Consider the following 144,179-nt stretch of genomic DNA (forward strand, 5'->3'; position numbering starts at 1 on the left):
GAAATGACCGACATAGTGCTTGCATACGGCAAAGCGGATTGCAATGGTAGAGCTGCTGCACGATTGTATGCGGGACGTTTTCCAAACAGACGATACCCACATCATACCACGTTCGCGGCCATCAGGAAACGACTAAGAGAAGCCGGACAGTTCCACGTAGGTAGTATGAAGAGTATGGTGTATGACAGTCCTGTAACGTCAGTAGAGGACCTTATTGCTCGAATCCACGGAGCGATTGAAATTTTTCAGAGGCAAATGCACGTATTGGGTCATGTCCGTGAGGCTCAGCACCACCGATGTAGCCTCTGCAATGACGTAGGAAGTACACAGCTCGAACCCCGTTTGTAATGAGCCCGACGTGCTACTCATGTTGGGTTTATTGACGACATGCTGAATGCACATCCATCTCACACTTCGATGCGCTACAGCGTCCAAGCCGTGCGTTTCTAGATATGGGTTCCTTCTTGAAAACGGATCTGTTTGCCTTACCACACAATATACTGAAAGTTATCGGTGTTTTTGGGACACCCTGTATATAACTTTACTTAGGCTCTAGTTCACTGAATCAAAATAAGTATAAATTAATGCATACAAAGGAGTTCATACTGTATCACATTCTGCCTGGTAATTGTGTTCATGTTATAAAACGTAAATTGACTAACCTTGTTCAAATCTCAGTGATAATTATTGAGAAACGTGTCGAACTCGGGCAAATTTTCAGATTATACAAAACAAAAATGGCTTCTTCAAATTCTGTACAATAAAGGTCATACTACTCACCTAAAGTAAATAATTAAACACCTTAGTCCTTTTCTCACCGTTTCGTACTGCCAGTGTATTTACTAATTCGGCGTCATAGAATTGTTCCTGATCAGTGGCGGCGATAAGGACCCCACAGGGGCGGGGGGAGGGGGTGCCATGGCTTGTGAGGGGTCCATGGCTGTTTCTTAATTCAGTAGCTGAAGAATGATTTTACATATTGATAAAGGTACAGCACACAACACAGTGCCATTTGTAGGCTGCATATTACAGAGAGTTATTCCAAACTTAGGCCGTCGTAATACAGTGCTCCTTTCGTCAATAGGAGTACGGTAGGTATTTCTGAAAGAATGTGGGTTTCCCAACCTGTTCCAATAATAACCATCCCTTGCTGCCACTCACAACAGTCAACAAGGCTTCGGAAGTAATTAGCCAGTCCTGAGAACCCAATAGTCAGGGAAGATGCAATAAGAAAGGCATCCTCCTTATCTAAATTCTAAATACTGAAGTTTCGAGCCTGTTTATAAATCTCGGCAGTCAGTGTAGCTAAGTAGGCTTACGGTGGAATTGTTTGGTCCTCGGAACGAGATTATTTCTTAATATGGTGATAGTCAGCGTGTTTTGGTCACCATACTTGGAATAGTAAATAGAGAGGTGGATGATCCGCCTAGTCAATACCATGCGTTATTTTTTTTAATATTTACTTAACTAGCTGAAGAAGATAATGTGCATATTCTCGAAACATGTACTAGATATAATGTAAATTTGAAAGTTAATATTATTTTAAAAATTTACACATAGTATTGACTAGGCGGATCATCCATCTCTCTACTTACTGTGATTAAGTCAATACGGACCCAATACTGGCCATTATGGTCAAGATTATTAATACTTGGAATATGCATTTCTTTTGTTTGTGTGTGTGTGTGTGTGTGTGTGTGTGTGTGTGTGTGTGTGTGTGTGTGTGTGTGTGTGTGTGTGTGTGTGTGTGTGTGTTAGTACCATATACGTGTATTACTTTAATTCCTTTGAAATTGAATAACATTATTATTATTATTATTATTATTATTATTATTATTATTATTATTATTATTATCATTATTTAATTGTAATAATATACAACCTTGTACTACGAAATAAATTTGTAACTTTCCTTATCGGGAAACAAGGGGCCCATTTTCAATAATTGCTGGTGCTCCGAGCGTCTTGGCGCCGCTACTGCTCCTGATAGTAACGTAGAACAACATTCAACATTTCTTCTACATTCATATTGATTTTCTCTCCCTTTTACGCGAAAAAGATCATTTGGGGGAGAAACTGAGCGATTGGTCTTGACTTATGACTCAGCTAATTTTCCCCCTTGTTCTTCGATACCTATAAAATCAGTTTTTTCTGCTCCCCTTCAGAAAAGAAATATTGTAAGAACACAGATGGTCTAAGAGAAAGAAATCAAACTGTAGTTTGACCTTTCGGGGTTATAATAAACGGACGGAAAATACAATTAAGATTGTTCGACACAAGAACAGGGAAGGTGGAGAGGGGGGGAGGGGAGGAATGCATCAACAGTTGGGGAAACTCTAACACATTAGCAAGGGCTAGGTTTCATCAACACTTGTTAAATATATACTAACAAGTAATTAGTTAGTACTGAGTTCAAAATTGAATAATGTGTTAGGTTTCTTGCGGTTCTTCAAACTTTTCGTGTGAAATGTTAACTAATTGGCTGTTAACTCTCCCAACATTGCGAACTGGTGCGAATCACGGGGGCAGTGGCATAAACATGCTGTTTTACAGTGCGCTCCGATGCGCTTTTGTTTGAATACAGCTGTTAAAGATGGCGCGTAAAGTGAAAAGGAATCGAGTTTCTCATTTGTCCTCCTTCGGAAAACGAAGTTCATAGCACAATAATTGTTAATGCTGTCTGCCATTTGATTCGTAATCCCAAGCTAAGAACAGGAAATATTTTCCAGGCCCCTACCATTCTATCCACGCAATTCCGTGTCCTCATATGATCTACACTGTAACGGTTTTGAGGTTAGTGGGTATCCACTAACACCTACCAAAATCCCTTCGTTACTTTTCCTCACTTCAAACTGTGCTCTGATATGAGAGTTATTAAAATTGTACTGTCGTGTACAGAACCAGGCCACCTCGTAACTATATCCTTGATTTGGAGGTTAGGATCACTAATCACTTCAACATTAACAGAAAAGTATCCCTTCCGATTACGATATATTTCGGCCCTATTGTCTCCAGATGATTGGAGTCTTACGTGTTCACCTAAAACACCAGGAAAACGGCTTATTTCATACAAGTCTCGGATAATTTACTAATGTTCTTCTACTGAAGAGAATGTTACATACCTTCTTCTCATGGATGCTATTGTTGCGGAATCACGACTAACAAATCTACTAACTGTGGTTTTAGAAATTCCAGCATTTTCTCCGACCATTACGTGAAAAGAACCAGTAGCATAAAATCATAACCTTATCAATACCTGCAACATTGGAGAAAGAGGTAAGTTTCTCTTCGTAGGATATTTTAACCTCGATCGAATTTCGTCAACAACCTTAGTATCTTTGAAGAAATTCTGCATCCGTCAGATTTTCAAAGTCATTACGTCGCAAACCACTTTTTTCGATCAGGATTGTTGTTTAAAAGATCTAAATAGAGTAATCCCGCAAACAAAAGGGCTATTCATTACAGCCATTTTGGAACAGGTCCTAAATGATAGCCATTTAACCTGGGAAACGGGGGTGTTGACTTTAACACGAAGTTTCACATATGTTAACGTTAACAGTTTTTGATGAAACGCAAAATTTGTTAAATCGGATTAAAATGATTTAAGAGCTCGTTAAGTACTAGCAAGTGCTGATGAAACCGGGCCTAGGTACAGTACATTGCAGAGTTTATGAACGCGGAACAGAAGAATTACAAATACGACAATTAAGTTCAGTGTACTGACGTGCATAGCTGTGGGATATCTCTGACGAATGTATTAGTCTATAGTAAGTAATACATCTTCTTCGCGTTTTTCGCATATTGGCGCAGGGTCCGCTAAGTGGATTGTAATAACTAAAGACACGAAAGTCCGCCTCTGTTGTGTAGTAATTAGTGTGATTAGCTGCCACCCCCCGGAGGCACGGGGTCGATTCCCGGCTCTGCGACGAAATATAAAAAGTGGTACAAGGTCTGGAACAGGGTCCACTCAGCCTCCGGAGGTCAACTGAGTAGAGAGGGGTTCGGTTCCTACCTCAGCAATCCTCGAAGTGGTTTTTCCGTGGTTTCCCAGTTATCCCCCAGACAAATGCCGGGGTGGTACCTAACTTAAGGCCACGGCCGCTTCCTTCCCTCTTCCTTGTATATCCTTTCCAATCTTCCCATCCCCCAACAAGGCCCCTGTTCAGCATAGCAGTGAGGCCGTCTGGGCGAGGTATTGGTCCTCCACCCAATTGTTTCCCCCGACCCAAAGTCTCACGCTCCAGAAAACTGCCCTTGAGGCTGTAGAAGTGGGATCCCTCCACAAAAACATTCTTTCTGAGAATTATGTAGTGAAGCTACTTGTGTGCTCTAAATAATAATCAGCATCCTCCTCCAATTACCATTGATGATACTGTAGTGCCATTCTCCAAGATAGTTACCATCTTTGGGGTCACCTTAAATGATACTCTGACCTGGAATGAAGATATAACTAATATGTGCAGAAATGTACATGCATCCGTTTATCCTTTAAAGTGTCATAAAAATGTTCTCCCACTGGACCTTAAATTAAAACTCATACAAACACTTATATTTCCATTTTTTTTACTTCTGTGACAGTATACTGATTGACTAACCTGTGAACAAGCAGCAAAACTACAACGTGTACAGAACTCTTGCATTCGATATGCCTTCCATGATCATATAACACCATACTAGAAAAAGTTGGAATGGTTATAGTTGGGGACAAATCATGACGACCTCGCCTTACACCACTACTTTTCAGCGGCAGCTCGGTGTTATTAGCGACTTAATAGGATTTACTACCTCTACTGCAGTCCGAGTTGCCAAATAGGCTACTGCACTCTACACGAAGAAAGGGTAAATACTACAGAGAGTGAGGAAGAAAGTGGTTTGGCAGCCTCTCCAAAACAAAAAAGGATCACTTAGAACTCGTTAACTCAGCAGGGTGCAGGGTGTGATTGACTACTGGCTCCCAGCTCGCTTCTAGGAACTGAGGCCGTCATGTTTCGTCCCCAACTATACGTTTAAACGACCGTATAAAAACCCACCAAATGACCCTCCTCTATCAGTTGCTTTCCACAAACAGCCTCACCTATCTATCGTCCAAGTTTAGGCTTCTTTCTTCATTCCACGAAATTAACACTTGTTCCGGATCACTACTTGAAATAGCATCGCATCAAACAAATACCTGCAGACATTCATTAAAGGTCTCTTCTTCGAGGTTATGGAAAACGATCCCGTAAAATATTAAAAAGTCTTGCTCGTCTAGGAGCCTACCGTAAATTCCTCCAGAGTACATACAGTTGAGTTGAATGTAAGAATGAATGACGTTCGAATGAAACCAAAAATTATGTACTGGATTTAAGTATCTTAGTTATCCCATTTACGTTTTTACTCTTCTCATTTAAGACTATGAACTGTTCCTAGAAATAGAAGACATAGTAACATCGTTTTTAGAGAACTCAGATTCAGTTAATTTCATTTTCCCTCATATTAAAGTAAGTTTTCCTTTAAGCTAGTTAGTAGATATACTCCTTAGGTATTAATTTGCTATCTTCCTCTTATTATCCACTCTATATTTATCCCATAATATTTTCATCAATAGAGATTTAATTAATTGTACTATTGTTACTCCTTATGTGACTTACTCGTCTTATCTCATAAACTCTTATTGATTACCATGATATTTTCAATTAATGCCGTAAAAGTCTAAACATAGTATAATAAATAAATAAATAAATAAATAAATAAATAAATAAATAAATAGGTCACGGTGCCTTAAAGTAAGTTTACAATATTCCCCGTCATCTTTGTTATTAATTCGTTAAAATCAGTCGACACCATCGTGGTTGATTCAGTAGCCAACAGTGATCGACTGTTCAGTCACACATTTTTGACAGTGGACACAGACAACACTTGTCAAGAAATGCATGAACAGTGTAGAGCTTGGGCAAGACTATTCCCCACCAGACTTGGCGGCCCTTTATTGCTCCTGTTAACTTTATATCCCGTTATTCTTTTTTTCCTTTTCCACCTTGTACATATCATTATCTTGTTTTGTTCCACCAATCCACTAGCCGACTAGACCTTACATGTCGTCAGTGACTCAGTATATTCTCGCTATGGTATTGTGTATCATTACTGCGCACCCAGACATCCTAAACACAACGCAATCACATACATTCCATGTTAATATTTCAGTGAGAATCAAATCTTTCGGGGTGTAATTTAAACGAGCGCTGTGTATCTTGGCAATGAAATGAAATGAAATGAAATGAAATGAAATGAAATGAAATGGCGTATGGCTTTTAGTGCCGGGAGTGTCTGAGGACATGTTCGACTGGCCAGGTGCAGGTCTTTTGATGTGACACCCGTAGGCGACCTGCGCGTAGTGATGAGGACGAAAAATAAAGATGAAGACGACACATACACCCAGCCCCCGCGTCAGCGAAATTAACCAATGATGGTTAAAATTTCCGACCCTTCCGGGAATCGAATCTGGGATCCCTGTGACCAAAGGCCAGCACGCTAACCATATAGCAATGGAGCCGGACATCTTGGTAATAATCTTCGACTATCAAGTTATTACAAACAGCTATTTACTCAGTACTCTTACTTAGAGCTCTTCGCATCCAATTTACTCAAAATTCAACAAATATCTTTCGAAACGTAATTCACTGCAATACATTTTGAAGAAATAATACGGTTCGCCTCTGTGGTGTAGTGGTTATTATGACTAGCTGCCACACCCGGAGGGCCGGGTTCGATTTCCGGCTCTGCCACGAAATTTGGAAAGTGCTACGAGGGCTGGAACGGGGTCCACTCAGCCTCGCGAGATCAAATGAGAAAAAGAGGGTTTCGATTCCGATCCCAGCGATCCTCGAAGTGGTTTTCTGTGGTTTCCCGCTTCTTTTCCAGGCAAATGCCTGGATGGTACCTAACTTAAGGCCACGGCCACTTCCTTCCTTCTTGTCTATCCCTTCTGATCTTCCCAACCCCCACAACTACCACTACTAATACTACTAAAATATTTTCATCCCTCCCCTGAAGGGGGAAGCGGGCCTCTTAGACGGTGACGCCGTCTCCCAGGCCGGGAGATTTGTTACGGTGAAGGAGATGCTCGGAGAAGGTGAGGGAGTTGGCGGCCATGGCCTGTACTAGGAACCGTCCCGGCATTCGCCTTAGTGCAGGAGAATGGAAAACCACGGAAAATCATTCTCAGGGTAGCCAACGGTTGGGGCTAGCCGTGAGGTCCAGTCGTGTCCCGTCTCCCGAATGCAGAGGCGTAGAGCCACGGTAGAGCCGTGGCCACCTCCCTCTGCTCGGATGGCCGGTCAGAGTACAGAGCTGTCGGACCACGGAACAGCCTTCGCCACTCTGCATCTACAGACCGCCCACCACACACAAGGCCCCTGTTCAATAAAGCAGGTGAGGCTGCCTGGGCAAAGTACTGCTCCTCTTTCCCAGTTGTATTTTTTGACCGAAAGTCTCACGCTCTAGGACACTGCCCTTGAAGCGGTAGTCCGAGGGAATAACCAACCCTGGAGGGTAAACGGAATAAGAAAGAAAAGAAATAATACGGGGTGATGCTCAATTATGTTGTTAGTATTTCGCTAAGACAGTCGAGGCTCAAATCTCGATGAATGCGTAAGAGGTCCTTCGAAACTGCAAGGTATTCCTGTGTTCCCCGTTCCACGTTAAACTTACTTAATGTATTATGATCACATTTGTTGATAGTCATCATATTGTCTGCAGTTAAGAACTAATCGAAGCTTAGTTGATCGCTTGCTTGTTATCTTAAGAGAAGAATACATGGTGCAGACCCGTTGTAGGACATACGAATCCACTGAGTACAAAAGCGTAAAATTAGTGCATCATTAAACAAAGATGTGGAAGTTGATGCTATTGTAATTGAATTTACTAAAGCCACTGATGCAGTACTAAATGATATTCTGACCCGGAAACAGGCTGACCAAAGATTAATAAAAAGTTGATTTTCTAGACCCACAGGTGTCCCTCAGGAGTCTGTTCTGGAGCCCGCATTGTTCGTTTTGCATATTAATGACATATCGTCCAGACTTCAGTATTGTAACTACCACTTTTATGCTGATGATCTGCAGATATACAAGCACATCACTATAAACCATTTGCATGAAACAGTCCAGCATAATAATTCAGATGAATAAAGGCTTACCACCTATTCTAAAAATAACCACTTAATCCTAAATTGTCGTGAAACACAAAGTATTATCATCGGCGACTCTAAATTATTACACGTAATAATCAATATCAATCCTCCTCCCATCTTCATCAATGCTGGTACGTCGGCGGATCCTTAATATCGTCTTCAAATTCCATATTTATTCATCACAAGATCGAGCTTTCCTGAAACCTACTAGGTACTCGCCGATCAGGTGATATGTCTGTTTTTCTAGACGATTTAAGAGAGCTTTAGAAAGAATTTTGCATGTGATCGGTAGTAGGGATATATCTCTGTAGCTGTTTGGATCCGCCTTTTCGTCTGTTTTTGTGCAACGGGTGTATTAATGCGCATTCACAATCCTGCGGGATAGCTTCAGTTTCCCAGATTTCTAATAAGTTTGCATGAATTCTGCTAGTTTCCGTGGTGATGCCATCTTCTGTAGGGGCTTTATTATTTTATCGTATGATCTCTGCTGTTTCCTGTATTGTTGGGGGTTGTGAATCAGGGTTCGGCATGGACTTTTCGAAGTTCAGTCTTTCTTTTGAGTTGAGGAGGTCTCGGAGGTAGTCAGCTAGAATTGTGCAGTTCTCTGTGGTGTTAGTTTCTAATGTTCCATTTGCTCGATGTAAACATAAAGATGGTGGTTGATAGCCGGATAAATTCTCGTGGAAGGTCTTGTAGATATTCCTAGTTTTGTTTTTGAGGAATTCTATGAGTGCTATGAGTCATACGCTCGTTTCTCCCAGCGGATTATATTTTTAGGTAATTTTCTGTACCTTTCTGCACTGCAATTCAGTTATTATTATAATTATTATTATTTGTCGTTTAGACCTACTGAGGACCGGGCGAGTTGGCCGTGCGCGTAAGGGACGTTGGGAAAACTCCGTGTCGGATGGCTTGACGGAACAGTAGTCGGTCATGAGTTTGTCCCAGTGGGATATCTGGTTGTTCCATATCTGACTTAACTGACGTGATCCATTTGTTCTTAGAAGCCTTGCCTCTTCGTGTTACTATGAATATCCTGTTGGTCTTTTGGAATTCAGACGGGCCAAGTGTCCATAAAAGGTCAGGCGCCTTTTCCTTATAGACGTGATGATGTCCTCCTGGTGTTCATACAGTTCATCATTATGGCGGATTCTGTAAGTGCCTCCTTCCTCTCTGATTGGTCCTAATATCCTCCTCAGGATCTTCCTCTCTTTTAACTCCAGCTTTCTGAGTGGGCCCTTCCTAGCCATTACAAAGCACTCAGAAGCATACAGAACAGATGGTTTGACTACCGAGTTGTAGTGTCCGAGTTTGAGGTTCTTGGAGGGGCACTTAGATGAATAGATACTACGACACGAGTGATAAGCCCTTTCAAACTTGGTACATCTGGCATCTATGGCTGGGTTCTCGCTCTGATTCGCAGAGATCCATTCTCCCAAGTACTTAACTGCAGGTACTTTTCGTATGGTAGCGTCTGTGAGAGGAATTGCAGAAGGGGCCTCCTTGATATTGGTCATAAATTCAGTCTTCTGGATGCTGATTTTCAGACCAGTCTTAACCGCTACACAATAAAGACTCTGTAAGTTGTATTATTATTATTATTATTATTATTATTATTATTATTAATTTCCTCCTTTTATTGTTAGTATTATCATCACTGTTATTACCTTACTAATTTGTAACCTGATCTTAGCGTATCTGTCCCTAGTATTTAGTTTTTGTAGAATTTCTATGTCTTATTTTTAATGTTCATAGCCGCGGTGAGTGGCTCAGACGGTTGAGGCGCTGGCCTTCTGACTCCAACTTGGAAGGTTCAATCCCGGCTCAGTCCGGTGGTATTTGAAGGTGCTCAAGTATGTCAGCCTCGTGTCGGTAGATTTACAGGCACGTAAAAACTCCCGCGGGACTAAATTCCGACACTTCGATGTCTCCGAAAACAGTAAACGTAGTTAGTGGGACGTAAAGCAAATGACACTATTATTACTTTTTTACATTTTAAATGCTATTATTGAAAGTGGTTAAGTGTAAGAGATTCCCCGATAAGTCCAACCCCTCTCCACGTCGTGGGGAACGGGCAACGGTATGAAGTAGGGGATAGCCTGTAAGGATGAAGTACAGCGGGGCCTTGCGTGCTCAAGACCGCTACGGTATCTGTGAAGGCCTTATAGAAACCCTGAAAAGTAAGGGCTAACGGGGTTCTAGTGAAGTCCTTAACGGAAACTGAGGCGGAGAAGGAGACCTTTGGTACGGCAAAGTTGGCGGAGGAGGCAACCCTTCCTCTTGGGGTAAATTAAAGAGGAAAACCACTACCTTGTGGTGAAGAGGGATCTTCAAAGGCTAAGGGAGACTATCTCAACAGAAAACAGCAGGCTTGGAGGCGTAGGTGGCAGCCCCACCACCAAGCTCGGGTGCTGTGGGCACAACCTCAAATTACCTTATTACAGAAACATCAACAATGAGAAAGCGGACAGATCCAAAGGCAATAGGATCAGATGGAGATGCTTTATTGATGTCCTATGTTCCACAAGAAACAATAGGAATTAAGTCAATTAAGTCAAGTGTAAGAGAGGTCCATATATATATATATTGCATGCAAAACGTAGAACTGGGAAGTAAATACTCCCAACTTTTACTACTACTACTACTACTACTACTACTACTACTACTACTACTACTACTACTACTACCGGGCGGGCAAAATGAAATATTTACAACAGGACCGACTCGGGATTGACCCTTGTTAATGAGCATCATAGAAGATTCTGGAAATTACCTCATCTGAAGAAATGCAAAAATGATGATCCAAAAGTCCTGGCTCCACTTCACTCAGGAACCACCGGCAGAAATCAACACGCGAAGATTCGTCTGGACGCTTTGTCGCATGCACAACAGTGAATTTGCAACGATATAGATGCAGGTCGTTTTTTATAATGTTTCGTCACAATGATCTCTTACTTCACACTTGCAAAGATAAACGGCGTTGAGACTTCTTTCCAGGCCTTTCTTCTCTCGAACAATGTTTTCTGGTGTTCGAACTCTTTTCGGATCGTTACGGGTTTTATTCGCTACAGAGCCCGTTTCATGCCGTTTTCAATCAGTCACTACTGATCTGCATTTAGGGCAGTCGCCCAGGTGGCAGATTCCCTATCTGTTATTTTGATAGCCTTTTCTTAAATGATCGCAAAGAAATTGGAAAATTATTGAACATTTCCCTTGGTAAGTTATTCCAATCCCTAACTCCCCTTCCTATAAACGAATATTTGCCCCAATGTGTCCTCTTGAATTCCAACTTTATCTTCATATTGTGATCTTTCCTACTTTTAAAGACACCACTCAAACTTATTCGTCTACTGATGTCCTCCCACGCCATCTCTCCTCTGACAGCTCGGAACATACCATTTAATCGAGCAGCTCGTCTCCTTTTTCCCAAATCTTCCCAGCCCAAACTTTGCAGCATTTTTGTAACGCTACTCTTTTGTCGGAAATCACCCAGAACAAAGTTTTGTATTGCAGACTTTGCTGGAGGTTTGGCTAAAACTTAAACTCTTGCGCAAAAGGTTCCGCACAACTTTTTCACGAATCGTGCTTCGCATAACACTCGACAATGAACGCGCGCTGTTTTATCGTGAGCACCATTCAACTGGTCACTACACTCGTCTGCTCCTCTCATTCACTCGCACGTAATGATACAGCGACGTACTCGGGAGGTGCGCACGCCCAGACATGTCACAGCAACCGATCGGTCCATCGAAATTACGGTTTCCAGCATTTCCTGCGATATGCAGTTCTACTCTTCATTCTTCTCTTCTTAAGGCGCCTTCTCCTAGTGGAGGTTGGCGGTCCACATAGCCAGCTCCGAACGTGATGTAGCAGCATGGAAAGCACCTTCTGAAGTGTAGTTGTTTACGTATGTCCTTCAATTCGAACTTTGTTGTCGTAATCTTTTCCAAAACTGCCGGGCTTTCTAGTCATATCAGTTTTCAAAGCATCCCCCCCCCCCAGTGTTCCGAATGGGGGAATAGAAACTTTGGATAATAACTGCACGTTAAACAGAGCCATGCTATATGAACTTAAAGGGATATCCTTCAGGATCTTTAATGCAGTGGTTTCCCGTTGCCTTCTGCATCCTAATGCCGTTGACCAGTTGTAGGTTCTTCCGCCTTTTGGGACCATTTCCTGTCCCAAGGACAATAGAGTGCCCTAACCTCTACCCGCTCATCCACCCTCAAGAAGACTTGGCACTTGGTAGAGGTGATCTTCTTATACCGGAAGATACTCGGTCCCTTCATTCGTTAGCCTCCTGCAAATAACAAAATTGTCATAAACAGTCGTTGCCCCCTCTCTACCACGGGGAGGTGAATGTCAGGATTTCACCGTCATTGGAACTGAGACCATAATGGCTTTTCTCAGTTTTTCTGGATCTTCAGAGAGGTCCTCTTCATTAACAAGGGTCAATTCCACGTCAGTCTTATAAATAATTTCCGGGCGAGTTTGGTTTTCCTCTCCATAAGTACTGGAGAGCCTAGGAAATGCTTAATGGTCCTAGACTCGTAGAAGGGATAATCCTGACATTCACCTCCCCGTGGTAGATAGGGGGCAACGTTTTCTGGAGCAGCAAGCGGCCAACGGATGGAGGATCCGAGAATCTCCCTGGATAAGGAGGTCGCCTTTTACCACGAATCAACAACCTCTTCAGAGGTTGGATGAGCGCGTTGAAGGAAGGAGACTCTCTTGCCCGTGGGATGAGAAATTATCCCAAAAGTTGGATGAGCTACAGGTTGGCCAATGGCATTAGGATTCAGAAAGGAACGATGAACTAGTGCATTAAAGATCTTCGGATATCGTCCGGCTCCATGGCTAAATGGTTAGCGTGCTGGCCTTTGGCCACAGGAGTCCCGGGTTCGATTCCCGGCGGGGTCGGGAATTTTAACCGTAATTGGTTAATTTCGCTGACACGGGGGCTGGGTGTATGTGTCGTCTTTATCATCATTTCAATCTCATCACGACGCGCAGGTCACCTACGGGAATCAAATCAAAAGACCTGCATCTGGCGAGCCAAAATTGTCCTCGGACACTCCCGGCACTAAAAGCCATACGCCATTTCATTTTTTCTTCCGATATCCTGTAGTAACACATCATTGCTGTGTTCAAAACAAATGTTTCCGGAGATAGCCCCCATTCGGATCTCCGGAGGGGACAGTTTTGAACAAAGGTATGGTTGAGAAGATTGTTTTCAGTAATAGTATTAAGATATGTAGGCCCACATGGAATGTACGGACACTGGCACAAGCAGGAAAAGTTAACAATGCAATCCATAAAATGAAAAGAATGGGGATTAATATCATGGGTGTGAGTGAAATGCGATGGCCGGGATCAGGTTACTGTAACATTGATGAAAACCGATTATATTATTCCGGAACATCTTATAGACAGGTCCACTTTGGTGTGGGGCTTATAGTATCTAAATCAGTTGCAGTGTGTTTACTAACTTTGTTCCAATGTTAGTTCAAATAAGTGCCATACCTGCACAAGTAAATATCATCCAGGTGTATGCTCCAACTACAGATTAGAGTGACGATAAAGTAGCAAAACCATACTCCCAGAATGGAGGTGTCTTTAAAAAAAATTATCAAAACGTGATCTCACAATCATAATGTGAATTTCACCGCCAAAATTGGGAGAGGTTCTGAAGGTGACTTCATAGGCCCCTATGATCTTGGTGAAAGAAATAAAAGAGGGGAACAGCTTAGTACATTTGTTGGAAAACATGGATTTGTGATAACAAATACATTATTTACCCTTCCACCCACACGTCTGTATACCTGGAAGTCTCCGAGAGACTCACCTGAACATATTGTTAGAAACCAGATTGACTATATACTGGTAAACCATAGATACGGGGACAGTTTTACTTCAGTGAAAACATACCCTGGCGCTGATATTTACCCAGACCACAATCCTTTAGTTGGTGTTTTTAAAATTACGTTGAAGGAAACTTTAAAGAAAGTGATTACGAAATATGATTTACGAAAACTTATACAACCATCTACAAGAGATCAAGTTTAAGTACAACTAAATAACGTACTAAGCATTGTACCTAATACTTCATGCACTGAAATGAAAATTGAAAAATTAAAATGTACAACGGAATTAAACAAAGATAAACGTCTGCGAACAAATTTTGTCAAGAAGAGGACCTGGATGACTGATGAGATCCTTAAATTAATGGAGAGGAGGAGGATAGCAAATCGTAACAACGAAGAATATAAAAACATTAATAAAAAGAGCATGAATAAAATAAGAGAAGCTAAAGAAAACGAAATACAGGAAAAATATGCTGAAATAGAAACGTTACAACTAAAACATGACGGTTTCAACATTCATCGCAAAGTTAGGGAGCTGACAGAAAAATTCACAAGGACAGCAAACAAGCTGGTAGACAGTGAAGGAAAAGTCATAGTCGACTTAGAAGCAATGAAACATACAGTACATGAAAGGGATATATAGAACCACTGTTTCTGGACAACCGAGCAGAACCTCCACAGCTAAACTGTGAAACAGGACCAAGTATTCTAGAGTAGAACGCAGCCCGGAAGGCGGTTTCGTTGCGCAGAGGGAGACAGAAGTATGAGGTGCCATGATGCCAATTTGGCTACTCATAACAGCATGAATGTGTAAACATATTTTCATCCAGTTATAACTTGAATTCCAAAGCGATGACCTATATTTTTCGTGGGCTTAAATGTTTCCTGAAAGTCTAAATTAATTCTTAACATCAAATCCCGAGAAATTGTTGAGGAAAAGTTTCGAGATATTAAAGAAGGTAAATGGAAGTTGAGAGAAATGAAAGGCGAAGTGCAGAGCGCATAACAGCATGAATATGTAAACATTTTTTCATCCAGTTATATCTTGAATTCCAAAGCGATGACCTATACTTTTCGTGGGCTTAAATGTTTCCTGAAAGTCTAAATTAATTTTTAACATCAAACCCCGACAAAATGTTGAGGAAAATTTTCAAAATATTACGGAAGGTAAATGGACGGGCCAGTTTCAATGCCATAGGATATTCGCCGTTTTTATACATATCAAATTTTGTAGTACGCAGAACATTTTTATTGAAATCACCGAGGTCCGTCACTGGCTTAGGGTTCTTCCCTGGCGACCTGAACACTACATTATTTTTATTTCCGTAGCTTGTTTTGTCCTCTGTACTGTTCTCAGGCAGATGCCACACGCGAGTGCTGTCTTCCTTTGAAGCGTGGCAACATGGCGTTCCTCGCCTTCCCCGCCTATGAACGCCTGCTGCTGCATGCTTACAAAATACAAATACACTCTAAATACAATTTCCCTCGCCTGGCGATGGAATACTTGTCATTATGCTCTTCCTGGATCTATCGTACACACGCAAATAGTTCCCTAAATTTGTTGATTATGATATTTACAAATACAACTGGAAACATTCACTCGTGACCCGCACAAACATGCACCTCTTACTGAAATTATTCTATTGGCTCAACGAAAAACACGTCATACTACAAAGCGGGCGAATGTTACTGCGCAACCCTCTTGAAACCGCCTTCCCGGCTGCGTTCTACTCTAGTAGAGGAAGTACACAACAATAAAGGAAACTAAATATGGCAAAGCCTCAGACCCAGAAAACATCAATGCAGAATTTTTTTAACTTTCTAATAAGGGCAATGTGAAGTGGCTGACTGTAATATTCAATGACATCTACGATTCTGGCAACATTCCTTATGAGTGGCTAAAATCAGAATTTACTGCATTACCTAAAAAAAACCGGAGCTAAGTTATGTGGCGATTTCAGAATGATGAGCCTTATGAGCCATTTGTTGAAACTTTTTCTGATGGTCATTCACAGACGAATATACAAACTCCGCGAAGATCAAATTTCACCTGCACAGTTTGGTTTCCGAAATGCAGTTGGCACACGGGAAGCTCTATTTAGCATTCAGGTACTAATCCAGCGATGTAGACACATAAATTGTTATATTTATGCCTGTTTTATTGACTATCAGAAGGCCTTTGATAGAGTGCAATATCACAGGATGATTGAAATATTAACCCTAGAACACAAACCCTATTTCACCACACATTATTACTAACCCTTCGTAAATTTGACTACTCCAATTTATAATTGTAATATTTTCTATGTAACAGCTTATATTTGGCAAGATTTTGGTTATTTAGGGTTCCTATAGAGTCGTAAACTTAACATGAATCAAAATACGTAGATATTAAATAATTTTATGTGATTATTTATTAAATATAGAAAACTTGACAGGCAAAAAAATTGTAAATGAACATGTTTTATAAGAAATAAATTTTATAATACAACATATTCAAATAAACCCGTAAAATTATGAATGTGGGTTATTTACATCGCAAAGAAACCAAAACTAACAGGAAAATAAGTATAAATGTAAAAAAGGGCATGAAGACACATTATACTTTTAAGTTTACACTATCACTAACCGTTCGTCAATATGACTACACCCACCTAAATATTACAAGAATGAGCAAATATATCAACAATCGCACATTCCACAGTCAATAACTGCTCGAATAAATCAGCTACACAAAATGACGGCAGGCACGCATGCGCGGAAGGCAATAAACTATACCGTTCTGCTAGCTACCGTCGTAAAATTTACGAAGGGTTAGTATTCTAGGGTTAAGAAGTATTGGTCTCTGAGAATAATTGTCAACTTATACTGGAATCAGACTGATGTTCGACAATGCCTCCATTGCTATTTAACATCTATTCAGAATATATCTTCAGGGAAGCACTGGATGATATACAAATGAGAGTGCTTTTAAATTGACAATGGATAAACAACGTTCGATATGCGGATGACGCTGTAATTTTTGCAGATAGTTTAGAAAGTTTACAATGTCTCATTGAAAGACTAGCATTCACTAGCCATGAATATGTTCTTGACATGAATATAAAGAAAACCTAAGTTATGGTCAACATAAGTAAAAACTTTATCCTTGCATGCCATCTAGTAATTGACCATAAACCTGTTGAACGAGTCCGGAAATACACTTATCTCGGCACCATCGTTAATGATCAATGGGATAATTCGGTTGAAGTGAAGTCCCGCATTGGAAAAGCTAGGATTGTGTTCAACATAATGGGCAAACTAAGTCGTAAGTTAACGCCAGTTACAAAAATGAGACTCCTTCGCTGCTATGTATTTTCTGTTCTCTATTACGGTGTTGAAACATCGACTTTAACGAAGTCGCTCAGTAAAATATTAGAGGTCTTTGAGATGTGGCTATACCGAAGGATGCTGAGTGTGTCATGGACAGATCATGTCACAAATGCAGAGAACCTTCGAAGAATGAGAAAAGATACGGAAGGGCTGACCACTGTAAAAACGAGAAAGCTACAATACCTCGGTCACATCATGACAAACAGAAGCAGGTACTGCAAGAAATCCTGCAAGTCTTCAGGATCGTAGCACAAATTCCATTGTGCTCCCTGGATTGTCAATCAAAACGAACAGCTGTCTCTGTAACGGAGCTTCGATAGATGTAAGTCGAATGTTTTCGATCGATTGCTGAAAACCGGTTGAAACAAAGGAAACGATTTAAAATTATCTATGAATGTGTTAATATGCATGAGAACCAGGTGTTCACGTGCTCATGTGCTCTTGAAAGCCCACCGCCACTGTATTCCAATGAAATAAACAATGATCGACAGTTGATATATCGGTGACCTTGAGTTGGAGCGGGTGAAGTCATCTTGCGAAAAATGGGAGATGCGAATTTGAGCAACGAATTGGTGGGCTGCGCGGCAGCCGGGGCTTTGTAACTCGCAGTGGTGTCAAACGATTCGTAACGAGACAGGCTACAATCTCTAATCAGCAATCGATAAGTGACACTCGAAAACTAGGTACGGTACGCGAAAGAATTTGAGATAAAAATTCAGAATGTCAAGGCGTATATAGGGGATGTCCGGCCCCGTGGTGTAGGGGGCAATGCGTCTGCCTGTCACCCGGCGGCCCCGGGTTCGATTCCCGGCCGGGTCAGGGGTTTTTAATTGGTAAATGATTGATATTCCTAGCCTGGGGACTGTGTATTTGTGTCGTCCTTAACGTTCCTTTCATCACATTCAACACTCTGCACTTCCGCAATTACAATTACACGCAGGTTCATATCATATGGTGCAAGTAGTGGCAAAAGATCTACAGAGGTCGACGACACGAACAAATATCATTTTAAAAATGCAGGGAATACAAATGAGGGATAGAAAACTATGAAACGCATCGAGACGAACATGTCGAATGTACAGATGTACTCGTATAATACACGGAAAGCGAAAAACTCGAGGCGGCGTATCGACTCGACTACGACCCGAGTACTTGGTGCCGGAGCCAATAATAGCGTGTGGCCTCCGAAGAGGCCTGGTACAGGTCTTTCGAGCTGACGCCGTATAGGCGACCTGCCCGTCAATGAAGACGGGACCGTACCTGTGATGAATTATAATGATGAAGACGGCACACATACCCAGTCCCCGAGCCATCAGAACTAACCATTGAAGGTTAAAATCCTCGACCCGGATGGGAATCGAACCCGGGACCCTCTGGACGAAAGACCAGCACGCTAGCCATTCAGCCATGGAGCCGGACACCGGAGCCAAGGAACGTGAACAAGTATGTCGATGTATTCCAAGCTAGTGAACACAACACAATAAACTGAGAAATGCATTTACGCATAAAACTCGTAGCTGTCTCTCCGATACAGCCTACCTTTTTTTCTTAAAAAAAAAGAGAGATAACGACATGGTGAAGGAGAAGAATACTCGTATGTGAAAACTAGATTGGAGCTATGCAGTATGTTTTCCGAACCGAAACTTTGTCTTTGCAAGCATCATCAGTGAGCTCGTTTGAGGAAAAATTATATTTAATACGCAATAACTAGTTTCCGTTTTAGTAGTAAACTAATACTGTATGCCTTTACAGTTGTTACAGTATCCTCCTGAATAAGAAGAACATACCGATCGTGATGTCACGAAATCTTGCTAAACCACACAAGGTGATTAAAAAATCTCTTAGACGCTAAGATCTTACAGTCAGAACACCTTCGCAATAATCTATTTTTTAAACCTTCACAGGAGCACTCGCTTGGTTATGCACGAAAGCGAGTTACAAAAAAGACCGCAGATCGCAAGTAGTATTATATTACATATGAGCATTATATAGAAAATCTGTCAAAAAATATTTCAACACAATCAAGAAGTTGTAGTAGTAGAAGCACACTGATAACAAGCGACCGTATGAACTGCATGAAGAATTTTCTTGTATTAATGGATTTATAAAACCACTTTCGGGAAGAATTCAGTAGTGATTTACAGGCTGATTTCTCTTATCTTCACTAAAGAATGTAATTGTAAAATAAGAGTAGGTATTGTCTGTACATTGCTAAAAATTTAAAAAGAATTATATTTTTGTATCGGCCGTGTCCACAGCAACAAGGAAATGCACTTTTTAAGTTTCCCTAATTTCTGTCTGTCTGTATGTATGTATGTACGTATGTACGCGCATCGCGAGAAAAGGGCTGAAGAGAATTTAATCAAAATCGGTATGTAAAGTCGGGGAATAAGTCGCTACAATCTAGCCCATAAATAATTTTATTCACGCTGAGTCAAATAGTAGTTTAGGGAAAGGCCTAAAATTTAATTCTCAAATATATGTTATTGGTGGTCCTATCGATAAATACTACATAACTAAAGTTATATAGTATAGTATAACTAAAGTTATATAGTATTAAATTCCCGATCATTTATGTCTTATACATTTTTACCGTACCGGCTATGATAAGAGATATTCATGAATTTGTATTTTTGTTGCTAAGTCCACATCAGCGCCGAGTCACGAGAAAATGGGTAAACAGATTTTAATGAAAATCGGTATGTAAAGTTGGGGAAAAAGGAACTACAGTCTACGCTATAAATAATTGTATAAGATGCCCTAATATCACAGAGTTGGAAGAAAACGTGAAGGCCTACAATATAGAAAGCTCATAAAATTGATCAACAATAACATTACATTGACCATTGTTTGTTGTGGTGTGCTTTGTGTCTTCTGCTGCCACTCATCTCCGATAGATGGGATTACTGCTGCGTACCGAGTATACCAGACTGCCTGAATAACGACGGGAAGTAGCTGGGGAGTTAGGTCTCTTTCTTCTTTAGAATGCCATTCCTTTCCTCTGGTTCATAAATGTTCTGATACCACTGGTCCATCAAGCATTCCTGTTATTCAATCCCTACTTTGAGGTACTGATTATAATGAGCAGTGAGCACATTTAACGGAATAATGGCAGAGAACTGTTCGTGGCTGTTTGCTGCCTGGTCATACCACTACTGGAACGTTGGACTGTTAGGTCGGCAGCGTAGTACTGTTCGTTAAAAGTAAAAAATAAAAAAATAAAAAGTGCGGTTTTTCGTTTGATCGAGTATTTTATATGACAACATTGCTTTTAATCACTACATTCCTAATGACGTCATTGTAATGATCTATGTTGACTTTGGTTGGGAAAACACAAATACAGCCTTTCTGAGAATTCCGTAGCGAAGCACGGGTACATCAGCTAGTGCATTATAAGAAAGTCGCCTAATAACGATTTCTTAATTGTCAACAATTCTTCCCAAAACATCTCCGTCAACTAAAGCGAGCAAGATAGTTTCCTGTATTTTCACTAAATGTTAAGATGCGACATACACTTGAATATTCTCCCACTGAGTTTTCCTTTACCGAGACGGGCTACGTAACTACTTCTATACTCCTCCGCCAACGTCTTGCGTCCAGCGTGTGGCCTACGGATCATGCGTTGAAAACCTTGTGCGTTGTCTCCTGCGTGAAATTTAACTTAAGAAGAAAATGTCAAAATTGTTTGAATTAACATAGGTCAAGTTATAAGTGTTGATATTGCCTACGCATAATGTAAACAGTAAAATGCGCAATATGAAAGTGCGCGATTTCACGAAAACAATGAATGGATGGCGCATGTTTTGAAGGATATAAGTCATCATGAATCATCACTACATTAAATAGCGATACTGGTATTAACATGACATGACGTCTACACTCACTATGACTTTGTTTTACATTAGGAATAGGCCTATTCACAATGAGGATGACAGTTGAACTTACCGCAGCGTACTTGGAGAATGACAGGAAATTCTTGAGTTCCGATTCTGACAATGTTTCACTTTAAGTCACATTCACTAATCACTGCCACAAAGTAACTAACACAGAAGCACACACACAAAACACTAAAACACGGACACAATGACACACGACACTACCGTACTCACTATTTAAATAGAGCGCTACCAATACTACATGTACAACACATGCATACACTTGCCATTACACGAACAATGAATGAAACCACAGTTGTAAACCGAGCATGCAGTTTCAATGATTACCAGAGAAAGAAAAAATACACGGAACACTGACATCGAATTTAAAAGTACGCTGCCTGCCGCCTCTTACCTCAAGATGTTTCGGAAGAGTCGGCATATTCTGCCGCCTCTTACAACGCGAATAATACGGTGGGGACATCAATTTTTATCGACTCTAAAGAACTGTTCCCTATTCGTACACAATTTACTACAGAGGGATGAAGAACAACCAATCCAACCAAACAGGACCGCGTCCAAGTTAGTTCTACAGGTGCCTACTTGACGTATGCTACGCTAGTTCGTTCAGTGATCCTCTTGTCTTTTAGGTATGTGCACCATCTCTTGGCACAATGATGCACTATTTCGAGGCTGCAGGTTCTAACCCATGCTTTAGTTACTCAGCTGTTTCAAAATGTCTTCCATATGCAGTATGGCAGTGGATGTGCGAGTATCGTAGCTAGGAATTTGTACGAGTTAGTGGGATTGTTGCAATGGCTTATGATATTAACTGGATAATTCCGAAACTTAAGCATCCCTCTCGTCTTTGGAATTTAGCGAGCTCTATAACGTTTATGGCCGTTGGGATATTCAGCAAAATAATTATAGGTACGTAAAATGAAAGTGAAAGTAAACAAGGGAATAAAAGAAAACTATAATAGTTAACCAATTTCAAAAATCAAAGTGGCAGTCTGCATGTTCCCATTAATATTATAATTTTCTTCGTGTAGTGAAATAGTGGCATTCAATCTTTGGGGTTATGGTAATGTTATTTTCTTACCTGGTGGTAATGGAGGAGATTATTTATGCATAACCATAGTTTATGTGTGTATTTATAATTAATTCTGTTATATGAATTTCAGAATGGTTGAATACTACACATGTTTACAACAAAGACATTTTAACCACCGCACTTGAACATAGACCTCGTGATGTTCCACTGATAACTGTTTCCAATCATCATTCTTGTTTCGATGATCCAGGAATATGGGGTAATTGTATATTCATGATTTTTTAAATTAAAATTCCCTGAGAATTTCACCTGATTTTTAACTGACTACTGTGTTTCTGTTTACATGCAACAGCTGGCTCAACGGGTTTGTTGCTCCATTCTTCTAAGCCTAGAATAGCAACATGAAATTAGTTTTTTCTTTTATTTTTTACAGTGCATAAGCTTTCATTTTCATGCTAATAATAATTTTGAGCAGCCTGACTTGTTCCCATGTTGCACTGAATGGAAGTAACACAGTTTAAACATTTCATCAATTCTAATGATGAAATGATTTAATTTGCTGCTGTTCTGAACCTTTGACTGATTTGGGGCTTGAACACTTATGACAGTGTAAACTTTTTGTTGTAGGATACATTAGTTTCTAAAAGCTTGACGTGTACAAGATGCAGTGCTTGACATGCACCAGTCTAATAAGTATGGCGTGTAGGATTGCTAAACTGAATTGAAACCATTCTGAAACCTTGCATGCTTCTCACTAAGAGCTGTATGCACAATATGACTTGGTTATAATTATTAAGTATAGTGCTGGCATGAAGTAAACTTTTCCTATAAATTACATATCTGCACACATATTAGCACTTTGCCTTAATTTACACCTCTTTCAAACTTTACCACATGTGTAGTAGTGAGTGATATAAGATTAAAAACTTATATCATCAGCCTTTTTTTTTTAATACTAGGCCTAGCTGAAGATCACAAGTTCTTTCCCTTTGAAAAGTAAGGAAAAAATCTTAGAGGAAAAAAAACATTAGAGATACTGTAGGTCTTGATAACCTAATATCAATAGCAGTGAAAGACAACAAAGAACTGATGAATGGAAATTGAAACAGAAAGGTGAAAGAGACTAGTTCAGCATGTACTGTCAACTCAAAAACAGAATAAGCACATGATTGATTGTATTGGAACAACACACTGAGGACTAAACACATGAACACTTGACTAAACTGAATCTTAAGATGATAAAGCTCTCAGCAGACTGCAAAACTTGTGATGCTGAGAAACCATTACAGCAAAGTGCTTGATGGGAGACAGGCTTGCAGTGCAGGTGACTGGGCAAGTGACAATCCCCTGCATAGATAAAAGAATGTCACTGTGTAAGAAGAAGAAGAAGAAGCGGTGTTAGATTTGTGGGGGAAATCATTAACACACGCTCTCATAAGTTGGAACACTAGAGTGATAAATAATATCATAAAGCAAAACCACTATTGATAATATCTAGAAATAATGTGACTTATCGGGCTTCAGATGTTTATGACCGATAACAGCAAGAAATATGCATGCGAATATGACTGTAAAACTAGCTAGGCATAAATATGACCTCAAAATGACAAATATGACCAAAAATATAAATATTCATTTCTGTAATAACTGCTTAGTTATACATAATTAATACGTAAATTGCACTCATTTATTATTTCTTGTAGTATAATTTCCATTTAGATGATATAGTTTGCTTCTATGCAGTCTCTCAACCAGCAATTTAGTTATATTTGCTCATATAACTTAGTAATTTTCTTGTTGCTGTAAAAGAATAACTGCATTACGTTCAGATCTTTAACAACTTGCTACCAGCAGATTTATTACATTTGCTTGAAGACTAGTGTACATAATACCTGGTGTTAATCCTTGATTGATGCCAGAATTTCATTACATCACTAAGTGTATTTTCAACTTCTTGACGAAAGTTCTCTTGTTGTCAGTCAGCATTGTCTTGTATCGTACCGGGCGAGTTGGTCGTGCGGTTAGGGCGCGCAGCTGTGAGCTTGCATCTGGGATATAGTGGGTTCGAACCCCACTGTCGGTAGTCCTGAAGATGGTTTTCCGTGGTTTCACACCAGGCCACAGCCACTTCCTTCCCAGTTCTAGGCCTTTCCTATCCCATCGTCGCCATAAGACCTGTCCTTGTTGGTGCGACATAAAGCCAATTCTAAAATTCTGTCTTGTATCAAAAGAAACTGTGTTTATTATTACAAAACATCACAGTAGCGTACTTAAACAGAGTGAAGTTTCTGCAACTTAACTGATGATTGTTTTCACTCAGTGCAGTTTTATCACTGTGTAAACTGTCGCTAATTTTGCAGATTGTTTGATATCCATCATTCACTTTTAACACTGTGTCAAGTTTGTTCTTCATCAAACCTGCTATATTGCACTCTGCTCACCATGTCTCAGCTTCCACACTTTTCACTATTCCCAAAATGTTCATGCAGTTCTGAACCAGTTGTTTCAAAGTGCAAAATTGGTTTTATGATACTTCAATATTTTGATTATATGCAGGCAAAATTATCCAACATATTATTCAAAAACTATTCTTGGACAATTTGTATGGAAGACGCTTCACTGCTCTCAAAATTAGATACATCTTTCTGTACCGGTAAGTCTTCATAGTGTTTGCAGTAATAGTCAACTGCTTGAGTCATGTATGCCAATGAGTAAGTATTGAAGTGGGGTGGGAGAATGACAGGAAGGTGCTTCATATTTACATTTTGCCTCCCTCAGAGAAACTTAGACGAATATTTTTTTCATGTTTGATATCAGCCTGTCAGAATCCAAAAAAAGTATTTCCTTGCTAATTCTATGCAAGCCATTGAAAAATATGAAATCTTAAGAGCATTTCCAGCCATTACCGTGTACGGCACGGCATCAGTTACTGAAGAGTTTCATAGCATTCTTAAAAATGGTATAGTAGCATGATTTACTGCTTCAAGAACCTGAAAATCAGGAGAAATATGTCACTAGGCCGCAATTGTTACACCGTCATATCTCTATGGTCTGACACTGTGGTTAGCCAGTTTGAATCCCATTGAATTTCACTGTTAGAATGTTGCCCGGCAGGGTAGGAGAGGTAGTGGTATATAATTTCCAATAACTCGATTGCGTGCCAAAGGCACCTCTGTGCAGTGTTCATATGAAGTGAAGCCATATGATGCTGTTGATGGTGATTTATTCTTTGGATGGGGACATTAAACTTTGAGCAGACACTTTGGTGTTATTCAACAGGAGTAGGCTATGTGCTGATATCAGGTTTGACCCTTTCCCTACCTCATCATCTCACAGCCAGACCAGCGATGGACCTGCACCAGGTGATCCAAACATGTCCTCAGACTCTCCTGGTACTGTTTTTTAATGTTGTTAGCTTTACGTCCCACTAACTACTTTTACGGTTTTTGGAGACGCCTACGCACCAGAGTTTAGTCCCGCAGGAATTTTCTTACGAGCCAATAAATCTACTGACACGAGGCTGACGTATTTAAGCACCTTCAAATACCACCGGACTAAGCCAGGATCGAACCTACCGGGTCAGTTGGCCATGTGGTTAGAGGCGCGCGGCTTTGAGCTTGCATCCAGGAGATAGTGGGTTCGAACCCCACTGTCGGCAGCCCTGAAGATGGTTTTCTATGGTTTCCCATTTTCACACCAGGCAAATGCTGGGGCTGTTACCTTAATTAAGGCCACGGCCGCTTCCTTCCAACTCCTAGGTCTTTAATATCCCATCGTTGCCATAAGACCTATCTGTGTTGGTGCGACGTAAAGCCATTAGCCAAAAAAAAAAGATCAAACCTGCCAAGTTGGGGTCAGAAGGCCAGCGCCTCAACCGTCTGAGCCACTCAGCCTGGCACTTTCCTGGTACTGAAAGCCATATAGGTAATAAAATAAAAACTAGGTTGCGTTAGCAAAGAATGTGCCAACAGTTTTTTTTTTTGCTTTATGTCGCACCGATATAGATAGTTCTTATGACGACGATGGGATAGGAAAGGCCTAGGAATGGGAAGGAAGCGGTCGTTGCCTTAACTAAGGATTCGAACCCACTATCTCCCAGATGCAAGCTCACAGCTGCGCGCTCCTAACTGCACGGCCAACTCGCCCGGTAACAGTATTTAGGACATAGCTCCTGATGATGATGCTTGTTTAAAGAACCCTAAAATCTAGGTCATCAGCCTGGAAATATCTCCTACAAGTATCTGTACTTTCATCCATAGACTCCCAAATCTTGTTGTTATCTACCCTGGTTCTTATCATTTGCATTACCTTGTCATAAGAAGATGGTAAATAGCTTTTCCTCGTTGTTGACTCAGTTGGAATGGGCTACATCAGGTATTTCACCATGAAGACTCCAAAATATTTATTATTCACTTTATTAAGAGGAATAGGGCTTCTGGCAGTTCCAACATCCCACAGAGATCTTTAGAAAAACCTGACGCCTTTGAAGGTGGTAAAGCTGAAGAAACATCAAACAAAAGTCATCTATTAAAAACATTTAAGCTCTTTAGGCTTTTTCAATCATGAAATTACCAGCGTTTCACCCCAGTGTAGCAGTGGGCTCAACAGTTGGATTGCTACACCATTCCAAGACGCTGGCTGCTAGTGCGCCGTTGAGACACCACTGCAAGCCTCTTATGTAGGACAATGCAAGGACGGTTCACTAGGGGAAGCATCTGCCTCCACTTGTATAAATGCTTGCCTTTGGCCTTTATATAAAATACAGGTTCCTAGAAGGAAACCACCGAGCTCGATAGCTCCAGTTGCTTAAGTGTGGCCAGTATTCGGGAGATAGTAGGTTCGAACCCCACTGTCGGCAGCCCTGAAGATGGTTTTCCGTGGTTTCCTATTTTCACACCAGGCAAATGCTGGGGCTGTACGTTAATTAAGACCACGGCCGCTTCCTTCCCAGTCCTAGCCCTTTCCTGTCCCATCATCGCCATAAGACATATCTGTGTCGGTGCGACGTAAATCCAATAGCAAAAAAATAAAAAGAAGGAAACCATGATTTAATTTCATCGATTGCAAGTGTTTTGGATTGCTACACTTTCTAAGACGTCCAAGACGCTGGCGGCTAGCACTGGGGCAAAATACTGGTACCAGTAATTTCACGATTGAAAAAGCCTAAAGAGCTTAAATGTTTTTAACATTTGCAATCAATGAAATTAAATTATGGTTTCCTTCTAGGAACAGTGTTGCTGCACCTTAAATCAATTCAGTGATGTCACATACCTTAGAGAATTTTTTTCAGTTGGACTAAAATATTCTTCTGTGAACACTGCCATGTAGGATCTAACTTCATAACTTCACACTTTCACAAAAATTGTTCTTTTGGTATGGTGATCTCACTGAGCTACTGCAAATTTAGCACTTTTAAAATTGGAGTAAAAGTGTTGACAACTATTTCTTTTCAAAAGGAACAAAGAAAGAAAAGAGAGTGTATCTCTCTTCTTCTCAGAAGTAGATGCGACTGGTAAACAGGGTGGGCCAAGGTCAGAAGGGAGGCTACGTCCATTAATATTTTGTTAGGCCTAGCTTTCACGTTTCTATTACATTTGAACCAAAATATCAGTAAATGTTTCTCAGAATTACTGAATTTCATTTCAATGTCCATATATTTAAACTCGCCCTCTTTCTGTATATTTTACATGTAAAAATTAATATGATTTTCTATCAAAATATGACCACCATATGATGTTGAAATACAAATACCATTTGAATATGTCCAAATCTAGAATAATAGGCTAAATATATGTTTATTTTCCCTATAAAATATATATCAATACAAGCAGAAATGTTTGATCAGCATATAACTTGTGTTGTGGCTCAAATAGAACTTACAGGAAAAAAACCTGAACCCTACCTAATAGTGGCCATTTATTTCAAAATGTGTGAGTATAACACTTGTCAGCTTCTTCTTCTTCTTATTATTATTATTATTTATCTGTTTACCCTCCTGCCTCAAGGGCAGTGTCCTGGAGCTTCAGACTCTGGGTCGGGGGATACAACTGGGGAGGATGACCAGTACCTCGTCCAGGCAGCCATACCTGCTATGCTGAACAGGGGCCTTGCAGGGGGATGGTAAGATTGGAAGGGATAGACAAGGAAGAGGGAAGGAAGCGGCCATGGCCTTAAGTTAGGTACCATCCCGGCATTTGCCTGGAGGAGAACTGGGAAACCACTTCGTGGTTGGGTGAGGTGGGAATCGAACCCACCTCTACTCATTTGACCTCCTGATGCTGAGTGGACCCCGTTCCAGCCCTCATACCTCATACCACTTTTCAAATTTCGTGGCAGAGCTGGGAATCGAACCCGGGCCTCTGGGGGTGGCAGCTAATCACACTAACCACTACACCACTGAGGAAAAAACCAGAACCCTATCTAATAGTGGCCATTTATTTCAAAATGTGTAACATTTGTCAGCTCTATACTTAATAATTAGGAACAACTTCTTTCAAAGCATTGTTCTGTAGGTAGCATGTGATTATATTTAAAATGTTACTGTAAACATTTTCTAGCCTGTTAAAAGGCACATGACCCCTTTTCATCCTTCCCTTCCTCAATTGTAGTAGAATTCAGACTTCAAGTTTATGGTGCACATGCTGTTATGACTAATAATTGAGGTTTATTTTGTCGCTGAAAATATAGGTTATTTTTTAATGTAGTTGTGATGTATTTTTTTTACATTTACATACAAGTATAAGGTAAGTTCAGAAATAAAATTACTTTCAATTACACTCGTCAAAAATAGTTAAGAATATTTACAGTTTATCCACCAATGTGTAATATTTACACTATCTTTCATTTGGTTAAATAGTATGTTGTTCAAATCATGGCAACCCAGCCTGCTCCACATTATTCGACTTACGACTCGTAAACAAATCCACTATACTAGAACTGAGGTGACGTCCAAACAAGCTTGTCAGTGTGGCTCAGTTCTATGCACTATAATGCCTCGTCCTGCGCTCTCAGATTGCATCAAAATGATGACAAAACATGAGACAAGTTGACGATACCAGCATTGTTCACATGAATCAAAGTGTTGTCTCCAGTTTGTGGAAAAAATTCCAATGCCTCAAGGGGCAACAAGAAAGTTACAACAAAAAGACCCCCTGCACAAAAACTTTTACAACGACCATCACCTCATATTTTAATTTCATCATGATTTTTAATGAAAAACTTTTTAACAAGCACTGTTTACAATGACGTGTCTAAGGTTTTTTTAGATTATTATAATGTATTTTACTGAGGATGACACTATGTTGGGTTGAAACATGTCTAATTGAAAGCTTATCTTAATTAGTTGTAGGCCTATATTATGTATTGACTAGGAGGATAGACAATTTGTAAAAAGTTGAACCTTCAATGCGGATCAAATATGAGATTTATAGTCTGTATAATATACACATATTTGCATGTAGACATCTTGCATGCACAGCTACTACTCTTCACCACAAACTTCAAATCACCACATGAGTTACTGTAAGTACCAAAACTGTGTGCAGTAGACTCCATGATGGGGGACTGTATTCAAGAAGACCCATCAGGACTTCTCCACTTTGACGACGTTACAGGGTAGCTCGCGTTCGATGGGCTAGAACACATCAGACATGGACACGAGATCAGTTGTCCAGAATATTGTTCACTGATGAAGTGTGAATTGGTGTACACCAGGGGTAGAAGAAAATAGAAATAATTCAGTAGCCAGCCCCTTTTTATCAGGAGCCAGCACATTTTTCGCAAATATGCATTATGAACACCACAGGTTAGACTAGGATCAAGCTACGTATTATTTTTGAAATGTGGCCTTAATGCCCGGTTTCGGGAACGTGAGATATCGAACCTATAGCGGTATCGAATGGTTAACTTGTGTTTTGGCGTTGCACGAACGTAAGATACAGCTATCGGTTCGACAAATCGCTTGCTAACTTAGAGAGGGCCCTGAGCAGGAGATATCTATTTGTTAACTTGGTGGGCGCGTGCGCAGTACTTCAGTATCGGCAGTTAAGCTTGTGTTTGATAAAATTTTCTACGGCTTTCTCATCTTCTTCCGACGAAAAAATTGTAGAAATGGTCAACATTCTAGAACGACCACGATTATATCATCGACGGCCTAATATTCTAATGAAGTATACAGTAGTGAAAACGAATTCAAAGACAGATTGAGGCTAAACAAATATACTGCCATAGGTTTGGTAGAGGTTACAGGCGACAATTTGCGTCCTGTGACTAATAATTTTCCATTGTCCCCTGTTGATCAATTATTAATTAGGATACCCTTTAAGATTCAGTACTACTGAGTCTTATCATATTTGTATCGGTGACTGCATTCGTGCCCATAAAAGCACTGGTACCAGTAACTGAGTATAACAGATAATTACACAATTATCGTAGTAGGCCTACTGCAGGCCTACTTGCATTGGCAATGAGCATATACTTTTATCGTGGGGTTGTTTTTAATTAACGATATTACATTACATGGAACTAACAAGTTATATAATTATGTTAATTTTTTTGCTAGTGGCTTTACGTCGCACCGACACAGATAGGTCTTATGGCGACGATGGGATAGGAAAGGCCTACGAGTTGGAAGGAAGCGGCCGTGACCTTAATTAAGGTACAGCCCCAGCATTTGCCTGGAGTGAAAATAGGAAACCACGGAAAACTATCTTCAGGGCTGCCGACAGTGAGATTCGAACCTACTATCTCCCGGATGCAAGCTCACAGCCGCGTGCCGCTACGCGCACAATTATGTTAATTACCCGATATATATCGTTATACTGTGATCGTCCGGCTCCATGGCTAAATGGTTAGCGTGCTGGCCTTTGGCCACAGGGGTCCCGGGTTCGATTCCCGGCAGGGTCGGGAATTTTAACCTTGATTGGTTAATTTCTCTGGCACGGGGGCTGGGTGTATGTGTCGTCTTCATCATCATTTCATCCTCATCATGACACGCAGGTCTCCTACGGGAGTCAAATCAAAAGACCTGCATCTGGCGAGCCGAACATGTCCTTGGACACTCCCGGCACTAAAAGCCATACGCCATTTCATTTCATTTTTTCATACTGTGATCAAACAATGTTCATATTTTGTAATAGCAGGGAAGAAATACGGTATACGTATAAGGCTCAGTGCAAACTGGAGTGTGTGTGACATGTGCCACTCGTGTGCATATTTCATTAGAAATCCTCAAACAATGTCAAATTCTCCTGAGAGCCCTTAAACACCACGAAACTGACACCCACGTCTGCAAGAGCTAGTATAATACTCATTTCTTGCTGCGTGGCAGAGGGGATAATAGGAGCTGCACAGAAAGCTCAAATGCGATGCATTACTTGTGCACATGCGCCTGGCAATCTAGGGAACACACCTAATGCAAAAAAACAAAGCAGTACGAGGGGTGGCATCTAGTGTGTATTTATGAAACTTGATCAACGAGCCAATAGTTGACAGTTCGATAAGTTAGCTGCTGTTTCGCTGTGCAACGCAGCGAAGATTTATCGAGTCGACAGCTGTAACAAAGCAATAGCTATCGGAAAGATATCTCACCAGTCTCAGTTCATAAAAGAATGGAAATTTATATTTTAAAGAGATACTAACCCAAATAATCACCAGTCACCTTCAAGGTCAGCGTCTTTTAAAATTACACTACATGTGCCTGTTTGATTTCCCACCAGTAACATTCAACTTGCTTAACAATGCAAACCAACCTTCAAAATCAGTGTAGGGTCTGTTTTTTTTTTTTTTTTTTTTTTTTTTTTTTTTTTTTTTTTTTTGGCAGTAGGCCTATGATAAGATGCCATGAACAATGCATTCATATGCTGTAACATATTAGCATTCATTTCCTTGACGCACCTCACTAAAAGTGCACATTCGGGATTTTTCATGAAACTTTCAGCCTCCTGCCGGCCCCGTGGTGTAGTGGTAGCGTGCCTGCCTCTTACTCGGAGGTCCCGTGTTCGATTCCCGGCCAGGTTACGGATTTTGACCTGGATCTGAAGGCTGGTTCAAGGTCCACTCTCTCTACGTACAATTGAGGAGCTATCTGACGGTGAGATGGCGGCCCCGGTCAAGAAAGCCAAGGATAACGGCCGAGAGGATTCGTCGTGCTGACCGCACGACACCTCATAATCTGCAGGCCTCCGGGCTGAGCAGCGGTCGCTTGGTAGGCCAAGGCCCTTTGGGACTGTTACGCCATTTTTTCAGCCTCCTGACACTTCGAGTGAGGATAGGATTTTATAGGATAGTATGTTTTAAACATTTCCAGTTCAAATGGTCCTGAAAATCCGGATACACCTTTAGAATGTTTGTCAGCAATACTACGAAAGTTACTGCATAATTTACACTTCGCAATTCCTTCTTCATAGCACAGCCACGGTAGTCATTCAAGCTACGATTCTCAGCATTGTGTATCATTCTCATACTTCTCTGAATCGGTAACATTCAGCTTGCTTAACAATGTAACCAAACCTTCAAAATCAGTGTAGGGTCTGTTATTTTTTGCAATATGATAAGATGCCATGAACAATGAATTCATATGCTGTGACATATTAGCATTCATTTTCTGTACGCACTTCGCTGAAAGTGCTAAAATTTCCGTTTGCCTGAAAATTGAAATTTCGACGTATTTTTGATGTTTGGCCTATCATTGTCTTGAACACCATAAATTTCACGCTGGTCATTGTCTTCCTGAAATCTACAGTCCGCACTTCCATTAAGTGTTTTCTCACATTCACTCCCTTCTGTTCTGTATCACTTTGTGTTACGTTTACGGGCCCTACTTACGAAGAAATCTGCAAGAGTACCTGTACACTGTTTGTTACTCGCATCAGTCAATTTGTGCGGTTTTGTTCGTTTCAGTTTGCCAATTTTCTCCAGTAGCCTATAGCACAGAAACGAGAAATACACCAGCGTTAAATGGCTTCCGAGTTCGCGGGCTTCGATGTCTGATGCTACGTTGCCAATTTTCCACACACGCACAGGAATAAAAACAATCGTATTTATAAAGTGCAAACTGTTCAATACCAAAATTCTGTAATTAAATTAAAAGAATAAATATTGTTCGGTGAAAATACAAGAATTGATAAACACGTCATTCCGTATGTTCTAAATGCAAAGAATGAATTCCACGGGAATTTACAGTATCAGCACTGCTTTGGCGGCAATAGTTGAGGAACGGCTAGTCACGGGAAGGATGGAGGTAAATTAGTGTTTGTGGACATGGGCGCCCGCAGGATCTTTTCCAAGGGGGGGGCACACTAACAATTTTCTTGAATATAAATACCAATATAACGTCAGCAACATTAAATTGTTTACAGAAATTTGCGAATATAACATATGCTAAATGACTGTCAGTAAGTTCAGTTTATGAAATAATCTGGTATGATATTAAACAATTGAACATCAACTTTTTAAAATTCCAGGGGGGGGGGGGGCAAGCGCCCCCTCCCCCTTGCCCTCCCTTGCGGGCTCCCATGTTTGTGGAATTATTTAACGTAGTAGTTCTCTGAATTTCTCCACAACTCTGGTCTGATCTTTGTACTCGGCTACCGATAGCTGATCATCTGTAATAGAACTCGATGTGTTACGATATGTTCACATGAAAGGATACTTGTTTGATGGGTTACAACGATATCTCCCATGACCGCTAGGCAGCTCCCGCGCAGAACTGAAACGTCCAGTTCCAAGGTACGAAGAGCAATTACAGAATTCAAGACTCTGCCAAAAGCACAGAAAATGTTTATTGCACATATTAGATTATATGAGCTACAGAAAAAACCGTGAAACACCACACGACTTGTTACTTTGTAAAGTAATGGGAAAGTACATGTAAGGGAACTCCGGATTTCAAAAAAAAAAAATTTCCAAACCGAATTTGAAAATTCAGGCGCCATGGCGACTGGGCGCCCGGTATTTTTCGATCCCTGGTGTACACCTTGTTAACAACTCTCTGTGCGTGTGGAGGACAAGAGGGGAACATTACAATAAATCATTCTCAGTAGAACATCATTGGCATTTTGGAGGTTCAGCACTATTCTGGGCAGGTATAATGTTCGATTTAGCTGCCATACACCTCTGGTTCACATTCAAGGGAACATGCCGGCCACATGTACAAACACAATATTCTCTGACGCTTAGTAATTGGTTTTGCAGAGGATGTAGAAAATGAGTGTACTCTGCAGGATGATAACACCTGTGAATGTATACCTGGAGGGACAAGGAAGCCACAGAATGGACTGGCCAGCTTCTTCCTGGACATGAACAACATAGAGCATGCGTGGACCTTTTATAAAAGAGCAATTTCTAACTGTCAATGTCCACCATTAACAATTCAGGCCCAAAAAGATGCTGCCATAGAGGAGTGGGACCGTTTGCCTTAAGAAATGCTCAATGATTTGGTACTTACCATGCCCCACTACCCTCAAGAATGCCCTAGGGTTCATAGAGGACCAACAAGTTATAGACTCATTTGACTGCATTGAAAACTGTCTTTAATTTGAGATGTTCTAACTGACGAGGTTTCTTAATTTGTTTGGTTTAGTCGTGTACTGGGTCCAAATTTACAGAGATGTGTATGTTTTCATTGAGTTTACTATTCTGAGTTGCACGTTAAATAATATTTGGTCTACCTCAATACAACAGAGTCTGGTATATGCTTAACTTTTCTGGTGAGTGTAGTTTTCCAGGAACACAAGTTTACTTCATTATAGACTGTTATGCCATTCAGTCTTGCAAAACTCTGTGAATGAACCAAGTGCTTCCTCAACCCTTTAAAGTAAACTTCTGATTATTTGTATGCAGGTTTATCTTGCATCTTATAAAATTGATAGTTAAACTTTAGAAACATTTACATTAGAGAGGTTAGGAATACAACATAGCGCAACTCAGATGTCGTCACAGTGCAATTCACAAGGCTACCACCAGGCAAGTTGGCCGTGTGGTTAGGGGCGCGCAGCTGTGAGCTTGCATCCGGGAGATAGTTGGTTCGAACCCCACTGTCGGCAGCCCTGAAAATGGTTTTCCTTGGTTTCCCATTCCCACACCAGGAAAATGCTGGGGCTGTACCTTAATTAAGGCCACGGCCGCTTCCTTCTAACTCCTAGACCTTTCCTATCCCATCGTCGCCATAAGACCTATCTGTGTCAGTGCGACGTAAAGCAACTAGCAAAATAAGGCTACCAACTTAGGACCTTAGATCCGGTTAGTGACAAGACCATCGGTTGGGTTTGGTATGGTCTGGTTAGTGGGGGCAAGCAAAGGGGATCTGAGGGCGTTAGCTCTCAAGTTAAATCTGTGAAGTGGCCAACAGGCCTCTTGTATCCCCTCTGAGAGTGTTGGCTAGTAACAAGAACATGAAATCAGTGTATTGTATGTTCGGTAGTGGACGAGATTTCAATTAATGAAAATTTTGACTTACCATAATGAGGGATACAAAGTATCTGTTAGTAGTAATTCGTGGATTCATTCTTGGCATGGGTCGCAGTATTTGAACAAATGTTCTGCCAAGTAGCTGATGAATAGACACTACTATCGTAGACCTACAGTAGGCCCTTGTAAAATAGTTCGGTACTGTTCCAATGAAATTTTGAAATGGGTAGTTCTACAGTAACAGCTGTAAACCTGCTATTGTGCATTGTTGTTGTCTGAGTCATCAGTCCATAGACTGGCTTGCTGTAGTTCTCCATCCCACCCCATCCTGTGCTAACCTTGCACTTGCATTCAATACAGCAAGTTTGTTCCACGCAGCGTAAGGTTCATTGGGGTCCCGATTGAACTGAGACTACTTCTGTTTAACACAGCAAGCTTTTCATTCCACCATAGAACATGTTCAACTTTGTCAAATTTTAATGCTGGTCTCATCGAACAATTCTTCCCTCTACGCAAAAGTGGAACTTACATCTACAACTTTCTAGAAGCATATACTTAGTTATATATGTCAATTGTGCAACACAGGAGTAACTGCCAACCAAAGACTATCTCATCAAGAGTTTTTACGTGACTTCACAAGATTTTACTTGTCAATGTGAACACTTCTGTTACTTTTATCATTATTCGCAAATACGGTTTTTCACTTTTGTCTGTCATTCCACCACCATCCCATCCTTCTAGATCCTCTCTCATTTTTCCACACTATTTTTATCACTATGTCTTTTACTGTTGTAATTTGGCTAGGCTGATGATGGTCCACAGTGGACCGAAACTAGTACCTTTTAATATCATTGTAATGTTTTTTTAAAAACATCAAATGATTTTTAGTATTGAGAAGGTGGAATATTAAAATTTTGCATTTACTTTAAGCATAGTCTCAACTCAATACGGAACCTAACAATGAAGTTTATTACTTTTAATTGGTCTACCCCTACCATTCTTACTGCATACACTTTTCTCAAAAACCAACCGAACAAGTCCTGGGTGTCTTAAGATGTGTCCTATCTCTTCTTCTGTCCGACTCGTTGGCTGAACGGTGAGCGTACTGGCCTTCGGTTCAGAGGATCCCTGGCTCAATTCGCGGGCGGGTCAGGAATTTTAACCTTAATTGGTTAATTCCAGTGGCACGGGGTGTATGTGTTGTCTTCATCATCATTTCATCCTCATCACGACGCGCAGGTTGCGTATGGACGTCATATAGAAAGACCTGCACCTGGCGAGCCGAACCCGTTCTGGGATATCCCGGCGCTAAAAGCCATACGACATTTCATCTCTTCTTTTCGTCAAATTTAGCCACAACGATCTCCTCTCGTCAGTTCGATTCAGTACCTCGTAATTCGTAATTCAATCTACCCATCTCACCTTCAGCATTCTTCTGTAACACCACATTCCAGTGCTACAGCGCATGCGTGGTGGGTGGATATATAAATGTGAGCAAGCTGCAGCTTGCTCATTCTGAGTGGAGCTGTGGCACGGTACAGACGTAGGTGCTACCCGATGTATCGGGCCCCTTCGGCTGTTATTAAGAAGAGTATAGTGCATATTGATAATGCTGTTAGTGGAGATGGTACAAACCTGAGGAGTCCGGCGTACTGCTCAGATGGAATTTGAATTTGGCAATTTATAATTTGCAAGATTAAGGTGAAGCTTGTATTAATTGCTATATGGCTTTCTTTCTGAGTTAGTTACTGTTCACATTTTACTTCCATAAAATGCTATGCTCCAGATGGAAGTCTTCAGAAACATCTTTCTAATTCCTGTATCAATGTTCGAAGTGAGCATATTTATTTTCTTGAGAAAGGCCTTTCTTGCTTGTGCTAGTCTGCAATTTTATGTCCTCCTTACTTCTTCGGTCATTAGTTATTTTACTACCCGAGTAACCATATTCACCTACTTCCTTACTCCGTTTCCAAATATAATTTTTACTGCATAACCTAACTTCATTCAACTGCACTCCATTACTTTTGTTTTAGGCTAATTTATTGTCATCTTGTATTCCTTCCCCAAGACCATACCATTCAGCAATTTCTTCAGATCTTCTGCAGTCTCAGATAAAGCAACAATATCAATTTCCTCTCCTTGGATTGTGATTCCCTTTCCAAAGTCCTCTTTGATGTCCTTAAGTGCGTATTCTATATAAACATTGAAAAGGAGGGAGGACAAACTGCAGCCTTGTGTCACTCCTTTCTGGATTGCGGCTTCTTTTTCAAAGCCCTCAATTCTTATCACTGCAGAGTGATTTTTATACAGATTGTAGATAATTCTTCTTTTTTGGTACTGTATCTGATCCCAATGTGTGAGTAATATGAAATATCTTGAATCTTTTAAAAAATATTTCTGTAACCTTTCTGAATATACATACACAAAAAGTTGTATTTAAGACTTTCCATGGCCTGTTTGGTTGAGCTAATCCAATGCTTTTCAACTTTGTATAACAAACTATAGTGCATGAATTATGCTGGGCCGATGATCTGGATGCTATGCTCCTTATAAGCAGCAATCATATGAATTATGTTGAAGTAACTACTTGTTGGATAATTTGTTCACATGCTTTGTCTCAGTGGTTTCTGTGACTTTAAGCTTGAGTAAGGTCATTTGCCAGTTTTTATCAGGTGATTGTGTTCTGCAGTTGAAAGAGTTCATGGACATGAATATAATGTTATCAAAAGACTTTATTGCCATGCTATCAAAACAAGTACGGCTGATAAGGAAAACTCATGACCTCAGATTGATGTATAAATGCAGGATTTCACAATTGATGATCTTATCAGTAGCTTTTTTGAACAGCTAAATGTATGGGAGGAAGTTGTGTTATCTTATGGAAATGAAATTCTCAGCACAAAAGATTGAAGTGCTGGTAACGACACGAAACAAGAATCAAGCGTATAATGGCATGACATTAGGAGGGGAGCAGTTGAAAAGAGCTGAAAGCTTTAAATACCTGGGAAGTGTAATTGAAGAAAATGGAGGAAACAGGATGGAAGTCAATGAAATAGGAAGGTGTGCAAATGGATTCTTTAACAGTGTGGGAGGATTGATATGGAACAGGGATGTACCACAGAGATGTAAAGGAATTATCTACAAGACTTATTTTGTGCCAGTTTTGATATATGGATCAGAAATGTGGGTGATGAAGAAGAGGGATAAAAGTAGAATATAACGGTGGAAATGAAGTTTCAGAGGTGTCGAGTAGGTTTAATAAGAATGGACAGAGTAAGAAATGAGGGAGTTTGGGACCTGGTAAACGAAATACTCTTACGGAAAAAGATAGGAAAAATCAAGGCTGCAGTGGTGTGGACATGTTAAGAGAATGGGAGAAGCAGTATTCGGGAGATAGTGGGCTCGAACCCCACTGTCGGCAGCCCTGAAAATGGTTTTCCTTGGTTTCCCATTTTCACACCAGGCAAATGCTGGGGCTGCACCTTAAATAAGACCACGGCCACTTCCTTCCAACTCCTAGCCCCTCCCTGCCCCATCGTCGCCATAAGACCTAACTGTGTCGGTGCGATGTAAAGCAAGTAGGAAAAACAAAAAAGAATGGGAGAAGAGTGGATATGGAGTTTTACCAAGGTCGATAGTTGCAGTGCTTAAGTGCGGCCATTATCTAGTATTCAGGAGATAGTGGGTTCAAACACCACTGTTGGCAGCCCTGAAGATGGTTTTCTGTGGTTTCCCATTTTCACACCAGGCTGTACCTCAATTAAGGCCAGGACCGCTTCCTTCCCACTCCTAGCCCTTTCCTGTCCCATCATCGCCAAAAGACCTATCTGTGTTGGTGCAACATAAAGTAACTTGTGAAAGAAGGGGAAAAAAAAGAAATAGAGTTGAAGGGAAGGAGACCCAGAGGAAGACTGAGGGACAGATGGCTGAAAGGTGTAAAGAAGAGCATCGAGGCAAGAGGAGGGAACTGGGCGACATTGAAAGAAGAGAAGTGATGAATGGACAGAAAACGATGGAGGGGCTTATGTTCCAAGCAGACCCAGCCTGCAATTGGAAGCTGCTTCAGATGATGGTGATCATTAGCTCTTCAAGTAAATGGGCCACATCCTATTTTTCTTTCCTTTTGACATAAATATGTCTTATAGCTGGGAGTCATCTGAAAATTTGCCTTGTGAAATTAGAGATACAAAATGTGTGACGCGATGTTACCTAGCATCCTTGCAGGTTGTGATGTGAAGTACTAATGGATAGCTATGATTGAGACACATCTTTTTGCAAAGAGGCCTCATCTCATCATACTCTAGAGCACGCCATGACAAATGTTTTTAAATCTAGGAGCCATGTAATTTTTCTAGCACTCATGTCATTAACATACTGGTGTCTATTCTTCTGAATAGCAATAGCAATAGGTATTCTGATTTTATAGTTTTATACACTACAACAGATTACCACAAAATGTAAAGACAGGAGGACACTGAACTACACTCATGTTCATAAAAACAGAACACCTTGGAAGACTAGAGATAGGAAGTTCATATTCACAGAACATGTTCATTAGTATGTTCTACAGAAACAATAGCATTTCAGTCACCTAAGTTCACCATGTGTCCAGTTGCCTAGTAGGCACTGGGTCCTCCATGGGCACTAATAACTTGTTCCATGTATGATGGCATCGATGCCTATAAGGCGCGAATGGCGTGCAGGGGTATAGCCATCCATGCTGCATTCACCTGGTGCAACAGTTCATCTTTGGTGGTTGGTATTGGGTCACAGCGCTGCACCCAACGTTTCACCCTATCCCACACATTTTCGATTGGCGACAAGTCCAGTGATAGGGCGGGCGAGGACAACAGGACAGCAGCCTGACATCCTGTGACAACAAGAAGGCACGTGTTCATGCAGCAACGTGTAATCACGCTGTCCTGCTGAATTACGGCATTTGGGGTGTCGTGCAGAAAGGGTATGGCTACGGGTCGCAGGATGTCATTCACATAGGTCAAACTGATCACAGTGCCCTAGACACACGCCAACTGTGATTTGTGGTTGTACCCAATAGCACCCCACACCACAAACAGAACCTGGATTCGTCCGAAAACACTATATGCTACCTACCATTCCCGTCCCCAGTGACATCGTTCCATGCCCATTGCAGTCTAGCATGTCTATGTAAATTTATCAAAGGTAGGCACAGAAGTGGTCGATGCGCCAGTAACCCCGACCGTAATAAACGATGACGGACTGTCACTTCTGATAGTATACGATGTGTTCCACTGTTGCGCCAGAGCAGAGGAGAACACAGATCTGTCTTGCAATGCCATGCAGATGAGGTGTCGATCTTCTCGGAGGGGGGTGGGGACTTGTCTAGGTGGTGCGACCAGACCGATCTCATTGTGTTCTGTGGCCTTTGTGGAACCTTTCTGCACACACCCGTTGCACTGCCGACACACTTCGTCCCATGCAAGCAGCAACTTCCCGGATGGAGGCATCGCGTTCTCTCATACCAATAATGCGTCCTCTTTCAAACTCATTTGACGGTACACTTCTTGCATACGTCTGCTCAAGTCACACCAATCCATTAACCTTCGGTTTATAGCGACAACGAGAGCCACAGGCACATTTTACCAGTTGGTGGTGGTGCGCCGAGATATGGTGTGGAACTTAAACCTGAGAGTTGACATGGTTCAAATGCTAATTATTTCTTCAGAACGTACTAATGCACATGTCCTGTGAATATGAACTTCCTATCTTTAGTCTTTCAAGGTGTTGAGGTTTTTATGAACATGAGTGTAAATAAGACATACAAATTTATAAAACTAGCCAATTGTTGCATACTTATATTTTGATATTGTTCTAAGAAAATTGTAAACAGCAAAGTGAATATGGCAAGTGATAAAAATCATTGTTATCCGTATTGAAGATACTGAATGTAGGATGCTAAAAGGTTTGTTTTTTCCACCTATTCAATACATATAAATTTTATAAATTAGGAATTTATTATTGATTCCACTTGAGACATGTTTCACCCTTCATTGAGGGCATCATCAGTCAAAATATCACCTCAAGGTAAAAAATCAGGTAACTGGTTAGTAGTTGACATGTACAAATTAATACATATTATTAATACAATTACAAAAATTAAGTATGGGAAATAGTTGTACAAAAGTGATGGTTGAACATATAGGTTTATAGATGAAAAGTCAGCATCAATGCCTAAAATTAACATAGAGTTCGGCAGTGGTGCTCTGGAGAAACAGTTGACGCAATCATAGGAAAAGAAAAAAAAAAAGTTTAAAAATATTTACATTATAACAATTAAGGGAGAAAAGGTGTAGTGTTCGGCGTGTACACACGTATTACCGACTGAGCCTCGTTCATAGTCCACCAATACTCATCAACAATTACCTCTCAGCGACACATCAGATAACTTCCACTTCATACAATACAACTTTCAACAACACGCCGGAACCCAGCGCACATCGGCACAAATATGGCGTGCCACTACGGCTCCTCTTCGCAGTCAGAATGAGAAGATGCCTCACCCCAGCTTTAACGCTCTGACTCTGCAGTTGCCGTATACATTCTAATCTCTCCACAGCAGTTCACAAATCAAGCTACTCTATTCTATCTCACCAGACCAGTAAAGAACAATAACTTCATCCCGACGTCCGCCATACTTTATTCCACGGAACAATATCAATTTGTCTCACCGGCATTTCACACTGATGTCTTCACATCACATTCGATGCTACAGAAGTCAACTAAAAGAATAAGCGAAAGTTTCAACCCGCAACATTTTCCTAATTAGCAATTACCCACTAATAACTGTCACCATTGTTGCCGTTCAAACGCACCGAATACCCATGAATCTCCATCCACACTGACCAGTCTCTGTACCGATCTCGGTGCTGCAACTGGAAAACTTTCAGCTTGATGCCTAGAAAACCTCATTTGGCTATGAAATATTTCCCTACCCCCGGTGATTTTAACTAAAATAAACTGCTCTACATATTTCTGAAATGTCAATGCTAAATCCTTCTTCCAACCTCTAAAACATCAGGACGCACTTGGTACTGAAAATTTTTTATCCTTGCACACCAGCTGCTCTTGTGTAATTATGTATATAATTGTAATTCTCAACTATTCAATTAGATAATGTAATTACTATATAGTTACCAACTATTGACATTAGTTTTTATTACAAACATTTACGCTGAATGTTATAATGTAAATATTTTAAAACTTTATCTCAACTGTTCAATTGAACAATGTAAATACTGTATAGTTACCAACCTTTGACATTAATTTTTGGTTACAAACATTGACGCCGAACACTACACCTTTTCTCCCTTAATTGTTATAATGTAAATATTTTTAAACTTTTTTTTTTTTTTTCCTATGATTGCATCAACTGTTTCTCCAGAGCACCACTGCCGAACTCTACTATGTTAATTTTAGGCATTGATGCTGACTTTTCATCTATAAACCTATATGTTCAACCATCACTTTTGTACAACTATTTCCCATACTTAATTTTTGTAATTGTATTAATAATATGTATTAATTTGTACATGTCAACTACTAACCAGTTACCTGATTTTTTACCTTGAGGTGATATTTTGACTGATGATGCCCTCAATGAAGGGCGAAACATGTCTCAAGTGGAATCAATAATAAATTCCTAATTTATAAAATTTATATGTATTGAATAGGTGGAAATAACAAACCTTTTAGCATCCTACATAAAGTGAATATTGTCGTCAACAACACCAAATATAATTCCTGTGTATATATTAGTCTGACATTTTAAGGGATTAACTTAAAGTTTAAATGTTATCTGTCTACCTATCTCAAAAAAAACTATGATACAAAGAATAATCCATACTTTACCTACAAGACATCCTTATTGTGCCCTGTGTGTCCTTGCACATTCCTAGGTGCTTTGTTTGCTGTCAACATTCAGAAATAAATTCTGTAAGAGTACTTTCTGTTTCACTTTACAATAGCAGCTCTGGTAAAATAATCAATTTAATATCAAAAGAGATTCTATTTTGATAATAAAGGAGCATCACAGGATATTATTTGCATCATTTACATGAGAAGTATATTTGAGTTATTTCTATGTCATAATACTTTCTTTACGAGAGGTTTTCTCGACACCCAAACGTTCGTACTGAACATTATTTTTTTCCTTATTGCTTATATAATGGGGCCTTGATTATTTTTTTAAATGTTAATAACATTTATATCAGAGCAGAAATTTGCCATACTTACCAAGATCCCTGCCGTTACCCAACCTCATTCTTAATAAATCGTATGGAGTATCAAGAGGTTGTATATTATTACATGCGCTTTGCAATAATTCAGCGACATCAAATGGGGAATTAAATATATAAAAAAGGGGAGATTATACCCAGCTTGAAAAATGAGGTGCCAAACAAAGAATTTTAGGTGCCAGCTTCCTCTTTTTTGAGGCACTGAATCCTGCATTCCCAATTCTACAGTGATGTCTCTCGAAAATGATTCATTAGATACAAATAAATTAATTATCAATTTGAGTTTCATTTATTGAAGGTCATATTTATGGTCATTTCATTTTCTCAAAGAAAGATTTGACAGCATTTTTATCATCTGTAACGTTTCCCTGCAGCTCAGTTACTCGCCATTGTAGTAGTCTGAATTTGTTGCATCGGAAGTAGTTTACTGTTAATTTTCTTTGTTATAGATGGAACAGCAGTGCACATCTGCAGAAATTACAAAATTTTTAAGCATTACAGGACAATTTATTTGGTCTTTTCTGCATGATTTGTGAAATGGAAAGTCGGGTTCCTTTGGCTTGGATTCCATGCAAAACTGGAGGTCCCATTGGTATGATCAACTTGTTATCATAACAGTTCCATAAAACTACAAGCCTCCTTTTTTGTATTACGTTTTCTCTCTGGTGCAATACTGTACAGGGTGTCATTGTCGGCTGATAATCGTATCCAAGTATTCATATCTCTTCCAATACAAAGAATGACAGGAATAGTGTGTGTAACAATAAGGTAAAACCAAACTTTCAGGACATATTCCTCACACCAGACACCAATCTTCCTGTCATAATGAGAGACTTCGTAAACACCATTAGGATTTTCTGTACACCAGTAGCGAGAGTTATGACTGTTCACACGACCGTTAAAATGAAACCAGAACTTTTACATACGAGAATGCGGTGTTGCAATGATAACTGTCTCACCATGTTAACAGCTGAGATTCCGACTGGCGACTGATGCTTGCAAGGTCAAACACATGCAGGCTGCTTGCAAGGTCAAGAATTGTGTGCGCGCCTCCCATACTGCATCTGCTGTAACGCAGAGTACAAACACCGTGCGTTCGGTCTGGATTTATATAAGAGACCCTGTGTATATATTTCTTTCCCCAGCACTTACCGATTTTGTCGTCTGTTTCATCTCTAATGCTATTTTTGTCTTACATTTTAGTTTCTCGTTATTTAAGCAGTCACCTTCATTCCTCAAGTTAATTTGGAAATTTACACATGTTTCAACTGAAAAACTCAAGTTTTTAACTCAAACTAGACAACAACGAAAATGATAGCTTGGGAACACTCCCTAATTAAAGTACTGTAGGATAGAGAAGAATATTATTCTTAGGTCATTTTGAAGCAGGAATCCAATTTTGTTTAAGTTTTGATGTTTTCTGGGATTTTATGACCCTTTTTTCAGAAACTGAAATCTGTATTACACGGACTGACATTACTACTTTTTTTTGGGGGGGGGGGGGTCTGGGGTAGAAATGCTCTTATAGTTTCATAACTGCCTACTGTCAAGAGACCAGACTAACGAATGGTTTATTCAAAAGGGGGAGTAACAGCTGTAAGGATATTGCATGGGCAGCAGCCTGGATGATTGAGTGATATGGTTTTGTAATAATATTTAACATGGCTTAGCTATGTTCTTTCTACTACATGGCTGAAAACAACTGGAAACTGCAGCTGCAATTGTTCACATAAAATTCCCGTGAAAAAAGGAAAATTTAAAAAGAAACATCCTAGTCAGTACAAATCACATCTGTTAAACTTTTAAACATTTTTGTGAAAAAATGAAAGAAATTAAAAAAGTGTAATAGATATGCTTTGTATTGACTAAGGTGGATGTTTTTTATTTTCCTTTCTACAAGGGAATTTTACGTGATATGTACAGTCGGTGCAGAACAATGAGAATATGAAATTCATTAACTGTAAGTATTATTGCTGTCAAGATAGAAACCAAGCCCATGCCCACCACAGTAGTGCAGGTCTATATTCCTACTAAATGAAAAATTCTAAATTCCCATGGAGGGAATTAGATATTTTTCACCAATAAAGCATGTCAAAAATGTCAAAAAAACATCAGATATAAGGCTTTTCAGGCGTTTGCTCTATTAACCAGCGTTTTGTCTTAGGTCTGACACTAGACTCATCAGAGTGGGATGTGTCAGACCCTACCCACTGACGCTGGGGTGTATGCAGGTGGCACAGTCTGATAACTGCGTACAGGAGATAAATCTCCACAATGGAATTATTGCCCACCTAGCAATTCCAAATGAAATACCTGCATACACCCCAGCGCCAGTGGGTAGGGTCTAACACATCCCACTCTGAAGAGTCTAGTGTCAGACCTAAGACGAAACGCTGGTTAATAGAGCAAACATCTGAAAAGCCTTACATCGGATGTTTTTTTTTTTTTTGACATATATGCCTACTAGTTCAGCAGATATTGAAGAAATTGAAAGAATATATGAAGAGAGAGAAAATGTAATACAATATGTAAAAGGTGATGAGAATATAATTGTGATGGGAGACTGGAATGCAGTGGTATGCCAAGGAAGAGAAATTAATGCAGTAGGAGAATTTGGACTGGGACAAAGGAATGAAATAGGAAGTCGGCTGGTTTAATTCTGCACCGATCATAATTTAGCCCTTGCTAATACTTGGTTCAGACACCACTTATGGTGGCTGTATACATGAACAAGACCTGGAGACATTGAAAGGTGTCAAATAGACTTTGTTATGATTAGGTGGGGATTCAAAACCAGGACTTTCCCAGAAGCAGATGTGGACTCTGACCACAACTTGGTCATGAAATACCATCTGAAGTTGAAGAAATCAAAAGGAAGGAATGCAAGGATTTGGGATCTAGACAAGTTGAAAGAAAAGATTATGAGGAATTGTTTAAAGAAACATGTAGCAGAAGGACTAAATGAAAAGGCTGAAGGAAACACAATAGATTGAGATTGGACAGTCATGAAGAATGAGATCACTAGGGCTGGTGAAGAAATGTTAAGATGAAAGGAGAGCTCAAGTAAGGATCAACGGATTATCAGAAAAATGGCTGAAGTACGAGAATGCAAAAAATGAGGAGGGCAGAAAAAATACAGGCAATTAAAGAATTAAGTAGATTGAAAATGCAAGACAGCTAAGGAAGAATGACTGAAAGAGAAGTGCAAGGTTGTTGAAGGTTGTATGGTCATAGGCAAGATAGATGCAGCATACAGGAAAATCAAGGAAACCTTTGAGAAAGGAAAACTAGGTGTATGAATATTAAGGCCTCAGCTTCTAGTGAAAGAAGACGAGGCACAAAGATGGCAGGAACGTATCCAAGAGAATCCACATTTGTAGTCTCCAATGACATCTTCAACAAAGGGAACAATCCTCTTAAAACAGAATGGTGAAAGATATTTTATGGGCAATGCATAGTAAACTAATTCCCTTGTAATTGCAAAATAACATGGCAACACCATTTTTATTTTTTTAATTGGGCATATAATGCCCAAGTTCCATTCATCAGGTATTTCTTCAGTCATTCATATCTTTGTTATTTGGTTATGAAGGAGTTTACTTTGGTCCTGCATGTTTTACAAGTTCAATTATGTTAGGTCCATTCCTGGAACTTTGTTGTTTTTCAAGTTTGTAATAGCAAGGCATACTTCATCAGCAGTTGGCTCTTGCACTTCAGCTCCCAGGCTGTTTGCATTTTCTGCGAAGCCTATCCTTTGTTGATTATCAGGTATATTTCCTTTCAGTAGTTTAAAACGCCCAGTCCACCTGTCAAATATCGGTTTCTCACTGCTCAAGATTGTGCTATCTTTATCTCTACACAGAGTTATTCTTGGTTGGAAATCCTTCCTACTCTTATTTAACTTCTGATAAAAAGCCTTTGTTTCATTGAATTTTTGCCCATCTACTTCTCCTAATGCATTATGTGCCACTGTAACAAAGGTTCCTCCAGTTCTCACCAGCACTCTATCAGGAGGACTGTCAGTGCCTTGTTGATTAAATCAGTGTACATGCGGGCAGTTTCTGGTTCTTTTAGTGTAGCTTGTTAAATTTGCTTGCCTGGGATCCATGTGTTCCTTGCTTTAGATATTCTACTAATTATTGCAATTACAAGATAAAGATCAGAGTCAACATTTGCCCCCCATGTAATGTCTTATGTCCAAGTTGAACAGGTGCCTTGCGTCTATCAAGAGGTGGTCAGTTTGATTAAAAGTATTGCCATCTGGAGATTTCCACATCTTTCAAGTAGTACTTGCCACTACCATGTTCCTTGAAGAAGCAAAGTTTATCATCCTGATCCCATTGTCATTTGACTTCTATACAGGCTGTATTTACCAGACATACACAAGACTTTTGTCCTATCTTGGCATTCATATCACTGGGCGAGTTGGCCATGCGGTTAGGAGCGTGCAGCTGTGAGCTTGTATCTGGGAGATAGTGGGTTCGAACCCCACTGTGGACAGCCCTGAAGATGGTTTTCCGTGGTTTCCCATTTTCACACCAGACAAATGCTGGGGCTGTACCTTAATTAAGGCCATGGCCGCTTCCTTCCCATTCCTAGGCCTTTCCTATCCCATCGTCGCCATAAGACCTATTTGTCTCAGTGCGACGTAAAATAAGTAACAAAAAAAAAGGCATTCATATCGTAGAAAGTTATTTTGCAGTCGTTTCATAAAACATTTCTTTCTCTTCGTCGCTATTATCTTCAGTTGGATAATGTACTCAGATGAGGCTATGAGGCTATATTTGACAAACTTTCCTTAAACTCTTACAGGTAACCTGTACAGCCTGTGGGATTTAGCTTGAAAATCCAAAATGAGGTGTTCTCTTATCTTATTCACAACAAAACCCATCCCAAACCCATCCCAGTTATGTGTTCCTCCTAGCGATGGGTCGAACTAGTTCATTTGTATGAATACTACTTCACTCATTCACACACTCTTTACTGTGAATCGTTTAAGTGAAGTAGTTAGTTCGTTCATGAAGTAATAAAGGGCCAATGACCTTCGATGTTAGGCCCCTTAAAACAACAAGCAACAAGCATCATGAAGTAATGAAGCGTGTCAAAGCTACTCGCTGTGTCATTCAACAGTGACATCGTTCACAGTGTCTCTGTCACTCATAAAGCTTCATAATACGTAATAATATTTGCAACAGATGACAGAGCTATGTAATTATGGACACCCTATGGCAGGGATGAGAAGGCAAACCTTTACAGACTAGTGTGTCAATTAACGACGTTTTTTCTTTTCTTTCTTTTTTTAAAATGCTATTTGTTTGGGGCGTCGACCCATGTGGATCTTTTGCCCCTACTGACACCATATTGTATGAACCTGTGTGTAATTGGAATGGCGGTAGTGTGGAATGTTGTGTGTGAGGAAAGGAAGATTCAGGACGTCACAAACACCCAATCCCCAGGCCAGGGATATTCATCATTACAATTACAAAACCCTGACCCAGCCGGGTGACAGGGGGACGCGTTGCCTCCTACACCGCGGGGCCGGACAATTAAGGTCTTGTTTATTACTTTTTACTATCTGGTGTGCCATCGATTATTTTCCTTTAAAATAATCATGAAACCCACAGTCTGACTTCACGTAGGTATTAGATAGCATTACTATACATATAAATCCATTCGACTGAATGTTTCACAATTTTACTGTATTTTGCAAACATCACTGAAAATTACATTTAAATTTTAAGAATAAGGTATAGTTTTGCTTTAACCTAATGAAATTTGTAAAAATGATGGGCATAGAATTAATTGAGATGTACTTCTTAATTAAAATGTAATATTAAAATATGCTATGTATCTAGATTTCCGACCTACTTTTTACACGTTAGTATGATGTCTGATGTGCCATAGAAGTATTCACATGTCATTAGTTCGCCATCCTTCCCCTATGGTTTACCCGCTTACAGCACCTAGATGATAGTTGATAGGGAGATAAACAGAGAAGCCTGTCCCATATAAAGAAAGAAATACGTGTAAGAATACAGTTGATAGGTAGGATGGGCTGGGAGTGAAGGGTTATTGAGTGACACATATAGTGGGAGGGGGAAGAAAACGAGTTAGCGAGCGACATACGAATCGAATGAGTTGTGAATGTTATAAAGTGTGAGAACTGTGCAGTGTTTGAACTACCATTTCATTTAAATATGAGTGAAGCGTTCATTTTGAAGGACTTATTCATGAGCTACCCATCACTAGTTCCTTAACGTGGCAGCTATACAATACTACAGTATATGATGCTGCTTTTCTCTAACTCATTATGTGTCTATCTCGTTTCTTGGATAGCAGTGATGTCTGATCACTTGTCAAGCTGATCCAAAAGCTTTCTTAGGGCTCCAGTGTGTCACAACCTTAAAACATTCCATGCCGGGCTGAGTGGCTCAGACGGTTGAGGCGCTGGCCTTCTGACTCCAACTTGGCAGGTTCAATCCTGGCTCAGGTCCGGTGGTATAAGGTGCTCAAATACGTCAGCCTCGTGTCGGTAGATTTACTGGGACGTAAAAGAACTCCTGCGGGGCTAAATTCCGGCACCTGGACAGGTCCAAAATCTGTAAAAGTACTTAGTGGAACGTAAAACCAATATTATTATTATTATTATTATTATTATTATTATTATTATTATTATTATTATTATTATTATTATTAAAACATTCCGTGATCTAATTCTCTAGTCCAGTAAACGTTTGCTACGTCTTCATAAATACCTTGGGTCGACTAATTCTCCTTTGGATTTCAAAACGAGTTTAACTTGTTGAGTTGTTAACCCTTTGCCAACCCTCAGCAATCCTGGAGGAGCAATGTTTTCTGTTAGAGTTTTCTCCCTCTGTTGATGGATCCCCATTTTAAAGCATCGGTTTCCACCCTTGCATGACTTTGCCGCATAAACATTGCCCAGGGGCCATAGCGTGGACATGCATTCGTTGGACTTGGTAGGACAGAATGGCATTTCCTGTGTTTTATTAGTAGTTACATTTCTATCAGCAAGAAAATCACCCATAGGAAGACAGGTCTTATCACAGTACTCCCTGCTGTTGTTTCATCTTTTATGCTGATTCATTGTTATTATACACACTAGTGTCATTGAGTAACTGCACTTTCACTTCATTATACTGCTGGGTCATGCATTAGGTTGCATAACTTTCTTTTACCAATACTAATGGTTAGATGATGAAACTGGTGTTATAATGCTAGCAATACATCTTTGTCATTCTCTTGAGATCCTTGAACTCACAATTGCAGATGTACATGGTGACTGTAGCTCCATTATTGTTTACACTCGCTAATGTCAGGCTCCTGACTGTACTCTTTACTATTCGACCACCCCACCCAGCTCTTCGTTTTTTTTTTTTTTTTTTTTTTTACCTCAGTGGTTCTAGTTTTTTGAGACCTTGGAAATGTTTCATTTTCCCACTTTCATAGTTCTTTCTTTAGCCAGTATCTTAATAATTTACACTTTTAAAACATAACTTCATCCTTGCATCCTCGTCTTTAGAAAATTGCAACTTGGTGCTGATTCTTGAAGCTGAGAATGCATTAACACCTATTATTTTGGAAATACACATCTAATAAAATAATGCAGTATATTATATTTTGAACTGCAAGTGCATTCTTTACAGCTTCATTATATACTTTTATGCCTTTTAGCATTCAATCTGGAAGCGTCGGTGAATTTACTATATTACATGTAATTTACAATATGCCTCCACAATCCTCTATTTGTAACTAGCTCTATGGCCTTGTTTAGTTCCATACCTCTTATGTTTAAATAGTGTAATTAGAAATATTTCTCCTAGATAACATATCCTCCTCCATTTGCCTTACAAGATCCCACCATCGAACCTGGTTTGTGCGTACCGTTTCATCCACTGATTATGTTCTTAAAGTACCCTTTATCTCCTCATTCCGAGAATGCTCCTGCTATTCCCACCTGTTTGTACTATCTTTCTTGCTACTTTCATGTCTGTTACTTCTAACTTATGAATAAGATATCCTGGGTCCACCCAGCTTTCATTCCTTTACAGCTTAGTTGGTCTGTAAACAGGCCAGTGTAAAGGTAGTTTAGTTGGGGAGCTGATTTCTTTCTTACAGAATACTTTTGATAGCTCACAGGATTAGTATTGCTGCACGTTGATTCAGTCTCTTTTACTGTACTACCATCTTGGGAGAATGAAAATCCACAGCCTGTTTCCGGTTATTCATCTGGGTCAGGAAAGGAATGAATGAAGCCCCCATCTAGCAGCAAGGATGAGAATTATGCTGGCTGCCGAAGCCTGTCACACCTTTCTGGGGCAATGATTAATGACTAACAAATAAAATTAAATGATATTGGAGAGTGTTGCTTGAATTGTGGATGACGGAGAAAACTGGAGTATCCGGAGAAAAACCTGTACCGCCTCCATTTTGTTCAGTACAAATCTCCCATGGAATAACCAGGATTTGAACCACAAAATGCAGAGGTGAGAGGCTGGTGTTCTGCCGCCTGAGCTTCAGAGGCTCACCATCTTGGGAGAATACATATCCTAAATACTTTAGAAAGATCTTCCTGTTCTAGTTTTGTATTCCCAACTTCACATTAAATTCTCTTAGGCCCAGTTTCTTCAACTCTATGTTAAATTTTACTTAACAAATGTTAACTAACAATTGTTATTAATTTAACATTTTGTTTAAAAGTGCCCTGTTTCACAAACACATTTCTAACATTTGTTACGAAACAATTGTTAAAGACAAATTAACACATTTCCGTGAGACTTCTGAACGTGTTTGGCAGCGTGCGTCTTTTGTTTCTTTACATAAAGCGCTCCTAGTGGTGTGTTGAAATAGTATTTTGTTACACAGACACATGGTTGACATTATTATAGGTTATGGTTAACGGAGACCGATAAGACGTTAGGTTTCTTCCCTACTGACATAGGAAATCCTAATTTTCATATCATACTACTGCACCTATTTTCAAGTTCCAAGATATTAGATTGCAGGCTTTCAGCACAATTTGCCATTAAAGTCAAACTGCTTACTACATTTCCACTAGAGATTTTCATTTACAGTCTTGAGCTTGGACTGGACCGGCTCTTTGCTGCGCAAGGATTTCAAGCTCAGCTGCCTATGCCTCAGGGCCCAGAAGACCAAGACCACTTGAAGTACAGTCCGAGCCTCAAAGTTCACGGACCGGCTCATTAAATGCTAGTGCACGCCTAGTGTAATTAAAGAAAAATGTCAAACTTAATATAAACGGGCAAGATTGAATTGTTGTACCATATATTTATAAAACAGGTACCACTCAAGGAATATGTTTATTGGTTTAGTAATGCAATAGCTCTTAAATTTTAACAATCTGAAAATGAAATACAAAACTGTGAATCGAAGGAACTAATACAAATGTTACAAATCAAAGGGAAATAACATTGCCAACGGTGATTATGGTTGTGAAAAATTTACAGTAACTTACAATGGTTGAAGAAGAGAGGCACGTAAACAAAAAACCATACGCACTGATGGTCATTCACTAGAAGTAAAAATATTTACAATTTTAAACCTTGGGTGAATTTATTTCATTAATCGTACAGTACGCCACTATGTTTTAATTTGAGCAGTACAGCAATTACCTAAATTTAATGTTATCATGAAGAAAGAGCAAATCGTTCAGGTTTTCAGGCTCTAGGCGAGTGTGTTTCTCGTTTAAAACAAACTTAGCACTGCTGAATGCTCTTTCGCTCAAAGCACTTGTGGCTGGTACACATAACTTTAAAGCTAATTTGGACAGCTTGTGGTAGTCACGTTAATAGCATTTCCACCAGTCTAGAATATCCATTTCCTCACTAGGATGTCTCTGTGCTGTAGTGATATACATGTTTGCACCTTGAAGGGGTTTTCCACTTGTCAGATCTGCTGTGTTTCTTCGGTGGTTCATAAGTGGACCCAGTTAAATCTCCTCATATTACAACCACATGGTGAAATCATTCAATAATATTGTTCATACATGTATATAACAATAATACCTACCTTCACCAATCTGTATGCACTAGCGTTTCACCTTGCAATGTACGTTATTATTATCACCTTTAGCTTTTATTTTATATATGAAATTTACAGTCCATGAAAACAAGGGGAGAGAAATGTTGCTATTTTGTGGTTTATGTCCAACGACAATTTTTCTTGTATAAAGGTAGAACATCATTTTATTGTCACCATGACTTCCTTGTCACCAGTTTTCTGCTCACTGTGGTTTTTGAGGCTGTGAAACCACAGCCGTACATTCTGGATGGTTACCTTCCTCTCATATTCCAAGTCATCTGTGGCTTCTTGAAGAGTTGCAAGAAATCAGTTAAATCCTTCAAAACACCTTTGTCCATTGACTCCAATTTACATTTTAGTTTTGTTTGCATTTGCCTATTACCGACATTAGCATTAGAAAAGGTTTCCAGAATTTTATCAAACTGACGTGTTAGGTCATATTACAGTGTAACTTTTCTGTCAACCATTCAGACTGCCCTCCCTTCATTTGGAAGTCGAGCTGCTCCATTTTGATGATCCCTGTGATGGCCTGGGCTCTTAATAGCTACTTTTTCAGTATATCACAATAGGGTAAAGTTTTTTTTGCGGGGGCCTGTAGATGAGGAAATGCCTTAAAAATTAAAACTAAGTATAAATTATTAGTTGGACAAACTTTAACCCATATGCATCCACCCATGTTCATTGACTAGAATCCATGTCCTAACTGACTGATCTGCTACAAATATTATAATGGGACCTGTTCTGTATTATTCAGAAATGCTACACAATTCATTCCACTACACTAACTGAACAGTAGTAGGAGTAGAACGTGAAGAAAGTCATATAAAATCTTTAAAACTTCCAACATATTACCTTAGAAGTTCTTCAGTGACTGGTTCATCATCGCCAAAACAAAACTGCTGTACATAAAGAAATGAAATTTTGAGAATACATTCATATTAGAGTGTAGGTGCTCACTAAGGGAGGATTTAAGGATATTCCGTCACTAAGGGGGATATATATATAATCTCGTGTGGCTATTTATAGCCGAGTGCAGCCTTTGAATCTGAAGATTTATAAAATTTTACTGCATGACAGTTCTAAAATACGGCATCTCAACACTTACGTCTTTGAACCTCTACCTATGAATTGTAGGTGTCTGTCCTAATCTCTTTAGAATGCAAAGAGCAATATATACACGTATTTCATGCAAGTTTGTAGGTAAAAAGTCCAGATCAGCGCTGACATACTTATTGTTTTCATCTACAGTGTACTGCACTATAGTATCATTTAAGTTATGTCTACCCGTTAGTCCCATTTCCACCGGGTGAGTTGGCCGTGTGGTTAGGGGGTGCACAGCTGTGAGCTTGCATTCGGGAGATACAAAGGGCACTAGAAAAGTTTTGCAATACGCAAAAACGGTTGGCTTGACATCCCTGTTACGGTTGAGGGATGAAAAGAGGGGTGAAAACAGGTCTAGAAGCAGCAAGGCGCGACCTTCACACCAGTTGTTACCAAGCAGTGCGATTGAAAGCAAGTTAAGATGTCAGTGTGTTCTAAAGGTGAATATCCCGCAATTATCCGCTACAATTTTGCTCATGGATTAACTGTTGACCAGTGCCTGGAGGAAATGACTCCTGTGCTGGGGAAAGACTGTCCACATCGGACAACAATTTTCCGCTGGTACAAAGAGTTCCAGAGGGGAAATTTTGGGGTTGAAGACAATCCTCGTTCTGGGTGACCGTCTGAATCAGTGACTTTGGAAAACATTGAAGCTGTGAGGAAAATGTTGCAGCAAGAGAGGCGGTTGACATATCGGCAGGTAGAATAGACCCTCCACATTCCTGCACCAGCTATTCATTCAGTTCTACATGACCATCTCCATTTTAGAAAGGTTTGTTCCCTTTGGGTGCCCCATTCACTTTCAGAGGAACAAAGGGCACGTTGAGTGAAATGGTGCCAAACAATGCTAAAACAGTTTGAAAATGGGACTTTGCATAACGTCAATAGCATCGTTACACATGACAAAACTTGGCTTTATTATTTCAATGACCCGACAAAATCCCAGAACAAGGTGTGGCTGTTTGAAGATGAGGGTACTCCTGTGACTGTGCGAAAGTCAAGGTCAGTGAAGAAAAGGATGATTGCGTATTCGTCACTAAATGGGGCATTCTGACTCGGGTTGTGCTAGAAACACAAAGGACAGTTACTGCAACGTGGTACAATGCGACTTGTCTGCCTCAGCTCACGGCTCAACACTTGGCTCTTGCATCACGACAATGCTCCAGCACATCATGCTAACGTAACAATGGATTTTCTTGCCAGATCAGGGTTGACTGTGCTTGATCACCCTCCATATAGTCCTGATCTTGCCCTGTGTGACTTCGCACTTGCCCAGAAGTGAAGATGAAGCTGAAAGGGCGGCGTTTTGCATCCGACGAGGAGCTTCTGGCAGCATGGGATCAAGAGTGTGAAAATGTAACCAAAGAAAAGTGGCAGAGTTGGTTCAGTGACTGGTTTCGACGTATGGAGAAGTGTATTGTGTGTGCTGGAAATTATTTGAAAAAGTCTAAAGCATTCACTCACATTGCAAAACTTTCCTAGTGCCCTTTGTAGTGGGTTTGAACCCCACTGTTGGCAGTCTTCAAGGTGGTTTTCCATGGTTTCCCATTTTCACACTGGAAATATTTGTGAATCAAGATGTACTGTGGATAAAGTCTGATGATGTAATAGGACAGGGGTAGGATTGGGAAGTAAGCAAGATTATTGAATGCATGCTGTCAAGTTTGATCTTGTTGGCCATGAAAATCTGGGAATGCTGTTTTATAAATACTGATCATACGTATGTCATTCAAAATACTGTAATTGAAATGTTTAATCTCACCTGTGCATGTTGTATTTCCCTACCAAGTCTCACCTTTCCCTCCTCTTCCCACCCTCCCCCCCCTCCCCCTCCCCCCTCCTTGCTTTGCTTAAGAGGAGAAGGAAACTTAAGAAATTAGAACAGAGAAAGATTTGTGTGTTTTATGTGGGACCTTAGCAGAAGTTGTGTTATAATACAAAAAAAAAAAAAAAAAATACCCACATAACGCAAGAACTATATCTATGTCGCTGTTAAGTTCAGGACTTGAAAATGGTTTTTCTGTGGGATAACCAACCTGTATTTTCTGATTTTCTCATGGTTTTGAGTTCCTTTAAACAGTCAACTTTCTGCCGTCTCTTTGTCAAGACCTGGTTTATTAAACCAAGAATAACTGCCAAAAGGGATACTTTGCACTAAACATGTTGACGTATAATCTGCTATCATAATTGTTTTTTGAGTTATGTTTGATAACCTAAAGTACTAGCCATGAAAGTTTTTATTTTTGCAATGTAAAAAAAAATAATAAGACAAGCTTCATCAGTATCTTGATATTTTACAAAAACTATGTATCTCGGAAGAAACAACTATACCGAGCGAGTTGGCAGTGCAGCTGTCAGCTTGCATTCGAGATATAGTGAGTTCGAACCCCACTGTCGGTAGATCTGAAGATGGTTTTCCGTGGTTTTCCATTTTCATACCAGGCAAATGCCGGGGCTGTACCTTAATTAAGGCCACGGTTGCTTCCATCTCACTCTTGGCCCTCTCCTATCCCCTTGTCGCCAAAAGACCTATCTGTGTCAGTGCAGCATAAAGTCAAATGGAAAAAGAAAAAGGAAACAACTGTTCTATTGCAAAAGAACAAAAATACTATTAAAAATCATAGACTCATGTTTATAAAAGCCAGAACACCTTGAAAGACTAGAGATAGGAAGTTCATATTCACAGGACATGTGCATTAGTATGTTCTGAAGAAATAATTAGCATTTGAACCATGTCGGCTCTCAGATTCAAGGTCCACATCAATATCTCGTCGTACCACCACAGACTGTTAAAATGTGCCCGATGCTCATGTTGTCGCTATAAACCGAAGTTGATGGATCAGTGTGACTTAAGCAGACATGCAGGATGCCTCGGAGGCGCATGCAAGTTGAGTTTGAAAGAGGGCGCATTATTAGCATGAGAGAACATGATGCCTCCATCCAGGAAATTGCTGCTCATGTGGGACGAAGTGTGTTGGCACTGCAACGGGTGTGTATAGAATGGTTCATGAAAGACTGTAGCACACGACGAGATGGGTCTGGTCCCACCAACCAGACCCCCAAGAAGATCGACACCTCAGCCAAATGGCATTGCAGACAGATCTACGTCCTCCTCGGCTCTGGTGCAACAGTGGAACAGCGTAACACATCATACACAATCAGGAGTGGCGGTCCATCACCGTTTATTACGGTTTGTGTTACCGGCGCATCGCCCACTTCTTCGCCTACCTTTGACTAATGTGCTTAAACGTGCTAGACTGCAATGGTGTTTGGAACAACGTCACTGGGGGCACGAATGGCAGTGCGATAGTACTTTGGACGAATCCAGGTTCTGTTTGTTTGAAAATGATGGCCGCATTTTGGTTTGCCGCAGACAGGGGAAGAGGCATCACATTGACTGCATTCGCACAAGACATACAGCGCCAACTCAAGGCCTTGTGGTGTGGGGTGCTATTGGGTACAACCACAAGTTACAGTCGGTGCGTGAATGACATCCTGCCAACTATAGCCATACCCTTTCTGCACGACACCCCAGACGACATGGAACAAGTTATCAGTGCCCACGGAGGACCAAGTGCCTACTAGGCAACGGACACATGCTGAACCTAGGTGACTGAAATGCTCATCGTTTCTGCAGAACATACTAATGAACATGTCCTGTGAGTATGAACTTCCTATCTCTAGTGTTTCAAGGTGTTCTGATTTTTATGAACATATGTGTAGATTCCATGAAAAGTGCAACCTTGGCATGATTTTTAAACTATCAATCAATAGTGGTGTGTTTAACTCTATGAACAGTACATATTAGAAATAGCCATACCTTGTGATGAACATATTAAAATAATTATTGTTAAAGTTAGATGCAGTTTTTGAGGTTTCAAAATGAAGCGAGTAGAATTTGTAATAATATTAGTGCTAGATTTTTCTAAAGTTTCTCCTAATCTATACTAATATAATAAAGAGAGAGTGTGCATTTTGTGAGTTTGTGTACATTTGGAGGGTAATCTCAGAAACTACTGGACTGATTCTAAAAATTGTTTTACTGATGTAAATATACATTATCCCGGGGGACATGAGCTGTATTTTATTTTCAATTCTATTCGAGGGGGGAGGGTCGAGAGGAGATACAAAAATACTAGGCTAATATGGGCAAAATATTGATTTTGTCATAAAAGGACAAGACAAAGCTCCATTTTAAGCCTCTTGACACAAAGAACAAAACTCTGTAAACCCTACGGGCCCCAACAACAGCTCCAAGATTCTACAGCAGCATGCATGTACGTTTGGGCACAGCTGCCAACCAAAATTGGTACACATGTGACTTACCATCTGGAAAAAAATATACTATTTTATAAGACACTCATAGGACTCCTTTGGGCGGGGATGGATAGGCGGTGAAGTATAAAAATAATAGATCACTCATACGACTCCTTTGGGCGGTGATGGATAGGGGGTGAAGTATAAAAAAATAATATATAACGACCTATATTAATGTACAATCTATAGTTTTTGGGGTCATTGAGGTGAATAGTCACACTCCACATATAATTTAAATCCATGATCAGCCCCATTGACATGGCGTAAGAACGGGCGGAAAAGAATATGTCCAAAATGATCGAGATTACGGATGAAAGTATGTACGTTCCAGCATAGCTCTCAACCAAACTTGGTACACTTATAACTTACTATCTGAAACAAAAAACGACTGTGGGGGCAAGAAACCCCTAGCACCCAGATATTAATGTCGAATCCATAGTTTTCAAGGTCCCCGAGAACAACTGTGACAATCTGGATGCCGTTTAAGTCATAGTTCAGCCCCAGTCAGAATGTCCAATATGACCAGGATTATGGATGTATGCTCAGGCATACGTTTTTCATCAAGTCTTAGCAGTGGTACGACCGAGCTTTGCATGGTCTATTGTGTTGTGTTGTTGAGTGTAATCAGGAGTACGGTAACGAAGTGAGTGCTTCAAAACTTAGCCAGATAGGTTAAGACTTGGAGAGGGGGATAGGAAAATCCGTGGTTCGCCCTATTTTCCAACCTGTGATTGAGTGTCCGCGAATATTTTACCGATGCTTGGTTCGGTGCGGTTTGATGTTCTTATGGAAATAATGACTCATATTTGTTTTAACGCATACGGCATGCACAATACACCGGGGTAGTTTCGGTTAAATGGTACTTGATACCAATGATACTACATCAAACATTGTATGCAAAGACGCTTAATAAGTCAGAAATAAATTCACCCTTCGTGCGGATGTGGGGAGAAAGTGGCGGTGGGAATGGGGAGGTGGATTTCCACTTGTGAGAGTTCTCGCACAGGTACGCTACTTATGAATATTATTCTAATGTGCATTTAATAATAAATAACTATTAAAATACAAGGAGTTTCAGAATAACTTTTAAGAAGTCATTAAATTTGTTCCTGAGCTCCAATGCTTAATTACCGGTAAACATTTTGCCAATTTCGCTCAGTTATAATGCTTTCTGTCAACTGTGTAACAGCCGTTACAATTCCTGTAACACCCGTTACATTAAAAATAGTGAAATAACAAAAAAACACAGGGATTGTCCTTTTTGAAAATTATATGTTTAGGTTTTTTTTAGAGTTTCTTGATCTGCAATAAAATTTGCAAGTATCTATTAGCTGTCATCTCACACAGTTTATTGATTTTCATCATGTACCTCAACAAGTGGGTTGCATTTGTGTAACACCCATTACAGTATGTTATTTCAATATTTAAAATACTGGGAAAAGTTTTATTTCAGAAAGTAATAGCCCGTAGTATACTCAAAAGTAAGAGCTATCTTTTGCAATTGGTGGGATTTTGATCAACTATTATTTCATTCTCCAAATTTGTCTTTTTAATTGTTCAACTGTTAACACACGTTACATTGGAATACCTGAAATATCATATTGTATAGTCTTTAAAGGCTTTATTCATAGCAACCTGCATAATATTGCATTTTAAATTCTGACCATAAGTTATTTTGAACTGGAAGATTTTTCATGCAATTTATTGTTATATTTTGCCTCCTTTTACATGAAAGATATCTTGATGAGATTAGTCATAGTGGCAAAGGAAACAACAGGGAAAAAATTATTTGTTTGAGCTAAGGCGCAAAAGCAATATTTTAGCATTTTATCATCATAACAGTTTTTATCCTCCATTGTGTGTACATCGTTACGTAAATTCCTCTTCATCTTTTCTTCCTTTCTTTTTTTCCTCTTCTTTCTTTCTTTTTTTCTTTTTTCTTTCTTTCTTTCTTCTTCACAGTTTGTGTTGCCTGTTTGCTGTCTGATTATCCTATATTATTCAGTTTTCTTATTAAAACAAAATGTGTGTAATTACCCTTGATTACTTAATGTCATTCTTTAATTGCTTAACAGAAAGATTTCATAAGAAAGTTAAATTTTTAACATCATTTTGTGTGTTGCAAATAAGAAGATAAGAACATCAAAGGAACACAATAGAATAAACACAGGAAGAGGAGGTACCAACAGTTCTAGATTCATTTCTTTTCACCCTCCCCGAATGAGCTTGTTTCTACTTCCCAGCTTCAATTGCTGAGAAGAGGCTTCAACGCTCATTGAGGAACCATCTCACTCTGACCTGTCGTGTTTACCCTAATGTTCCTTTGGTGTCACTGGACAAAAAATTAATCACCCTAGTGCACACGCACAGATGGATCGTTAAACCTGTACAGATGGAGCAAACGAGTCCTGTGCTCAACCGCACGTGCACTGCCTCTACGTGAGCATAAGGCAGTAGCGATCAGTGAGACATTGATGTTTCAAGTGGACAGCGAACGTCAACATGGGTAGATATAAGGATGTGCCAGAGTGGCAAAAGGGGTAATCATGTTTGGCTATGCCCATGGCCTTGCGGTGCGGAAGTTGATGGATTTGTTCGTGTTTCGCAGCAGACTGTTCGCGTGTCTACAAGAAGTGGTGTACTACACATAGCCACGAATCATGACGTCAGAATTGTGGTCGGAGGAAGATCCTGACTGAGAGGGACCGGAATGCGTTTCATGGCTTGTGAATAAAAATCGCTTCCAAACCCGACAGGAAATGCTGTAGTCAATGAATGAAGTTCCATCCCAACCTGTTACCGAGAGAACATTGTGATGGGAACTGGTTGCAATGAACATTTGGAGTTGGTCACCTCGCAAGAGGCCATTCCTCACACAGGCACATAAAGGTGCACATCTTCAGTGGGACGGAAAGCATCGAATGTCGACAATAGCTGACTGGCGGAACATAATGTGGTCTGACAAATCATGTTTTTGCCTGTGTTCCAACCTATTGAATAGGTTGAATCTCTTTATCAATTATTTCAATTTTAACTGTAATATTCTTCAATACGGAACAGTGAAACTTTTAACTTTAACTGTGTTCCAATGACGCACGTCGTCAAGTGCACCGAAGGCCCAATGAAGCGTTTCGCCCTGGATGTGTGCAAGGTCAGATTCAAGCCGCAGATGGGTCTGTGATGTTTTGTAAGTATATTTCTTATCATGGATTGGGCCCGCTCACTGAGGTGACTACTAACTTGAACCAGCATGTTTTTTAAACATTCTGGATTATCAGTTGTTGCCTTTTCAACATCTGCCCAATTTTTCAAGGTGACAACAGCAAAGTTCATCGGTCTGGTCGCATATGTGACTGGTTTTATGGATCACTCCCCCACCCTATTACATCCCCATTGGCGCAAAATCACCTGACGTGAACCCCCATTGAAAATCTGTGGGACATGTTGAAATGGCAGGTAAAACATCTATGTTAATTTTTAAGGACACTTCCTCTAAAGCATTACTTTGTCAATTTATATATTTTTCATCTAAATAGTGTTATGTGGCTGAAGATGTTGATAATATACGAAACATATACCACTTTTAACCATTAAATTGCCTTAAGCAATCATTGTATCGACTAGGTGGAAAATAAATAAATACTTAATTGTGAATCTATTGAAGTGCGATATGGACCATGAAGTTGATTTTATGTAATGCTTGTGGGGGTGACTAATTTTTTGTCCGGTTAGCTTATGACTTCATTTGGCACTTGTTTGATCATTTCCATTATTTGTATTTACCAGTTGGAATCTTTTCCTCTATCTTTGTCCTATTTACCTGTTCTTTTATCTCCTGTATTCATCTTTAAGTGTCTCTTTCCCTTTTCTGTCTGTATCTGGCTCTCTTCTTTTTCTGCACCCCCACATCAAGACTGAAGATATCTCAGATGGCCCCTAAATTACTGTTAACATCTGCCCTCCTAATGAAGTTGAGAAGCTGAAACAAGCTCATGAGGTGACTGAGAAGAAATGGATGTAGAGGATCCGGGACCGATGCAGAGAGAACCCATTTACAGTATTTTAAATATGGCAGTGCATGAAGATATGAAAGTTATCTTTGTTAAAATCGATGCTTTCAAGGCCCGTGCTTGTAGACATGATAATTATGGCCTTTTGGGCTTATACCATGTCAAGAAAACAAGGAGAAACTGTTTATGTTTCACAGAGAACTTTGTTCCGCAACTTCAGAAGACTTCTACAATAATGAGCGTTTTAATTTAAGAATGCTTTACCGTTGGAGCTGTAGTGGTGCGCTCATTCGTCACCAGGTGGCTCGCTCCAAGTGGGAGCTGATGACAACATTAAGCTCCAATTTAGATATTTCCATCACACCGTGTGTGCATGAGAAGTAACAAAGAGGAATCGGGGGTAAATGTGGTAGAAGAAATAAATAGAAACTAATAAAATAAAATGCAATGAAAGATACCAGGATAGAATAGAACAGAGCTGAAGAATGGAAAGAAAGTGTGTGGAGAAAACCTGGTGTCTTGTTGCATTTTATTTTATTAGTTTATTTTTTTCTGCTACCATATTCGTCCCTAATTCATCTGATGTCCTCTCTTGTACTTCTCAAGCACGCACGGTGTGACAGAACATCTTAATTGGAGCTTAATGTTGTCGTCAGCTCCTACTTCGAGCATTGCGCCAACATACAGCGTGCCGCCTGGTGACGAACGATCGTACACTGCAGCTCCAACGATAAAGCATTCTTAAATTCAAACCCTCATTATTGTAGAAGTCTTCCTCGTGAACAGTCGAAATTTTCTTCTGAAGACGCGGAGCAAAGTTCTCTGCGAAACATAAAGAGTTTTGCTTTGTTTTCTTGACATGGCATAAGCCCAAAAGCCCATAATTATCATCTACAAGATTATCCTTGTCTCCTCTTCCTGTTGCTCCTTCTTTCTACAGTGATCTGTCATTGTGTTTCTCCTGTGGCATTTTCCTTTGACATTCTGTCGTTCTGTATATGACTTCATATGTTACTTTTTTTTAAGGTTACTGAATGCTGGAATGAATGGAATAAGTCTTGTGTATGGGATTGCTTTCTTACCTGCAATTAAATTTTCTTCTTTCTTTGACAGTAGTGGTGAACTTCACAGTTGACCTATAAAGAGCGTTATTGTCATTAGGACAGAATATTTCTTTAAAATGTTTCCTATTAGAAAACAATTTTAGTGATATTGATTTTGGTGTTTCATAAAGTTAACAGTTAATTGAATGCATTCTAACAGGATCTGTATTATTGTGTAGTGCATACTGCAAGACAAGATTTTCTTTCTCTTTTTTTTTTAATGCATTTTGTTTTGGAAAGTGATTGAGGTTTAATATCCTGTACTGTTTGCAGGTGCGTTGAGCCTCAAACATCTTTGTAGCCGAAAACGGATGAGATGGTCGTTAGCAGCTCATGATATATGTTTTACAAATGTTTTCCACTCGTATTTCTTTATGTTGGGTAAATGTGTTCCAGTTATTAGAGGCAGAGGAGTGTATCAGGTATGTTGACTTAATAAATAAAATTTTTTTAATAACTAATTACAAGTTTCTTAGATATCATAACATAATAAAATGTTTTCATTTTATTTTATGTGAAGTAAATGTGTGTGTATGTGTGTCAAGGATTTGTGAAGTGTTGTTAATGGTTATGTTCACCTTTTAAAATTAAGGCTGCTTGATAAAACTTGATTTGCCTTAGCTGTGTACTTTGAAATGATTCCCACAGCCATTGCTCAGGAGACATGTGTATTAGTGTGGTCCAAAAGCATGTAAGTTACAAATTTATTTTGTAAGTTACAAATTTGTTTCTTCTCAAGACAGGTCTTATTCCTTGAATAAGATGAATAAGCCTTGTAAAATTTCTGGTCATTCAGGGGTTGCAACCATATCTAACTTCTTGAATACATTTGCATAAAAGCAAATGAGCAAAGGCAAGCTTGAGGAAGAACAGAATTTCAGAAAATTTTTAATGCCAGTCTTTCATTGGTTTGGCGGTTCCTGAACTACGTGATGAGTGAGTGATTGAGTGGTACATATTGTGCCCGTACCATGTATAAAATTCTGATGACAACACGTACCCTAGCACATTTGTGGAGAGATAAGAGAGAGCTCTAGTAGTAATGAAATGGCGTATGGCTTTTAGTGCCGGGATGTGTCCAAGGACTTCGGCTTGCCAGGTGCAGATCTTTTGATTTGACTCCCGTCTGCGACTTGCGCGTCATGATGAGGATGAAATGATGATGAAGACGACACATACACCTAGTCCCCATATCGGGGGAATTATCCAGTTATGGTTAAAATTCGCGACCCTGCTGGGAAGTGATCAGTCCTTAATCGTTCTGGCGCACATAAAGTATTGTCGTAGTGCATGGATCATATAGAGGATCTAGGAAATGGCAGTGATAAAGGCTAATGAACTCACTGAAGTACCGTTCATTTCACACAATTATTCAGTTTAGGCCTTATCAAAAAGAAAATCTGTGATAGTGAGTAATGATAGTTCCTCAACTTATTATTTTAAAGATATTAACATTATATTTAATGTTAATATCTTTAAACTTTTCAAAGTTGACAATACAGGCTAAATATGCCATATATTACTTGTAATAAAAACTCAACTTATTATACGATTGAAACGTTGCAAATTCAACAGATTCAAGCCAGTGGGGTGGTACATCAATATTACTTCCCTAATTTTCCTCACAAATTTCAAATATTTTCTTCTGTTTCTTTAAAATTTAATTTTACAATAAATCTTTGAAACAGACTCATTCAAAATGCTCTAATTGAATATCTGCTGGTTCCCAAAACATTCTGGAGAATTGAGAAAAGAAAATCTTAAATATTGAAATCAATGTCTGATATTAATATAATTACATAGTAATGTCTCACTGAATGAAAAAATTGAAATAACCTTCATTTTTTAAAAATTACATAATCTGCTTGGATGTTATTCACTGTTAGAAGTGTAAATTTTACAAAATAATTTGACCGATTATCGAGATTTGAACATTGCACGTTTCTCAAAAAATAATTTAATTCTACAAAAATTAATCTTCTGTGAGCTTCACAAATATTCACAAGGCAGACTCAACAACGTTGCTTTCCTGAGACATCCACAACAATGGAGCACTTATAACTAACACTAGTCAAATGGTCAAATTCTGAAAAATAATAATTATAAAAATGACAGTAACACAGATACCATCTCGGCTATCTACAACCACACCATCTAACTACAAATAATGCGAATATCTGAAAACTCTACAAATATACAGAGCATTTGCATTTTTTCTTCCTTTTAAATCAAGAAATTAGTCGTATTAAGTTTATTGGCATTTTTATTATCTTGTATAAAGATTATAACTGACACATTTGGGGTTAGCTTCACAAAAAGAAGTGTAATTCGTTCTTACTCATTTTTCCACATCTTGCAGCATTAATAAATCATGACCGATATATTAGGAGGTAATTCTTTAGAAATATCATTCAACTGTGACTTATTTTAGGCTTTTGAAGACTCACTCAACTCGTTGCAAAGAAATACTTGATGGTAATAATTTACAACACGTCATATTCACACCATATTTAATTCTATCAAGGACTTGTCTACATAAATGCATCACTAGTCATCCATGGGCAATTTATATGGATGAAGTGGCTTAAACTCTATCAGTGCCAACAGTTCACATGGTAGCTTTCCATGAACTCGTTTTACTCAAAGCTTAGTACACAATTCCTCTGATACTGCTCCCAAATATCATAATTCCAATGCAATAAAAAAATATATTTTGATGACGTCATTTAACTCTCATATTGGGAACATTTTTAAACAACATTGAATGTTGTATGCAATTCAACATGCATATTAGCTTCTTACTAATATAGGTAAAAAAAAAAACCAACTATTTAATCACATTTTTATACTTGGCTCTTCGGATGCATAATTTATATTTTTTTATTATTATGTCCTATCATCTCGTTAAACTGGAAATAGAATTAATTTGTGGTGACTGTAAATCATGTTAAACCATGAGTTTCAGATTGTTCAAGAAGAATTGAGTCTGATCCTTATCCATGGATAATTTAATAACCCAAAATAAATTAGTCCCACATTTAACAGTTTACTTGTTAACATTTAACTGTATGATTTTCAAGGTGTGAATTAGCATCATCTCGACAGACAACCTAGAAATTAATTTAGGAAGAATTCCACTATCATCCTCGTAACTGAACATGTCAAAATTCATTTAGAAGGAAATATAATGATCTGTATTCTGACAGGAAAATATAGAAGAATAAAAATAAAGTGAGCTTCCTAATAAAAGTTTATTGCGATAATTCCCAGCTGTGAGCGTATGTTGTCTAACGTAAAAGAAAATCAAACATATGCTCAAATTTAATGGTATACAAAATTAAGAAAATTGAGTTGACGTATCTTTATTTTTTATCTGTTTTTTTTGTTCTGCTTGTTCCAGGTAGATTAGGAGAGAGAATAGTGCAAGTGTGAGTTTTCGTCTGGGCTCTAAACAATTAGGAATGTGTATTATCATAGGACTGTGCTTATGGGCTGTCCCTCTCAGTACCTTTTCCTCAAACTGTTGGCTAGTGGTGAGGAAAGTTTTAGCCTGGTAACAATCACATCGTCAGTGTGAGCGTGCTTTTCATGAACACCTCGAGCATTCATCTGTGTGCGATCCTGCGCGTTTCTCAGCAAGCCAGAGTTTTCATCCGTGTGCTGCCTCGTATGTTACAAAATTTCGCAAACATTTATGCTCAGTGTGTACATATTTCAGTAGTGTAGTCCTTTCTGACATTCTGCATTGACATGGAAGAAGAAAATGAAAGAATTCGGAAACTGTTGGGCAGTGTGGAACATGAGGAGCAGCATCAACTGCTAAATGGAAATGTGGAAGATTCATTTCAAACACAGTTACTCACTGAAAAAACAGAAGAAATACCAATTGATGGAGTAAATAATGTTGTTGATGATGCCGAAGTGTTGGAAGACTACTCCCATTCTGAAATTTCTATTGATGAATTACAGGAACTAGGTGAACTAGATGAGGAAGTAAATGCAACAAACCAATACACTGGATCGTTCATGTACTGCCTATAAATGTTATGACTCTTGCTCACAATATAATACGAACCCATTTACCTCAAGTGCGGAGACAAGCCGTTGAAGCATGCACTCCACTAGATGTGTGGAAACTGTTTTTCACTGACGATATGGTGAGTAACATAAAACAAATTTACAAACATATGAATAGAGAAAAATTGAAGTAAAGGGTGCAGAAATTCAAGCCATCTTTGGTCTTTTGTATATTTCAGGAATTCTGAAAGCTTTCCACCTGAATTTGTAAGATTAGATGACACTGGTGTGGAATTCGTTTGAAATTGTATAGCTCTCAAGCGTTTCAAGTTCTTACTGCGAGCTTATAGACTTGACGATATAAATAGTGGAAAGGAACAAAAATAGCTTGATAAACATTCTCAGAAGTCTTCAAGAAATTTGTGGAAAACTGTCAGTGTAATTATGTAATTAGTTATGGCACGTGTTGTTACAGTAGGCAATTATTGTGTTTTCTTGTTTTTTTTTAATTACGTCTTACTATATCAGATGTAAGACTTTTCAGGCGTTTGCTCTATTAACCAGCGTTTCGTCTTAGGTCTGACACTAGACTCGTCAGAGTGGGATGTGTCAGACCCTACCCACTGACGCTGGGTGTATGCAGGTGAGCCTATATAAGAGGCACAGTCTGATAACTGCATACGGGAGATAAATCTCCACAATGGAATTATTGCCCGCCTAGCAATTCCGAATGGAAAATTCTAAATTCCCATGGAGGGAATTAGATATTTTTCACCAATAGAGCATGTCAAAAACATATCAGATGTAAAGCTTTTCAGGCGTTTGCTCTATTAACCAGCGTCTTACAACTTCTGTAAAATATGCATAGCTTTATAAAAATTCTGTTGCCGTTATAGTCCATTATAACAATTTTTTAAAAAGGTACAAAAACATTGATTTAGCGCAGACGTATGACTCCTATGAGTATTTATTTATGTCAAAATGTAATAATCCAGCTATAAAGATATATCAGTTGTGACACAAATATACCATGAGTGAAGCTATATTTGCCTTTTCCGTGATCACAGAGGAAAACTCCGTGAGTGACCTGTGACGTTCGAAAATTCTCGCGCCCTCTCACAGGTTAAAGGCATTCTAAGCTAGAGTGGAGAGAAAAAAAAGAACTTCATTAATATAAGTTCCATATTTAGTTCCTAAGTATTGAAACGAAAATAAACATAAATGTTTGTACATTTTAAAATATTTGAGTGTGATTTGATGGAATCTGACGATGCGTTCTTTGAAGAACGAAACATGCCATTCTATTTTCATTACATTGTTTCATTTTCATGTATAATACTGTTACCATTTTTTTATCAGGTAGTTTATAAATGTATTACTCAAAATTATTTTCAGCAGGCTGATAAATCTGTTATAAATTAACTGAGTCGAAACTGAGAAGGGATGGCTTTGGATAAATATAAACTTTTTAAAGAAAAAGTATGTTTACACATATTCGTGATTTGTCACTTCAGTTTCAGTGGCAACCATCTCAGCAATGGCTATACACAACCCCTGTGGGTGGGGACACTGATGAAGAATACACCCATGGTATCCCCTACCTGTCGTAAGAGGCAACTAAAAGGGGCAACCAAGGTATGATGACAATAGAACCATGAGACTACTTGTGATTAGTACCATTACCTGCGGAACACCATGGGTTGACGTTACTTGCGACTAATACCACCTTGCAAAGAAAACCATGGGTCTACGTTAGCTAGGAGCAGTACCATTATGCGAGGAACACTACGGATCTGGGTGTTGCTTGTGATAAGTGTCGGCATGTGTATTCCACCATGGTGTGACACTCGGTTGCATAGACAAGTACCTAGCAAGAGTAAGTGTCAAGTGCTGTGCTCGAATGTGTTGTTCAACTGTGTCCAGAATCGGTTTGCATTACCTAAGAGCAGTACCAATATATGAGGAACATCATGGGTTTACGTTGCCTGTGATTAGTACTCCTATGTGAGAAATACCACGGGTTTGGCTGGCACCTGTGATTACCCCTATGTGAGGAAATCTATTGGTCTGCGTTACCTGAAAGTAGTACCATTATATGAGGAACACCCTGGGTTTGTGTTGCCTGTGGGCGTTACCGTAATGTGTGATACGCTGTGGGTCTACATTGCCTATGATTAGTACCACTATGTGAGCAACACCACAAGTATACATGCCTGTGATTAGTTCCACCAAGTGAGGAACACCACGGGAATACCGGCGCCCGTGTCTACTCCAACTACGTGAGGAGCACCATGGGTTTGTGTTGCTTGTGAGTGGTGCCATTATGTGCAAAACACCATGAGTTTGTGTTACTTGCAAGTGGTGCCATTGTGTGCAAAACACCATGAGTTTGTGTTACTTGTGTGTGGTGCCATTGTGTGTGACATACCTTGGGTCTGCATTATCTCTGATTAGTACCACCATGCGAGAAACATCATGAGTCTATTTTACCTGTGATTAGTATCGCTATAGGAGGAACACCATGGTTCTGCTTTACCAGTGATTAGTACCATTATGAGGGGCCGGTGACCTGGATTTTGGACCCCTTTAGATACTGCGTATCACCCCAGCAATCAAGACATTGTGAATTGGATCCACTGATTGTTTTTGTTTCATGATCGTTTTTTCATCACCATTCATTTTAGATCCTAGTCAGTGGATACATTTTGAATTTTCATTTCATTGCACCTCGTATCATTAGAGCCCGATGACGTTGCTGTTAGGCCCCTTTAAACAACAGTCATTATCACCATCGATGTCTATACACATCTGTCAGTATTTTTTCAGTAGCTGGGAGTCAGTGATTTTTCAAGATTACAATGTTTACAGACATATGAAGTTAAATGGCATAAGACGTATTACAGTCCTTCAGTTTTCCGTTTTGATTTAAATTTAATTTCAGTTGTCATTTTAATAACTTGACATTAGAATAGCCTCTCAGCTTTAATGTAATTCAGTTTAATTTGATGTAATGGTTTTAATGTAGAATGCACAGTGTTTCCTTTTTTATTTCAGATTTAGTGTTAATTTCATTTGTTATCTTGAATGTACAGTGTTTCAGTGTGGCACATCTGGGCGAAACTCTGCAAATGCACACGGCAAAAGCTGGTTCTATTCCCGAGATTTTGTACAGTGTTTCTTTTTATGTGTGATTGAACACATTAATCTTCTGGATGAAGAGGAAGAGGAGCAGAGACAGATAAAAAAATTGAAGTGGGTACATGAGACATGATGCAGAATCATTTTCCTGTACAGTGAACTAATTGATGACAAAACTTTTTTTTTTAATATTTCAGGGTGTCTGACTTGACTTATTTTCTGTATCTCCTAAGTGGAGCATAGGGCATCATTGAACTTCCGCCACCAGACTCTGTTCTGCGTCATCGTCCTGATCTCGATCCATGTCTTCCCTCCTTTCTCCATCGCTTCTGCTGTAACACTCCTCCTCCATGTGTTCCTGGGTCTGCCTCTTCTCCTGCTACCTTGTGGGTTCTATTCCAGGGCTTGTCTTGCTATGTTGTCTTTATCTCACCGTAATGTATGCCCAATCCACTTCCATTTCCTACGATGCATCTCAATGTCATTGGGTGTTTGATAGGTTGTTCTCCACAGCTCCATTGGAGATCACTTGTGGCCACCATATTCTCAAGATATTCCTCAAACTTCTGTTCACAAATGTTTGGAGTTTGTTAATCAGTTGTTTGTTAGTCTTCCAAATTTCACACCCATGGAGCAGTACTGACTTGACATTGGTACTTAAGATGCATAGTTTGGTATAGGTGTTAAGTTCCCTTGATTTCCAGATTGGTCTCAGCATTGCAAATGCTCCGTTAGCCTTATTTATTCTATTTCTTGTATCTTCTATAGTTCCTCCCTCAGTTTTGACCATACTTCCCAGATAGCAAAACTGCTTGACTTGTTTGATCTCTTGGTTTCCTAAAAATAATAGTGCTTTATTGCAGTTATTATAGTGCATCTCCTTGATTTTCTTTCCATTGATCTTCAATCCCATCTCTGATGCTTCAATTTTTAAATCATTCTGCTTTGCTTCCATATCCTTAAAACCACTGGCTGGCAAACACATGTCATCCGTGAAATCCAAGTTCTCTAACCTGTCTGTCAATCGCCACTAAATTCCTCTTAGGTGATTTATTGCCTTCTTCATCATAAGATCCCGCACCATAAGAAATAGTATAGGTGACAGCAAACATCCTTGCTTAACTCCTGAATTTACTGGGATGGGCTCAGACAACATCCCCTGATGATGTAAAACTTGACATCCATTTCTTGGGTTATCTTTATAATTTTCTTTTGAATCCCAAATTTTCATGGCTTTCCACATCATCTTCCTCATTACACTATCAAACGACTTTTCAAAGTCTACGTGGATTGTTCTATAATTATGCGCAGTGTATTGATTTGGTCTATACAGAAATAACCTTCTCTAAATCCTGCTTGTACCTTCCTCAGCCTTGAGTTAACCCGCTGTTTTATCCTTTCTAGAATTACTCACGAGAGTACCTTACTTGGTATCAAAAGGAGAGTAATCCCTCTCCAGTTATCATATTCCAATAAATCTTCTCTTCTTCCCAAATCTTTGTGAAAAGTGGGAACAGAATTTCAACTGAAGTATCCATATCTGCTTTCAAGGCCTCCGGTGCAATATTATCCATACCTGCTGCTTTGCTATTCGTTAGTTGTTTAATGGCCATTTGGATCTCTGTTCTCGATGGTGGTGCTGTACTGATAGCAACATCTTCCTGCTCTTCTTCTGTCATCACCTCTGTCTCCCCTTCCCCGGTTGTTTCACGATTCAAAATCTCCAGAAAGTATTCTGTCCATCTTTCTAGCTGTTCCTTTTGTGTGGATAGTAATCTCCCATATTTGGATTTCACTGGTTTGTCAGATCTAAAAAACTTTTGCGTTAATCTCTTGATAATGTGGTAAAGGGTCTTACTATCATTGTTTTGTGCTGCCGTATCTGCTTGTGTTGCAAGATTATTAATAAATGCTCATTTGTCATGTCAAAAACTCCTCTTCACTATTTTTTAAAAGTTGATTAAAGTCTGTTGTAGCGTGTACCTTCTCTTCTTTTGTTCTTGCGGTATTGAGTCTTTGCTTGCATTCCTTCCTTTGATACACGGCTTCCCATGTCTCAGAAGTAATGCATTCCTCTCTTCCTCTCTCCCTCTTGCCTAGGACCTTTTCACAGGTATTAATGTTGTAGCACTTGAGCGTATACACATCATAATAATAAAGAAATAACGAAAATAGAAATACATGGAATAAAAATAAAATTAACACCTTTGTTCGAGATGTGAAAACTTTAACTTACAGGTCTACCAAATGACAACTACGGAAGGATGTGGAAAGCAGAAGAAACCCTAACGAGGCCATAGGATCGTATGGGGTTGTGGGGAAAGAAAGGTTCTCGGCAATCATCCTCGACTAATCTACTAACAAAATGAAAAAGATACAAAATCAAATTAAACAAACAAATTACATAGTAGCTGAAGAACAACGAGATTATCCAGCTCCTCGAATAGTAGGAGATTAAAACTTTAACGTAGAATTGATACAGAATGACTGGAGACAACCTCGGGAAAAAAAAATTTAATATGACATACAATATCGCTATTCAAGAAAGAAAGTCACATTTACATTTAATTATAGTACAAAATACTGAGCCTGAATAGAGAATTGCCTCCGAAAACAAAGATGTTATGACTGTCTGTTGAGGCACAGTCATTCAGAAAAACCAAAATTGGTGAATGTGATAGTCTGTGGGGAAACTCCGATACACAAAACAAAAATTTACATTACAACGGAAAGTTACATTAAATGAGAAAAGGCCGAAACACAAGGATGAATTTAAATTAAATCAAACACAAGAATATAGTGCTTACCATGAGGTCGGTGTCCACATGGCGGAACAGACCCGAGGCGCATCCGCTCGCTAAGCTCCTCAAAAGCTAAAGACGCAGGAAATAAGCTTGGCTCTGGTCAAGTCGCCATTCAGGGTACGGGAATTACACTCGCGGCTCTTACATTCACCAATAAGAAACTTCGTTATTCTAGCCTATCACAGAGCTCTTCTAGAATAATCTTTCTGCTGAACCAGCATCTTACAGGAAACGAGGAAATGACCGGAAAAATACTCTTAAAATTTACACGTGGCAATACACCCTGCCTCACAAGTTACCTTCCTCATTAAAACATCCTGTTACACAATACAGCAGTTTTTTAAATTAAAATTGTCCATATGTATTTGTTTTCTGTTTAAGTCCATTGTCCATCTTGTATGCATAATTTCTTCTATTTTCGTAAATATTTTATAGATTTCAAATTTTAATGTCCTTAATGACTTTTCTTGAGGCTTCCAAAATTAAATAAAATGATACTATGCTCTTCCACTTATGTTCAATATCCTGTCCTTCTTCTTCCTCTCTTAGCTGTTGGAATCGTTTCCTCAATTCTAGTGAAAAATATTGTTGCACCTCTTTATCGTTCAGTTTATCAAAGTTATACTTTCTCCTCCTCTTTTGATGTATGTGCCTAGTACTTGCAGTCTTCAATCGGAGCATAGCCTTGGTAATAGTGAAATGGTTGATCTGATTCTCTGTTCTATGGTCAGGGGAAACCCATGTCACTTTATGGCAGTTCTTATGAGGGAAGATAGTGCCTCCTATCACCAACCTGTGGTGACTGCAATGTTCATTAAGTCTTTCACCATTCTCATTTCTATCACTTATACCATGTCTTCCCATTATATTTTCTACTCCTTGGTTATCACTGCCATCTTTTGCATTCGGGTCTCCTATCATGACCAGAATATCCCTTTTCTTTGCCTTTAACAGGGTTCGAAGTAGCTGACCTTAAAATTGCTCTTTCTCTTCTTCTCTTACTTCTGTCAGTGCATAACACTGCACTGCTGTAATTGGTCTTACTCTTGATGAAAATCGAGCTACTACATTCCTTTTTGAGACTGGGTACCATTCTGTCAAACTCTCCATTATCTTTTGGGTGATCAGTAATTCAACACCCCCTCTACGTTCTTCCTCTCTTCCTGAGTACAACACCGTGTCCCCTTCCTGGGTCCTTATCTTACCAAACCTATTCCATCTCATCTCACTCAAGCCTAATATGTCCAACTTGTATCGCTTCATCTCCATAGATACTTCAGCCAGTCTGCCTATCTGCCACCATTGCCTGGACATTCCACGTTCCAATTCTTATGTCCGATTTCGTGCTAAAGGTCATATCCAATAAAATTTATTCATCCAGCTTCTATTCATTGATGTTTCTGTAATTAGTTAATGTCGGGTGTGTAGGTTATTGGTCTTCAGCACCCAAAGCCTGGTGAAGGGGCTGCCTTCTAAATAGCCAGGCCTACTTATTTTCTGTCGGGGTTTCTTCCCTTAGCCTTTGAAGTTCTCACTTCTAACTACAAGGCAGCAGTTTCTGTTTTATTTTCCATGAATAGGAGGGCTGCCTCTTCCATCAGTTCCACTGTTCCGAAGTCCCTCTTCTCCGCCTGCACTGCCGTTGAGGTCTTCACCGGAACCCTGGCAAGGGACCCTTACATGGGACTATCAGCCAGGTCAGTTGGACCAAGGTTTTTTAAAGAGGTGTTACTCCTCTATCACTCATCCTTTGTCCTGACTTGTGACAAGCAGGGCCTGGCTTCTCAAACATTGAGCCCAGGTGAGCAGGGTTCGAGTGCCTGAACATTGCTTTAAAATGCTGCCAATTCAATCCCATCAAGTCACTCAATATTTCATAATGAAATAAGAATATCGCTTACATAATAGTGTATTTGCCTTCGTTTGCTTTCCTATCATATTTAAAATTTCAGTTTTGAAATTGCTGTTCATGTACTTTGGCTGCAATAAATCAAGAACAGGAAAATTATGAAGCAGATCTATAAGTTGTTCGTCGTTCATTTTTATTCACTAATGAGTACAAATTGCACACACAGCACATTCGTGAAATAGTAAAAATATCATTGGTGGTGATGCATAGTGTCATGGAATGGATCCTGCACTGATACTGATACAAAAATTACAGCTCTGCACCTAACATGTATGGATGCATGAGTCATATTCATACATACATACTTTATCATTATAGACCATTATGCTTTTCGGCGTTCAGTCTGTAAGCCTCTGTGAATTTACTAAATGTTGCCACAATCCTCTATTTGCAACTAGTGCTGTGGCCTCATTTAGTTCTATACCTCTTATTATTGAATCGTTAGAAACTGAGTCGAACTATCATTGTATAGGTCTTCCTCTACTTATCCTCCATACCAGAGTCCATTATTCTCCTAGGCAACCTCTCCTCCTCCATTTGCCTCACATAACCCCACCACCGAAGCCGGTTTATGCGTACAACTTCATCTGTCGAGTTCATTCCTAACTTAGCCCTTATCTCCTCGTTCCAAGTACCCTCCTGCCGTTGTTCCCACCTGTTTGTACCAGCAATAATTCTTGCCACTTTCATGCCTGTTACTTCTAACTTATGAATAGGATATCCTGAATCCACCCAGTTTTCGCTCCCATAAAGCAAAGTTGATCTGAAAACAGACCGATGTAAAGATAGTTTCGTCCGGAAGCTGACTTCCTTCTTACAGAATACTGTTGATCACAACAGCGAGCTCACTGCATTAGCTTTACTGCACCTTGATTCAATCTCACTTACTATATTACCATCCTGGGAGAACACACAACCTAAATACTTGAAATTATCGACCTGTTCTAACTTTGTATCACCAATTTGTCATTCATTTCTGTTGAATTTCTTACCTACTGAAATCAATTTATCGAGAGGCTAATTTTCATATGATACTCATTGCACCTATTTTCAAGTTCGAAGATATTAGACTGCAGGCTTTCGGCACAATCTGCCAATAAGACCGAGTCGTCAGCATAGGCCAGACTGCTTACTACATTTCCACCTAACTGAATCCCTCCCTGCCATTTTACATCTTTTAGCAGATGATCCATGTAAACAACGAACAACAAAGGTGAAAGATTACAGCCTTGTCTAACCCCTCTAAGTACCCTGAACCAAGAACTCATTTTGCCATCAATTTTCATTTCAGCCCAGTTGTCAACATAAATGCCTTGGATTGATTTTAATAATCTACCCTTAATTCCAGGTCCCAAATCTAGAATGGGAAAGGAGGAGTGTTAGCTGGCTTGGCAACCAGCTGTAAAAAAAACTAACGCCGAGTGTCGAGCAGCGATAAATAACTGGAAATTCTAAGTTCCCATGGAGGGAATTAGATATTTTTCCACCAATAGAGCATGTCAAAAAACAGATCAGATGTAAGGCTTTTCAGGCGTTTGCTCTATCATCCCACTCTGATGAGTCTAGTGCCAGACCTAAGACAAAACGCTGGTTGATAGAGCAAACGCCTGAAAAGCCTTACATCTGATCTGTTTTTTGACATGCTCTATTGGTGGAAAAATTTCTAATTCCCTCCATGGGAACTTAAAATTAGTCGGAATTGCTAGGCGGGCAATAATTCCATTGTGGAGATTTATCTCCCGTATGCAGTTATCAGACTGTGCCTCTTATAATGGGCTTCTGATAAGTTCACCTGCATACACCCCACTGTCAGTGGGTAGGGTCTAACACATCCCACTCTGATGAGTCTAGTGTCAGACCTAAGACGAAACGCTGGTTGATAGAGCAAACACCTGAAAAGCCTTACATCAGCAATAAATAACTCGAGCCCCCATAGGGGCCAACAGCTTCAGGCAGATGAGCCCCTTTGGGTGGGATGATGGTCCCTTCAGTGTAGGAAATGTCACTGGAACCCATCATCTGTGTCTTTGGCCCAACGGCAAAACGGACGGAGGAACCTCCATTTTGTGGTTCTCATCAATCGTGGAGGCGGATGAGGTCATGCCAGACGGACTGGCTGTGAAGTTGCAACTCATTGCTGTTTCGAGTCTGCGGCAGTCCGTTGCAGTCGTGGTACTAGACCCTGCATGTTGCATTTAATTTGTGCCGCAGGGTATAGTTCCGAGTTCATAGTGTGGGGGTCACTTCCTTGCAAGCTGCGATCCACCTTAAACAAAATCCTGCTTGTGGCACTTTTTCCTGCTGTCACTCCCTTCAACTCAAGTCCAACGGCGATGGGATAAGGATGGTGGAGGCAAGTTTTCGGGTGAAACTGGAAGCCTCTAGTTTGGATCTGCACGTTGGCAGCAGATGTGTGATTGTCGTCTTTCTGAGACCCCGTGACTACTCAGGAATTTGGTCCTGCATCTGTGCTTGGGCAGGCTTATTTAGGATCACCGCTGCCCACCCTGAATGGGGAAGGCCCTAGAAAATGTGGGCTAAACATCGGTAGGCACACTCTCAGCCAGCTGGGAGGCCGCACCCAGCAGGTCACCCCTTATACGGTCGAAAAACGAAGATAACCAAAACTTTGATTATACGAACCTGCATGTTCGAATCCTACTTGATTTGAAAAATAACAGACCTGAGAGAAGAACAGCGCTTGTCACTCATGAGCTTCGACGAATGAATATTGATATTGCTGCCTAAAGTGAAACCAGACTGTCCAGCGAAGGTGAACTTACAGAGATAAGGGAGAACACAGCATTCATGGAGTGGGATTCACTGTGAAGACCACATTGGTGAATGATTATCAGCTAGCTCCAACCGCAGTCATTGAAAGAATTATGACTCTCTGGAACGAAATCTATGACACTCATCTCTGCAGATGTTCCCACCTTGGATGCTGATGTAGAAATTGATGACCAAGTCTACGATCAGCTGAGCACTACCATCACCAAAGTTCCACCAAAAGACAAACCCTTACTACTTTGCAATTTCAACGCCAAAGTTGGTAAAGATCACCAGTTATGGGGCAATGTGATGGGAAAACATGGACTTGGCAACTGTAATGCCAATGGTCTACTGCTCCTTGGTTTATGTGCTGAACACGAACTCTTCATTATTAATACTCAGTTCCGCCTGCCTAATCGCTACAAGACCATTTGGATGCGTCCTCGCTCAAAGCACTGGCACATCCTTGATTATGTCATCACCAGGCAATGTGAAAAAAGATGTCCTTGTTACAAGGACCGCAAGAAACGTAGATGACTGATGGACAGATCATAAGCTCCTTTTTTGCCGGTTGAGAATCTCAATCTGTCGCAAACCAAAAAGGTCCATCCACAACCTGCCCAGAAAGAAATTTGATACTTCTAAACTTCAAATTGAATCCATTGCTACAGGTTACAGAAATGCAATCTCAAACTGGCTAGTCATCCAGTCAGCAGTGATAGTACAAATCAGGAATGGGCCACGCTTCAGAAGGTCATCACTGAGTCAGCTGAGGAAACAATTGGTTTTGTGAGGGAAAAAAGACAGGACTGGTTTGATGAAAACTGTTACCGTGGTTTGGTGGATCAGCAGAGGTGAAAGAAGTTGCCGGGGTGAATGGGTCTAACTACTTGTCAAGAAAGAATTTAAACTGAACTGGAAGGTTATATTTTCGAAAAGCAACAAGTTAACAAATTTTCACTTAGTGAGATAACAATTACAAGCAAATTAAAAACAAGACTTTAGAAAAATCCAAGACTTCAAATCCTTAACACACTTGGGGTACCAGCCCCTAGTTTTACAATCTTTGAGCTTCCAGATCAAACTTTACAGAGGAGCATAAATTTACAAAAGGGCAGAAATCCCCTAATACCTGGAGCACTTGCTCCCTAATTTACAATATCAAGCCTCCTAGAGGCACTTTTCCAACACAAGAAAAGAGCTGACAGGCTCTCAGGTTTTTCGAGCCTATTCCAGGCAATACCTGAACTTACAATTACTTGCCCACAAGGTACAACTTACAAAAATGAAACAGGGGTATCTAGTACCCAACCTACAGGGCCTTCGTGTAAAAGAAATGACAGTTAAATAAATGGCCCAAATACAAAATAAAAGGAGGCGAATACTTGCACTCCTCTATTTAGCTTCTTAAAACCTAATCAGGCACTCAATTGATGAAACAGGGGCTATTCCCAAACTATGGAGGTGACTCGTATACGAATTATTTAAGACATTAAGGAAGAGAAGAAAATCATTTACCAAAACGTAGTCACCTCAAACCTAAATGAAGGGGAGCTCGAGAGGGTAATTCACTCTCTATCCCCGAATTACAGTTACAGATTTAATTAAGTTTTTACATAAGCCGGCAGAAAATTACATGTTTAGAAAGATAGGTTACATAGTAAAGGTTTCGGACCTTTCCCGCGGGTTAAACTGCTGAGCTAGCAAGAAATAAAGATGTTAAATGGCCATTACCTTGCTGAAGACCTGCTGCCTGATAAAAGAGGCGCCTCCCGCCTCCTGCTTCACATCCACACACTTAGTTAGACGTTGATCAAAATGGCAAAGAAACTTGAAAATCCTCAGTTTATGAACCCTCAGGGAAAGTTGAGACCTTTCATGAATAAACAAGCCACACCCTCTCACTTTTATTGGTAGATGAAAAGTTACACACAAAATCGAAGAAGAAACCTGTGATAGGCTGAAAATAAATTATAGAAATTAGGGATTGGCTGAATTCTTAACGGGCGGAAAGAAAAGGTCAGTATTGCCAACCCAAAAATGAATGAACATAATTTAGTAAAGAACAAACTTATGAATACAAAACTTCTTCAAAAAAGTTCCTTAACTTCGCACCAGGGTGCATGATCATAAGTTTTTTTTAGCAGAGACATCTATGAGAGAATGTCCACACTTCTTGAAGAACGGAAAACAACGCACGTTGAAATTCACACAGTACTGGCAACTTCATAATCACAAAATTAAGGTAGTGACATCTTCTGAGCAAAAGATTAAGGAGGTTTAGTTTTAAGTTCAGTGTTTCTCCTGTAGAGGAGGTTTTCTTGGCGCAAGATTTAAAAGTACGGCGTAGGGGTATACCGCCCGGTGCAAAAATAATGAAGAAATTAAATGTCTGATCAATGCCAGACAGGAAGCCCACCTACATACAGAGACTTCACCAAAGCACTCAATCAACTAAATCCAAGAAAGGCTCCTGGTCCTGATACATCCCTCTGAAACTGATACAAAATGGAGGTGTACTCTTGAAGACTAGACTTTTCACACTCATCCTCTTGATTTGGGAAACTCGAGAAGTACCTCCAGGATCTTCAAGATCCGTCTTCCAATGTGAAGAAATCACATTTCTTGGAATTTACAGGAAAATGTCAGGCACAAATTAGGGAAATTAAGAATAACGGGTGGCAGCAAAAAGCTGAAGAACTGCAAAGACCATCTGATGTCCGTGACCTGCAAAACTTCTATGCTGGCATAAAGGAGATATATGGGCCAATTCGATGTTCATCGGTGTCATTGAAGACTGCTGACAACTCCATCATTTTAACTGATAATGGAAAATTTTACAGCGTTGGAAGGAACATTTCTCTTCACTTCTAAATCGTCTCTCCAATGTTGCTGAGGACTTTCTTTATAATGCCCTCCAGCATCCCCAACAACCATGGATGGCTTTTCCACCTACATACAGAGACTTCACCAAAGCACTCAATCAACTAAATCCAAGAAAGGCTCCTGGTCCTGATAACATCCCTCTGAAACTGATACAAAGTGGAGGTGTACTCTTGAAGACTAGACTTTTCACACTCATCCTCTTGATTTGGGAAACTCGAGAAGTACCTGACGACTTGAAGAATGCTACCATCATAACTATCTTCAAGAAAGGCTATCGTTGTGTATGTGGGAACTACCGTGGTGTATCGCTTTTGTCAATTGCAGGTACAAATTCTCACAAGAATTCTATTAAACCGGCTCAGCGTTATCTCAGAGAGGATTTTGCCTGAATCTCACTCAATGTGGTTTCCGAACCTCCAGAGGCACAACAGATACGATCTGTGCTAGAAAACACCAGGAAAAATGCAGAGAACAGCAGCAGCCTCTACGATCTGTGCTAGAAAACACCAGGAAAAATGCAGAGAACAGCAGCAGCCTCTGTATTTAGTTTTCTATGATCTGGAAAAAGCCTTCGATTCTGTACCGAGATCTGCTGTGTGGAAAGTATTGAGACATTTAGGATGTCCTGAACGTTATGTGGAATTGGTTCAAGCTCTTCATAATGGCATGTCTGGACAGGTTCTTCATGGTAACTCAGTATCAGATTCGTTCCCAATCACTCATGGATTGAAACAAGGCTGTGTGCTTGTTCCTACACTCTTTGCACTGTACATGGCTGCCATGCTGCATGAATCGTCTGCAAATAACTTAAGCATAGAGATTAAATTTTGTTTTGATGGAGGCCTTTTCAATCCGGCAAGACTTCACTCACAAAGACGTACTCTGGTTACCCAGGTGACAGAACTGCAGTATACCGATGACACCGCATCTCCTGCTCTAACACCTGTAGAATTACAACAGTCAGTCAACTGCTTTAAAACTGCATGTGATCGCTTTGGTATTGCCATGAATGCAAAAATACGAAGGTAATTGCACAACCTGCCCAGAATTAACACTTCCTGAGTTCAGTATTTCCATCTTACACACAACACTGGAACAGGTTGATCACTTCTCATATCTTGAAAACATGTCTAAATGGTGTACCTGTGAACAAGACGTTGATAAAAGAGTTGGGGCTGCTCATGCAGCATTCAGGCGGTTAATGCACAGAGTCTTCATGAATAACGACCTAAAACTGCATACCAAACTCATGGTGTACAAAGCAGTTGTCATTTCCACGCTACTGTATGACTGAAACTTGGACACTCTATCGCCGTGATATCAAAAAACTTGAGCGCTTCCACCAACAGACAATGAGATTCATCTTGAATATTAAGTGGGAGGACTATGTGACCAACATGGCAGTTCTCGACAAAGCGCAGCTAAATAGCATTGAGGCAACAATCATCGCTCATCACCTGAGATGGTTAGGTCATGTTCACCGCATGGGTGATACCCGCCAAATTCTTTATGGTAAGCTTTGCTCCGGCAGTAGACCTCATGGAGCCCCTCTTACACTTTTTAAGGACCAGCGGAACCACATCATAAAGACAACTGGTATAGATATACAGGCATGGGAAGAATGTGCTGTGGACCGCTCACTTTGGCGGAACACTACATCCACCGCTGTCAACTTGTTTGAAAGAGAACACCACAGATATCAAAAGGCCAAGCAACAAGCAAGAAAACTCCGTTGATTACAACCCCGCCCTCCTCCATCCATTCAGTGTGATTTGTGTGGGCGTATGTTTTATGCCAGGATTGGTCTGTTTAGTCATCATAAACACATCCATAAACTGAGATGAACTGGCCAATGTATGCAGGAAGAACTTATATATATATATACTTGGATCGAGTTACAGCCGACGACGACCCTTAATTCCATAGTCCCCCAGTATGGTGAACATCTTTTCCCTTGGTACCCTGTCATCTGCTTTCTCTAGATCTACGAAACATAAACACAACTGTCTATTCCTCTCGTAACATTTTTCAATTACCTGGCGTATACTGAAAATCTGATCCTGACAGCCCCTCTGTGGTCTGAAACCACACTGGCTTTCATCCAACTTCCTCTCAGCCACTGATCGCACCCTCCCTTCCTAGATGTCGGTGAATACTTTGCCTGGTATACTAATCAATGAGATCGATCGATAGTTGTTGCAATCCTTCCTCTTCCCTTGCTTATAGATACGTGCAATTACTGCTTTTGTCCAATCTCAAGGTACCTTACCAACACTCCATGCTAATCTTACTACTCTATAAAGCCATTTCATCCCTGCCTTCCCACTATACTTCACCATTTCAGGTCTGATTTCATCTATTCGTGCTGCTTTATGACAATGGAGTTTATTTACTATCCTTCCCATTTCCTCGAGTGTAATTTCACCAACATCATTTTGTTCCTCCCCATGAGCTTGGTTGTTCGCGACACCACCAGGGAGATTTCCGTTTACATTGAGATGATGTTCAAAATATTCCCTCCACCTGTTCAGTGATTTCCTAGGATCTATTACGAGTTCATTTCCTTTTTACCTCCCTTCCTAAGATTCATTTTTACTGTCCAGAAAGGTTTCCCTGCTGCTTGACCTAGCCTTTCCAGGTTATTACCAAAATATTTCCACTTCTTTTTGGATTCAACAACTATTTGTTTTGCTCTGTTTCTTTCATCTATGTACAATTCCCTGTCTGCATCGACCTTTGTTTGGAGCTTTTTCTGATAAGCCTTCTCTTTACGTTTACAAGCTGCTCTCACTTCATCATTCCGCCAAGATGTTTGCTTTTTCCCATCTTTACACAGAGTCGTTCCTAGGCATTCCCTTGCTGTTTCTACTACAGCATCCCGGTATGCCACCCAATGTCTTTCTGTATCAAGAACCGGTTTACTGTCCACTGTTCGAAACTTCTCACTAATCATATCTATGTACTTCTGTCTAATATCCTTGTCCTGGAGATTTTCTACCCTTACTCGTTTGCAGAAACATTTCTTTCATATCAGCATTTAAAGGCTTGATACTTAAACTTTTTAAATTTTTTCATCGGATTTCCACAAACTTTTAGAAGCACATTGCCGATCGGCACATACGTTTTGCTACTCTTCAAGAACTTGCTCCGTACTACATTTACGTATTTGATCTACAACTTCTTCATGTTTTTCGGAACTATCAACACAGTGCTGATCCCTAAAATTATACAGTGCCTCATGAACTGCAACTGAAAAATTGTATTTGATTCTAGACTTCTTCATAACATTGAAATTTCAACACACAGAGCTCCCTAAAGTGTTACAGTGCTTCATAAACAGCATCTGACAGAATGATTTAAACTTCACATTTTGTTTACCTGTGCATTATCTTTTATACTTATTTGTGATTGGCTGAAATTTCAACACACAGTGCTCCCTAAAGTGTTTTAGTGCTTCACAAACAACTGACAGAATTATTTACACTTCACATTTTATTTACCTATGCATTGTCTTTTATACTTATTTGTGATCGGGTGATGATGACCAAGAATACTGGTCAAAAGCAGTACCAATTATAGGAATGTAAAATTTACATTTCTTATTGTAATAGAATTGAAAGGTTGAGCCATCATATATCTTCTTTCAACTTAATAGTGTTCACTTTCCCTATCCTAGGCCTAGTGATACTTAGTTCACTACAGATCAGATAGTTGTCTGTATCATCAGAAAATCCCCGAAAAACCTGTTAACTAATAGTGGTTAACAAATTTATGTAAATCATCCAAAACGATTTTGTATTGATTAGGTGGTCAAATAAATAACTTAATGTTATTATTTCAATCAAATATCATCAATACGGACCAAAAATGATATTTATTACATGTAAAACCTGTACATTCCTAACAGACTTCCTGAATTCGAAGTCGGTTAAGATATAGTCTATTATGGATCTGGTACCCCTAGCCTCCCATGTGTAGCGGTGAATAGCCTTATGCTTGAAGAATGTATTCGTAACTGCTAAACTCATAGTAGCACAGAAGTCCAGCAAACGCTTCTCATTCCCATTAGCTTCCATATCTTCCCTACATTTACCAATCACCCTTTTGTATCCTTCAGTTCTATTTCCAACTCTCGCATTGAAATCGCCCATTAGCACTATCCTGTCTTTGCTGTTGACCCTGACTACGATGTCAATCAATGCTTCATAAAACTTGTCAACTTCATCCTTATCTGGACCCTCACATGGTGAATACACGGAGACAATTCTTGTCCTAATTCCTCCAAATGCCAAATCTACCCATATCATTCGCTCATTTACGTGCTTAACAGAAAGTATGTTGCATGCAGTAGTATTCCTGATAAACAGTCCTACCCCATACTCTGCCCTTCCCTTTTTACCACCCATCAAGTACACTTTATAATCTCCTATCTCCTCCTCGTCTCCCCTTACCCCAATATCACTTACTCCTAGTACATCCAGACGCATCCTCTTTGCTGACTAGCCACTTCTTACTTTTTCCTTCCATAAGCCCCATTAATATTGATTGCTCCCCATCGAATTCCATTTTGTTCGCCAAGTTGTTTCCAAGGAGTCCCTTGCCTTTCTCGTGAACAGTCGAGATTTTCTTCTGATGACGCAGAGCAAAGTTCTCTGCCAATTGTAAAGAATTTCCCCTTATTTTCTTGACACGGCATAAGCTCAAAAGCCTATATCATGTCTATGAGTATGGGCCATGAAAGCATCAATGACAATATTATTGATCACTGACACTGATGAAATTTTATGGAACTGTTCTCACTAGTAGTTACAAAGTTGCTTTCCTGCTGCAGAAATTTCTGTCTACTTGTGAAAACCGATGTTATTGTGAATGTTTTACATATGTTTGTTACATTAACAACCTGAAACATGTGTTCTGTAATGGCAGAAAACTGTTAGGCTTCCCCTTAAAACTAATTTTTCACATTCTCTGGTAGGAGAAAAAACCACCTTTCACATCAAGGCTTCTGAAAATTTCTCAGGAGCGATCTTGTAAAAGTTTTACCTCACATTTATTTTTGCTACAAACATTTAGCAGCTCTACCACCTTCTATGTTTTCAGTTTAGAGAATTGTGTGTTTTATCCTTATGATCCTCCTCTATGAACCATGTGACCTTGCCGCGGTGGGGAGGCTTGCGTGTCCCAATGACGCAGATAGCCGAGCCGCAGGTGCAACCATATCGGATGGGTATCTGTTGAGAGACCAGACTAACGAATGGTTCATCGAAAGGGGGGTAGCAGCCTTTCGGAAGTTGCAAGGGCGGCATTCTGAATATAATATAATTTTGTGTGGCTATTTCTAGCCGAGTGCAGCCCTTGTAAGGCAGACCCTCCGATGAGGGTGGGCAGCATCTGCCCTGTGTAGGTAACTGCGTGTTATTGTGGTGGAGGATAGTGTTATGTGTGGTGTGTGAGTTGCAGAAATGTTGGGGACAGCACAAACACCCAGCCCCCGGGCCATTGGAATTAACCAATGAAGGTTAAAATCCCCGACCCGGCTTGGAATCGAACCCGGGACCCTCTGAACCAAAGGCCAGTGTGCTGACCATTCAGCCAACGAGTCGGACTGGCAGTCTGGATGATTGACTGATATGGCCTTGTAATAATACTCAACATGGCTTAGCTGTGTTGATACTGCTACACGGCTGAAAGCAACGGGGAAACTACAGTCGTAACTAACTCCCGAGGACATGCAGCTCTCTGTATGAATGATGTACTGATGATGGCTTCCTCCCGGGTAAAATATTTCGGAGGTAAACTAGTCCCCCATTCGGATCTCCGGGTGGGGACTACACGAGAGGGGGCGATCATCAGGAAGATGGATACTGACATTCTGCGAGTCAGAGTGTGGAATGTTAGAAGTTTGAATCGTTGTGGTAGGTTAGAGAATCTGAAAATGGAGATGGATAGATTAAAGTTAGATGTAGTTGGTATAAGTGAAGTACGTTGGCAGGAAGAACAGGATTTTTGGTCAGGTGACTACCGAATTATCAACACAAAATCATACAAGGGAAATGCAGGAGTTGGTTTAATAATGAATAAGAAAATATGGCAGCGGGTAAACTACTACGACCAGCATAGTGAAAGAATTATTGTTGTCAAGGTAGACACCAAACCAATGCCCACCACAATAGTGCAGGTCTATATGCCTACTAGTTCAGCGGATGACGAGGAAATTGAAAGAATATATGAAGAGATAGAAGATTTAATACAATATGTAAAAGGTGACGAGAATCTGATTGTGATGGGAGACTGGAATGCAGTGGTAGGCCAAGGAGGAGAAGGTAATACAGTAGGAGAATTCGGATTGGGACAAAGGAACGAAAGAGGAACTCGGCTGGTTGAATTCTGCACTGATCATAATTTAGTCCTTGCCAATACTTGGTTCAAACACCACAAACGACGGCTGTATACATGGACGAAACCTGGAGACACTGGAAGGTATCAAATAGACTTCATTATGATTAGGCAGAGATTCAGAAACCAGGTGTTGGATTGCAAAACTTCCCCAGGAGCAGACGTGGACTCTGGCCACAACTTGTTGGTCATGAAATGCCATCTGAAGTTACAGAAATTGAAGAAAGGAAAGAATGCAAAAAGATGGGATCTAGACAAGTTGAAAAAAAAGAGTGTGAGGGATTGTTTCAAGGAACATGTGGCACAAGGGCTAAATGAAAAGGCTGAAGGAAACACAATAGAGGAAGAGTGGATAGTCATGAAAAATTAAGTCAGTAGGGCTGCTGAAGAGATGTTAGGAAGGAAGGAAAGATCAACTAAGAGTCTGTGGATAACTCAGGAGATACTAGACCTAATTGGTGAATGACGGAAGTACAAGAATGCTAGAAATGAAGAGGGCAGAAAAGAATACAGGCGATTAAGGAATCAAGTGGATAGAAAGTGCAAGGTAGCTAAGGAAGAATGGCTGAAGGAGAAGTGCAAGGATGTCGAAGGTTGTATGGTCCTGGGAAAGGTAGATGCTGCATACAGGAAAATCAAGGAAACCTTTGGAGAAAGGAAATCTAGGTGCATGAGTATTAAGAGCTCAGATGGAAAGCCACTTCTAGGGAAAGACGACAAAGCAGAAAGATGGCAAGAACATATCCAACAGTTGTATCAAGGTAAAGATGTAGATAATTTGGTTCTGGAACAAGAAGAGGCTGTTGATGCTGATGAAATCTTGAGGTCAGAGTTTGACAGAGCTGTGAGAGACCTAAATAGGAACAAGGCACCTGGAATTGATGACATTCCTTCTGAATTACTGACTGCCTTTGAAGAAAGCAGCATGGCAAGGTTATTTCATTTAGTGTATAAGATGTATGAGACAGGAGAAGTCCCATCCGATTTTCGACAGAATGTTGTTAAACCTATTCCCAAGAAAGCCAATGCTGACCGGTGTGAAAACTACTGCACCATTAGTTTAGTATCTCATGCCTGCAAAATTTTAACATGTATTATTTACAGAAGAATGGAAAAACAAGTTGAAGCTGAGTTGGGAGAAGATCAGTTTGGTTTCAGAAGAAATGTAGGAACACGTGAAGCAATCCTGACTTTACGTCTGATCATAGAGGATCGAATCAAGAAGGACAAGCCCACGTACATGGCATTCGTAGATCTAATTGGGATCAGATACTGAGAACAAAGAATTATCTATAACCTGTATAAAAATCAGTCTGCAGTGATAAGAATCGAGGGCTTTGAAAAAGAAGCACTAATCCAGAAAGGAGTGAGGCAAGGCTGCAGTTTGTCCCCCCTCCTCTTCAATGTTTACATAGAACAGGCAGTAAAGGAAATCAAAGAGGAATTTGGAAAGGGAATCACAATCCAAGGAGAGGAAATCAAAACCTTGAGATTTGCAGATGATATTGTTATTTTATCTGAGACTGCAGAGGACCTCGAGAAGCTGCTGAATGGTATGGACAAAGTCTTGGGTAAGGAGTACAAGATGAAAGTAAATAAGTCCAAAACAAAAGTAATGGAGTGCAGTTGAACGAAGGCAGGTGATGCAGGAAATATTAGATTAGGAAATGAAGTCTTAAAGGAAGTAGATGAATATTGTTACTTGGGTAGTAAAATAACTAACGATGGCAGAAGTAAGGAGGACATAAGATGCAGACTAGCACAAGCAAGGAAGAGCTTTGTTAGGAAAAGAAATTTGCTCACTTCAAACATTGATATAGGAATTAGATGTTTTTGAAGACTTTTGTGTGGAGCGTGGCATTGTATGGAAGTGAAATATGGACGATAACTAGCTCAGAAAGAAAGAGAATAGAAGCTTTTGAAATGTGGTGTTACAGAAGAATGCTGAAGGTGAGATGGATAGATCGAATCACGAATGAAGAGGTACTGAATCGAATTGGTGAGAGGAGATCCATTAGCTAAATTTGACAAGAAGAAGAGATAGAATGATAGGACACATCTTAAGACACCCAGGACTTGTGCAGTTGGTTTTTGAAGAAAGTGTAGGTGGTAAGAACAGTAGGGGTAGACCAAAGTTTGAATATGACAAGCAGATTAAAGCAGATGTAGGATGCAGTCGTTACGTAGAGATGAAAAGGTTAGTACAGGATAGGGTGGCATGGAGTGCTGCATCAAACCAGTCTATGGACTGATGACTCAAACAACATCATCCTTATGATCTGATTTTATGTTTATTTTATTTCAAAATTAGTTGATGGGAATGGGAAAAAAACTATGCTGTAAATTTTTGAACCCTCATCTTCAAAGTTCATGAGCTGCTACTGATTTTGGCAGTACATTCAGAGTTAAAATTCATAAAGGTCTCACCAGACAACTGTTTTCAAGAACCTCAACATCAATTCAAAAGACCTGCACGTGGCAAGCCAAACTTGTCCTTGGACACTCCCAGCACTAAAAGCCATATGCTATTTCATTTCATTGACAGTGGACTATGAGACTTCACAGCAAGCATCGGGTACATATAAACATTAATGTTGTCAACCTTACATGTGGCATTCGAGTGCTAGAATGACTATTCAAGTAATCAACAGGGAGATTCACATTTACATCAGTCATACTGTCTGACTGTTATCTTGCAATAATGTGTTGGGGAGAAGAGTTTAAAAAATCTACTCTGAAAACCCTTTTAAAATATGACATATAGGTATTAAAGAATTGAAAATATGATGCATTCCTAAAAATGGGTGAAATATGCAATTATATGCAACTTGAATCTATGCTCATCAAACTGAGAAATTGATAATTCTTATAGAGAATGAACAGGCATATAGATCTAAAATCATAGGGAAAATATGCAAATGCACTACCTGGCCCCTAGCTGTAATACAGTTCAGTATAAACTGTAATGCATTATGTTGTATAATCCTTTTCATAAATAATGTATTCAATTAATATGAATATTGAATTTTCACGACCGCATTGTAATCGAAACAGACTTTCAACGTATTAGGTCGTGTTACATACATGTAGTACGTGTTGAAGAGATGTTAAGTACAGAACAAAAATGGCCAGCCGGACACCAGAGCAACCGACACGAAATCGGGAGGTTGTGTGTTCGGATCCCACTGGTGTCCGGCTGGCCATTTTTGTTCTGTACTTAACATCTCTTCAACACGTACTACATGTACGTAATACGACCTAATACGTTGAAAGTCTGTTTCGATTACAATGCGGTCGTGAAAATTCAATATTCATTGACATGCCCCACAACGGGCGACTTAAACGCACTTTACAGTGTGCTAGCAGCAGTGCCAGATGTGTAGCTCACATCCTTTCAAACAGAACAAAAATGGCCTAGGCCATCATAGCTCAATTGGTAGAGCAACCGACGCGAAATCGGGAGGTTGTGGGTTCGGATCCCACTGGTGTCCAGCTGGCCATTTTTGTTCTGTACTTAACATCTCTTCTACACGTACTACATGTATGTAACACGACCTAATACGTTGAAAGTCTGTTTCGATTACAATGCGGTCGTGAAAATTCAATATTCATTGACATGCCCCACAACGGGCGACTTAAACGCACTCTACACTGTGCTAGCAGCAGTGCCAGACCTGTAGCTCAGATCCTTTCAAACAGAACAAAGATGGCCTAGGCCACCATAGCTCAATTGGTAGAGCAACCGACGCGAAATCGGGAGGTTGTGGGTTCAGATCCCACTGGTGTCCGGCTGGCCATTTTTGTTCTGTACTTAACATCTCTTCAACATGTACTACATGTACGTAACACGACCTAATACGTTGAAAGTCTGTTTCGAATGTATTCAATTGTTTTTCAATAAAGGAATTATTTGTAAGGCATAATTAAATACTGTAGTTATCTTATCAGCGGTGGTATATTTTAGTGACAAATTACTTACTACTTAATTTAATACATTTGGTTGCTTGACATTGTGTTTTATAAGTCGCCTCCTCTTCCTCCTCCTCCTGAGTATGGATCAGGTTGTGGATCAGTGACTTTCACTTGCTATTGCTATTAAATAAACATGTCAGTAAACTGCCGAGTAGATAATGTTTTCATCCATAATGCATACAATATGTGATTTTACTATTTATTTTGTTTCCCTATACCATTCATGAGTATATGAATATGTACTCTATTTGCTAATAAGTTAGTAGGTAGTCAGTCACCATTTAGAGAAATTTGCATATACACAAGAACCTTGTTTATGCGGATTAAGTGGGACCAGAAATGATTCGGATTATCGAAAATCCAGATAATCTGGAAAAAAACTAAGAAACAAATACAGTACATGTTATATAATTTATTAACATAAGTTGTACAGTAATACCTTTTTTCAATAGTACAAAAGATATAAGAACACTTTTCTTACATTTACAACACTGTTTTATGCACTAAAATAATTTGTATGTTTTTTCTGTTTTTTATTTGTATAACGTTTGCGCGCAGCAAGATCACGAAGACGTTTTACTAACATCAGTTCTGCCGGTGTGGTTTTGGTCTAGGATTCTAAATAGGCCGTCAGTTTTTCTAGCTGCATTGTTGCCTCTCCATGAGTCATTGTTTCTTCTGATGGAGCGTCGGTTTTATTTTCGAATTCACCATCAGTGAATTAGTACTGCGTTGCATTCAGAAGAGCGTGGGTTCAAATCCCACCTCAGCCGTCCCGGGAATAGTTTTCCATTCTCAATTCCAGGCGAATGCCGGGACGGTACCTTTGATAGACCGTGGCCGAATTACTTCCAATTCCTGTCCTTAACTATCCTTGGCAGAAAAGACATTCAAAAAGAGTTGACTCCGTAAAAGAAATAAGTTACTGAACAAGTAAAAATAAATTTTTATTATTTTCAATTTGGATAAACCAGAGATTCGGATTAATAAGGGTCAAATAAACAAGGTTCTTGTGTACTAAGAAATTAATGCCTGGAAAAATATTTGAAAGAGCTATTGCTTGCACCTTCAACCAGTCACAATATTCCAGTCTCTGTTTATACCATTTATATACAGTATGAAATGGAGTGTTATATTTAATAAATAATTAATTTTTCTTTTTTAACAGAAAGCCATTGACTTCTGTGTGGAGCAGCTGAGTAAAGGGGAGTGGGTCCACATCTTTCCAGAGGGAAAAGTGAATGTAACCAAGGAATTCATGAGGTTAAAGTGGGGCATTGGACGTCTTGTGTATGATTCACCTATTTTACCTATTGTCATTCCTATGTGGCACATTGGCATGGACCACATACTGCCTAATGACCCTCCATACGTTCTTAGAACTCGTAATAAAGTGACTTTGAATTATGGAAAACCGATTGATCTCCAAGATATGGTGAACAATTTAAAAGCTAAGCAAGCGTCAGCTCAGGAAGCAAGGAAAGCTATTACTGATAAAATTCAAGACGAGCTGATGCAGCTGAAGGAAGAAACGGAAAGGTTACATGTTCTTATGTTGAGAGCTTCGTGAAGTTTTCCTCCATATTTTCCTTTTATTTCACATGTAGGAAACTCCAAGAAAGATTCCATGTTTTTCCTTCAAGTGACTTGCCATGTGGAGTGGTAATGGTCAGTAGTGTGAATGATTCCACCTTCCTCCATCTTGTAAATCTGTGTGTAGTCTTCACATGCAGAATTTGATATTGTTTCTTTTTACCTGACTTCAGAATATGCAAATACATCTTATTTGCTATGTTTTAAAGTTTTCAAAACACATTGTTAAAACTAGTCACTGATTGTTGCTGTATACTTGTTTTCTTAAAAGTATATTTATTCCTTCTGTTCTTTTATTGGGTTAGTAATACCGGCTTTTATGAATATTGTTCTATTGAATGGTATTTTACGTTCTCTAATGGTTTTACTTGAAATAATTGTATATTAATATAAAACTAGAACGATGTGTTAATGTAAATTGTGAATAATTTGCTTCTTAGGCCTTTGTAATATTGTATTTAAATTATATGATTTTCAATGGCTGCATTCTATGAAGCGTAGAACTGATTTTATTTATTTTTATTATATGAATGGGAAAAGGTAGTCTTACAAACTTGTTGCTGTGAGCTCACAAAGTTACATATTGAAATGGAATATAATATACTACAAACTACTGATGGTCATACAAATTTTGTATTTTAGAAAATACTATATAACACCAATACCAGGACTTAACTCACTTGATTGGCAGTACATTTTTGCTTTGTAGTGGGAAATTCAGAGGTTAGCTCTGTTTAGGAGAGAGCCTTTCTTATCCAGTTTTGTTTTGTAGGTTTTATATAGATATGATGAAAGCATTATTTGTGGCAATAAATCAGTTGTATGGAGGACAAAACTAGAGTATGCTTATTAGCGAACAAGTGGCTACGACTAATTGTAACCCATATTTGATGTAGAATATCTATTCAATGGCTTTTTGAACTGCTGTGAAACAAGTTTCAAGTGGAGTCTGGCCATTAGTTGGATTCAAACTGATTTAAACTTTCCCAAGTTTTATCAAAAATGATGTGGTTATGAATGAGAATATCTCTGTTTGCTCACCACTTGTCCAGTACAGTAACTCCAATATTTAAAGAATTACAGCTAACAGCTTGTTAAATTTTTATATTAAGGAAGTAAAATCAGCAAACTATAATGTAGTCACTATCATCATCATCATCATCATCATCATCATTTCCCTTTGTCCAGCTGTAGCTGGGTAGGGGCAAATATGGTTCCTCTCCACTTTCTTTGGTCCTTCCACCACTCCTCCTCCAACATCCCAGTCCAGGATTCTATAATACTGCATTGGATTGTATCCTTCCATCTCAATCGTGATCGTCCACGGCCTCTCCTTCCTTGCATTTGCATTTCCATCACCTTTTTTGGCATTCTTTCATCACTCATTCGCTTTACGTGCCCAAACCATCTTAATCGGCTCCTCCCTATTCTATCATTCATTTTTTCCACTCCCCTATCCGGATTTCCTCACTCCTTATTTTGTCTCTTCTACTCTTCTCTATCATACTCCTCAAGAACTTCATTTCGGCTGCCTGTATTCGACTCTCGTCCTTCTTTGTCATGTCCAAGTTTCTGCTCCGTAAGGTGTTATGGGTACGTAATACATCTTGTACATAGTATCCTTTGCTTCCATTGGCACATCTTTGTCCCATAACATGTTTCTTACACTATGATAGAAACAACTTCCAGCTTGAATCTTCTTACTAATCTCAGCATCCAGTCGAGCATTCTCCGTTAATTCACTCCCCAGGTATTTGAACGTTTCCACTACTTCCAGGGGCTTGTCTGCAAGTCTAATCTGACCTTTCCCTTCTTTCTCCCCTCTAGTCATAACAAGAGTTTTACTCTTTTCTACACTTATTCTCAATCCACATTCTTCGATCTTCCCATTCACCACGTTGAACTGTTCTTGAACCTTCCTGTTGTCCTCTCCCCAAATCACAGTATCATCTGCAAATAATAACATGTTCATTTCTCTTCCACCATATGTTGCTTTTGCTGTTCTCATTATGTCATCCATTACTATTGTAAACAGGATTGGTGATAGAACACTTCCCTGTCTCAGCCCACTTGTTATTTTGAACCTACTTGTCCTGCCAACTTGTGTTTGCACGCAACTACAACATTCCTTGTACAGTGCCATGATCATTTTTATTAATCACTGTCCAATTCCTTTTTGCACTAGACTGTCCCAAACTCTAGTCCTGGGGACACTGTTATATGCCTTTTCAGTGTCAATGAATGTCATCACCATATCATTCCCGTACTCCCATTGCTTTTCCATTACTTGTCTCGTAATGAAAATGGGCTCTATTGTTGACCTTCCACTTCTGAAACCAAACTGATTTACCTGTACCTGATTCTCAACCCTCAACCTTATTCTACTTTCCAGTATCCTTTCCATTATCTTAGCAACATGGGATATTAGAGTAATTCCCCTGTAGTTCTTCAAAACTTTCTTATCGCCTTTCTTGAAAATTGGGATAATTATTCCTTTTTGCCAATCCTCAGGGACCTCCTTATTCTCCCAGACATTCCTGAGAATCCGATATGTCCACTGCAGGCCTACAGCTCCAGCTGCCTTAATCATCTCCACTGAAATTTCATCTATTCCAGCAGTTTTTCCATTCTTCATCTTTCTTACTGCCATTTCAATTTCATTCATTGTAATTTCTTTATCCATTTCTTCGTCAACTAATTGCCTTTCCTGGTCGTCAATTGAATGACTGTCATCAGTTCTTATGTTCAGCAACTTCTGAAAATACTCTCTCCATCTATTTCTTATTTCTTCTGGCTTTGTTAATATTATGCCACCTTCATCCTTCACAAATCTGGTGTTTACTTGATCTCTCTTTTTGTATCTTAAGATACCATACAGTAATTTCTTGCTGCCCTGCATATCATCTCTCAATTTCTGTGTGAATGACACTCAGCTTTCCCTCTTTTCTTCCTCCACTACTTTCTTGGCCAAATTCTTTGCCTCCACATATTTTCTTCTACTTTCTTCAGTCCTAGATGTTTTCCATGCTTTCCATGCCATTTTCTTTTCTCACTATACGGTTTATTAATTTTTGAATTCACCATGATTTTTGCTTTGATGAATTGAGATTTATACATTTTACAGCATTAACTTTTATGAATTTTTTGTGATAAAATTGAATGTTTGGGAAGTTTAGAAGACGTAGGACTTTTTTTTTTCCTCCTGATCAGCAATGCTTTTGCTTGACCTAGACACAGAGCATATTATTGATAAACTGAAATACCTTCTTGAATAGTTATACGAGTCTGTGAATGCAGTGTTGGAGCTAAATTGAATCGCCTACTGGGGAATAAGCCTCTTTAAATTCCAAAGCAGCTTAAATTATAGGAGTTGCCTTATAGTTGAAAGGAATATTTAGTAAGAGGAAATTACCCATTCCTACATAAATTAGGAATCCGGTAGTCTTGTGTAGACTTCTTACTTACTTACTTACTTACTTACTTACTTACTTACTTACTTACTTACTTACTTACTTACTTATTTACTTACTTACTTACTTACTTACTTACTTACTTACTTACTTACTTACTTACTTACTTACTTACTTACTTACTTATTCATCTACCTACATACTACCTTTGTCCATATCATTGTTCATAGCTGTAATGTACTGATTCCAAGATGTTGATTTAAATCTTTTAGTGGCTGCTCCAGTAAAAATGGCTGTTGAATTTGTATTTAACAGTAAATTAATTATGAAAGTAATGTTTTATTTTTAGCAAAGAGGATCAGTTGATACACATTGGTGTAAATGTCTGAGAATATTATTTGCCATCCTTCATCCTGGTGATTGTCATTTCACTTGTAGCTCTGCTACTAGTTATAGTGTATTTTTCCAATGAGTGCCTGGTATAGGTCTTCTGTAATATTTTATCTACTTAGGCAAAATATCAAAACAGTCACCTCAAAAATTTGTTTGACCTCCAAATCATATGATCTAAAATTTTAGTTATATTTATTCCTGGAAATAGTATAGTGTATATAATGTTAATTGGAAGGTGCAGAAAGAGTGTATGAGTTCGGTTGTATGGATGAATAAGTAGATCATTGTGAAACTGGTTTTGGTGCAGAAAGTCTCTGGGCCTAAAATTCATGTGTGTAGTAATGTTAATCTATCACCTAATTGCTTCATTTAGTGAAATTTAAAGAGAGTAAATTATCAGCAATAATTTTTGTAAATGTTCTTATATAATAAGAATATTGCTATGGATATGGTCATTCCACCATATTGATTAAAAGATTCCTTTAAGCAGTCTTCATTTCTTAGAGAAATATTAACTAGACAGTACTTTAGGAACAAATATAAAGGAAAGACGAGAGAGTTAAAAAAGAATTTATTATGTTGACTTGTTCCATTGCCTCCATATTTACACATGTAATTTCCCCCCTCGCATAATTTTCTTACCCTTAATTTTGAAATTTAAATTTGGAAGAAGATAAAACTTTGCTTTATTTTCTTGCCATGATTATGTAAACGTTTTCCATGGCCAGCATGCTTTCTGTTTATTTATTTTCTGCTCTGTTTATTTATTTTCTGTAAAATGTGTGGTTGTGAAAACGTCAAGGCTTGGTAGATATTTTTTAATGTGACATTCAATCCGTTGAATAATGCAAGAAATATGCACTTGGTGTGCAGTATGACATGGCTGGACACTACAGAAATTATTGCGCAGTTTTGAAGTACAAAGCCGTCCTCTCGCAATGCAGATGAATGAATCGCGACCTATAATCTTCCAGTAAGGGACGCAACTTTTAGCAGCTACATGTACATTAAGTAATGTAGTGTAGAAGCGACCAGGTCGATCACCAATTATTCAATGTATCCACCATTCAGTTGTTTCTGTTCACAACATCTTCTGACAGTTAATATTGGAACAATCACGTTTGACGATGTGCTTAATTATGTCGTGAATTTTCAAAACAGAGTTCTACAGTGAATGGTGCTGGAAATTGCAGAGAAAAGAAATACAGGAATCTGACAGTTGGTGTAGATTCATGAAGAAGAACAATCTTTCTCGTTGAAGGAAGACATCTGTATTCCAGCGATTGTGAAAGGACCATACCAATAAACTGGCCGAATTCTGTCTGTAATTTCGATTCAAAATAAAATTTACATTATTTACCCCTTCCCCCCAAAGAGTCTCTCTTGTTTTAGGTTAAAATTGTTTTAAAAAGCAGATCCTGTAATTTAGAAGTGCATCAGATTGAGATGTTTAGTTTTTATCTTTATATACCTGGCTGGTTTGTGCAATGTTTAAAACAAACATTCCGGACTTGCCATTCGCTGAGTTCACACAGTGGAATCTACAGTTGATTCAATGTATTTATTCCCAAGTACCATTAAAACATGCCATCTTAGCTCTTCAGAAATTAAACAAAAACATTATCAATCCAGTGTAGTATATCTCATTAAACATGAAGTAATCCAGTGGTAAAGTTTATTCAGTTATCTGGCATAGAACAGATATTAAAACTATAATACTATTAGCTATCGCTATTTATGGATTTTATCGTCTTATTTCTACAGATTGATCAGACTTTCAGTAGCGGTGACTAAGGGGCCAAGGGGGAGCAGTCGCACCCCCACTTTGTAGAGAAAACTTTACATTTTTATTCCATTTTAGCCAGCTGAAACTAGGAATTATTGGAATTATTTTTTTAAAAATTGTACGAGCCCCGTTATCTTATCAGCAAGCTCTTTAGTTTATTTTCTTTCATCATTTGTGGAAATATGTACAAAATGTCGTTCGTCACGGCTAACCGTTTTGCATAGCGCCTCATCAAGTAGTGGGGACGTTGCATGTGCTATGAAAAAGGGTAGCAGGGGTATGTCTTTTTGCCGAGATCAAGGACATGATTCACCGATTGTCGTGCTCATTCATCCGTCTGACAGTCTCTTTATTGTTAGTTTCTTTGTGTGTAGTCAAATACTAAATGATTTTTAATTGTATAATCACGCCGTTTTATTCTGTAGTCTAGTATTGAATCAACATCTCAAAAACTGTTATTACCGCGCTTAAATTGGTAAAACCTTTACCTCTCTGTGGAAATTCGCCCAGAGAGCATTAAAAAATGTACCACTTTGTAGCTTTTCTTCCAGTTTACATGCATATAACACGTTTCCCCCCGCCCGCTAATTACCACTAACCTGGGTACTTTTTGTTGTCCGTAATTTTGTTTCACCCCCCACTTTTAATTCCTAGTCACCGCTACTGCAGACTTTTGTCATTTTTCTGACATTGGCATCTCCAAAAGTCATGAAAGTAGTTAGTGGGTTGTAAAATGAATAACATTTCTATTATTATTTTCTTCTGACATTTACATGGTATAAATTAACTTTATTATTTTTTAGTACATGGGTATGTCAAAGTATAACTTGGAATAAGTCATTGCAGGGGATTTGACCAAGCATTCGTACACATATGAAATGAAAATCCACAGCCTGTTTCCAGTCATTCGACCGGGTCAGGAATGGAATGAATGAAGCCCCCATCTAGTGGCGAGGATAGGAATTATGCCGGCTGCCGAAGCCTGTCGCACTCTTCTGGGGCAATCGTACACATACGACTATTTGGCCAAATCCTACTGATTTATTCGTAAGTATATGGTGGTTAGTGATAGGTAAGAAGAGCAGACATTAAAACAAAAATTAACAGACATTGCATTCATAGAAAATTTCTGCAACCCTGCTACAGCATGCGAGTTTTGTCTAGAACATTACATGAATGGAATTGAGAAGGACCAGTTTGCAGTTATTAGATTTGAAGAGAAACTTTTTTTTTTAATTGAGCCTCTGTGGACTGCGTGTTAACAACAAATCTCATTTTCAGTGTCTGTGTCTTCTTCGTCTGCCGGCTTTGACATCCTGCCAGTATCTCTTGAGCCCACCAATCGGCGCTTTCTTCCACTCCTCTGGTAAAGGGCCTCTCCATCTCCTGGATTCTGTCTCCACCATAAAACCCTGATAGCTTTCCACCATCCTTCTGAAAATACTGATTTAAAAATATCCTTTTAACTCCATATCCCTAGCATCAGAGAAGCAACTGTTAGCAAAATTCAGATATTCAATACACAAAATGGGCCTTTTCCCACAACATATGATAAGCTGTCATGTTTTTTTAGTAAGGATAGAAACAGAATCCAACAATGATAGTATTAACTCAATACCAGGGAATTGATTAATGTTCATATGCTGTCACACACAGTAGGCCTACAGGAAATATTGTGGAGTGGGTCAGTAATGCTGTCATGGCCAGATTCCTTCACTTAATATTTCTTTATTAATGGTAACATCACAAAGCATGCTTGGCTAAGGATATGCCCACTTCTAAGAATGCAGATACCTGGCTTTGCAGTAGTATAAAACAGAAAGAATAAAATTGTACTCAAGCAGTAAATCCAAACTGCTTGATTAACCCTGGAATGCTAACCTTCCTTTGACATATGTTAAGGCTAACCATTCGTAAATTGTACAATCTCTGATTTTATTACAAATTAATAAGGCTGAAAACTTAAAGAACCTTATTTATCTGTTGGGAACTTTCATTTGATTAAATCATCATCATCATCCTAAACCATCTCCAGTTTCCTGGGTGTGGTATATGAGCCTCCTCCATCTCATCCTGTCCTTGTACCATTCTTCCTCCACCAACTTGTCCCAATCATGACCTCTCAGCAGTACATCGCTCTTAACTAAATCTATCCATTTCCTTCGTGGCCTTCCCACGGGTCGTCTTCCTTCTACCTTTCTGTCAAATTCCTTCCTTGCAGTTCTGTTTACTGGCATCCTCTTCATGTGACCAAACCACTTCAGTCTTGATATCTGAATCTTATTGAGGAGAGAATCATCTATTCCTACTTCTTCTCTAATTTTCTCATTCCAAATCTTGTCTTTCCTGGTTTTCTGGATCATAGTGCGTAGGAATTTCATTTCAGCTGCCTGAAGTTTGGAATTATCTCTATTGGTCAGTGTTGTGGTTTCGAGACTGTATGTAAGAATTGGTGTATAATAGGACTTGTACAATGTCATTTTTGTTTTCATGGGTATTTGCTCATCCCACAGCAGGTGTCTTACCTGGTGGTAAAATTGTGTTGCCTTATTGATTCGATTGTTCACCTCATGTTTTGCTAGGTTGTCATTTGATATAACGCTACCCAAGTATTTGAAAACTGGAACACTGTCCAGTTGAGCTTCATTTAACCTGACTATTGGTTCTGCTCCTTCCCCATACACTTTCATCACCACTGTCTTGGTCTTGCTGATGTTTAAACCATATTTCTTAAACTCCTCATTCCAGCTTTGTATTCTCTCTCCCAATTCCTCTTCTGAGTCACTCCAGATCGCAACATCATCTGCAAATGTGAAGGCTTTGATATCTCCATGTTCTTTCCTTTTAATAGATTTCATTACTACATCCATTACAATAATAAATAGAAGTGGTGACAATGAGCTGCCCTGCTGCACTCCTCTCTTTGTTTCAAACCAGTCCGACAAACCACATCCTACTTGAATACAGCTTCTGTTCCCACTATACAACATTTTCACTTTGTCTATGAGGCTGTCTCGCACTTGAAGTTCTTTCATGCATTGCCAAATTCTTTCCCTTGGTACACTATCGTATGCTTTCTCAATGTCCAAAAATATTAGAAATAAAGGCTTGTTCTTCTCCCAGTATTTTTCCATTAGCATCCTAATTGCAAATATAAGGTCTGTAGTTGACCTTCCTGGTCTGAAACCATACTGCTCTTCTTCCAAAATTGGTTCAACAATATCTCTGATTCTGGTCTCTATTATTTTTTCCAATATTTTCAGGACATGAGACAGTAGTGTGATACCACGGTAATTAGTACATTTTCGTCGGCTTCCTTTCTTGAACAGAGGTACAATGATGCCCATCTTCCAGTCCTCAGGAATAGTATTTTCCTCCCATATCTTGTTGAGCAGTCTATAGAGCCATTGGATTCCTGGAACTCCCGCTGCTTTCAGCATATCTGCACTTAGTTCATCTATGCCCACTGCCTTTCCTTTCTTCATGCTCTTGAGCGCATTTTCAACCTCAAGCCATGTAATTGGTGGTTCAGTTGTGGTTCCTCGACTTGGCTCTCCTCTATCCGTTGTTATGTTTTCTGTATCTCCATTCAGCAGCTTTTCGAAATAGATCTTGAGTTCTTGTTTAATTTCTCCCTCTTCTTGTGCCAGAGTTCCATCATCACGTTCTATTGCTTTTATGGTCTCTTGATCCCTTCGCTTGTTTTTCACTACTCTGTATAGCAATTTCATATTTCCTCTACTGTCCTCTTCCAGTTTGTCTGCAAACTCATTCCATTTCTTCTCTTTTTCTTCCCTTACAATGTTCTTTACAGCAAGTTTCTTGTTCCTGTATACTCCTTGGAGTCTTTGTATTTCTTGTTCATTTCGTTCTTGTCCCTGTTTTTGTTTTTCCTTGTCCAGTGCCTTCTTTATTTGGTTTCTTTCTTTCACCGCTGTTTTCACTCTATCATTCCACCATGGTGTCTCCTTTTTTCTTTTGATAGAACTTGTAACTCCACATAGGTTTTTGGCTTCTCCCACAAAGGTGTCTTTGAAGGCCTTCCATTCTTCATTAACGCTGGTTACTTCACACTTCGGCAAACTCTGTTGAATCCTTAGTTTGTATTCTTCCTTTATTTGGACTTCTTGCAACTTCCAGGTTTTAACCCTTGGTTTTTTCGTAATAAGTTTCTGCGTTTCATTTGCCTTATGTTTGAAGTCTACTACCAACAATCTGTGGTCACTGTCCATGCTTTCACTAGGGATGACCTTTACATCTGTGATGTACCTGCCACCATCTTTATTTGTGATTACGTAGTCAATCAATGTTCTATACTGGCCATCCCAACTGTACCTTGTTATTCTGTGACTGTCTCTTTTTTTGAAGAATGTATTTTTGATTATAAGATCATTTCTTCTGCACAGATCTAATAGTTGTTCTCCTTCTGGGTTCCTTTGTCCAAATCCATGTGGACCAATGATGTTCTCGTACCCAAGTCTGTCTACCCCAACTTGCGCATTTAGATCTCCAATAATAATAACATATTCCTCATTAACTGTATTTTCCAGGTCTTGCCGAAATTTCTCTTTGTCTTCCTCACTGCAGCCTGTCTGTGGGGCATACACTTGTATGATGGTGTACTTAGTGTTCTCCAGTTTCATGAACATTTTAATGATTCTATCACTTTTGCAGATAACTTAAGCTGTAGCATCAGTCCTTTCGTTAATTAAGAATTAATTGATTAATTAATTGATTAATTAATTAAATATTAATTGATTATTGATTATTAATTAATTGATTATTAATTGATTAAATATACTGCATATTGACATGATACAATGTTGATTAGATCATCAAAAAATTATTTTACATAGTTATTTTGAATTTATCGGCATGTTCATGTGATACTAAGATTTTTAACACATGAAATCTTGATACAGATGTTGATTCCCATAGCAAAGCTGAAATATTTGTTCCGAATGAGTAAATTCATAATACCAATATAGTTGTCCGTTATTGGACATTATAAATTTTCCAGCCAACTCATTCCTGGTTGCCAGCATTTCGCCCCAGTGTGCTAAGTTGGGCTCATCAGTTGGTAAATACCACAGCCACCAAGACGCATGGTTAGTGCATACCGTGGAGGCCAATGCATAGGCTACTTGGAGCCACTGGCAGTGCCAATGCACTATGAGAGACTTTGTCTCATTTTCAAAAATTGTTGCCTGCCTGGCCATCAGATGATACAGATGTTGATTAGATTTTTGAAAATCACTAGTATGAACTTTCACTGTTCCTTGTTGCACTCAGTATAGCAAAGGGAACAATGTTCTGCACAAAATGGCTCCTTGCAGTGAATGCAGTAATTTGTAGTCATTCTTCTCTTCCAGTAGGGACACGAGAAGCACGTTGATCCTTTGTTGACCACCAAAATGTTGGGTTGGTTCACTTTGGCTGCTCTGAGAATGGTAGAAATATTTGTTTTCGTTGCTTTAGATAGTTTTGGGATTGACATCCCTCAATTACTCACAGCGTTACCAACTCTTCGTGTAATTTGAGCATAAACGATCTTCTTGAAAGTAATGGGAGTTTCTTCCTGTGCACATTGTGATTAAAAATAACGAAAGTGTTTATGCATGCCAAATTGAGCATCCCATGGAATATACAGAGTGGCCAGCGACGGGCTTTACATGACGCACTCATCACACTGCACATCTGATCAACTGTATCCACACCTAATTTGGTTCCATTATAGCATTCAGTTATTTCTGGCTTGCCCGGTACAGATAGTTGCATTTTTGAAAGGCAGAGGAAAATCCATTTGACCCTCCATGTCGTACAGTGGCGGCTGTAACAGATCTCTGGTGACCCGTTTGGTTTGTACCTGACAAAATTAATTAAACATTCAGCCATAGATCACCTGACAGAAATTCATTTCTCGGACATCTGGTGGAGTAAAATGGAATGTCAAAATTGACGTGCAAGTAGCCTGAGTGGCTCAGACGGTTGAGGCGCTGGCCTTCTGATCCCAACTTGCCAGCTTCGATCCTGGCTCAGTCCGCTGGTATTTGAAGGTACTCAGTTACGTCAGCTACGTGTCAGTAGATTTACTGGCATGTAAAAAAAAACTCCTGTGGGACTAAATTCTGTAAAACTAGTTAGTGGGACGTAAAGCAAATAATAATATTATTTAATTTATATTATGATTTTTCTTTATACTAAGCAACATTTTGATTGTTTCATATCTACCTTCAGTTTTTCCCCATTGAAATCTGTTTGGCCAAATAGAACACAAAGTGCTTCTTGACCGGTAAAAGCAAACTGAAATAAAAGTAAATATGTAAATGGATCACGAACAGGGACACACGATGGAGATGTTGCACCAAATACATTTCCATAAGAGGAGTAGATGTAGGTGCTGCGAGCGTGTTGTAGGATTAGGTTGGTAGAGAGCTCAGTTATAAATGTAATCTCTCTTTTTACCTCGGAGATTGAAAGAGGAAAATAAGGAAATAGAGAAAACATTACAGCCACAATCTATCTATGCTTGTCAGGAAATTCTGTATTAAAGTATTTACTTCTTATCCAGAAATGTGCAAATGGAGAGCTGGGAAGACTTAGGAGAAAGGAGACGAGCTGCTCAACTAAGTGGTATGTTCCGAGCTGAGTGGTGTCTTTAAAAGTAGGGAAGATCTTTGTATCAAGATAAAGTTGGAATTCAAGAGGACAAATTGGAGCAAACATTCATGTACAGGAAGGGGAGTTAAGGATTGGAATAACTTACTAAGGGAGATGTTCAATAAATTTCCTGCAATCATTTAAGAAAAGGCTAGGGAAACAACAGGTAGGGAATCTGCCACCTGGGCAATGCAGATCAGTAGTGATTGATTGATTGATTGATTGATTGATTGATTGATTGATTGATTGATTGATTGATTGATTGATTGATTGATTGATTGATTGGAGGAGGTTTGTATTAAACTTTCAGCAGGTTGAGCATTGAATTTTCACAATTACGTTTACTTTGTACGGATGTTGTCAGTTATAAGGTGATGTGCATGCACCATTAGCTCTGTACTAAACATGACACATGCCATGTAATAAATAGTATGCACTACACAACTTGAAATTTTTAATATGTTTATTGGAATTTTACAAACTAATTAAGAGAATGCTGAAATTTTGACATAAAATTCCATATTATTCATGTTCAAACTAGTTTTGATAATGTTGTCTTTATGGCTGATTTTCCTCATGTCACATCACAGTTATTTTATAATTTCAAGTATACTATATATAAAATTACCATCTTACTCTCTCTCTTCTTTCCTTTATTTGCATTATAACAGCGTACAATAAACACAGTGCTTATAAATAAAATTTAATTTAATTGTTGTATATAGAAGTGTTGTTGTGTGTGTAATGTTAATGATGGTAGAGTTTTATTGATACAGTCCATGATTTGGCATAGTTCTGGTGGTATTTGAAAGATAATATACCCAAAAAAAATTATCAGCATATTGAGAAAATATGCGCTAAATGTTTTCATTTAATATCTTAATGACAATGAATTTTTAAATTGTTATTAGAAGTCACTTGACATAACTATTGCATGAAAAATTTGTAGGTTTAGAAATTTAGGAAATAGTATACAATGAGGCTATAGGGCTGGACCCGTTCCTCTCTCCCAAAATTCCCTGTAGCAAATATACTAATGCACTTCTGTAATAACAGGTAAACTGTAAACATAATCTCTATTTCTAAATCAGTTGTGGTAATTTGGAGGTAATATTTATGATACCAAAAAAGTATAGATTGCTATGAAGCTTCACACAAAACTCTTGATTCTAGTCTCAAAAATCATATTTTTGAATGAATTTGATGCTTGAATGATGAATGTTATGAAAAATTATTCTCTTCAAAATTGTATTTATTGTGTCATGTCTTTGAATTTCTAGCAGCTGGAGTGCTTCTTATACCTTATATTGTACAGATCCCATGAGTAGTATGTATGTCCACCCCCTAGTCCTGTTGCCTAATACAGGGTTGAGGGTGAGGTGAAATGAAATTATGTAGCATGTTTTATGGTCGGATGCCCTTCTTGACGCCAACCTCAGTTAAGGAGCATTCCTGAAAAAAGAAAATAATGTAGAACCAAGTGGGACATACAGATGTTTGGTACACGCTGTAAGGTCTACTTACGGTTGAGTCCACAAAAGGTCCAAATTCCACTGGTCTTTTCGTCCATTCTGCATGGTCCATCATTACATTTTGGTTCATTTTCCTTTAGTCCATTAAGAGTTTGGTCTGATTATAATATCAAGTCAAATATCGTTTGGCGATATCATTGTGGAAGGATTTGATGCAAAATTATGGCAGAGGTGATCTTTTCTTAAAAAATAAAAAATCATTGCTACATTTCAATCATCACTTCCTTTCATAGTAAAGATGGTTTACGACGGTATTGGAGATGTGAACAACGAAGCTCCTGCAGTGCTAGGTGTACTACAGGGATTTACCTTGAAGATATACAACTGCAGAAGGATGGCACAAGAGATCATCAACATGGAGCAGGTGTGCAAGGGGAAGTAAGGAAGGTAAGGGACAACCTGAAGCGCTGTGAAGAAAACAATGCACATGAACCCCCGGCACAAACCATGCAGATGGCGTTATGAGATGAGCAGGAGGAACAATTACTTTTGATATTACCTGAAGGGAATATGTTGCGAAGGCAAGTCAATCAAAATCAAAATAGAGGCCGACCTACCAATCCCTCTTCATTGCAAGACATTGACATTCCTGATGAATACCATGTTATCTGTTCTGGAGAGAGGTTTCTTGTGCATGACTCCAGGCCAGAAAATGAGAATAGAATACTTAATTTTTCCACAATGGAGAACCGGAGACTGCGTCAAATCAATTCATGCAATTGTTTTCCTTACATGGTTTTTCCAAGGGCAAGTGCTCCCATTTGTACACGCTCTGACACCGCGGAAAATCGAGAACATGTATTGACTGCTGTACAAACGTGTTGTAGGTACAGCTAGAGAAGCAAATTTCCATATAAATTCTGAAACCATAATGATGGATTTAGAGTTGGCAGATATTAACACAGCTCGATAAATGTTCCCAAATACAAACATAGAGTTGCTTATTCCACCGGTCCCAATCGATCTGGCATCATATTCAGCCAATGGGATTAGCAGCAGAATATAACACCATAGGGAGTGAAGTATGGAAGGAGACATCCTTGATGTCTTTGATGACATTGTTGAAATAATGTTGAGGATTTTGATGGTCTGGTGGAATAAATATATCAAGAATATTACAGGAATATTTATTGAACCACCTATTCAATACATTCCACAATTTATATGGTTAGATTTTTACATAGTACTACAGAGTTCTAAGGTACATGTTTTGCCCTTTATTTAATGGGCATCATCAGCCTACCTCAATCTTAAAACAATTAGTTGTGGAGCCTATCTATTCTTACAATGTGATATTAGACTAATACTGTTGTAACACTGTGGTGTCTTAAAACTAGCAATACATAACATCTAAAAACACAGACACTGAATTTGTTTCAAAGTATTGATAAATAACAATCTAAAATTACCACTTAGTCAGTTTTAAAAACATATGTGTCTGAAACTAAAATGAACCTTGTTCATTTTATAGACTGTGAAACTTGTGTGGCCTTCAGTATTTAAACCTAAGAATTTCATTTTTGTCCGTATTGGACTGAGAATGGAAGATAGGAAAACTTAAAGGGTCCACCTTTTCAATACAAAAATTGAAAAGGTGGACCCTTTAAGTTTTCCTATCTTCCTGGCCTTCAGTACTCGAAATTCAAAAAATCTGAGGGAACATTCGACCCGCAAGCAAACTAACACTCTTCTAAAGTGAAAGACCAATGTCTGCTGTATTTATACATCAGTATAAAACAGGAGTGGCTGTGCTGTGAGGTATTGCCGCTAATGTTGTCAACAAGTCGTAATCTAAATGGAGCTTTAGTTGACATAAGTGAAAGTTATATGGTCGGATATTATTTGGAACTGCTGCTAAATTTTAAAGGTGATCAGCTGTACCATAAAGACGAACTTGAGAATACAATGTCCCTTGCAGAGTTATGTAATCACATGAGAGATTGTGAGTTACTCATTAGGGTGCAAGTTAGGTGCGTCGTATTTTTCCAGCAGTGCTACCTTGTCTGGCACTTTTTCAATAAATATTTCTGTAATATTCTTAATATAAAGTCACTTTCAGTACAAAACAGTTATGACAATTATAACTTGTAACTGGTGGAATAAGTCAAACGGGTATATGTTAGACGAAGATGAGCTCGAGGTCAATGAAGAGCTGAGAACGCAAGGTTCCCTATCAAAATGTGGAACTTTATGACCTCGTGATAAGTGGTTAGCAGAGAACAAACAATGCCGTCGAAGTGTGGCATAATAAATTTCAAAATTTGATGACTGTTCAACATCCCTCTCTATGGAGGTTCATAGACACAGTGATAGTGAACAGCTGCAAAATGAACAAGATATTGCCCAGCTTCTAGGAGGCCACATTAACATAAGACCGCCAGTGAACAAAGCATATTTAGCAAGTCAAAGACACATCGCTGAAGTTGTGCAACGATATCAACAATATAAGGACAAACAACGCATGACTACTTACCTGAGGGCTGTCGCTTATAGACTGAAGATAAATCCTGCAGAAATGATTGATGAATGAAATCTATAACAGCTAATAAATGTATATGCCATAATTATTTCTGGGACACAAATAAAAAGATATACAGAACTTATATTTATGTATTTATTAATATATGTATTATACATACGTATATAATACATGCATGCAATGGACGAAAGAGGATTGTGGACTAAATATTTAGTGGACATTGGACTTAAGATGAAACTCACCATAGGTGGACTTTACGGCATGGACCAAACGTCCTGGAAGCAGGAAAAGATAAGGGGGTCAAACTCATTGTTTCTAAGCATCAAGTTGTGCATAAATTGAGGTGTTGATCACCATGAGAATTTCTTCTGTCTTAGTTATGTACACCTTCTAGGGATTCTCTGTCTTCGTTCTGATTGCATCTGATTTATCTGGCCCATTCCCCTAGATCACAACAGTGTTTTGGGAAAGAGTTAAGTGACTTGTCAATAATATTGCTAGAAACATGCAAGAGGGGGAAGGAGGCTGATGTTGAAGAGGGTAAACTCTGTTAGACATTCCATTACCAACCTAAATCACTGTTCGTCTATGGACCAGATGTTCTGGTTTCTTTTTCTCTGTGTGGTCTTCCCACTGGCATGTTGTGATCTCCAAAGGTCTTCAAAACAATCTACTGGACTCATTTTGCTGTATTGTTGTAAAACATGTTATGTTTGTATTTCCCTGTTCAGCTTATTAGTCTAAAGATTCCAATTAGATTTCTTTAATCCCCAGGGATTGTGGATCATTACTGTGCACCCCAACCTATTATCAGTTTGTTGGTAGATTATCAGATGCAACACAAATTTGTATGATTGTCTTGATCTGGTGGTTGGTTTTCTGATATCACATTCAGAGTTACTCTGAAAATCAGACATGTCTCTTCCCACTCCCCCTCCTTGCTTGGATTATCTGTAAGGGTTCATTACCCATCCTGCTTGGTAGCAGCTCTTCAATGAATTTGTGAGTCAGTGGTTTGTTCTCTATTAATTGTTAATATGTCCTTAGTATGGGCTTTCCATCCCGCCAACTGTCGGACAGTTGCCGATGGTGCTGTCTTCTGTAACTTGCAGTAGGAGGTGGTTTCTTGACTTTTGGTTCCATTATGAAGTGATAACAGTTTATATAATTAAATCAACTCCACTATTGTCTAAAAATGGTAAATGAATTATCTCATTATGAGAGTAGTGAAATTGGTTTAATTTCATGAAGGTAGTAGTAGTAGTGTGTTTAGAAAAGAAATGACATGATCTATATATATATCTAACATAGTATAAGTTCTCCTGGTTTCCCTTATTTATTGATGATATCTGTGATGGATCAAATTTTATTGATGAAATTTTAACCCATAAAATGTGGAGTATTAATGATTTTTGTACCAATTTGCTTTATAATCCTTTATTATAACTTGCTGTGCAAGTAGAAGAAATATCATTCACTAATTTATTTTTTAAGTTAAGTGTGAGTTTTAGTGAGCTAGATGACTGTTACAGAGCTATATTATTTTTTTAATTCCTTATATAAAAAGTAATTGTTGAAAATACAGATAATAGAATCATAAAGTTCGATCATTGGAAATTGTTAGAAATTATAATGGAAAGCGATGTGTTGAAACGTTGGAATTTACATTTGAATTCCAAAGATAAATGTGCTTGTATTATGAATCCCAAGAATTTCAATTTAAGATGGATCATGTAAAAGAATGCTGTATCAGGAGACATTGATATAGCTAAAATTAGGACTAGATGATGTTAAAGGTACTGGTGTAAAAATGTAATATATTTGTAATTAAAGATCTGCCATAGTTGAAACAAAATCAGGGAAAATTATTTATTGTGGGGAACATACAGGTTATGCAGAATTATGTTGAATGCTATGTAATCGGTAAGCCAACCTCTGAGCCGAAGTCTTTCTGTTCTAAGCAGGTTTGATCTCAGCTGAGGTTAACAGCTTTTGATATTTAAATCCAACAACTTCTTAGCACATTGAAGAAATCTTGGGAAATACAATTCCAACTACCTAGTCTTAAAATTTTATGAGCAATTAAATTGATATTAAAACACATTCATCATTTACAGCTATCTATGGATCACATCTACCTGTCCCATCCCGCAGATACCTTTTTCTTTGCACTCATACCAAAGCTCCTAAAATCCTTGATTTGGTTTTGTGACTTGGCAAGTTGTTTGTTGGGCACATCCTTGCAATTTTCCTCCTAAAGACTGATCTCTGCTCTATTTCTCCCTCTTTGACACCTGCTACCTCTAAATCTATTTTTGTACCCTCCTTAGCCACAAAGGTTAGGTTTTGCATTTTTCTTGCAGGATCTTAATCTTCTTTAGATTCATCCTCGTGATGTGTCCATAGAAAGCTAGTCTCCTTTTTTAAATTATTATTAGTTTAGAGGATTATTAATGAAATGGTAGGGAGGGGGGAGGGTAAATGAATGATGAATTTAGATTGTTTTCAATTGTAAAATGAATACATGAGTATTTTAACAGTTTATTTTGAAACAAGTTTATTTTCAGTACTTTGTTGGAAGGTCATCAGTGATCCATGTTTGTGTGTCTGTTAGTAGCATATTATCAGTTATGACCCTGTTCAGTAGGATTAATCAGAGTTTCAATTTGTATGTTTTATTCTCTTGTGAACTATGATTTCACTCAAGTATCTTGCATGTGTGAAAATTGGGTTTGACATAATGTGCCATGATATTTTGTCATCAGAATTTTCTAGATGAAGTATTCCTTATGATGTTCAAAAGATAACAAAGCCCTACTCATGTACAAATTGGTGGAATATTATGGCAGTTTTGTTTTGAAGTGTCGTTCCCTACAAGATCCTTTCAAGATAAACGTTCTTATATAATTGCATTGTTCTTAGGCTGGGTAGGAAGTAAAAGGAGTATAAATTCTATAATTACAAAGCAGATATATTGTGAGTAATCTTATATGTACATTGAAGTTAATCTTATATGTACAGTGTTAAATGGCAATACAAATGCATAACTTGCAATTCAGTGTAAGCACCTGAATGTTCATCAATTTTCTCAAATGGCCAGAAATGGAATGGGTTTGGAAGCCTTCTGAAGTATTCCTATGGAGATGGTTACGTGCCATTGTTAATGTTCTGCCTTGATGTTTTATTATTTTATTATTACTGTATTTGTTTTACATCACATTGACCCAGATAGGTCTTATGGTGACTATGGGATAGGAAAGGCCTATGAATGGGAAGGAAGGGGTCATGGCCTTAATTAACCCCTTCATTCCCAGTGTTGTTCGTAGACAACATCATATTTAAAGCTCTTATATACAGTATTATGTTCATCAATCCTTGAAATCCCCTTGTTGTTGAGGGACAACAAGCTTCTAGTATGGTATTTTGCCACTTGGTGGTGCATGAATCTACTTCAGATGTATTAATCTCTTTGACTTGGATGTCAGGTTAAGTTGCTGTCTAGGGATGGCTTTTTGTGTGGTGTATTTATAATCTTTTATTGTTATTTCAGCAGTGAATTGTTATTTATTTGTTTCTTTGGTGAAGGTTATGCCTGCATTATTGCTGTGACATAGTAATTATCAACTAAATAGTTTATGAAATGATAATACACCTTAATAAACATGTGTGTTGTCCATGAACAACATTGGGACTACAAGGTTACTAATTGTCAATATCAAAATAATACTACATTTTGCTGTTTCGATTGATAAAATGAGTGATAAGCGGAGATTCAATTCTCACAAGTATTCCATTTACTTTATTTCAGGTGGTACTATTACTGGACTACTAGATGGGTTTCAATTATAGGCTAAAACTATGAAAGCTTGTGTATATTTATAACTTTTGGTAAGCTAAAGGCAGTTTTACAATGGAACGTTTGGATTTAGAAAATATGACTATTGAGGAAATTCACGAACTTGTTGAGGGTGTAAATGATGGAAATTTATCAGAAATTAGTGATTTCTCAGATTATATCGATGATGATGAGCTCTTCCGTATATGTGGGCAAAGGTACCTGTGGTGATTTCGGACTTGGCTTTTCTGGGGACATCGTAATGGCACTTTGTCAAGACTTACCCAAAGGACAAAATTTCAAAGTTTTCCTTGATAACTGGTTCTCATCCTTGCAACTGGCAGTAGCACTAAAAGCTAGGAGTATACTCTGCGTTGGCACAATTAGACAGGATAGAATGGGAAAATGTCCTTTGGCAAATGAGCAAGAACTGAAGAAATTGGGGCGTGGTAGTAAAGACTGGAGAGTTGAAACCAAGTCTAACCTTTCCCTGATCCGGTGGTTCGATCGGAAAGCCATCAATTTCATATCATCACATGCTGCCATAGAGCCTGAATCGAAATGCAAAAGGTGGTGAGCTACAGAAAAGAAGGCTATAGAGGTGGATCGACCGTTTGTCGTAAAAGAGTACAACACGTTCATGGGAGGGGTTGATAAAGCTGACATGCTTCTGGAGCCTTATATCATTGACATACGATCGAAGAAGTGGTATATGCGACTGGTATTCTGGTGTCTGGGGGTAGCAGTCGTAAGCAGCTGGCTGTTGTACATGCGATACCAAGAGCAACGAGGGAAAAAGTGTGAGTACTCACTGATGCAATTTCAGGCTGATATATAAACAGGCCTGACAAAGAGTGGGAAAGTCGATGTGAAAAGGAAAGGGAGACCCAGCAGTAGTGAGAAGAATCCAAAGAAGAGGAAGGTGCAAGTATCAACAAATCCAATTGCTGATATCAGATATGACAATATTGGCCATTGGCCAGGATATGATGTGAAGCAAGGCCGGTGCAAACTTTGCCCAAAGGGCTTTGCACATATCATGTGCAGAAAATGTGGTGATCATTTGTGCTTGACAGCAAAAAATAATTGCTTCAGTGACTCTCACAAGAAATAGTCGTTGCATGTTGAAAAACATTGATGTCTTTATTTCGTTTGTAATTGTTTCATAATGTTTGTATTTTATTTTTCATAATTATGTTAATTTTTGTACTTAGTATGATTAAGAGTGAAAATTTCACCAAAGAATGTGTTTACTTATTTCAAAATTTATAATAGTTTCCATCTGTTGTGTTAGTATTATATTTCGCATTTCATTTGACCGTCGAGTCCCATTGTTGTTCCTGAACAACATGATGTAAAAAATAAATTATTTGATAAAAAATATTAAACAACAAATGTTTGTGTTTAGTGCATTGTATTAATACAGAAAATACTGAATAAAAAATTTTCCACAGCTGAATTCATAATGTGGGAATGAAAGGGTTAAGGTACAACCCCAGCATTTGCCTGGTGTGAAAATGGGAAACCACGGAAAACCCTCTTCAGGGCTACCGACAGTGGGGTTCTAACCCACTATCTCCCGGATGCAACCTCACAGCTGCACGCCCCTAACCGCATGGCCAACTCGCCCAGTGCCTTGATGCTACACGAAGCAGCTGTTTAATAAAGCGTATAACAAATGGTATTGGTATTCTTTTTAGTCCGGACATTACAAATTATTTAATTCATGCCCAATGGTTTGATTACAGTAATGTTCAATATGGCCACCGCCACCCCCACCCCCTTCTTAAATTGATGCTCAGTTCACAATGGTGTAGTAGTGACCTTTGTACTCTGTTCAGGATGTGTAGTGTGTCGCAAACGTCCTGGAAAACTGCCTGTATTCTAGGCTCCGTGGCTCAGGCGGCGCACTGGCCATCACGGCTGGATACCGTGGTTCAAATCCCGGTCACTTCATGTGAGATTTATGTTGGACAAAGCGCAAGCAGGACAGGTTTTCCTCCGGGTACTCTGGTTTTTCCTGTTGCCTTTCATTTCAGTAACACTCTCCAATATCATTATATTTCATTAATCATTCGTTAATCATTGCCCCAGAGGAGTGTGACAGGCTTCAGCAGCCGGCGCATTTCCTATCCTCTTCTTCTTCTTCTTCTTCTTCTTCTTCTTTTATGACCACATAGGATCACTTTAGTCAGTCCGTCGTTCAGGTCTCTTTGAAGGGATTGTTCGGGCTTTGCGGTCCTCCCAGTACTTCTTCAGACGCTCCGATCTTCGTGCCCTTTCCTCAGTTGAAAATGTGCGTGTTGTTGGTTTGTTTTGTGTAAGGGTAAAGCGGAGGTTTGTATTCTTGAGTTTTGTATTCAATTTTATCTTATTTTTGGTGTCTTCTGTTGTAAGGCCTATTTCCTTCAGATCCTCTCTTACTTCTCTGATCCATTTACATCCTGTTGTGGTATTTTTTGAGACGAGATTGTGTTGTACTAGTTGTTTCAGAAGTCTCGAGTCCTGCATCCTCATGATATGTCCAAAGAATCCCAAAGAATCCTCTATTACAGAACTATGTAAAATAGTTTTACTTGAGTCTGCCTTGTCAATAATGATAGAAAACTGTTTATTTTACCATACATGTTTATGGAAAATCATCCATTCCCTTTATTCACCACTAGAGGGGGGCTTTATTCATTCCATTCCTGACCCGATCGAATGATTGGGAACAGGCTGTGTATTTTCATTTATTTTTTTTTTTTTTGCTTCTTGGGCCATAAGTAGGCACTGCCTCAAACATCTCCAGATATCTTCACCACTGTTCAGTTCTTCCTTTTAACACTTTCTGGATCATGTACCTTGAGGTTGAGCTGCCTGATGTGTTGATTTAGCCAGGGTGTGACTGAATATTTCCCACACATTAGGACATTCTTAGTCCAAGATGTGGATGGGTGGCCATTTCTCCCTTCATTCTTAACTAATCTGTCATCGGTATCTTTGAATGACAATTTTTATTGTCTTCGGATGGATTGTGTCATTCCTTGCCTTCACCGTGTGCTACCGTCTCTAACAAGAACAACAGCATTCAACACTTCATAGCATGGAGCAATTTGTGTTCACTCCCAAACACACACACAGTAAATTAATTAATTAATTAATGGCTAGTTACTTGCTGCCCGCCCTGTAGTTTACGTGTAAAGAAATTCTTTTCCACGTACCGAAGAACATATACATATGTTAAAATGTTATCTTTGAAGATCAGCCTGTGAATAGAGAGTGATGGATTTCCCCTAACTAAAATCCACCTTTGACACCTGCAAGTTAAATATTATTATATGAAACTCCTGCTTGGTGACTGTTTAAGAATATTGGTCATCATATCTGTCTCTAAACTGTGAAAATATGGATTTGAGTCCCAAGGGTAGCATCATTTTCTTCTAATTCCAGAAGTTTGCTCGCACTTTCATAAGAAACAGCTGTTAACAGGAGTGCAAATATATTGACTGCTGGATCTTGGAAAATTACAAGGCCATTTGCTTATGTGTGCATTAATATACAATCTACTGTATATTCAGAACATGAGTAGTGATTTTTTTTTTAAATAGCACCATAATTTCAAAATATTCTGTATCAATTGCCTTGCTTAATTCTGTGCTTTTTCTACCCTTACCAGGACTCTTGTCGTGATGGGGTTCCATTTATTTGTATCCTCTTGTAGAATGATGTGACGGAAACCATGTATTCACAGAAAGTGACCACTTGGATACATCCAGAGCTGCCAAGGTTATATTTTCATTATGTAGCAAATACATGGAGGCAGCTAAAAGAGGAATACTGTATGGGACGTACTACAGTTAGTTGCACAAAACTTAATTTTTCTTTCTAAACTGCAGTTCTCAGAAAATAAAGTGCTTTAGAACCTGAAATAGTCCACCTGTGTTGGTTTATATATGTTTTTCCTTTTTACTTCACTTTTACCTTATCATAATTCTGCAGTTCTGTTTCAAGTTCCAGTATATGAGACTGCAAGTTCTGAGCTCCGTTGACCACTTTAACCAAAGCAGACCGGGCGAGTTGGCCGTGCAGTTAGGAGCACGCAGTTGTGAGCTTGCATCTGGGGGATAGTGGGTTCGAATCCCACTGTCGGCAGCCCTGAAGATGGTTTTCCATGGTTTCCCATTTTCAGAACAGGCAAATGCTGGGGCTATACCTTAATTAAGGCCACGGCCACTTCCTTCCCATTCCTAGGCCTTTCCTGTCCCATCGTCGCCATAAGACCTATCTGTATTGGTGCAACGTAAAGCAAATAGCAAAAAAATAACCAAAGCAGGAATGAGTGTTGTAAGTTATATGATGGTGATTCCAGGGCCAAGGGCTAGAACTGTTTTAAACTATTTATGAAGTGGTATAGGAAGTGATGTTGCCTTAGGGCTCAGGACATCGCAGTTAGTCCTTATCTCCATGTACTTACTATGTGTGTGTTCTTCCACAACCTACATTTATGCCATGTGTATGTACCTGCACAAGTTGAGGTTAGGATTGTGAAGGAAGTAGCTTAAGAAATGCATTCAAGCGCTTCCCTTGTATACAAATTCATAGGTATACCACACCAAACATACTGACTTGTTTACCAAGATTTATCAAGCACTGAATAACATGATATTGGCAATTACAACAACTGTAAAGATAGTGTAGCAGTAACTGGGAGGGAGGGTTATTCCTTACCTTGTTCTGATGTATTCACTGTGTGATACAAGAAATGATAGTCTAAAGGCTGCATCACATAGGCTAGTTTGCTAGGAGCTGGTATCGGCAGCTAGGGCCTGTGGCCAGCACAAGGCTAGAACTGGTAGATAATTACTCATGGCTAGTAACCCAGTTATTGAAGAAACTCTTTGAGTGTGCAGAGCTGCATCTTTTGCATTCTTCTTATGCAACTGACGAGGGATTTCACAAAAATTTAAGAAGTCAATAATTTGTTTTCAGTTCCACTTTAATACATTATTACTGTAATCCTTTTGCTTCTAAAGAGAACCGAACTACCCCACCTGGTGTGCACATGCCTCTCCCTTACTGGGCTGTTTAATCCCAATAAAATTACAAGCCACCACTGTTTGATGAGATATGTTGGGGACAATAATACTCTAGATAGATTTCGGTCAGTTTGTTAGCAATCACCTAAGTGAGTAGGTCAGAAATACCTCAGCTTTTCTTTAGAGTTATTGTTATTATTTGAGCAACGGGTGTTTTCCAGCCCCAGTTTGCTTTTATCTGAGTGAGTAATTTGATGTATTTTTTTATTTTGTATGGGGAATGGAAGCTGTACATAAGAAGTAAGAAGCAGAATATCTATGTCTGTGTAAAGAAGCTTTCAGAAAGGTGATGTCAGAGGCAATCCCTGTTGCATTGGAAAGTTTTGAATATGGTTGTGGAGAAGAATGGACAGATAAAGGGAGAAATGCTGAAGTACAAAGAAGAGTAGGAGTGAAGAGACACGTGATGAAAACGATAAGGAAGAAGGAAAAATAGATGGAATAAGAGGAAGAAGATGATTTGGAATATTAACAGATGTCAAGCAAAGTAGAAGCTTTGAACAACTGAAACAAAAGACAAAAGAGTAGCGTTACAAAAATGTTGCAAAGTTTGGGTTGGGAAGAATTGAGAGAAAGAAGAAGAGCTGCTCGACTAAGTGGCTGTCAGCGGAGAGATGGCGTGGAATGACATTAGTAGACGAATAAGTTTGAGTGGCGCTTATAAAAGTAGGAAAGATCACAATATGAAGATAAAGTTGGAATTCAAGAGGACAGACTGGGGCAAATATTCATTTATAGGAAGGGGAGTTAGGGATTGGAATAACTTACCAAGAGAGACGTTTAATAAATTTCCAATTTCTTTGAAATCATTTAGGAAAAGGCTTGGAAAACAACAGATAGGGAATCTGCAATCTGGGCGACTGCCCTAAATGCAGGTCAGTATTGATTGATTGATTGATTTATTTATTGATTGATTGATTGATTGATTGATTGATTGATTGATTGATTGATTGATTGATTGATTGATTGATTGATTGATTGATTGATTGATTGAAAATGTGCAGAGCAGAAAATCATGAAGGATGTCAAGTTGATACCTTTCTCAAGACGGATTCACAGAAAAAGAAGAAGATGGAATCTTAGTTTACAGGATTATTTTACCGTTTCTTTTCATTTTATTAATGATGTCCTCAAAAAATGCTTTGAATGTGAACAAGCCTGGGTTAGGATTGGATAAATGATATTATCCACGCTGAAGAGAGCTATTATAGTGGTGATGCACCAGTTTTCAAAGTGATCATGACATCAAAACAGAATGAGATATCTCTAATGTGGAGGATGGGGAGGAATCATCAGATGCTCTGATTGTAAAACTCCAGTCTATGATACATGTTCAGTGAAATTTTGCACTGATTGCGCTCTCTAAACTTGTCTCCATATAAAGCAGTGGTATTTATATCACACTATAACTGTGAATAGATGTTAATTAGTTCTTGATATGAATCTAACAGCAGTGAATTTCTCTGTACTTTTTGCTGACATTAATTTAGTCTCTACATTTGGGGTGCCGGGCTGAGTGGCTCAGACGGTTGAGGCGCTGGCCTTCTGACCCCAACTTGGCAGGTTCGATCCTGGCTCAGTCTGGTGGTATTTGAAGGTGTTCAGATACGTCAACCTCGTGTCGGTAGATTTACTGGCACGTAAAAGAACTCCTGCGGGACAAAATTCTGGCACCTCGACGTCTCCGAAAACCATAAAAGATTAGTTAGTGGGACGTAAAGCAAATAACATTATTATTATTATTATTATTATTATTATTATTATTATTATTATTATTATTATTATTATTATTCTACATTTGGAATTGTTTTTGCTTACTATAGTTATTCTTGAGCTTTTTTGTGCAGCTGTGTGTTAGTTACAAGTAATTACACAATAAATTTACAATGAATTAAATAAATTTACTATAAATGTCAGCTTCTAACATTGTATTACTTTCAGTTTCCTGATTAGGACCTGTTTCCGCTGGAGTGGAACAAACCCCACCTCATAACAAAAGATCACCTCACCAGTCAAGGGCTATTCAACTAGCCACTAGTAAGTAGTGGAAGCTGTCGCATGGTAGGTAAAGTGCTACTGGCGAGTGAGTCACATGATCTGAATACACAAGTTAGAGGCTAGTGAAGTTGAACATTGAGAGGGAAAGTAGCCGTGAGCACTAGCATCCGAGTTTCTGGATGTCATACCGGGGTAGTAACCAGCGAGTGTTTGCAGCTAGTAAACTAGCTTACTGTGACACAGCCTTTAGTGGCTTAAGATGTTGTAGTAAGTCACCAGAAAACCATTGTAAGAACAGCTGATGGTAGGGTTTGAACCTACTATCTCCATAACACAAGCTTACAGCTACATGACCCATAGCATATAGCCAACTAGCTCATCGACACAGATAGGTCTTATTGCGACGATAGGACAGGAAAGGGAAGGAAATGACCTTGGCCTTAATTAAGGTACAGCCCCAGCATTTGCCTGGTGTGAAAATGGGAAACCACGTAAAACCATCTTCAGGGCTGCCGACAGTGGGGTTCGAATCCTCTATCTCCCGAATACTGGATACTGGCCGCACTTAAGCAACTGCAACTATCGAGCTCGGTTAGATGAAATTTAGTGCAAACTTTTGGGCATTGTCAGAACAGTCATTTACTTCTAAGGAAGCAAAGGAATGTCTTCAAGTTTTCTACCATTCTATTGAGTAAGTCACTTAACTGTGGTTAAAGTAGTAGATGGAGCTCAAAACTTGCAGTCTAACATACTGAAACTTGAAACAGAACTGAAAAAAATATGGTATGATAAAAGTCAAGTAAAAAGGGGATATATAAACTGTTGCTGCTCCACCATTTCAGGTTCTAAAGCACTTTATTTTCCTAAAACTGCAGTTTAGAGAGGAAAATTAAGTTTTGTGTAACTAACCTATGCAATAAATTCTATTTATATATTACCAAAAAATTGTATAAAGAAACATTGATATCCAGGCCATGGTAAACATCCCCACGGAGAGGCACACAGACTTTTTTCTAGAAAATAGACATAGACTGGGACAGACAATGAGGAAGGTCTAGATTGCAGGTCTTTGAATAGGAGAGTTAAAATCTGATCTCAAAGCAGTTAGGATTGTTGGTGTCTATACTGCTGTATATTTTATCATTTTAAAGTAGAAGCTGTTACTGATTGACAGTTATGATTAAAATTATGAATGTAGTTCATATCAAAAAGGAAAAAAGCATGTCATATTGATCTTTTTTTTTTGTATGATATTTGGTTTCTGATCTCCATAAGCTGCCTTGATGGATCACAGGTAGTTAGTCCAACTCATAATCCCAAGTTTACAGGTCTTGAGATATTCAGTTGTCTGGACATTACTAAAATGTAACCGAAAGAAGATTGAGAAACTGGGTTTAGAAATACATAATTTCTTCTCACTGGATATCCTGCTCTCTCTCCAGACCTCGATCCGAAATGCATATGTTTGCAATAGTCGTGTAATATCAGAGCAGATATCCAGGTAACTTTGAGTATCCCATACACAGATAGCTGTGGGAAATTATTCACAGAAGGGGAAGACATGCAAAATATTGTATTAAAAAAGTGTTATATTTCTGTTTGAAGAGCAATTTTATATTAGTGTAACTCATGAAATATTTATTCTTTTATAAAAAATGTTATTACTGTATGATTAAGTACATTTATCTCAATGAGGAGCATTTTAATTTGTTATACTCACCTCTTTTTATCATTTAATGTAGGCAGCTAGGAAGCTTTCATTTCCTTTTATTAAGTGAAGTTTCTTATAATACACTATTTTGTTGATTATGTATAAGTTATAAAAATACATCTATATGATAGAAATAAGGGAAGGTACAATGAAATGATTCATACTAATAAACTTATCTTGATACTAAAAAACCTTTATGTACCGATACTGTAATATACTACATGCCAAGCGGAAGGACCTGTGCCCACAGAGAAGATGTGGAGGAAAACACATGAAGTGGAGAAGATGGAATGCCTGTTATAACAGTGTCTATGATCTCAATGATCGGAGATATCTAAAGAAGAACGTAACAGCTAAATGAACCTTGATTTGAAGCAGTAAAAATTACTGAATTCATATAGTGTTATATATTCAGATATAACTAGCGTTAAGTAGTTATGAAAATACACCTATATGGTAGAAATAAGGGAAGGTACAATGAAATGATTCATACTAATAATCTTATCTTGATACTGTGTATTACAATTTCATCAGTGTGTAAGAAATCATTACAGAATACTCCTAGTTGGTAACAGTGTGCTGAAAAACCAATTGAATTGTGAATATTTGAAAAATCATGTATAAGTGCAACAGTAGATGACCTCATTCCATGCTAAGAGCAAAATTATAGTTTGAAAAATCTCTGAACTGTTTGTATCATTTATCAAGATAATTTCTTACAGGTATAGTGCAGAAACTATCCATGGCAGAAGAAAAATAGGCCTTTTATTTGAAGATGTTCACTACACTCTGTTCATACATTAAAATGAATCATATTTTTTTTAGACAGTGCTGTGCCTAAAAACTAAAATAAACTGGATGGATGTGACTGTTGTTAAAATTCAGCTTCTTTGTTCGAATTATTATTATTGTTATTGAAGGACCATCATTAGAAGAAACGGTGTTATTGTCTGCATTAATGCTTTCACAGCCCGTACTAATAGACATGATACTGTCTGTTATGAAAAAAGACAGCATTTCTCATTTTGCCATAAGGACAATCATTTTTTTAAATTATTTATTTCTGCTACCTGTTTTATATCATGCTAATCCAGATAGGTTTACAGATCCAGCTCTGCTGTCAAGTATTGCTCAGAGATTAGCTTTTCCTTGACATGATCCATTAAAAGCAACTTCCAAGGGAAGATAATGGGAAGAAGCCAAACAGTAAACCATAGCTCAGCTGACACATTAACACACAGATGTATTCCCAATCTGCACTCCCCTGCACTGTTTGCACCAGCACTAAACCATTGTTCCTACCAGCTAGCTGCTCACAGATGATAGAGCACAGCCCACCCCAGTGCAGTGTGCAAAACCCAATACTAGAGATTTCTGTTTCCACCAGAGTCATTTTACGAGTGTCTGCCTCCGTAGCTGCCGTCCTCGGGGGCCCGGGTTCGATTCCCGATACTGCCAGAAATTTAAGAATGGCAGGAGGGCTGGTACTTGGTTGAAATGGTACCTGCAGCTCACCTCCAATGGTGGTGTGCCTGAAAAGAGCTGCATCACCTCGGGATGAGTACACGAGTTTACTTTATTTTGTGAGTTTCATAAATAGGAAAAATCCTCTCAGTTTTAATTACTACATTGATGGGGTGAATGTTTCTCATGGGGATCATTGTAAGTACCTAGATCTTCATATTTTTTTTAAAAAAGGTCTTCATTGGTGTAATAACATAAACGGTATTGTAAATAAGGGGTACAGATCTCTGTACATGGTTATGAGGGTGTTTAGGGGTTGTAGTAAGGACGTAAAGGAAAGGGCATATACAGTAAGTCTGGCAAGACCTCCAACTAGAGTATGGTTCCAGTGTATGGGACCCTCACCAGGACTGCTTGATTCAAGAACTGGAAAAAATCCAAAGAAAAGCAGCTCGATTTGTTCTGGGTGATTTCCGACAAAAGATTAGTGTTTCGAAAATGTTGCAAAATTTGGGCTGGGAAGACTTGGGAGAAAGGAGATGAGCTGCTAGACTAAGTGGTATGGGATATATCATCTGATGAAAATGAGTCATCTCTCATAGTGCACTAGCACTGCCGGTGGCTCCAAGTAGCCTGCGCAGTGGCCTCCATGGTATGCATTAGCCATGCGTCCTGGTAGGTGTGCTATTTGCCAACTGATGAGCCCAATTTAGCACACTGGGGCGAAATGCTGGCAGCCAGGAATGGGTTAGCTGGAAAATTTATAATGTCCAATAACGGACCAACTATATTGGTATTAAGTGGTATTAAGAGCCGTCAGTGGAAAGATGGCATGGAATGACATTAGTAGGCGAATAAGTTTGAGTGGTGTCTTTTAAAAGTAGGGAAGATCACAATATGAAAATAAAGTTGGAATTCAAGAGGACAAATTGGGGCAAATATTCATTTATAGGAAGGGGAGTTAGGGATTGGAATAACTTACCAAGGGAGATGTTCAATAAATTTCCAATTTCTTTGAAATCATGTAAGAAAAGGCTAGGAAAACAACAGATAGGGAATCTGCCCCCTGGGTGACTGCCCTAAATGCAGATCAGTAGTGATTGATCAGCACAAACAGTTTAATAATGTGTGACAAAAATTTAACATGTTATTAAAATAGCATGTGAGAAAAATGTCATGTATAACCAAACCACAATATGACAAGTAAAGTTATGTATACTAGGAACAAGCAAATAACTAACTAGTGACACACTAAAACTGCATTTATTCAGTTGTTTTATTGAAGGGTTTAAAGATCATTTTTGCATGTTAGATGCTTAAAGTGGTGGAGTTCTATATTTCACAGAAGTTGACATGGCTAATCACATTCTTAAAAATCATGTGTGATGTTAATTTATTTTACATCCTTTGAATGTTTGGATACATTTCCTGAATACTGTGCACACCCGTCGGATATCCCTACAAGAAATAGTCAATAGACATAAATCTAGACATCACACTGACCACCTCTATTTTGGGATCAGTCATGCTTGGAAACGCTCTTCCAAGTTGCCGTACTGTTTCTGGGGCTGTATGGGATGTGACCTGTTCTTTAAAACAATGTGTTCTACTGGTAATGAATTGACTGTTATATTATCATTACATAGTAGTCACTCCTCAGTGTACAGGGTCTCTCTTATAAACCCAGACCGAGTGCTGGGTGTTTGTACTCTGCTCTACAGCAGTTGCCTCAGCCCAACCTACATTGCGTGCAGCCGCCCTGCTTTAAGCATGTATACAATCTTATATGAAATCTTAACCTTATAAAAGATTCTGGAAGTGTCGTCCTTCACAGTGAGGGACTTCATAAACACCATTAGAGAGAGTGACTGTGCACACAACCATTAAGATGAAGCCAGGTCTCATCCGAAAAGAACACAAGCTGCGAGTCGAATAAACGGAATAAACGATCATTCTATGATGCAAGAAACCACTTACAATATCTCACTCTTGTGGTTGGATCAGCAGGTTTTAAACAATGGGCCCGTGTAAACCTGTACAGTTTGATGTTTAACAGGTTTGTAGCTCTGTGTGCAGAAGAAACCGAAACCCCTACTTGTTGTGCTAATTTTGTGAGTGATTTATTCGGTGACCATTCAAGGTTTGTACCAATGTCATCTAGGTTTTCCTCTGTTAAAACTGTTGATGTGCACGCATGTTTTTTTATTGAGCTCTGAGCCAGAAGTTTCCAATTTATTTACAATTATGTGAATCTGTGCTCATGAAGGTGGCACTTCAGCAGGCAATTGCTGAACAAATGCATTGCGTCCCTGTCAAGCCGAATCGTACTCCTTAAAATAACTTTTACATACGAAAATATGGTGTTGCAATGATAACTGTCACACCATGCTAACAGCTGCGATTCCAACTGGCTACTGATGTTAGGTCGAATACGTGCATGCTCCTTGCAAGGTCAAGAACTATGCGCACGCCTCCTGTACAGCTGCTTAGGTCTCGGAGAGTAGAAACGCTGCTGAACGGTCTAGGTTTTTAAGAGAAACCCTGTATGCTGGAAAAATGTTCTGAAGATGCAAGTACATGCATGACATGGTACTCCAGACACCAGATCTCTGTAAGAGTAGAGGTGACTAAAGAGGGTTTTCTGCAGCCCATACCAAAGAATTTTGGACAAAAATACATCCATTCCATTATCAGACAAGTATCAATTGTTCTTTTTTTCTTTCTCATCCAGCAATTGGTGGACAGCATACATTTTGTAATGGTATAGTATCTACAATTTGGGCAGTGTTGTCTGATGGACAGAGCACACCGACGTCCATTCTCATAGCATAGCTCCTATAACTAATAACTTTTCTTCTTGTGACATATCGTCCCTACTCTGGCAAACTAGCGAATCTGCAAATTGTTAAAAGGTTAGAGGAGCTGAAAGAAGTAGTGGTTACTCATGTCAAATCAATTTTTATATTTAATGATTGGTTTTATGTGGTAGGCATACAAAACGAGTTGCAGATGTGAGACTTTGTCAGAGGGTAGACAAATATATAACCAATAAAATCTACACCAAAACTTCAGAAGTACAGATTCCCTAGTTTGTCACTTTCGCTAGTTTGCCAGAGTGGGGACGATATCTTTGTTCAGTTGTTCTTGTAAAAATGACATGCACGCATGCACGCGCACACACAATTTTTCTGTCATGGGATTTGTTTGAGCCAACTATTCTACAGTTAGTCTCCCATAGTCAAGCATAACTGCCAGATTGTATTTCCACATAACAGTGAGTAAATGCTGCTGCAGCATCTTCTCCATGGCTATTTAGTGTTTTTTACCATCTGGAAAAGAAAAAAATAAGTACATCCATTTGCTCATAAGGTTGTATAATTGTCAGAACATTCTGTATATAAGCTGTGTACAGAGTTCTATGAGACAATAGAGATGAAAAACTCAACTATAAATATTTTATTATCTTACATTTGATATTGTTTATTTTATTGTTGCTGAAGAGAGAGAACAGAATTACAGCTACACCTGTAATATTTTCTTTTCATCTGTTTCAATATTTTTTGTGAATTCTTTTGCTGAAAATTGTTCAACAAATCAACAACTGCATTGTAAAAGGTACCATATATGTATTGAATATAAAGTGCAATAATAAAAGAGATATTTCCTTTAATGTAGTCTTCTTTGTATTATTTGTGGATCTTTTCAAGAAATCTTGGCCACCAGTATAAAATGTTAAAGTACTGTATCTTATATTATTCTCAAATTTAACAAAACCATAATATTCTCCAACTTTTGACTCTGTTGAAGGTATAATGTAGGTAATGGACATTAGCATTAAGGTTATCAACTTCAAGGCTAACAAAGGAAAAAAAAGACCAGTTGCAACTGCTAAGTAATTGAGTATATTTAATAAGAAAAGGGAAGAACTCTGAATGATAGGAGAAATGTTGACTTCCCAGGCCTGGTTATGGTGGTGATTATTATTTTTAGGGGAAGTACAACTAGATAACCATAAATGAAGGGGCAATAAGAATGTAAAAATTATAGATTTCTTACGTCATGCACACTTAATACTGTCAGGGTAGGAAGTGATCAAGCATTGTTCAAGGTAGGTCAAGAACGAAATATTCAAGTGAGGAACCTGGCATGAGTAACAATGCACTATGAGAGACTTCGTCTCTTTACCAAAAATTGATGCCTGCCTGGCTATCAGATGATATAGATGTGGATTCCCATGGATTTCCATGCATTGGCACTGCCGGTGGCTCCAAGTAGCCTACGCAGTGGCCTCCACGGTATGCATTAGCCAGCGTGTTGGTAGGTGTGCTAGGTACCAACTGATGAGCCCAATCTAGCACACGAGGGCGAAACGCTGGCAACCAGGAATGAGTTAGCTGGAAAATTTATAATGTCCAATAACGGACCATTTATATTGGTATTACATACCACTTAGTCGAGCAGCTCATCTCCTTTCTCCCAAATCTTCCCAGCCCAAACTTTGCAACATTTTTATAACGCTACTCTTTGTCGGAAATCGCCCAAAACAATTCGAGCTGCTTTTCTTTGGATTTTTTCCAGTTTCTGAATCAAGTAATCCTGGTGAGGGTCCCATACACTGGAACCATACTCTAGTTGGGGTCTTACCAGAGACAAATATGCTCTCTCCTTTACATCCTTACTACAACTCCTAAATACCCTCATAACCATGTGCAGACATCTATACCCTTTATTTACAATAATATTTATGTGATTACCCCAATGAAGATCTTTCCTTATATTAATACCTATATATTTACAATTATCCCTGTTACGGGGTTACCCGTGGAATGCAGAGGAGAAAGAAGGTGCGGGCTGGAATGGGTCTATCCACAAAGCAGAGATATGAATTAAAATTTCATTAAAGGTTATATTTTTGAAAATAGCAAAACAACAATTTTCACATAGAATTTGAAAATTTAACAAGTAACAACAATTCAACAAATAACAGACAATCAGGTATAAGACCAGTAAAGCAAAGATTTAGGGACAAATTAACAATCTGGGCTTCAAGCCCCACCTTTTACAACGTCCGAGCTCTCCGTTCAACTTTACCAAGGCACATTTTTGTCCAAAGGGCAGAAAACCCCTTCATTCAAGGAGCCTTGGCTCCAAAAACCATATCAGGCCTCCTAGAGGCACTTTTACCACATATAAAAGAGCTGACCCGCTCTCAATTTTCTGAGCCTATCAAAGGCCACAACAGACTTTAACTGCCCTCAAGGCAAACTTACAAAGAAACAGGGGTACCTTGTACCCAACCTACTTGGCCTTAGTAGAAAAATAACAGGTTAAGTTAATGGCCCAAAATGCAAAATAAATGGAGGCGAGAATTTGCACTCTTACATGAAACTTCTTAAAACCTATGAGGCACTAGGCCGATGAAACAGGGGCTATTCCCAAACTATGGAGGTGACTCGTATACAGAATAAATTTAACACATTAAGGAAGAGTAGAAAAACGGTTACGAAAATGTAGTCACCTCAAATCCAAAATGAAGGGGAGCTCGAGAGGGTAAAGCACTCTCTATCTCCGATTTACAGTTAAAGATATATGAAGTTTTTACAGAATTCTACATGTTTAAGAGATAGGTTACATGGTAAAGGTTTCGGACCTTCCCCGCGGGTTAAACTGCTGAGCTAGCAAGAAATAAAGATGTCAAGCGACCATTACCTTACTGAAGACTGCTGCCTGAAGAAAGAGGCGCTTCCCGCCTCCTGCTACACGTCCAGACACTAAGTTAACTGTTGATGATGTGACCAAGAGACAAGAAAATCAGCAGTTTTTATACCCTCGAGGAAAATTCAAGACCTTTCATGAATAAAACAGCCACATCCACAGGCTTTTATTGGCTGGCTAAAAGTTACACATCAAAATTGAAGAAGAAAGACACGATTGGTCAAAAATTAATTACAGAAATAATTGATTGGCTAACTACACAACTGGCGGAAAGAAAAGATTAATATTGCCAACCCACAAATGAAAGAAAGAAATTTAATTATAGGAAAACTTATGAGTACAAAATATCTTCAAGATAAGTTCCTTCACTTCGCACCAGGGAGCATGATCATAGTTTTTTAGTAGAGACATCTATAAGAGAATGTCCACACTTCTTGATCAATGCAAAACAAAACAAGTTGAACTCCACACAGTATTGACAACTTCGTAATCACAAAATTTACTGTAATGACATCTTCTGAGAAACTAATGAGTTGATCCAGTTTTTAAAGTTCAGAGTTTCTCCTGTAGAGGAGTACTTTAAGGTGGAAAATTCAAATATGCGGCATAGAGGTACAATCCCCAAATGGAACTTTCACCCCATCAACGCAGTAATTGAAACTGAGAGGACTTTTCCTATTTGTGAAACTCACAACCTGACTTTTATCCCTGTTTATCATCATACCATTGCCTACTATCCTTCTCACAACATCATCGAGGTCATTTTGCAGTTGCTCATAATCTTGTAACTTATTTATTACTCTGTACAGAATAACATCATCTGCAAAAAGCCTCATCTCTGATTCCACTTCTTTACACATATCATCGATATAAATAAGAAAACATAAAGGTCCAATAATACTGCCTTGAGGAATTCCCCTCGTAATTATTACAGGGACAGATAAAGCTTCGCCTACTTTAATTCTCTGAGTTCTATTTTCTAGAAACAGAGCCACCCATTCAGTCACTCTTTTGTCAAGTCCAATTGCACTCATTTTTGCCAGTAGTCTCCCATGATCTACCCTATCAAATGCCTTAGACAGTCCAATTGACCTCCTGAATCCAGGATATCTGCTATATCTTGCTGAAATCGTACAAGTTGGGCTTCAGTGGAATAACCTTTCCTAAACCCAAACTGCCTTCTATCAAACCAGTTATTAATTTTGCAAACATGTCTTATATAATCAGAAAAAATGCTTTCCCAAAGCTTACATGCAATGCATGTCAAACTGACTGGCCTGTAATTTTTAGCTTTATGTCTATCACCCTTTACTTTATATACAGGGGCTACTATAGCAACTCTCCATTCATTTGGTAAAGTTCCTTCATGCAAACAATAATCAAACAAGTACTTAAGTTATAGTACTATATCCCAACCCATTGTCTTTAGTATATCCCCCGAAACCTTATCAATTCCAGCTGCTTTTCTAGTTTTCAACTTTTGTATCTTACTGTAAATATCATTGCTGTCATAAGCAAATTTTAATACTTCTTTAGTATTAGTCACCTCCTCTATCTGGACATTAGCCTTGTAACCAGCAATCTTTACATACTGCTGACTGAATACCTCTGCCTTTTGAAGATCCTCACATGCACACTCCCCTTGTTCATTAATGATTCCTGGAATGTCCTTCTTGGAACCTGTTTCTGCCTTAAAGTACCTATACATACTCTTCCATTTTTCAATAACATTTGTATGGCCTCCAATTATGCTTGCCATCATGTTATCCTTAACTGACTTCTTTGCTAGATTCAATTTCCTAGTAAGTTCCTTCAATTTCTCCTTACATCCACAGCCATTTCTAACTCTATTTATTTCCAACCTGCACCTCCTTCTTAGTTTCTTTACTTCTCTGTTATCATATAGTGGATCTTTACCATTTCTTACCATCTTTAAAGGTACAAACCTATTTTCAAATTCCTCAACAATTGCTTTAAACCCATCCCAGAGTCTATATACATTTTTATTTACCGTTTTCCACCGATCATAGTTACTTATTAAAAACTCCCTCATGCCTGTTTTATCAGCCATATGATACTGCCTAATAGTCCTAATTTTAATATCTTCCTTTCTTTCACATTTATTTTTAATTACCACAAATACAGCTTCGTGATCACTAACAGACAAAATTAATATAGTTGGGTAAGAGATGGGTCTAAACATCAACATCAAAAAAACAAAACTAATAGTTTTCAGCAGAGGAAGAAATAATGCTACTCTGAAACTTAAAGACCAACATATTCATCAAGTAAGTAAACTTAAATATCTTAGTTGTTGGATAACGGATGATTTGAATCCAGACCTAGAAATTAAGAGCCGAATAGAAATTGCAAGATCAACATTCAGGAAGATGAAAACATTGTTGTGTGATGATGCATGAAACTTAAAACTTCGGCAGCGTATGGTGAAATGTTATATTTGGTTTACTTTCCTTAATGGGGTTGAAGCTTGGACATTAAAAGAGGCCACCATCAAAAGACTGGAAGCCTTAGAACTTTGGCTTCATAGAAGAATGTTTAGTCTCGTGGATTGACCATGCCACCAATGAACAAGTACTACAGAGAGAAAAATGCAAAAAAGAACTGGTAACCACCATCAAATGCAGAAAAATTGCATACCTAGGACATGTTTTGCATGGTAAAAAATACGCAGTTTTACATCTAATTTTGAAGGGCGCTGAGCAGTAGGCGGAAGGAGAACAACATGCCTAAAGAATATTAAAGACTGGACAGGCATAAAAAGTACCAAAGAACTGTACTGTGTTGTTGAAGACAGAAAAGCACCCTCCACATTGATCGCCAACATCCGGGAGACTGGGCAGGGCACATAGAAGAAGAAGATGAAGAAGATCACTAATACCATCTATTACTTCGGTTTCTCTATAGAGCTCATCTGGTTTTACCAGCACCACATCCAGAATATTCTTCCCTCTGGTTGGTTCCATCACTTTCTGAATCAGGTGCCCTTCCCATATTACTTATTTGCCATTTGTTGGTCATGCTTCCTGTCGTTCACATTACCTTCCCAATTGACATTTAGTAAATTGAGATCACCCACTACAATCACGTTCCTTTCCTTATTGTTTCCCACATAGCTGATTATCTTATCAAATAATTCTGAATCAGCATCTGCGCTACCCTTTCCTGGTCCGTACACTCCAAAGACATCAAGTTGCCTATTATCCTTAGAGATGAGCCTTACCCCTACAATCAATCACTACTAATCTGCATTTAGGGCAGTCGCCCAGGTGGCAAATTCCCTATCTGTTGTTTTCCTATCCTTTTCTTAAATAATTGCAAAGAAATTATGAAAGAGTCTATAACGCAATGACGGAGAATGTTGGACTTAACATTCCAACAGACTTTGTCATGCTTCAGCTGATCTTTCAGACTTTTCGAGCTTAAAATTTTTTAGATTAAAAAAAAAAATCTGGACTTCATCATATCTATGTAATACTTTTATGTAATACTCATACCTTTGGGATTTCAATTCGAGTGTATGAAAGATATTAATGTTTGCTTTAATGCTGTTATTTAAGGTTCCATGTTAGTAAAGGTATATTTACGTTGCGGAGCTCCCAACCAACTACTATATACGAAGTGTCTGCTTAAGCTTATGGTGGTTAACTTCATTTCCTCCTTTAAATCGTCATAATTATGTTATTATTTATATATATTCAAGCTCTTCCGAGCAAGTAAGAGGAAAAGAATAAGTTTTAGGGTGAAAGCTTTTCTGATGAATTACTCGGTACTTGAGTTGGGATTTGATCATGGTGGTTGTCACTCTGTTACACCTACCGTGTAACAGAATGCAAATGTAAAGGGGGCGTTGCTCCTTTGTGTCCGACACATGAGTGTCGGCTAATTATTATGTCTTGACTGTCATCTGATTTTTGGGAAGGATTGTTTGCCCTTGTTGCTTACCTTTCTTCAGTCTTGTGTGACTCATTTTATTGAAGTGACTGTTCATTGTGGGATATTTAATTATGGTGGTACTTGTGGATTTATTGCATGTCATTGCATTATTTCTGGCTCATTTCTGAAGTAATGTGGGTTGTGGGTTATGACTGTTTCTTATACCATTTGGGGTAACCGAGATAACCCATTGGAGAAGTTTTCAGCCTGCATATTGAAATATTTGATTCAAGTTTTCTTATTTTGAGTTGGCCTCCCATTACTTAGGGATCAGTATTTGAATTACAGATTGGAAGGTGGTACTTACCTTAAATGATTTGGGTTGATTTAGCATTTTAATTTTGAACTGAACTACATTGATTTAATGTTCTGGAAGAATGCTAATGATCAGACTATTCAAAACCTACATAAATACATCATTGATATTTGGAACACGGAGAAGCTTCCTGAGGAATGGAATACAGCGATAATCCACCCGCTGCACAAGAAAGGTGATCGCTCCGATCCAAATAATTATCGGGGGATATCCTTACTTGATATTACATACAAGATTTTATCCAAGATTATATACACAAGAATCCAAGAACAACTCGACCAAGAACTTGGAGAATATCAGGGAGGATTTCGACCAGGTAGAAGCTGTCCAGATCAAATCATTAGTTTAAAATGGATAATGAAGCACCAAAGAGTTCGAAGTAAGGGTCTGGTCATCACGTTTGTAGATTTTAAAAAAGCATACGACAGTATTCATCGTGACTCATTATTAAAAAGCCTTAAAGAATTTGGCTTACATCAAAAACTTGTTAACCTCATTAATATGACTTTTAAAAATACGAAGGCAAAAGTTAAATTTAGAGGTGAATTATCAGAATCATTCACTATAAGAACTGGACTTCGACAAGGAGACGGACTTTCACCATTGTTATTTAATTGTGCATTGGAGAAGGTTATGCGTGAATGGAACAAGAAATGCCAACCAACTATCAAGATCGGTAGAAATATTAAACTCAACTGCCTTGCTTTTGCGGACGATTTAGCATTACTTGCAAATACAATAGAAGAGGCTAAATTTCAAATTGAACAACTAGAAATTATAGCTAAAAAAATGGGATTACAAATTTCATTTGAAAAAACAGAAATGATGCCAACTTTTAAAGTTGATTTACCAGTTATTCAGCTGAACAGTAATAAAGAGATTAAAATTGTTCAGAAATTCAAATATCTTGGGGAAATAATAACATGGAACACAAATGAAAAAGAAGCAATAGAACACAGAACAACGAAATTTAAACAAGCACAAAGACTTACCTGGCCAACCTATAAAAAAAAATCTCTTTCGATAAACGCTAAGCTGAAACACTATAATTCCATAGTTAAACCAGAGGCAACCTATGCTAGTGAAACTTTATTCAAATTAAATGTAAAATCTACAACAGACAAATTACAGAAAACTGAGAGAAGAATTCTTAGAACAATTATTAATAAAAAACACCAAGTTGATGGACAGTGGAGATTGTTGCCTAACAACATTGTCTATCGTGAATGTGAATCAATAATATCTACAATGCGTAAAAGAAGAATTTCCTTTTTCTGTCACATATCAAGATTAGCAGACACCAGGATATTGAAACAACTATTCGATTACTTTTTGAAGAATAAAATCAATAATAATTGGTTCAAAGAAGTTCAGGACGATTTGGAAGAATTGGGTATAACTCGGCAACAAATCAAAGACAGAAAAGAGAAGAGGATTTTGAAGAACAAAAGCATAAGTCTCAAACTAAAAGCAGTTGAATGGAAACAATATACTATATCGGACACACAAAGGGCTTCCAGGTCGGAGAGGATGAAAAAGTTCTGGGAGAAGAAGAAGAAGAAATTAACTCAAATGTATTGATTTCAGTGCTCCAATGTGGGCGTAAAATATGTAAATAATAATTCTGAATTGATTTTTCTTTCTTTAATTGCTCGGAAATTTAAATTATTATTATAGAGGTCAGATGTTCTTAAATGATTTTGCCTTATTAAAGTTTTTCTTTAAATTGATCAAGGAATTATTATTTCAGCCAATTAGTTAAGCTTATTTTAAGTTGATTCGCTTGGCCTCTTGTGTCCAGTGCTTCCTCAATCAGCGAAGGCCTTTTGTTGGGATAATTTGTAAGTATTTCCTTTTAATTTGCTTATTTATCCCTGGTCGTGCTAACACTCTTGACCGTTACCTTATGTTGTGAGAGTGTGTTTGGTAGCAGAGCATGGTTTCAATCCACGGACCTCTGGGTTATGGGCCCAGCACGCTTCCTCAAACCAGGTCAGAAGCGTCGTTTTCAAGGCGTCTTCTTCCAATTCAGTAACAAGAATTCTATTTTTAAAAAAGCTATCGATTTCATTATTGGCAAGCCACGATCACCGGCCTAGCAGTGTTAACTACTCCCGGCCAGATAGCAGCACCGCTTGGTCATCTCGTACGACTAGTTCCAACTCGACCCCCAGATGGCTCACCATTGCCGAATCAGAGAAAGTTCAAGGAATCTTGAGATTTGAATTCACCGTGAGGCTGATAGTAAGGGACGCGTGAATAAAATGCTGAACAGATCGTACCATAGCGAGGAATAATTCTAAATCCATTACAGGTGCGAGGTGTGGTTAGTATGGCGGCGATACAGAAGTCAACGACAAAGGTAAATGAAGTTGCATGTAGACTTTTGCAAATGCTGTTGTTATTATTATTAATGTATACCTCCAGAAAAGCTATACTGCCTTTCTGGGATAGCACCTGACATTCAGTGAGAGATTGTGGGAAAAAAAAGTAAGTTGAAGATGTTGACATCTGAATCTTGCCCTCTGTGTGGCTATCAGCTGGCATGGCCCCAGAACAAAAAATTGAGGAAAAGTTACCTGAACTCAACAGAAGCACTATCACTTAAGTGCAGACTGTAGACCTATATCAGATATGTCCACCTCAACATGTGTATAGAGCCCATTCATTTGATAAATTAGTTCCAAAGGCTGCACAGCATTTAAGATAGTCCTATTGCCAAAAACTTGTATATATTTGCTTGTTATACTTCTTTTTGTTAAAATTCCTTCTAAAACTACTGTCATCAATGCGTCTTATGTCATACATACAATTATGTCAGAACTGCAGGCTATTATAAATTAAAATAATGTGTAAAATATAAACAATTTGGCAATCCATTTCACACTGGACAAGTTTTAACCAATTTTATTCATACTACGACAAAACTGACCCATCTTAAAGTGGAAGACAAATGTGCAGTGCATGACCCCTGAGCATTGCAGCTAATTGCACCTTAGCTGAGCAGTCTTTCACAGACACTAGTGTCGTGAAGATGGCAACATATCGCAAGTTAACCGACTTTGAACATGGGATGATCATTGGTGCATGGCGCATGGATCATAGCATTGCGGAGATTGCACGTAGTGATGGGATAATTGAATACAAAATAATCACTTATTCTATTATTTTTCCATTTGATTATTCTTATTCATTCGAATGAATGAGGCAATCGAATAGTGAGTATTTTATCCATTTGATCATTTTTTGATTAATCATTCAGAACTCCATTCGAATGAATGAGGCAATTGAATAGCAAATACGTTTTCCATTCAAATATTTTTTTATTATTCATTTGAAAATTCATTTGAAAGAATGATGCAATTGAATAGTGAATGCTTTCAAAATAATCAAATGAAAAATTATTATTTTAGCATTCATTCTCTCCAACCCAATGAGTGATTCTGCTGTAACAGTCGAATGAGACGTTTGAATGGACGGTTTCTTAGGAATAATCAAATTAACAATGATCTGTCAATAAATTAATTGACTGTTTGAAAGAGCGTGTTAGCTCAGTGATGTAATCGCTGCCTCCTCACAAAGATGGACTGGGTTCGACTGCCAGCCATTGCATATTGGTGTTATTCGAAGTCCACATAAAATACGATGACTCGTGGCTTGTAATCGTAAGATTGAAAGTCGTGTAATACTGAAAACTAGGCTTTTTGACTCATTGAAACGGAGTCTTTAATCACTCTCCTCCCAGTTTCGGGATAGGTAAAGTTGAATTTGAACTTGAAAGTACTGCAGAATATCATTCCAAAATTATATTATCTTGTTGTTACAGCACCCCATTAAAAAAAAAAAAAGTTACATAATATTAACATTTAAAATAATTAAAAATATGTTTTTACTTTTGTGAATATGTGCCTTTGGTTTCCCAAAAATAAATTGCTTAATAAAATATACATGAAATTTTAAATAAGTGGGAATCAATGAATCAAAGATGCTGTTGTACAAACTCATAAAAACAGTAAAATAATACCATATACAATTCCACATGAAATTACCAAAAACCTGTTGTAAATAAACTCTATAAACTTATACACTTACACACGCACTTGAAACTTAATGAAGCGTAACAAAAATGGTAAAAGTACCTGTATCTGGGTCCAAACACTTCTGTATGAAAACGGTAGATGGTATTAATGAGAAAATAAAAATGACTGAAGAACTACAAATGCTGACCTATCTGAAGCAATAAAAGAATCATAAAACATTTAAAAAATACTTTAATACTTGTAAATATAAACAAAAATGGCATGGATTGGCCCTCCAGATCCCCCGATCTTAATCCAATCTAGTATTTATGGGATGCTTCTATGCTGGTGTACGCTCCATGAATCCCGCACCAACTACACAAGACCAATTGTGGGTAGCAGTGCAAGATGCGTGGGTCCATATCCCTCCCGAATGATTCCAGCAGCTTGCTGAGTCGATGCCTTGCCGTATTGCTGCAGTTTTGAGGGCTCGCGGAGGAGCAACTCATTATTCACATTCAGTGTCTTCCCATCACTTTTGGCCACTCAGTGTACATGGCCTAAGTGATAATTCCAGGAGAATCGACTGGCCACTTGCACGAGTGATAGAACTGATGTCCAACGAAGATGGTGTTACTAGACTGACACGTGTGAGAACTTGCCATGGTGAGCTGTTTGAATGTTTGAATCCCATCAAGATCTCCAATGAAGAAATATGGGTGTTGACTAGCAAGTCTGCAAACATGACATTCATCCAAGATGTTCTCCTCTCAACACGATAACCAATTTTCTAGTGGAAGACAATGAATCAGTCAAAAGGACCTTAACTGAACACTATGCAGCTGATTTCTTACAATTTGTGCAGATATATTGGCCCTGGTTGCCTTTAATTGTTGAGCAGTCAAAGTTGGTCTTCTCTGCGCTGTTTCATGGATATACCCCGATCTTAACATGGTGTCAGTCTCAGTCGATCTTCCCCAGGTTTGTCAGTCAGATCACTGGTTTCCAACGTCAAGTCTTTTTCCAATCCCATCATCAACATAAGGCCTATCTGTATCAGTGCAATATAAAGCAAATTGTAATATATATATATATATATTACTGCATTGTGTCCTTGATATTCTGATCTGATACAAACTAATGCACTTCATTAAGATAGTAATTTAGGGATCATTTTCAGTATGCATATGAATTAATTGATATATTCTTCTATTAAAAAGGTTTTATTTTTAAGGTATTGTATACAGTTGGTTCAAGAATATTATTTATAATGCAGTTAATGAAAAATAGTCTAAAATATTGCTCTAAGTGATAATTAATGTTTCAAGGCTCAAAACAACGGGATAACCAGTTCCTCTTAACATTTATCATAAGACTACAAGAAGAGTAAAAATGAAGGAGTTCTTAGACCATACAAATCTAATGCAATCTGGGTTTAGATGTAAGAATACTATACGTTTAATGTTTCTTTATTTCACACTATATAGAATCTCATATGTTTAAAGCCTTCAAAATAATGTGGAAAGTGGAACTTTATGATACTCTGGTTACTTACTGCGCACAACTTTTACCAACATTAGAACATGCCATTAGAAACCTTTTTTTCAGTGCATGTAAAACAGTTACATATGTACTAGCTGTCTACTCTGTGTCATGTGCGCAAGTCAATACCGGTACATCTAATTCCTGAATGATATTGATTCTTTCAAGGATGGTGTTGACTGTTTGAATGGTGGGCCCAGAACTGAGCATAATGCGTCCATCTTAATCTATATATTAAAAGAATTTACTAAAAACAGTTTTGGCAAATTCGTCCGTCTGTTCTACTGGACCGATTTGCTTCATTTGTGTTTTATTCTCTCTGGGACTACCCGCCAGTGAATCATGAGACACTGATAGGTCTCCAAGTTAAACCACCTTTGAGAAAACATAAAATCAAACCATTAAATGATCACTCCAAGAACTGCAGGTGAAGGCTTACCCTAACCACAATACATCCTGTATTTAGCAGGTTGCTAAGCGACTAATACTTTCATTAATATTCTGATACAGTACATGTAATTTTCACCCTTAGTAATGTCACTTAATACAGCTATCATTGATAACTAGCTGTCAAGCCAGAGAGGAGGCCTATGCAGTTCCTCTGTTGATGGAATACTACTATTCTCTGCTAGATACTCTTTGATTCTCAGACCTTCTCCAGGTTCTGAATATACTCAACAGATGGCAGAACATTCCTGATAACTTATATGCTGCTAAGAGCAGTTTGTACAGTCGTACAGCTGGTTTATCCCTTCTGTATGGCGATTAATAAAGCGCAGGGACAAACTCTTGAAAAACTAGGTAGTCTACTTACCCGAACCAGTATTCAGCCACGACCAACTGTACTCGTATGTTGCACTATCTCGGGCAAGAATTGATTATTTTAACCATGTTGGTCAATCCTGTCCGTATTGACTTATATTCAAATTTCTATAGAACACTTCCTCGCCTTGTCAATACTTTACATATTATGTATAATAAATAAGTATATAAGTATAATAAAATATGTAAAGTATTGACAAGGCGGGAAAGTGTTCTATAGAAACCTCGGGCAAGATCCAGATATAGCCGAATGGCCGAAGCACAGAGAATATTGTATGGAAAGAAGTGTTATTATAAATTAATTACCGGTAGTTATTATGTACTGGTAGAAAAATGTTCACAAAACTATCAATCACTACTGATCTGCATTTAGGGCAGTCATCCAGGTGGCAGATTCCCTATCTGTTGTTTTCCTAGCCTTTTCTTAAATGATTGCAAAGAAATTGGAAATTTATTGAACATCTCCCTTGGTAAGTTATTCCAATCCCTAACTCCCCTTCCTATAAATGAATATTTGCCCCAATTTGTCCTCTTGAATTCCAACTTTATTTTCATAGTGTGATTTTTCCTACTTTTAAAAGACACCACTCAAACTTATTAGTCTACTAATGTCATTCCATGCCATCTTTCCACTGACGGCTCAGAACATACCACTTAATACCAATATAGTTGGTCTGTTATTGGACATTATAAATTTTCCAGCTAACTCATTCCTGGTTGCCAGCGTTTCGCCCCAGTGTGCTAAATTGGGTTTATCATTTGGCAAATAGCACACCTACCATGGAGGCCACTGCGTAGGCTACTTGAAGCCACCGGCAGTGCCAATGCACTATGAGAGATGTCTTATTTTCAAAAATTGATGTCTGCCTGGCCATCAGATGATATATCCCATACCACTTAGTAGCAGCTCGTCTCCTTTCTCCCAAGTCTTCCCAGCCCAAACTTTGCAACATTTTTGAAACACTAATCTTTTGTCGGAAATCACCAGAACAAATCGAGCTGCTTTTCTTTGGATTTTTTCCAGTTCTTGAATCAAGCAGTCCTGGTGAGGGTCCCATACACTGGAAGGACAGGCATAACAATATGACTGCGACAGGCATCTCAATATGAGTTATCTGACCTATTTGTAAGAGATGCTGCAGAGCAGCATGGGTCCACTAGTATTATTTAAATGAAGAAATTCAACACAGTACGAGACAAAAATAATATTGTGCATTACATGGACAAAACTGTTTCATGTAATCGTACTGAAATTTCAGCCTCACCTGAGAAACATCTCAAGCCATACGTAAAACTTTACTTTCAGCCCTTGTATCATAAATAGCTATTTGCCTTAACTGATGCCGGAGCACTTAAATTTTACCCTGGAAAGGGGGTCTTTAATAGGCCACTAAATCTTCTGACAGATGACTCTCATATCTGGGTCTGTATGATATTTTATACAATGAAAACAGGATTACTAAACTAAATCAACAATTTTGAATATACTTGAAGTAATAAACAGTTGGTCAAGATCATGATAAAGATTTTCATTATACTGTAGTACTTTCAAAACTTTATTATATATTTATAAGAGTTTCAATATATATATATATGAATATATATAACATCAATTATATATTACATTTTATATTCAATCATCAAATTAATAGGCAAGGCAAATTGGATATAATGCACTTGGATACAACAAAATTACAAATAAATATATCAGGATATTCTCCATTAATTCAATTAAATCAATACTGATAGGAGATAAAGTGTTACTACATTTCATATCTGAAAACTAACTAACAGAAATATTGTTTCAATAGTTAACATATCTACACACAACAAAGTATGGTCATCAATTCCTACTATAACTATTTTGAACTTCTCAACTGTTCATACTATGAGCAAATTAATTTTCATACAAACATATATATACTGTATATATAATATTGGATATATGGTCCTCTTTTTTTCTCTTCACACTGACTAGGTAAATAGCAATTATAAGAAAAAATAAAAATAAAAAAATAAATCCTCAGTTTCAGAAGTATGTAAAGGAGCCAAAAAATGAAATGTCGTATGGCTTTTAGTGCCGGGATATCCCAGGACGGGTTCGGCTCGCCAGGTGCAGGTCTTTCTATTTGACACCCGTAGGTGACCTGCGCGTCGTGATGAGGATGAAATGATGATGAAGACAACACATACACCCAGCCCCCGTGCCATTGGAATTAACCAATTAAGGTTAAAATCCCTGACCCGGCCGGGAATCGAACCCGGGACCCTCTGAACCGAAGGCCAGTACGCTGACCGTTCAGCCAACGAGTCGGACAAAGGAGCCAAGCCAAACTAGAACATATTAATGAAGTTTGCAATATAAGTTGTTCTGATTAAATGTACAAGCATACTTAATAAATGGAGAGTAAATAACAGTAAATGAATGACACTCATATTTTATCATATCCAAACATAAATTTCACAAGGAGTCCTCTTCAGTATTGGCACTCAATACTAGATACATGAACCTAAGTTTGTATTAACTCATTATTTGATAGAACAGTTCACTTTTAAATAGTCAGTAAATCTTTTAATACTAGATGTGCACTCACACAGAAAAATCACAAGGTGGACTGGAGGTTACTCCCGAAACAATTACGTCAAGGTGTATCCAACAAGTGCCCTAAGCTGGTTCTAATTCTCTGCCATTACTGCTGATGCTCCCTTTTAAGAATTTTTCTTTTTAGTGTGTGTTATGTTATCTATAATATTCACATGACAAAAATCATTCATTTCACAATCTATATGGTGAGTTAATGGGTATGTCTGCATTTCTCTTTTATTTTAAATATCCCTATACTTAGGAAATGGGAAAACAAATGTATAGGTGTCATATGAGCCCTTTATTTCCCAAGTCCATTTTTACAGTTTTGAGATATTTAAAGATTTGCACCTGATCTCACAATAAATTCTAGGAAGCATATACATAAACCTGGATAATGCTTTTGGACATAAAATTTGTCAAATTGTCATGCTTTCTAAAAATGAAAAAATACAAAAGCAAGATAATATTGCTAAAACAAAATTTCATGAGTAACATTTTAATATTTCTTCCCTTTTTATTACATTTCAACTTCAGTTGACCACATTTTCAATTATGGACTTACCCCAGTTGGGAAATGAATGGCTCATATATTTTGTTAATATTGAAGAAAAAAAGAAAATCCTGACTAAACCTAATGGTGGTGGTAGTAGTAGCAGTATTAGTAGTAGTAGTAGTAGTAGTAGTAGTAGTAGTAGTAGTAGTAGTAGTAGTAGTAGTAGTAGTAGTAGTCGCAGCAGCTCTAGGCAAGTTAAATAAAAATTCCAAGTTGTCAAGAAAAAAATT

The 144,179-nt window shown here is 38.7% G+C and overlaps 1 protein-coding gene across 1 annotated transcript; it reads left to right on the forward strand.

Moving 5' to 3' along the window:
* Window positions 1–22,044: 22,044 nt before the first annotated feature.
* Taz (tafazzin, phospholipid-lysophospholipid transacylase) lies at window positions 22,045–94,161 on the forward strand. Its single transcript, XM_067146179.2, has 4 exons — window positions 22,045–22,211; window positions 22,466–22,594; window positions 64,882–65,030; window positions 93,671–94,161. Exons 1-4 carry the CDS (start codon window positions 22,097–22,099, stop codon window positions 94,070–94,072), a joined length of 795 nt encoding a protein of 264 aa, XP_067002280.1. The 5' UTR covers window positions 22,045–22,096; the 3' UTR covers window positions 94,073–94,161.
* Window positions 94,162–144,179: the final 50,018 nt, after the last annotated feature.

The sequence above is a fragment of the Anabrus simplex genome, chromosome 4 (assembly GCF_040414725.1).
Source record: "Anabrus simplex isolate iqAnaSimp1 chromosome 4, ASM4041472v1, whole genome shotgun sequence".
NCBI lineage: Eukaryota > Metazoa > Arthropoda > Insecta > Orthoptera > Tettigoniidae > Anabrus > Anabrus simplex.

Coding starts and splice junctions, on each gene's coding strand:
- Taz (XM_067146179.2), top strand. CDS start 22,097: ATGGCTTATGATATTAACTGGATAATTCCGAAACTTAAGCATCCCTCT. Junction 22,212..22,465: donor ATTCAGCAAAATAATTATAG/GTACGTAAAATG, acceptor TATGAATTTCAG/AATGGTTGAATACTACACAT. Junction 22,595..64,881: donor CGATGATCCAGGAATATGGG/GTAATTGTATAT, acceptor TACTGTTTGCAG/GTGCGTTGAGCCTCAAACAT.